At 33.5% G+C, this 141527-nt stretch overlaps 15 protein-coding genes, 2 long non-coding RNA genes, 3 other non-coding genes and 1 pseudogene across 30 annotated transcripts; 12 read left to right on the forward strand and 9 right to left on the reverse strand.

Annotated features, from left to right (window-relative positions):
- The first annotated feature begins 6279 nt into the window (after positions 1-6279).
- On the forward strand, positions 6280-7351 carry LOC146942372 (protein ENHANCED DISEASE RESISTANCE 2-like pseudogene; annotated as a pseudogene). The gene has a single exon (XR_015032666.1). The product of XR_015032666.1 is annotated as a protein ENHANCED DISEASE RESISTANCE 2-like pseudogene (transcript).
- Positions 7352-12145: 4794 nt separating this feature from the next.
- LOC146942373 (peroxidase 18-like) lies at positions 12146-16968 on the reverse strand. 3 transcript variants are annotated; one of them, XM_085756337.1, is made up of 5 exons: positions 16816-16968; positions 14921-15021; positions 13589-13768; positions 13331-13496; positions 12146-12740 (listed from the first exon to the last, which is right to left on the reverse strand). In XM_085756337.1, the coding sequence occupies exons 2-5, from the start codon at positions 14945-14947 to the stop codon at positions 12325-12327; spliced, it is 789 nt and encodes a 262-aa protein (XP_085612463.1). In that variant the 5' UTR covers positions 14948-15021; positions 16816-16968; the 3' UTR covers positions 12146-12324. The 3 variants fall into 3 exon arrangements, with proteins under 3 accessions (XP_085612463.1, XP_085612465.1, XP_085612462.1); XM_085756339.1 differs by having other exon boundaries at positions 14921-15018; positions 16816-16953; XM_085756336.1 differs by lacking the exon at positions 16816-16968 and having other exon boundaries at positions 14921-16282.
- A 139-nt stretch (positions 16969-17107) lies between these two features.
- On the reverse strand, positions 17108-20700 carry DBR1 (debranching enzyme 1). 2 transcript variants are annotated; one of them, XM_085756335.1, is made up of 8 exons: positions 20408-20700; positions 20039-20160; positions 19714-19907; positions 19373-19555; positions 19164-19282; positions 18893-19032; positions 17969-18085; positions 17108-17516 (listed from the first exon to the last, which is right to left on the reverse strand). In XM_085756335.1, exons 1-8 carry the CDS (start codon positions 20686-20688, stop codon positions 17434-17436), a joined length of 1239 nt encoding a protein of 412 aa, XP_085612461.1. In that variant the 5' UTR covers positions 20689-20700; the 3' UTR covers positions 17108-17433. The 2 variants fall into 2 exon arrangements, with proteins under 2 accessions (XP_085612461.1, XP_085612460.1); XM_085756334.1 differs by having other exon boundaries at positions 18893-19053.
- A 2945-nt stretch (positions 20701-23645) lies between these two features.
- TIC55-II (translocon at the inner envelope membrane of chloroplasts 55-II) lies at positions 23646-26360 on the forward strand. Its single transcript, XM_085756340.1, has 3 exons — positions 23646-24155; positions 24907-25009; positions 25111-26360. The coding sequence occupies exons 1-3, from the start codon at positions 23719-23721 to the stop codon at positions 26227-26229; spliced, it is 1659 nt and encodes a 552-aa protein (XP_085612466.1). The 5' UTR covers positions 23646-23718; the 3' UTR covers positions 26230-26360.
- A 309-nt stretch (positions 26361-26669) lies between these two features.
- On the reverse strand, positions 26670-28667 carry LOC146942376 (DnaJ/Hsp40 cysteine-rich domain superfamily protein). The gene is made up of 3 exons (XM_085756341.1): positions 28369-28667; positions 27144-27293; positions 26670-27019 (listed from the first exon to the last, which is right to left on the reverse strand). The coding sequence occupies exons 1-3, from the start codon at positions 28576-28578 to the stop codon at positions 26945-26947; spliced, it is 435 nt and encodes a 144-aa protein (XP_085612467.1). The 5' UTR covers positions 28579-28667; the 3' UTR covers positions 26670-26944.
- A 6432-nt stretch (positions 28668-35099) lies between these two features.
- Positions 35100-39423, forward strand: LOC146942377 (uncharacterized). 3 transcript variants are annotated; one of them, XR_015032667.1, is made up of 5 exons: positions 35100-35480; positions 37539-37600; positions 38705-38761; positions 38852-38915; positions 39079-39423. XR_015032667.1 is itself a non-coding variant. In XM_085756342.1 (4 exons), the coding sequence occupies exons 1-4, from the start codon at positions 35371-35373 to the stop codon at positions 39220-39222; spliced, it is 375 nt and encodes a 124-aa protein (XP_085612468.1). In that variant the 5' UTR covers positions 35100-35370; the 3' UTR covers positions 39223-39423. The 3 variants fall into 3 exon arrangements, 1 of the variants encoding a protein (XP_085612468.1); XR_015032668.1 differs by having other exon boundaries at positions 35100-37600; positions 37975-38761; XM_085756342.1 differs by lacking the exon at positions 37539-37600.
- Positions 39424-50146: 10723 nt separating this feature from the next.
- On the forward strand, positions 50147-50722 carry MAPR2 (membrane-associated progesterone binding protein 2). The gene has a single exon (XM_085756345.1). The coding sequence runs from the start codon at positions 50203-50205 to the stop codon at positions 50503-50505; it is 303 nt and encodes a 100-aa protein (XP_085612471.1). The 5' UTR covers positions 50147-50202; the 3' UTR covers positions 50506-50722.
- A 4741-nt stretch (positions 50723-55463) lies between these two features.
- On the forward strand, positions 55464-60286 carry LOC146942379 (Protein phosphatase 2C family protein). Of its 2 annotated transcripts, none has more exons than XM_085756343.1 (11): positions 55464-55660; positions 55878-56003; positions 56517-56580; positions 56944-57052; positions 57511-57664; positions 57868-57993; positions 58251-58374; positions 58751-58827; positions 59000-59052; positions 59477-59531; positions 59902-60286. In XM_085756343.1, exons 2-11 carry the CDS (start codon positions 55887-55889, stop codon positions 60109-60111), a joined length of 1089 nt encoding a protein of 362 aa, XP_085612469.1. In that variant the 5' UTR covers positions 55464-55660; positions 55878-55886; the 3' UTR covers positions 60112-60286. The 2 variants fall into 2 exon arrangements, with proteins under 2 accessions (XP_085612469.1, XP_085612470.1); XM_085756344.1 differs by having other exon boundaries at positions 55881-56003.
- A 6057-nt stretch (positions 60287-66343) lies between these two features.
- Positions 66344-67661, forward strand: LOC146942380 (uncharacterized). The gene is made up of 2 exons (XR_015032657.1): positions 66344-66969; positions 67356-67661. It is a non-coding gene; the product is annotated as an uncharacterized LOC146942380 (long non-coding RNA).
- Positions 66716-66821, forward strand: LOC146942381 (U6 spliceosomal RNA). The gene has a single exon (XR_015033838.1). It is a non-coding gene; the product is annotated as a U6 spliceosomal RNA (small nuclear RNA).
- Positions 67662-70162: 2501 nt separating the features above from the next.
- On the forward strand, positions 70163-70265 carry LOC146942382 (U6 spliceosomal RNA). The gene has a single exon (XR_015033795.1). It is a non-coding gene; the product is annotated as a U6 spliceosomal RNA (small nuclear RNA).
- Positions 70266-73214: 2949 nt separating this feature from the next.
- On the forward strand, positions 73215-77032 carry LOC146942383 (uncharacterized). 2 transcript variants are annotated; one of them, XR_015032670.1, is made up of 3 exons: positions 73304-73550; positions 73635-73792; positions 73888-77032. It is a non-coding gene; the product is annotated as an uncharacterized LOC146942383 (long non-coding RNA). The 2 variants fall into 2 exon arrangements; XR_015032669.1 differs by having other exon boundaries at positions 73215-73792.
- On the forward strand, positions 73656-73758 carry LOC146942384 (U6 spliceosomal RNA). Its single transcript, XR_015033808.1, has one exon. It is a non-coding gene; the product is annotated as a U6 spliceosomal RNA (small nuclear RNA).
- Positions 77033-78057: 1025 nt separating the features above from the next.
- PGR3 (proton gradient regulation 3) lies at positions 78058-82327 on the reverse strand. The gene has a single exon (XM_085756347.1). It carries the CDS (start codon positions 82145-82147, stop codon positions 78671-78673), a length of 3477 nt encoding a protein of 1158 aa, XP_085612473.1. The 5' UTR covers positions 82148-82327; the 3' UTR covers positions 78058-78670.
- A 1502-nt stretch (positions 82328-83829) lies between these two features.
- Positions 83830-90292, forward strand: LOC146942386 (Sas10/Utp3/C1D family). 2 transcript variants are annotated; one of them, XM_085756349.1, is made up of 6 exons: positions 83830-84091; positions 84195-84250; positions 84334-84388; positions 84717-84797; positions 84905-85199; positions 89968-90292. In XM_085756349.1, exons 1-5 carry the CDS (start codon positions 83878-83880, stop codon positions 85183-85185), a joined length of 687 nt encoding a protein of 228 aa, XP_085612475.1. In that variant the 5' UTR covers positions 83830-83877; the 3' UTR covers positions 85186-85199; positions 89968-90292. The 2 variants fall into 2 exon arrangements, with proteins under 2 accessions (XP_085612475.1, XP_085612476.1); XM_085756350.1 differs by lacking the exon at positions 89968-90292 and adding an exon at positions 87146-87463.
- Positions 90293-90548: 256 nt separating this feature from the next.
- Positions 90549-91499, reverse strand: LOC146942387 (early nodulin-like protein 14). Its single transcript, XM_085756351.1, has 2 exons — positions 91116-91499; positions 90549-91020 (listed from the first exon to the last, which is right to left on the reverse strand). The coding sequence occupies exons 1-2, from the start codon at positions 91297-91299 to the stop codon at positions 90662-90664; spliced, it is 543 nt and encodes a 180-aa protein (XP_085612477.1). The 5' UTR covers positions 91300-91499; the 3' UTR covers positions 90549-90661.
- A 1672-nt stretch (positions 91500-93171) lies between these two features.
- On the reverse strand, positions 93172-96989 carry LOC146942388 (transmembrane 9 superfamily member 9-like). Its single transcript, XM_085756348.1, has 7 exons — positions 96701-96989; positions 95878-96042; positions 95517-95626; positions 95325-95430; positions 95126-95238; positions 94860-95013; positions 93172-94539 (listed from the first exon to the last, which is right to left on the reverse strand). Exons 1-7 carry the CDS (start codon positions 96803-96805, stop codon positions 93382-93384), a joined length of 1911 nt encoding a protein of 636 aa, XP_085612474.1. The 5' UTR covers positions 96806-96989; the 3' UTR covers positions 93172-93381.
- A 14922-nt stretch (positions 96990-111911) lies between these two features.
- On the forward strand, positions 111912-115790 carry LOC146942389 (uncharacterized). The gene is made up of 7 exons (XM_085756352.1): positions 111912-112074; positions 112159-112363; positions 112618-112819; positions 113286-113479; positions 114030-114183; positions 114730-114894; positions 115230-115790. Exons 1-7 carry the CDS (start codon positions 111927-111929, stop codon positions 115689-115691), a joined length of 1530 nt encoding a protein of 509 aa, XP_085612478.1. The 5' UTR covers positions 111912-111926; the 3' UTR covers positions 115692-115790.
- A 1146-nt stretch (positions 115791-116936) lies between these two features.
- LOC146942390 (DNA-directed RNA polymerases IV and V subunit 2-like) lies at positions 116937-124093 on the reverse strand. Its single transcript, XM_085756353.1, has 7 exons — positions 123414-124093; positions 122933-123145; positions 121484-122364; positions 120537-120828; positions 118781-119725; positions 118253-118524; positions 116937-117690 (listed from the first exon to the last, which is right to left on the reverse strand). Exons 1-7 carry the CDS (start codon positions 123873-123875, stop codon positions 117189-117191), a joined length of 3567 nt encoding a protein of 1188 aa, XP_085612479.1. The 5' UTR covers positions 123876-124093; the 3' UTR covers positions 116937-117188.
- Positions 124094-126221: 2128 nt separating this feature from the next.
- LOC146942391 (chorismate mutase 2-like) lies at positions 126222-131195 on the reverse strand. Of its 2 annotated transcripts, XM_085756354.1 has the most exons (5): positions 130805-131195; positions 128049-128132; positions 127160-127303; positions 126840-126932; positions 126222-126671 (listed from the first exon to the last, which is right to left on the reverse strand). In XM_085756354.1, the coding sequence occupies exons 1-5, from the start codon at positions 131081-131083 to the stop codon at positions 126444-126446; spliced, it is 828 nt and encodes a 275-aa protein (XP_085612480.1). In that variant the 5' UTR covers positions 131084-131195; the 3' UTR covers positions 126222-126443. The 2 variants fall into 2 exon arrangements, with proteins under 2 accessions (XP_085612480.1, XP_085612481.1); XM_085756355.1 differs by lacking the exon at positions 128049-128132.
- A 3867-nt stretch (positions 131196-135062) lies between these two features.
- On the reverse strand, positions 135063-138032 carry LOC146942392 (WRKY family transcription factor). Its single transcript, XM_085756357.1, has 3 exons — positions 137450-138032; positions 136382-136842; positions 135063-135829 (listed from the first exon to the last, which is right to left on the reverse strand). The coding sequence occupies exons 1-3, from the start codon at positions 137814-137816 to the stop codon at positions 135491-135493; spliced, it is 1167 nt and encodes a 388-aa protein (XP_085612483.1). The 5' UTR covers positions 137817-138032; the 3' UTR covers positions 135063-135490.
- Positions 138033-141527: the final 3495 nt, after the last annotated feature.

The raw sequence follows: 141527 nt of genomic DNA on the forward strand, positions 1-141527 counted from the left end.
TCCATTATCATACACTATAGGAAAGAGACAACGTTATTTTAGTGCTAACAGAACTAACAAGTAACTTGTTTTTACCCATTGAACCTTCTTCATGGGATCTCCAATCACAAAGGTTGGGTTCCCATTACTTGTCGTATTCGAGTGGCAAAGTCTCATTTCCCTAAATTTCTTCCCAAGGGGTTTTATATACAGATCCGCTAAATTCACAAATATTGACTAAGACGTCTCTAAGTCAATTAACCTCATATTTCATCAAGTTTATAAAAATAAACTTGGATTACATAATAAATTAATATAAGTTGTTCTCTATTAAACGACAACATGTTCATCAATAAGATAAATCTACTTATAAATTTATTCTCATTGGATTCATATCTATTTGACATCTTTGTATTATTTTAATACAAAGGTTTATCCATTATGTAAACAATATCTCATATATTATCAAACTAATTTCCATAATATATTTCATCAGGTCTACTTAGATAAATACTAAGCGACAACATCTTCACAAAAGGGAAAATTAAATTCACGGGTGAATTTATCAAACAGGTCTACTTGAACAATTTTCAAGTGACAAACACCCCCACATTGAGAAAAATAAGTGGATTTCTATTCAGGTCTACTTGAATGATTTTCAAGTGACAATGGTTCCACAATGAAAAATAAATCTCATAAATATATATTTTTCTCATAACAAAAATTTCATTAAACATCATTGTACTATTTTAATACAATGGATAACCCATGATATATCACTTGAATAACAACAATATATATAAGCAATGCATAATATGAATCAAATAAGTTGTTAACCACCGAATTCAGGCCAAAGTTTAAATAAAAAAAAAATTCAAATAATAATCTAACGGTGGCCATTTCCCTGTAAATCATGTTCATCAAACTTCTAATATCACTCACAAAATTTTCAGTTTTAACTAATGATCCAAATGACCGCGACATATCACACTACCAATTATTTCTCATTCAAGAGTATATGCAGTTCCAAAAGAGTATTAGTAGCAAAAGACTTGACCATATAATTTGGTCTAAAGCAAATCTAAAAAACTATCCACAGAATACATTTCATAGAGTTCTCAATCATATATATATCATATATATCATATATGGATCTTCATGCTTCAATATCAACTAGTTTAGTGCATCACTTAAGTAACAATTATAAAATGAAGAAATACCACATTCGGAATTCAACTAATCACCATCAAAAAGAAAACCTTTCATGTTTTTGTGCAATGAAGAAGTTAGATTAAAATATTCATGTTATAATCAATTCACTTATAATGTCAAACACACATTGATCTGTATATAATCAGAACTACAATTATGTACGCTATTTAGTAACATATTCAGAGCATGAAATTACTTCACAATCATAGGTTTACAATTGGCTAATACATTAAGCCTACCAATTTTGTATTCTCCAAGCATACTTATGTCAACAACAACTTATCATCAAACTAGTTAGACATAAGAATGATAATAACAAACAATCCTTATTTCTCTAGCTAGCATCAACATTTGACACGCAAATAAGACTTATGCTAAAGGTACCACAAATTGTAATTTATTTTAATTAACGAGTCCTTGTCTTCAATTCTATACTCAGCAACTCAATTAAGCATATTGATCAATAAAAGAAGAGGAACGAAGCAAATTAGCATAACACCCGTTACACATAGAACTCCACAATTTTATACTACAAATTTTCAAATAAAATTCATCAATTAACAAGTTCAAAGTTACTGGTGATCACTTTCAAACAAACAAGTGCTTAATAATTTGCAACAGATTTTTGAAATGTCTCTTTAATCAAAATATTTCAAATCATGCAAACTCAAACACAATTAAGCAGAAACATGCACCCATACACATGGTTGTAATCAACACAAGTAATTTTAATTTAACGACAGGTAAAAATGGAGTAGAGAGGACCTGGTTGCGGTTAAATCTACAAGCTTCTCTTTGACATGCTTAATTTCTGCTGATTTATTATACGTTTCTCCATTCACAGTTTTTGCATAGCAGCTTCACTGCAAACCCTAACATTGGCAATCATTAAACAATTTGAAAAATCCTTAAGATTGTTGTAAAAATTAGGAATAAATTATTTCTACAAATAATAATCTATCATATAAATAAGAACATCTAAATATTAAAGAGAATAAACAAGAGGGATAACAATTAAACTTATCTTTCTTGAAATTGCGGTGATTTGACGTCGGCGAAATCGAAGTAAGCAAACACGAAACAATGAAAAGAGATAACCTGCCAAACAGTAATCCACTATATAACATGAGGCGTGACAAAGTCACTGTCCTTAAGGATTTTATCCGCCTCATAAGCGCATATCCTCCCAGGATACAACATGTTCTTCCCTGATATGAATCATATCAGAGGCAACAGAACAGCTTGAATTTGATAAACACAGGAAATGTAACCCAGAAACTCAATGGTATTAGACTCATAGAAAAGAGGATTTTGTAAGTTGTGCATGAGTTTTCATATATAAGAAAATTGGTGTTATTGGTATTGAAAGTAAAAAGAACGTGACCTCAGTATAGGAAAATTGGCAGTTAGAGATAGTCAATTAAAGTAGAGATCAAAGCAACTAAATATATATTCTCTCTACTTCACACAGATGCCCACCCACGTATATATTATGTCTAAACATGTGAAAAACTAGTTCCTATGAAGGTGGTCACTAGTAACCGAAAAAAATGAAAGTAATAGAGAGTAAAAGCTATTTAGTAAGCATGGAACGGATAGAACCATTAAAATAGGAATGAAAAACGTCTATGACTTATTCAAAAGAATAATTAATATATATATAGTAAAAATAATAATTAACTTTAAAATAAATTAATTAAACAAAATTCCAACAACTTCTACAGAGGTTAGTTTCCATCTTGCTGTTAAGTTGGGGAACCAAACTATGTAGACCTTGTCTACGTTTGAGTCGGCCCTATCTATAGACGTGTTAGTAGTTGCAAACAAAAAAAATTCAGCTTTATAATTTTTCTGTTGTTGCCCTGGAGCAGCATATTGGCGTGGTATGTGTATAGTGAAAGTACAATCCAAGGTCATCCACACAGATTCAAAATCTCAAAGCACATACACTTGCAACTAAGACTAATCATTTGTCAGTGGTGTTCAGGTGCGCGTGATCCTCATTATTGAGGTAGTGCAGAACACACATATAGAAGTTTTATGATATGAAATCTCAGTTTTTCAGGACGAAGAATGAGTTTAAAACATTAATATGAAAAAAATACAGAGCCTGAAATTGTACTACTCCATTTTTCTTTTCTTCTTATATTCCAAATGGTTAAGGGAGTGACAAACCTTTAGGATTAAGACAATAAAATGCATTTATTAATCTATATGTATCTTTAAAAGTTACTAACACAATAAAATAAAATGATATGATTTGAATATTTGATAAAATGCATATATAAAAGGGTTAATTATGTTTTTGGTCCCTACAAAACGGCGACCTTATAAGTTTAGTCCTTACTTAATTTTAATAGCATTTTTAATCCCTACAAAAAATTTCTGCACTCAATATTAGTCCTTACTCAATCCAAATTTGTTTAATTTATGCTTAAACTCTTAAGTTTTTCAACAATTTTTTACAGGCGTGTTAAGAACGTTATTAAAAGGTCCTCCGAAAAAAATATCGCAAAAATTTGATTTCTACGTCCATATTTTTGTTACTTATATCTTAAACTTTTGTCGTTTTAAAAAATTCATATTTAATTTATTTCATGTTAAAAAATTATAGATTTTAGTAAATGAACCTTTCATAGTGTTCTAAACTTGTATAAAAAAAATCGTTAAAAAATTTAAGAGTTTAAGGATAATTAAACAAAATTTATTTTAGCAGGGACTAAAATTATAAGTAAATTTTTTTGGGTTAATTATGTTTTTGGTCCCTACAAAATTGCGACCTTGTAAGTTTAGTCCTTACTTAATTTTAATAGCATTTTTAGTCCCTATAAAAAAAAATTTACTTATAATTTTAGTCCCTGCTAAAACAAAGTTTGATTAATTATCCTTAAACTCTTAAATTTTTGAACGATTTTTTTGAGACAAGATTAAAACACTATGAAAGGTTCGTTTACTAAAATTTAGAATTTTCTGACATGAAATGAATTAAATATGAATTTTTTAAAACAACAAAAGTTAAAGATAAAAAGTAATGAAATCTGGATGTAGAAACCAAATTTTACGATAATTTTTTGCGGAGGAACTTTTAGTAATGTTCTAAACATGTCTGCAAAAAATTGTTCAAAAATTTAAGAGTTTAAACATAAATTAAACAAATTTGAATTGAGTAGGGACTAATACTCAATGCAAAAAAACAAAATTAGGGACTAAAAGAGTTATTAAAATTAAGTAAGGACTAAACTTAAAAGGTCCCTATTTTATAGGGACTAGAAACATAATTAACCCAATTTTTTTTTGTAGTGATTAAAAAAGCTATTAAAATTAAGTAAGGACTAAACTTAGAAGGTCGTCATTTTATAGGGACCAAAAACATATTTAACCCTATATAAAATAATTATACATTTGACCTTTCAACAAAAAATAAAATTTGATAAAACTTTATTTACCTATAAGTCGAATTGCATATTACTACTGTCTTTTCTCTTAAAAATTAAAGGATTAAGACAAAAAAATAATAAATTAGTTTTTTAAAAATATTATTTTATTTGGTCAAGATTTTAAAGCTGAGCGATTAAAATGGTTTAAATCATTTTATTTGGTCAAACAAAGCTGTACTGCGTTAAAGATTTTCAATATATGTCCAAATTTACGAAAGAAAAGTACAGTGATTTATTGTGACTTTGAAAAATAAAAATTCAGAATCTCAATATAGGTAAATTAGCTTTATTGCGGCAATTTTAAAGAATATTTTATTAATTTGACCAATATTTTATATTCTTTTTTGACAAATTTGGTCAATATTTGATATTCTTAAAAGTTACTATAAAAAGTTGATTGATATTTTTTTCATAAATAAAAAAATCGATTAATAATAAGAACTTTTTTTTTACTCAATTTTTTTGGGTACAATTCATTATATATATTTGTATTTGTCTATCCGCTCTTCTTATTGTGATAATATGTATAAATTATGAACAATAACTTTTATAAAATTTGATTAAAATCTATATTTATTATATATATAAAAAATGGTTAATTAAGTAAATGGTCCCTATAAATATTCAGAATTTTGTTTTTAGTCCCTACAAAATAAAATCACACTTTTTATCCCTATAAAATTTTTCATCAACATTTTTAGTCCCCATAAAGTTTTCCCTATAAAACTTTTCAGAATTTTTCCTTTATCATCTAAAAAGTGTAACAAACTATAAAAATATATTTTCCTTAAAATAAAATAAAAAACTAGAAGAATATATTTATATACTTACTTTTTCTTTATCCCAATTATACCCTTAAACAACTTTTTTTATAATAAAGATCATTGTTGGTGTCATTAAAAAAAAGAATTTATATTTTTTTTTGTTATATCATTGGTGTCATTGAGATAAATAATCATGATTATTTTGGTTTGTTATAACTCGAAAACAACAAACATTTATATTTTTAGTTTAATCCAAATCAAAATTTCATAAAAAAACACTGTTAATAATTTTCAAACGTAGCACAATAAAAAAAAAAGCAAAAAGATAAGCACTCACGTGTCCGTCTTTTCGCTAGCAGATAAAAACTTTTACTCAATATTTTGTATTTTAATATTATAATAATTTTTTATTTTTTTTATAATACTAACAATATAACAAATATAATTTATTTTTTTCTGTTTTTGAAAGACAAAAAAAGTTATATATTATCTTTTGAGTATAAATTAAATTATTAAATTATACTCCCTCCGGTCACATTTACAAGCAAAAAACAACTTTTTAGGTACATCTAATAATTAATGTATCTAACTCATAAATATGATCAGATACATTAATCATTCAATGTGCCTAAAATATTATTTTTTGCTTATAAATGTGATCGGATGAAGTATTTGTTAGAGGAGGAACAATTCATTATACTCAAATATTTCTTTCTTAAATTGAATTGTGCTAGATAATACCCGATAGTGGCATTTCCGTAGTTTCAAGAAAACTCAAGACTCTTTCCTTTTATCTCCTTTCTTCTTTCTTTCCTTATTCGTTATTCCACTGTACAACACATGTAGCTCGATAATAATAAAGCTAAAGAAGTGATACGATATTAGTTGTATTTGTTCTATGCAAAAAAAAAAACAACACAATAATTATGAGATGAATTTTTTTATAGTTTAAAACCCCAAACCATCAACATCAATTCTCACACACACCAACTCATGTGCACCACCGGCAACAATTCCCGGAGCTCTGGCTCCGATTCCGGATCCACCGCCGATTGGACCACCGAAGCAATCAACGGTGGATCTCTACGCCACGTCGATCTCAACACCGGAACCAATGGCTGGGCTTCACCACCAGGCGATGTTTTCAGCCTCCGCTCTCAAAACTACTTCACCAAAAAGCAAAAATCTCCAGCCGGAGATTATCTCCTCACTCCAATCGGCATGGACTGGCTTAAATCCTCAACGAAACTCGACAACGTGCTTAACCGCTCCGATAATCGCGTCGCAAACGCGCTTAAAAAAGCTCAATCGAACGGTAAGTCGTTGAAGAGTTTCATCTTCGCCGTGAATCTTCAGATTCCAGGTAAAGAACACCACAGCGCAGTTTTTTACTTCGCAACAGAAGATCCCGTTCAATCCGGTTCGTTACTAGGCCGGTTCATTGACGGAGACGATGCGTTTCGAAACCAACGGTTCAAGCTAGTGAACCGGATCGTGAAAGGACCATGGATAGTGAAAAAAGCGGTGGGGAATTACAGCGCGTGTTTGTTAGGTAAAGCGCTGACGTGTCATTATCATAGAGGAGCTAATTACTTTGAGGCCGACGTTGATATTGGAAGTAGTGCAATTGCGAATGCTATCTTGCGCCTTGCATTGGGATATGTGACGAGTGTTACGATAGATATGGGGTTTGTTGTGGAAGCGCAGACGGAGGAGGAGTTGCCGGAGAAGTTGATTGGTGCAATTAGGGTTTGTCAGATGGAAATGGGTTCTGCTTGTACTATTGTTGATGCTCCAAGGATAGGGATTGCTCAGGTCAATCACCTTGGTGCTGATGCAACTGAAATTCAAAATCAAATTAATTAACTATCATTATTTTAGAGTTATTTTATTTTATTTTTGTCTTCTTCATAGGGAGTATTAATTAATAAATAAATAAATATTTGAGTTTCGTTCGAATTATTATTTAATTGTGATTTTCTTCTTCTAATTTGACAATTTGATTGATGCATGTGGAATTCTATAGTATTATTTTTTTGGGGTCTATTATTGTTGCGCATTGTCTGTGTGTGCATCTTGGTTCGCTTTACAGCGTATTATGTGTGGACATTTTGGTTAGTGGGTGGACGGTGAATCGTTTGGCTGGAATTGTAGAAAAGTAGCAATAAAAAGAGAGTAATGATATTTTGACATCCATTTGATGACAACCTTGTTTTTCTCACTTCTTATTGGTCAAAAACAATGGAGAGAGAAAAAGGAAGAGAGAGAATAACAACATCATGTGAGTATGAGAGAGAAAGTTGTCAAAAAGTGGTTGTCAAAATATCATTTCTCATAAAAAGAGGAGCACCCTTTGTATCAAGACTTGAAAATGAAGGTCGGACGCAGGCCATGTTGGACATTTGACCTGAGCTGCCATTCCTCATGGACTCCTTTCAGTAGGTAATAGTAGCAATCATTTTATAGAATACTTCAACTATGATACCTAAGTAGTTTCGGCGAGCTTAACTCGGTTTGGTTTGGTTTTGCTTAGAGAGGAGTATAACTAAGATATTAAAATAGGTAAAGATTGGAGTACGAATCCAAAAAATTATAGGATGTGTCCGACTTGTTGAAGAGTGAGAGTGAAAGGAAAGAAAGAGAAAAGAAAGATTGAATGAGGAAAGAATGAGAGTGGAAAGTGAGGGGATTGTTTTGGGTGTTTGGTTTAAGAGAAAGTGGATTAGAAAGTTGGAGGAAAGAATGATCTATTTTTAGTACTTGACATAAATACCCTTATATATATATATATATATATATATATATATATATATATATATATATATATATATATACCCCTTTAGAAAAATATACATATATAATTACGTGCTACAATTTTGTGGAAAAAGGTGTGACTAGGATAGAAAAAAATGAAACGGCAAACTGCAAAAATAAGGAACAGTAACATTTCTTAAAAAAATAAATAACATAGGAATAGTAACATAAATATAAAAAAACAATAAAGGTAGGGGGTGTTTTGGACTTTTCAAATAAAATGTTGTTGCTTCTCACCCTTTCTCTCCATATTGGTGCGGAAAGGTTTTTAGTGTGGGGGATTAGATTCTTTCTTTCCTTTGCCATTTTAGATAGTTTCAAACAATAGAAAATAATTCTTTCCCTCAACTTTCTTTCCTCTCCACCATCTTTCCTTAGAAACAAACACATAGTAAATATCAACTTATCTATGGTATTCAAATCCTAGCTGTTATGTTGTGGAAGTCTTGGCCTAAATTCGACCTCATTTGGTGTAATAATTTTCTTTTTAAGTTATTTTGCATCACAATTAAAGAGAAAATAAATAAATTGGGTTTCTAATGTAATCAATAGTTTCATTTCAATATACAAAGTACAAATGCATCGCAGTGTCCAAGTTTAGTTTCGATTTGTTCTTCTATGAAACATTTGCAGGGGACACGCTTGTTTGCATTCGCGGAGGATTTCCCTTTCGAAGATAAAATTGAAAGGTGTTGGGACTAGGGACAACGTTTGGTCTTATTTTAATTCATTACGGTATTAAGTCGTAGCAGCATACTGAAACAAGTTTTCTTTTAATTTTTTTTTTAAATATAGTCAGCGAATTCCAAGTTTGAACTCGGATGAAAGATATAACTTGAGAAAATTTATATTTTTTTGAAAATTTTCTTGTATTAAGGAGGAGTAGTATAATAATGCGAGTCCAAGTATATAGGCTATAGCTTTATCTAAGGGTCCAATGATAGAGCAAGTAGCTCGGGGTCGGCGAAGACAGCTAGGCGAATCTGATTTCATTTTTCAACCCTTTCTTTTTTTCTCATTTTTGTCAATTTATTATTTATTTACAACTACTCGTATTATGCTAGTCGCTAGATCCCTCAAAAAAAAAAAAAAAAAAAGACTGGTAATAGGACAACAAAACCATTAAATAAAAGAAATTACAATCGCCCTTCATTAGGGAAAAAAATTTAGTGCCGCTATATATTTTCTAAAGACATCTTTTCAACAATATAAAAAGAAACAATCATAAATTAAATAAAAGTGACATCAGAAAGTCTTTTAATATGGAGGTTAGTCTGAGGTCCAATCCAATCCAGATGTTTGAAAGGGTAACTCATTCCCTTCAGAGTTGGGGGAATTTAGAGGTAGTGAAAATGGCTTATTACACAGATGACTGCCATGTGGGAAAAATAAATCTAAGGGTTGTAATTAAAAGAATTAATATAGTATTCTTTGATACACAACTACACTTCCATCTTCTCTCCTCATCTCATCTCCTTCACTGCGTTCTCTTCCTCCTCTGCCGCCTCTACCTCTTTCTCCTCACTCCTTCCAAGATAACTATGCAGGAATCGTCCAATAACACATAATCAAAAGAGGAAGAAAAAAAATTGAACAACAACATGTTTAGAAGCAACTAAGATTGAATATAACCCCCCAAATCAATGAAATTAAGCAATATTTACATAAAACACCACCAACAAATCTATAACTTTAGATAAAGTTTCCCTCAATTAAACCTATTCATAGACATAGATTCTTCTGCTTTTATGTTTGATTCAAATTCCAAACACAAAAACATTCTCAATTCATAGAACCTGTCGTTATTGTTGTTGTTGAAGATGGAACGACGGAGTAGATTGGTTTTTGTATCAGATTTTGTTCTATCTTTCATGTGGGTATGGTCTGGTGTTCTCGTTCGATTATTCGTCTTCAAAATTCTTGAATTTTCTCATACCCACCATATCGGCGAGATTGTAAAGATTTTGTTGTCGGCGGCGGAGGAGACGAGAGGAAGGACGGCGGCGACAGTGAAGGAGATGAGATGAGATGAGATGAGAAGAGAAAATGGAAGTGTAGTGGTGTATCAAAGAATACTATATTAATTCTTTTAAGGGTCTTGTTAACGAGTGCCCCCGGGGCACTCATTCCTAATAAGGAAATTATTCTTTAAAAAAGTAAAGATTTCGATTTTCAAAACAATAAATGCACAAACTTTAATAAAATCCTACTACTTTAGGTGTTTAAAGAGTGCCCCGGGGGCACTCGTTAACATTTCCCTTCTTTTAATTACAACCCTTGGATTTATTTTTTCCACATGGCAGTCATTTGTGTATTAAAAAGGAGTAAATGGAGTTAAACAAAATGGAGCAAAGATGGACTTCTACAGGGTGGGGTTTACCTCATTCCATTTTATTCAAACTCAAAATTGGTCTTGCATGTATTATGACCAACAATCCTCTGTTTCTTTCAAGTCACGCAAGCTCAGTTTTGGAACTTATTCACATCAGTCAATTCATGTTTTGTTTACTTCTTCACTTCACTAATGTTCTCTTCCTTTCCCTCATTCTTTAACAAACCAAGCAAGGGAATTTAATTTATCCACTCTTCTCCCTTACTCTTGTACACCTTTGAACAAGTAAGTCTTTGAGTAAATATTCTTAATCTAGAATTTTAAAAAATATGCAATTGTTGCATATTTTGATAAGTTACGGTCACAGCCTAATCAAGCCATATCTAGGGGTGTAAGCGGTTCGGACTAAACCAACGAAACCGAAAGTCCAAACCGAACCAAACCGAAAAAATATCCGACCATGTTTGGTTCGGTTTGAAACCGATCCGAACCAATCAAAACCGATCTAGTTTGGTTTGGTTCATGGTTTTTCATTTCGAGATCCGTGAAACCGACGAACCAATCCGATGATAACCCTACTCCTTATTTTACTAATATTATCCTACCTCACACAAACTTATGGTTAATCCCAAAATTAAAGTCCAACATAAAATACTTTTTATCATCATTATCTTCATCTCATCTCATCAGTCAGACTATTTCTTTTCTACTAAAAAATAAACCCTAGTCATCAACCACACCAAACCAATTGTTCATCACCACCGGCAACCGCTGCGATCGTTTATCTCTTGGTTAGTTTTATCATGTTTATGCCATTGATTTGTTGTTTTGACTATGTTTTAATTTTAGGATGTGCTTTTTGGAATTTTTGTGTTTGTTGATGAATGATGCATGTATCATGGATGATTGAAATATTTAAGTTTGATGAAGTTGTTTTTGAAGAATGGTGGATGAATGAATTTTGGATCATATGTATGAAATATTGAGTAAGGTTAGTTATGAAAAGTTGTTTGAAAAATAGAGAACATGAAAAAACAAAATATGAAATACAATTATACAAAGTTCTATGAAATATTTTTGTGAGAATATGATTTTTTTTTAATTGTATTATTAAACAAACCGATCAACCGAACCAATCCAAACCGAACCAAACCGATTAGTTTGGTTCGGTTTCTTTTTTGAAAAATAGTGAAAACCGAACCAATCCGAACCGATGAAGATTTCATCGGTTCGGACATTTTTTTGACTGAAAACCAATCCAAACCGAACCGTTACACCCCTAGCCATATCTATTTAACATATTTTTATCCATTTCCATCACAATTTAAACAGGACATTAAATTGTATTTATTATTTACTCCAATTTATAAGTATAAATTGCAGGGAAATGTTAACCAGTGTCCCGGGGCACTGGTTAAGGAAGCAAATATAGTAATATTTGCATTGAAAGCTGTGTAATCAATGCATTAAAAATTTAAAAAGTGACTTTTTTTAACTTACAATCTCTTCTTTTGGCTTCCTTAACCAGTGCCCCCGGGGTACTGGTTAACATGACCCTAAATTGTATGGTAATTTTTGAATTCTAAAAGAAAATAAATGCACATTACTTTGTAATAAAAAATAGCATGACTCATTATCAGGTTGCAAGATTTTATATTGGTCAAACTCGGCCACTAAGAATAGACAAGCAAGATAACATCAAAGAATTGACAAGGTAACAAGACAAACAAAATCATGTACAAAGGATATTTTTCATAACCTTTGATGCTACACCATTTTTATTCTTTTATACAATATTAGTTGCAGCACAAGAACGTCGAATTTCACCCTCCTCAGTCTTTACCCCGATACTGGTTAGCTTTACGAATGACACACCCCAATTGTCAAAGAAAAGTTCTTGATCATTTGCAAAATCCTCCACTAGCTTCCTCGTGCTATCATCGTTCATCAAAACTGAATCAGACTGGAACAGAACTTTGCGATCAAGAAGATTTCTGTAGTATTGGTTGTCAAATAGCATAGACGTTTCAGGATCGATGTTCACTGCCACGGATGGTTGTGCATTTATTGGACACTGTTTTATTAGCTGATCAGCATAATTAGTATCAATGGTTTGGTCAATGAGCTTAAGACTTCCATTTCTGTCTTGTTGGAAACGACCCCTGAATGTGTTGCAATGAGCTGTTCCTATTGTATGAGCCCCTGCAAAGCTTAACTATTAGTACTGAATATGTAACACTAGTTAGATATTAAAGTAAATATAGTGAGAAGAAGCTGACAATCAAATCAAGTATGAGATATTTTTGTCTAATACACTTGGTTTGAATATCCAAAATTTAGAAAGAGAAATAGGCCAACTAATGTTTTAAAAATTGGACCGGACTCAAAATATTCAGAAAACCGACTTGAAGGACTCCCAACACATTCCTCAAGCCAGAGACTAGACATCTGGAGTGTATAAACTACTAGATATATGTGGATGGCGCAATAGGCTATACATTGTTTACCATATCAGATATATGTGGACTGAGGGTTGCCTTCAACTATAATCATCGTTCAGATCATATTACTATCCAACGTAGTACTCTCAACATGTCAAGATGGTAATTATAACAAATTTGATTAGATGAATATCATCTACAAAGCATCTATAGTTTAATTATTTCTACCGACCAAAATGTGTTACTTTATGGGATTTTACTTGAAATAAAAAATACTAGTGCTATGTTCAAGTCTTGGTAAATTATAAAATGTAAATAATATCGATATAGATTTGAGTTTATATTATGAACCTGAAAGAACCACAAGATCAAGTAAGGACAATCCTTTACTGGAAAAGAGCTTAAGCATCTCATCCATAGTAAAACTAGTGTCCACAATGTTGGGTCTAACATTTGAAGCAATTGAAACCATTCCATCTCTCCTACCTGTAGGAATCTGAACCCTTGGTCCACCAGCCTGTTTCACAAAGCGTCTTTCAACAACAGTACCAAAAAGACATGTTTATGTCTGATTGAAGGATAATATAAGAAGTGCAATGGAGAACTTACAATTTCAACTGCATCTCTAGCTGCTAGAGCAATTATGTCTGCACAAGAAACAGTTCCTGGGCAGAACACCTCAAGAACTCTTTTAGCTGTTTCTATAACAGAAAATCCCCCAACAGATCTATTTCCTGGATCACTTTGTTCTGTATTATTCCCTTGTAGCATCAAAGATGCATCACATCCCTGCATTTCAAATAATAATCTTATTGCATCAAAAGGAGAACATCATAATTCATAAACCAGTGTAAAAAAAAGTGCAGTGTCCGATTATGATACCTCACTATCTATGAAGCACTAACATAAATGCAACAAACATGACACTGAAGTTGACATTGGTGATAATTTGAGAAAATTGAAGTGATTGAGTGTATCCACATGCATGTCGTGTCAGTGTCAAAGACCGACAAGTATTGGACACTCAACACCAGGGACGGATGCATGCTATAGAGTTTGTGGACTTGTGCCCACACAGAGTTTTTAGAAACAATTTTTTTAGCAGTATAATGTATAAATAGTTGACATTTTGGTCACATTGACTACACTTATCACAAATTATTTCTCTCTTGGCCCACACTTATCGTCATATATCTCAAACTATTATTAAGAATTAGATGTGAAATCAAATCGGGGATGACTGGTTAAATGATTGTTTAGTTTATTTATAGAGAGTATTATTTTTTATTGATATTGAAAACGAGAAAATCATTCAAAATTTCCGTAATATGAATAATTTTAGAGGACAATTATTAATGCTACAAATTTTTATATAAAGTGCCCCCACTATTCAAAAATCCTGGATCCGTCACTGCTCAACACATCGTATTGGTGGTACATAGCTCACTATTGCATGCAACCTCTAAGGTCATCAAAACTTCAAATCTTAGAATTCTGACATTGAGTCTGACTAAATCCTACAAAATGACTTGCAAGATCCGGACTGCTCAAACCTTACAAGCACTATCTAAGACATATCTCTAGTCAATATGAAACTCTCAAAAGTCAAAACAACCCCACACTTAGAACCAAAACATATGATGCATGGACTAACTCGGAGGAAATAACAAAGATCTATCAAGATAAAACCAATTTGAATTTCACATCAAGTAGTCTTGTTTGGATAAACAATTTAATTAAGCGCTTATATCACAAACACTTATCATATAAGTGCATTTGTATAAGCTATCTTTATAACAAAAGATAAATAAAGTCAAACCGTTTTCATAAGAGAGCTTATGGAAATAAGCTAAAAATAGCTTATGCACATGGCATAACTTGTTTCTATAAACTCCCACAGAATGTCATTTGCTTGGTGAAGAGCAACATTTGAAGACTAACCTCTACAAAGCAATCATGGAAAACCATGCGAAGGAGCTTTCCAGGAATGGAAGGATCGTTTGAAGAGGATGTACTAACTGCATTTCTTATGATTAACTCTGCTGTTGGACATGAAGCAGCATAGAAGTCGAAAGCAAGATTAGAAGTTACAGAGGAAACAGAAAAGATAGAAACTGCTATGAAAAGAAACATTGATTTTGTTGTCTCCATGGGAACCAAGCGTTTAGTTCTTTTTTTGGGGATTCAGAAATAGTGCCTGGAGTGTGCAGGGTGTTTTTTGTACTACTCTTGTCTAGATAGTGAAACATATAATAATAATAATAATAAGGGAAATGCTAACGAGTGCCCTTGGGGCATTTGTTAAGAAACTAAAAGTAGAAACTTTATCTTGAAAATTGTGCATTTAACTTATTGAAATACCAAAAATAACTTTTGCTACATAAAATTTAGCAATTGTTTCCTTTTTTGAATCTTTAACTAGTGCCCTAAGGGCAGTTGTTAGCATAACCTTAGTAATAATAGAGATATAGCAATTTAAAACTGCATTTATGTAGTTTGGTGGTGAAGTCAGTAAGTAGATGAGGGTTTGATCATGCATTTTCCTATATGAGCCCCCATTAGGCCATTATTACTATTTATGCTGACTTCTCTCTTCAAGCATTTAAAGATGCTTTTCTGGCAACTCTTAATAAGGACTTCAGCCACACGTTTTTGAGAAATGCTGGAGAAGTGGCCACAGCATGTACCTTCATTATACACAGTCAATGATAAAGGACACTTGGGAGTAATATTTTTATTACAAAACACCGACTGAAAACTATGAAGATAGGGTTGAATCATGCTGAACAATAATGCTCATCATGATAGGCCAATGAACTGCGTGGATATTAAGTACGGGGTATTGCAACATACTGTAAGTCTGTAACTTCACATGACACACTGGTGAAGGAATCAAAATTTAATTAAAATCTGGTTCATGTGACAAGGCATTAAATGCATTCCAACAAACACTTGTGTCAAGTTTGGACCAAGACGTTACCTTGGATCACCGTGGACGGAGGTGGTTGAAATCTATGAAAAATGTGATTTCTAATGCAATGGAATAATTTTGATGGTAGTATTGTAAGGACTCCAATGCTAAAATCAATATATAATTGAGATTGAGATGAAGTTTGCTATGAGAATAAAATAGAGTGTAATTGAAGAATTATTGTTCCTGCGTACTTATATTTTATAAAGAGAATTAGTCGAAAAATCTATCTGTACGATAGTAACTTGGCCTTAATACGGCGTGGGAATGGATAGAGTCATAAAATGTGACATGTCATTATAACTATTGTATGGGGATTGCTCTTTAGACGCCTAGCAATTGCTCATAGACATCTAAAAAAACACCTCGAACGGAATGGTAGTTAACCACCGGTGGATGTATTTTCACTAGTTTGAGGCACATGCGAACAATTGCTATGTGTATAAAGAGCAATCCCTCTCAAGCACCCCTTAGACATCTTAGACATGGTTGGGCAACTTCACATTTTACTTGAACGAAACTTTCTTCACCTCGTAAATATACTCAATAAAAAAAGTCAATTTTTATGTCGTTGAGACGAATTATGCCATCCAAGAGTATCTTCGAAATCATGTATAAATTTTTTTAAAAATTTACAGGCCAATAAAGTTGCTCCCTTTTTTCTCACGCTTAGACTTTGAAGTCCATTCAATTTGGACTTGCACTTCTAAACCCAGACATCCACAGAAATTTGGTGTTTCGTTATATTTCAAGCAAGCAAATTAACTCTTATACTGAAACCGCTAAAGACCTATGTGGAATCCATGCCAATACGTTTAAACAGAATGATTTTTTTAAAACAAGGCACATAATCAATCAATATTACCTCTTATTATTGATGTTCATTTGCCAACTGACTATTGGTATTTGGTAGTAAGGAACGGCGTGACCGCCACTTTTCTCGTCTCTCCAATTCTCTATTTTTTTTCCTTCTAATTTTATTTCTCTGAAAAGAACCCATCATTTCCTTTACTGATAGGGAACTTCAACTTCAACCCTTCCAACGCATATATTTCAATGTATTCATCAACGGCATTTTTTCAGTCCTTTGTATGTATTTCCACGGCACGTTGGACCGGTATCTGATCTTTTGGGTAAGGAAGTCGACAACGCAGAACTAATCAAGAAATTGCAGCAAATCCCTTATACATGGAATAAATTCGCTGGACCCTTGAGCTTGATGAGAACAATGGCAGTTGTGAACAATTATAGATCCAGCTCAGCTGAGCAGTAACAATGCGACTAATTGACTATTGGAAAGGTCCAAGAGTATCTTTTTTTTCCTATTCAAATGGCTGGTTAATAACTTAATATACATGCAACTGAACTGCATATTGGAGTGGAAAATCTATAATCCAGCATATACATATATCCTAAGTAGCAGTTATAATCAAATGTTACTTGAAGATCAATAGCAATTCAGCATGTTAATTGCAATCAAAATTCAAGTCTCAGTTGGGAGCCCCTCATCATCGTCATCATCCACATCATCAATGGGAATGTCCTCGCTATTATTATCAGCAGGGCCTAGAAATGTACACAGAAATATTTAATTAACAAAAAAGGAGAAAGATGCAAACAATATACTTGCATACATGCTACTAACATAACTTGTGCAATTACAACTGCCCACAAACTAAACCAAGTAAACCCCGCTTGATCTTTTTTACATCAAATTTAAATCTAGTTGTGTAAAGTTGAATTATTCACAGCACAGTTAGATATCTGGTTTGTTCTCAATGTTTTGCTACAGCCCTCTCCATTAGCATGATGTCCTAATTTTAGAAAAACCCGTGGCATCCAGAAAGATAGGTAAAATTAATTGAGCAAAAGCCAACTAAGAGAGAGACAGAGAGAATTGAAAAGAAACCAGATATGCTCCCTATGTATTATTATCCAACCTTCTCATCTATCTCTTACATTTTATGCAAAAATGAATTGGCATCCTGCGTATGTCCAATACAAAGGGTAAGGTTTACCTCTTGGAATTAAAGAAGGATAAGATGACACATCCTTTCCTTCAGAATTTCTATCAAGAAGATATGGAAGTTCCAGAAGTCGCAAAAGATATTCTGTCTGGGGATTCCGAGGATTCACTGCAAAAGATAAAACAACTTATATAACTGCAACTTCAAACTAGCATTTTAAGCAATATAATAATTGCAACTTCAAACTAGCATTTTAAGCAATATAAGACATGGCAGTATGGCATAATGACAATGTGGAAAATATCATTATAAGATAACTCGGTCTTCTTTTCTTTTTACATTCTAAAACTACACAATAAAGAAAAGTTTGAAAAATTAAGTTTGAAAAAAGTATGAATGGGAAAGACACAATAGTATTTACTGCATACAAACTATAAACATCTTACATTTTCAGGGGCCGTTTGTTACAGCTTGTTTTTAAAAAAAAAAAAAATATTATGACTTTTCATCCGTTTGTTATAAGTCTGGAAAGAAAATCTAAAAAATGCTTCAAATAAGCTGTTTTGAATAGCTTCTCTTGAAAATCATTTTCTATACATGGTTTTTTATAAATAATTTTCATCATTGTAAAGAAACCTAAAATAGTTTGTTTTTCTTAAAAATCTCTAAAAAAAATCGGTAAATTATTGATTACTAAAATCATTTTTTTTTTATAATCTGTAACAAACGAGCCCTCAATCAAACATATATCCAAGATAAGCTATGAAAAGACACAATAGTCAACACTACCTAATCATAGTCATCTACGACATATATGCATGGAAGCAACACATTAGATAAGTAAGGGTATGATTAGTCAGCTAGAGCATGAAATTAGCCCAAACACTTCACGAGCATCCATAACCAGAGAGCAAGCTAAACAAATCTTAATTAGTGGTTTACAATGTAAACATTGTAATAGGAACAAAGACATACCAGAAGAATCCCCGTTAACATCGGCTTGAGAAGGATCATAACATGGAACCGTTCTAACAAATTCAGGAGGTTTACAACCCTTCTCTTGTAGCTTGCTTTTAACCCATTTGCGACAATCTTCCATCTCAAAGTTTACACCTCTGTCAGAAAATGCATACAGCCTTGTTTTTTTAATCATTTTTTCTTGGTGGAGGAAAGAAGAAAAAACAAGACAACAGAAGATAATTATGTTTGAGGGCACAAGTCTTAAATGATATTTAATCTTACACACCGAAAATCTGCAGCTTTGGGCGTCAAAGGGAATACATAGTTGAGATTCCGTGTTATTGCTAACCATTCTTCATCATACTGAATCTCATAAGGTCCTGGCTCTGATTCAATTTCAACAACCTAAAGGCACAGATAATGCCATGATTATAGTTACTGACACAAACAATTACCGCAGAATATTACCTTTGCACAATAGTTGTACACCTATACCTGTAAGAAATCGCGCCCAGGAAGACATTTATCAAGTGCTAGGAATTTTGTCACGGGACCTCCATCCCCATGTTGAACAAGAGCAGCAAATTTGCAGTGTAAGTGGGCCGAAAACCAGTAATGCGGTTTCAGTTTTTCTAGAAGTTGAGCAGCAGCTTTACTTCCAAGTCTTTTTTCCTCTATCTGTAAAAATCATCATCAAGATAAATGAGAAATTTGTTGTTGTAGAAAGACAGTGTGCTATATGTTGTCTTGTATACATAAATAATCTAACATTGCTAAAAGCTAAAAATTTCATTTTAAAATAATCAACATTCAAAAAAATCTGTTGTAAAGCATACCTCTTGCTGGAAGTGAGGCTTCTGGCGCACAAGCTGCTCCCAATCCCCATGATCAGTGATTCTCACCGGCCAATCATGTGAGAGAAAAATATCAATGGGTTCCTTAACTTGATTGAGTTTGCAAACATCATATTCACGAACATGATACACAGACTTGATGGTATTACGATCATATGGAGGCCTCTCAAAGTGTCCTGCTCAATTAAACAGCAAACATCATATTCTTATTTCTATTCAAATCAACACACTCTTTTCACTTACAATTGCTAGGTACCACGTGAACCAATGATTATAATTCTTACTCAAACAAAATTAATAAACTAACCTGATTTATAATCATGATGCTTATAAATTCCAGATAGTCCGCCAATTCGTATATTTCCAAACCTGACCACACCAGCAGCTCCCAAAAAGTATATATTAGGTGCAGCCCATCCTCCATAGTACCTAAAATAGAACAAACACATAAATTCATAACTTAGGCCCTGTTTGGATAAACAAATTAAACACATATCATATAAGTGTTTGTCCTTGTTTGGATAAACATTATATTTAAATGCTTAAAGTATAAGTGCTTATGTGTAAACAACTTATAGACATGTCATAAGCCGTTTTGACCAAACAGGTCTTTAATCACATAGTAACATTTACAAAATGTGAAATAGAGAAAAGAGAGCAAATTAAACTCACTCACAGTTCCCAAAGATAATTAGAAGCTTCGTGATTGCCACCGATGAAGATAGTAGGATAAGGAGCAACCTCCAAACCAGAATAGTATTTCCAGAAGGTTTTCATGGAGAGGAATTTGTCTGGAACGGCGAGGCTTTTCAAATCATTCTTGTTCCTCACGGCCTGAAAATCGCCGCAACAGAGAAGGAGATCAATTTTTGTGTTCTGAGCTTTCTCGAGGTGTTGGAGGGTTTTGTAGACATCGTCTAGATCGCCATGCATGCATCCTTCTATTGCTATCTTCATCTTTTCTCAGTTCGATCGAAAAGCCTCACGCTAGGGTTTTATCGGAGCAATAGTCTCGACTCTCCACGATTCCTTCCGAAAGGTGAATTGTCGTTTTAGTCCTCTGCTAGAATAAAATTTGTTTGTCATTTAAATCTAATTATGAATTTGCAAACAGGTTTAGAACAATATAAAAATCTTGCTTATTTAAATTTTAATTTTTTTTAAATATGATGTTCTAAACATGTTTATAAAAAATTGTTCAAAAAATTTAGAGTTTAAGGTTTGTTAAACAAATTTTGTTTTATTAGGTACTAATCCGATGTGCAAAAGTTTTAATAAGACTAAAAAAGCTATTAAAATTAGAAAAATATTAGAGTTTGTGAGTTCTTTAACCAATGTCTTGTACGTCGATTGATGGGACCCATAAAATTAAGTAAAGATTCAACTTAAAAAATTCTCATTTTATAAGGATCAAACACATATTTAACTTTAAATTTAGTGCGGATGGATCTCATAATAAGAGGAATGACAATTTGACGTGTGGTGGATTGATTAGTTTTAGAGATTCCCGTCGTGGTTTGGTTAAAGGTTTTGTTGCAAGCTTCGACATAACAATTCTCATAGTGTTGAGATGTTGGGTTTAATTCATGGTATGTGCATAGCTCGCAATCTCCATCTTGCATATGTTATTTTTGAAATGGATTCTACATTTGTTGCGACCATGGTTATTAATTGAACCACTTTTATTACCTACACTTGTTACGATTGTGGTTCTCAAATTGGTTTGCTTCTATAATTAGTGCATAGAACACTTGTTAGCAATACCTTAAAAATAAAGAAAGTAATGCAAATTACTTTTTCTTTGATTTATAGGTTTACTCCATAAAAAAATTAGAGCTTAACGGAGCTGCACTTAGTGTAAAATAGTTTACTGTTGTCTAAAGTTGGTCCAATATATTTAGAGACTTTTTTTTTTTTTTAGGATAGAGACTTAAAATAAATTTTATAGCAAAACTTTAAAAAAAAATTAAAATACACACATGCTAATATGGAGGAATACATAAAAGAAAATTATTATGAATAACAACAAAATAGACATAATGTCAAAACACAATATAGTAAACATCATAAGTAGATTGTTTGTCAGAGTGCTATTGAGTCGTTTCCTCCTAATTTATAACAAAACCATTTTAATGCAAAATGTATGATGCTAGAGTTTTTAGTAGATAGGTCATATATGAAAAAACATAAATGGCGTTTTCAATGAGGATTCTCTAACATTAAAGTGAGAACGGTATTTGGTTTTTTTTTGGTCCCTTTCTCTCTTATCTCCATCACTCATTCGACTTTTTTGTGTTGGATGGATAGTTTGACTAACACATCCATCAATTTAAGGGTCGATTAAGAGAGTGAGGAGGCTCATGATTTGATCCAAGAGGCGACGTTGCTTAGGGGTTAAGTATACACCGACCCCAAACCAACCTTGAGGAACAAGTAGCCACTCAAAATATTAGGGCCAAGTTGATGAGATAATGGGGGAGAAACCCTTATCCCCCCCTATATATAGTAGCCTCACACCAAACCCTGACTCACTCACTATTTACCCATGAAATACAAAACATTGGTGTTCTAGTACCTGACACTTTCCTACTAGGTCTGACCTAAAGTTCACTAACAAGAACTTTTAAAAGAAAAATCTCCTATTATTTTTTTATAAATGAGGTATTTTTTGTGCCAGCACGAATTAATTTAAATACAATCATAAAAAAAAAAATCTAAATACATTACAGTCATTCAATATTTTTTTAGCTAACTCACAATTTCTTTCTTACTAGAGATGACTATGTTTTTTTTTTGTTACAGAGATGACTATGTTTAAGCCGTCGTTAGATATTAAATAATATAAATGTTTGTTTATTCTAATGAATATTTCAATTACAATTAAAGTTTGAATTGTGATTCCCGTATTGTGAATATACCTATGTAATGTTGACAAGATATTTTTGTGTGTTAATCCCTCAGTTGATAAAAAAAGAGTTTATAGTAATTTAGAGATCAGTCAAAAGGTAAGTATCATCTGACTAAAAAAAATTCGCTCAAAATCATATTTAGATTCTTTCGAAAAATTGACAAGGTACTTAACACACCATATTGTAGATAACACCAAAAATCATATGACAATATGTGCACTCTTGTTGTGGAATCAATTAAGAGTCACATGACGTGAAGGAACATACTACATCCTTTATTTTGTATGAAAAACAATTATTAAGTAGGAGTTTAGTCACAGTGTAGGACAAATTTCTTTTGAAGATCCTAACCACACATCACAGGCTACTTCCACTACTAGAATGCAACTATCTAGCCACGTTTGAAAATGAGCATAAATTTTTTACCGGGAGAGTTCAATTTGCTTCCTACATTTTACATTTTACATTGAGAGTAGCGTTGTGAACACTCTTTTTAAAATCCACTCTCTTATTTAAAACTCATACGAATTCCACACTTTTTAAATCTATTCTTCCTAGCATTTCAATTCTTTACGTTAAACCTTTTATTAGTAACAGTGGACCACGTTAGTGTTTTTTTTTTTTTTTTGACAAAAGTGGACCACGTTGGTTTTGTTATGGCTGTGTTTAGTCTTAGGAGAAACACTTGTGTGGACCAAGACCAAGAATTTTGGTTTGGTCACACACACAAGTTTTTTCCTTCTCTCTCTTCTCTTCTCTCTTCTCCATTTTCTCTCTCTTCTCTCTCCTCTCTCTTCTCTTTTTTTTCTTTGTGTGACCAAAGACCACTTGTGTGGACCAGGACCACACAAGATTTTCTCCCCATATAGACACTATGAAACGACAGTAATTAATGAGAATTCATCCATGTTGCGTGTAATGGAATATGTGTCCAAATTTTCATTTTAAGGTAAAAGAATCAGCAATATTTTGTGGTTATGAATGTCACACAAGTCTTGCAACCACACACACGCTCCTAAAAGTATCTCTTCTTTCTTTTCCTCGATCAGTTTCTAGTACTACCTCTTGATTTCACTCCATGGCGTTGGTAAATCCATTTCTTCTCCCCACCAAAACTCATTTTGCTTTGCATGTTTCACCTCCACCATCCAAACAAATACTCCTTTGGACTAACCCATCTTCCAGTTTCAGTTTCAATCTCAACAAAGGCTTGTCATCAAGCAGAAGAAAGCATGCAGGGTATGTCACCGCCACGGCAGATGTCAAAGCTGCATCAACTGTACTTGATGGGGAAGAAGATCAGAAAGTTCTAGTGGGACCTTCCAGTGAGCAAGAACGCAGGGGTGAGAGAGAACTTGCAGCCTATGATTGGAAAGAGGAATGGTACCCTTTGTACCTCACTAAGAATGTACCACACGATGCACCACTTGGTCTCACAGTGTTTGACAAGAACCTTGTTTTGTTTAAAGATGGCAATGATCAGATTCAATGCTATGAAGATCGGTGTCCTCACAGGTTAGTTTTAATTTATCTCACCTCTAATTATTCTTATGATTGAATTTGCTTTCAACTGCTTTATGTGATCACATCCCATAAGTAAGAGTTCATAATTGATTTAACCAAAGTTGCATGCTATGTGATTAAATGAAAATAACATGATTATTGACGCAGATACAGCTCTTCTCAGTTAATACAGATTTTGTAGCTGTATACTGTGTATATACTTAGTGCTCCTAATGTTCGGGTTTATTTTTTTCTACCATGATGTGAAATCAAACTCAAGGATCAGAAACTAATCCAATGTGTTTGTCTGATAATGAGATCTATATTGCTCTATTTAGGAATAAGATATTGGTATTAATAAAGTTAGTGGATTGTTATGTTAGTTACTATCTTTCTGTAATACCTTATTTACAATACTGCTACTGCTGACAGGAGGCTAGGGTATATTTAAACATTTGAGTATCACTGAAATTTATCAATACAAATTTGATTCATTTAATATTTGTATCTTTCCTAGGACAGTCACTAAGTTCACCTAATGAATAATGATAGTATGTCCCAATTTCAATTACTTACAAATTTCCCCTGTGCTAGTAGTTTTCATGGGTGATAGTGAATATTGATAAATATTCTCACGTTAACTGGCTAATTTTTGCAAATTTAAATCAAACCATCTAAATTGATTGGCAAGTAAGTGTAAGAAATTATGATTTTTTATTCCTTTCACAATGCTGGACTGGACCTTATATTTTACATGATTCAGGTTAGCAAAACTATCTGAAGGCCAGTTGATTGATGGAAGGCTTGAATGCCTGTATCATGGATGGCAATTCGAAGGCGAAGGGAAATGTGTGAAGATACCTCAGGTAGGCTACTGACTTTAGAGTTCTACTCACCTATATCATGAATGTCCTTATATGGTTTGATGCTAACAAGTAATAATAATTGTTTTCTCTGTTTTCAACAGCTTCCAGCTGATGCAAAAATTCCCAGGTCAGCCCGTGTTAAAACATATGAAGTGAGGGATTCTCAAGGTGTTATTTGGGTATGGATGTCACAGAAGATACCTCCAAATGTCAGTAAAATACCTTGGTTTGAGAACTTTGCAAGGCCAGGGTTTCAAGATGTTTCAACAACTCATGAACTCCCATATGATCATTCTATTCTACTGGAAAACTTGATGGATCCTGCTCATATTCCAATCTCGCATGATAGAACAGATTGGACTGCAAAGAGAGAAGATGCACAACCGCTACTTTTTGAGGTGACAGAACGAACTGATAGAGGGTTTGCAGGTTGGTGGGGACGAGAGAAAGACGGTACTAAGCCTAACTTCTTACGGTTTGAGGCTCCTTGTGTTCTACAAAATAACAGGGAAATTGTAGATAAAAATGGTGAAATAAACTACTTCAGTGGTCTGTTCCTTTGTAGGCCAACTGGACAAGGGAAATCCATGCTGATAGTGAGGTTTGGAGGAACAAAAAGATCTCCAATAGTGAAACTGTTTCCTGAATGGTACTTCCATCAGAATGCAAGCAAGGTTTTTGAACAAGACATGGGATTCTTATCATCCCAAAATGAAATTCTTTTGAAAGAGAAGGTTCCGACAAAGGAACTATACCTGAATTTAAGATCATCAGACACATGGGTTGCTGAATACAGGAAGTGGATGGACAAAGTGGGACACGGGATGCCATATCATTTTGGTCACAGCACTATTTCCTTGCCTAAAGAGCCTGCTGTAGTTGAACATGCACCTGCTGGACTTGTTGCAGGACTATCAGCTTCCTCACCTGCAAAGGGGGGCATTGGGACAATGCATGCTCCAAATTTAGCAAATAGATATTTCAGGCATGTAATACATTGCAATACATGTAGAACCGCCATCAAAGCTTTTCAAACTTGGAAAAATGCCCTTTCGGCTGTGGCTGTTGCGTTAGCTGCATTGGCAATTCTTGTATCTGGGAGACAATGGAAAGTCCTCCTGTTGGCATCTGCATCCCTATGCTCTGTTGGAGCGTATGCTTGTTCAACAGCCATTGCATTGAATACAACAAACTTTATTAGGACACATAGGAGATTGTGAGCAATAAGTTGTAAAAAATATCCTTTTCAATCGAACACTTACAGTTTGTATTATAGTTTTGGATGACATCTGGTGTTGTCTCCATTTATGTTATTTAAGCCAAACAATGAATAGAAGAAAAAGTTTCTAAACAATGTCTTCCGATGAAAAGGTCATGGTCTGCCAGAAAAGCCTACGGTCTATTGTTCTCTTTCATTTTGATACAAGAAAAAAAAATTGAGTAGTTTACTGTACTTTGGCCGCAAAGAGTTCAAGAAGAAACTATATAATGATGATGTTAGAAAGAACATAATCAGTGCACATAATTACATTATATGTAAAATCAGTATATTTATTAAAAAAATATAACTAAACCTAAACTGAACACTCCCTTTAAAAATCAAATATGTAAAATCAGTATATTTATTAAAAAATTAACTAAACCTAAACTGAACACTCCCTTTAAAAATCAAACAATGTACATATATTGAAGCTTGGCATTACATGTTTGAAACTGAAACCTACATCAGTGGTTTCAAGAATATTGTTTCATTTGGTAAAAACAATTACACTTATACATATTATACAAAGAGAAAAATACAACAAATTATCGGTGTCTGCTGAAAAAACAAAAGTGACTAATGAATCTGTCTGACAAATGCAGCAAGAGGTATGTATAATACAACTTCAATCCTCCCAACTTAAAATGTCCACTATTTCAGTAGTCTTTTTTCAACTAGGATGTAGGAGGTTCTTCCAACCACTTTGCACGAAATCCTGTTCCTTGACAATTAGAGCAGCACGTTGATCCCTGAAGAGTGAATAACAACATAATTAACGACAGAATAAGTCTATGTAAATTGCTCTGCTGAGAATACATTGAAGAACAATGTTAGGTGAACTGAATTCAGATCAATCATTCCTCATAAATGTACCCGTCCACTGCAAATAATACAACTAGTGTTTCTGGATGGAACTTCACAAAGCATGTTGTCGCCAAGAACAAAAAAACCAGTACCCCCACACCATTTGCATTCAATATGCCCTTTTGAGCTGCAAGATGAACACACAACTGGCCTTGGTTGCTGCAAGCATCATAAAGGTAGGATAAATCAGGGACCAGCAGATAAATATCAAAATGTATCAAATTTTAAAGCTAAACTACTCTGTTAAGCTGCCCTCAACTATAGAACATGAATAATTAAGAGATAAATTTTAAATTTTGATATTTAGCTTCATTCATTCGTCCACAACATCAGTTAATACTTTGCCAGTTACAAGGATAGAGAAATTGTTTGGATAGACTTATTTTAACATATCTATTTGCATAACAACTTGTGGGACTATTTGAAAGAGCTTAAGGAAACAACTTGTGACATGTCCATAAGCTCTCTATAATAGTTTATGAAAACAGCTTATAGCTTATATGAAAATAGTTTAACTATTTTAATTTTTGTTATAGGAATAGGTTACACATAAGCACATACTGTTGGTACATCAAGTGTGAGTAAGAGTCTCCCGATGGATGGAAAAATGGATGTTGAACGCTTTTTAAATGAGAAACAAGAAGAACCATAAACCTAATGCAATAATATTTAAGTTTATGTGTTAAGATATGGCGTTCAACTCACTTATGTGATTCCTCAGAACCCAATGTGATGATCTCTGGATCCCTCATGACCCAACCCAACACTTAATATGAAAAACTTGAAATATAAGTCATGTTTTCATATCTAATTAATTTTTGAGTGCATCAAGGATGCAAAGGTATCGTTTTAAAAAAAAAAAAATGATCAATACTTTCAAGGACTTAATGATATTGATCACAAATGATATAAAATAGAACTTGAAATTGTTTCTAGATTGAATTCAACACTTAAACTGCAGTAAAAGGCTTGTTTAGGCTCAACCATAACACAACAAACCATGGACAAATGAAAACCTTAAAAAAGGAAAGGAACCTTCAAATGGATAATTGATCAGCATAACGGTACCAAGCTCAATGAAATCAGCATAACGGAAACAGAAACAGAACACTTGAAATAAATTGAAGAACACAATCAAAGGAACATAAATAGTACATAATTACAGTTTTCTGATTATGAAAAACCTAAAAGTTGATATTAACATAAAATTGGAGTTGAAGATTGGATTTGGAACCTGAGAGATTAACCAGGCTTGTTCCATGCGCTTAGTAAAATCGGAAGGTGAAGAAGAGGAATCAACCATGGAAACCCTAACGCATAAGCGAGAAATTCGATTATTTACGAAACTTCTATTACCGCCAAAGACGACTGCAATTGGAGGCGTTGATTTAGGAATGAGCGCAGAGGCACAACAAGAAGAAGCACACGAAGAGCCAGCCATCATGAAGATGTGGTGAACGATGATGGTTCTTCACGTCAAAGGGAAACGCTTTCGCCGCAGAAGAGGAAGATATTGACAACAACACACAGTTTCCGCTTTTTCCCCGCTGTTTCTATTTCTGTGTCTGTAAAAGTGTCGTTGGTGTGAATTTTTGCTGACGGAATCCAAAACCAATTTTGCTAAGGGAGTGAATACCCAATTTGCCCCCAAAAATTGTACGTACTTATAAGACGGTGTTGAATTTGTCTTCACGAATATTTTTAAAATATTAAATTTTCATAATTTTTTTAATAGGGAATTGAAGATATTAAAGATAAAAAATATGCATTGATATATATGACATAGTCAATTGTATCACTTAATATATGACGGAGGAGAAAGCATGATGAATATATATGACATTAACTCAAAGGTAATTTCTTAGTATTTAAGTGTGTTTGGTCTAACTTTTTCGACACATAGAAACTATTGCAGGGGAGTGGTGATGTGCTCTCCTAGACTACTTCACATCCTCCTCATCAAATAGCAAGCACCAAAAAGATCTATTGTTGATATGACATACAACCGTTTGGAAGATTTGGGAAGCAAGGGAAGGAAATATTTTTTTTTTAAGAAATGGGTTAAATTATAGAAGACTTAGTAAATAAATGATAGTATTAAAGTCACCTCTAGAGCTGAATTTTATTTAGAAAAAATTGGAGCACCTTGTATGTATTATGAATGGTTTTTGTGTTTTGCTGGAACGAGTATCTATTGTACTTCTCCTCGTTTGAGGGTCAAATACTATTTATATGTTTCTCATTCTATCTATAAATTCATGTTAGAGTTAAAAAAAAAAAATCATGCACATAATTTATTATATAGCACAAATAAGAAGTGGTACATTTATTATTATTTAAGTTGTAACATTCAAATATTTCATGAAATGAGGTTCAGTGTAGTTGGCGTCATAGGCAGCAGCAGGAGGTGTGTTCCCCGGACATCCACGAACTTGACAAGGAGCACCGTTCACCATTTCACAAACACATGTTTCGTATAACATTGAACTAGCAGCATGACGACAATAGTAGTTGACTTGACCTATGCCAATATAACATGGACGACAAGTTTGCATGCATTTTACTTTATCAGGGCACCCACCTCCAATCCTGCTTAGCTCGCATGATTTCCCCTCCGACATTACTGTAAAATTAGTCACAATTTGTAAAATATTCTTTGGGCAAGATTATAAAGGGTACAAGGGACGGACGGAGGAGAAAAAGGTTGACAAGTCCAAACAAACGTTTAGTCATAAAGGATAAGAGAAGAAGGAGGAGAAAAAGGTTGAAGAATTCTAAATAATTTTAATGAGTTTTTTTTATTTTAACAAATTAAAGATGATTTAAGAAAAGAACAAAGTTGTGCCTAAAATACCAACGTGGAACAAAACTAGAGGGTTACATGTTACAATAAAATTTGCTGCCAAAAATTATTTTAAAGAACCATACGACATTTTTTTTTTTGAGGGAAAAAGAACCGTACGACATATTATACCTTAAGTAGATACTGGTATTTATTATGCCTAAGTGCATAATTTTATGCATAGAAACATAAATACCGTAGGGGATATAAGAGAAACACAATTTATCTTATGGAGTTTGGTAGTCAATGATTTTGGTTAAAGGATTAAAAGTGTTGGAGACTTAAATATGATGATTTTTGGTCTCTAAACTGCCGGTTTTTGGTCTCAAAAGTGAGTTTTCTATGCACAATCAAAATATTTGGGCAATAAATTACCACTTTTGGATCAAAATGATCACTATATTTTGAGGGGAAAATGCGAGTTTGAACCAAAATTATAATAAATATGATATTTGAGACTAAAAAAATTGATTCATAATATTTATTTTCTCCATTTATAAAATTCACATTCAATATATTTCTTAGAGGAAACTAGGTAAGAACAAAAGATAGTGACAGAAAAAAAAATACCTGAAGAGAATATAAGAAGGCCGATGACTGTAGCTGGTAGTGATTGACCCATTTGTTCTTCTAAAAATGTGATTTGTGTAGATTGACCTGTACTTGGCTCTGGCTTTTTATATTCAATGAAAATTACAATGTGTAGTTAATTATTAAAATATGTAAATATCTTTTATTTTAGTATGTATTCTTTTGTATTTATTTAGCAATTAATCTTATTGATTGAGACATTATTGTGTTATGATTTGTTCAAGTCTTCTTAGTCAATATACTAACAATTTCTTTCGGTCTTAATTATATGTAACATTTCATTTTTAGTTTTATTGAACAACTTATTTATTTAATTTCTAGTATAGATCAAATACATTAGTTATTTAAAGAATCTTTTGTTTATAATTGACAATGAAGGGATATATTTCTATATCTATATTACTATACAAATGTGAATGGTTTCATCATTTTTTCCTTTCAAATTTTTCTCTCATTTATTTATGATATATAGGATTAATTAATAATACATGAATAGAAGACATGACAAATAGACAACAAGCTGTGTTCATAAACCTTTTTGGATTGCAAAACAAAATTTTGATAAACACAACATTTATAGACCTATAAGACATGACATAATTATGAATTACTCCCGCTTGTCACATTTATAAGCAATTTTCGTTTTTTCAGATTTATTAAATAAATGATGTATCTGAAACATAATATAGTCTAGATACGTCACTTATTTAATGAATCAAAAACAAAAGTTGCTTATAAATGTGACCGGAGGGGGTACCTTTTAATTTAGGGAAATGTTATCTTGTGCCCTCAAGGCACAAGTTAAGAAGTTAAAGATAGAAATATTTTGTTGGAAATTGTGCATTCAATATTCTAGAAATTTAAAATCTTATCTTTTCAAGACAAAATTTATTATTTAATTCCATTTTTAGAATCTTAATATGTGCCTTGAGGGCACAAGTTAACACTACCCTTTAATTTAACCTATGTAGGAGATAATAACTTCTGATACTAGGAAGTCAAAAGGTGTAAACGCAAAAATACTACTATTAGACAATAATTGTGATTATCAAACCTGCTATAAAGGTATAATATTAAATGTGCCTTAACGTTATGCATTAAAGGAACTGATTCTAAAATTCATAAATTTTTAAATAATACATTAATAAAACAAAATGATTTTTTTTAGGAGTTGATCGCAAAGTAAAACAGAATGATGATTTCCTGCTAAATAAATCAGTAGCTCAGTTAGTAGGGATATTGCATATTATACGTAGAGATCGAGTTTTGAACTCAGACATGAGACATCCCCTTATTCACATTTGAAATGTATGAGTTCTAACCAGGGACGAAGCTAGTAAATTTTTTACGAGGGGGCCAATAAAAAGAAGAAATAAAAAATATTTTACAAACTTATATATTTGACACTAAACTACTTAGATTATCAATTTTTGTTAATATAATATCTCTTTAAACCAACAAAATTGTTTGGAGTAGCCAAATAATATATTCATGGGGTAGTTATATATTGAACTTATGTTAGTTATTCAAGATTTTTTTTCTCTTAGGGTAGCCAACGCTACCCCATCCCTTTGAAGTCCTTCACCCCTGGTTTCTAACCATTAAACTACTTGACAAAAAAAATCGGTACCATGTTATATATTACCAAAAAAAATAAAACCTTTACGTGTATCTTGACATGACAAAATAATTCGGTTACATTATACATCACACGATTTTCTGCTATTGTTAAATAAAAGGTCTTACGAGGCTACGATACATTTTTTAAGTGAAATGTTTTGGCATAGAGTAGTGATATTTGAACATCCACCTGAGACAACTCTTGTGACAACTTTTTTTCTCTCTCTTTTCATTGGTCAAAAACAATGGAGAGAGAAAAAGAAAGAGAGAGAATAAGAGTATAATGTGAGTATGAGAGAGAAAGTTATCAAAAAGTTGTCATAAAATGGTTGTACAAATATAATTTCTCTTTGGCATATTTGCTCTTTAAACTAATAAATCAAAGATCGTTTTGTGAATTTAAGATTTTTTATCGACTTTTATATTTTATAAAAAAGTAAATTTTCAGTTTTGTACCTTAGCTCAATTGGTAAGAAAATTGTATAAATACATAGAGAATGAGATTTGAACTTCAACATCTCATTTCTTCACACTTGTCAAAAAAAAAATCTCATTTCTTCACATTTAAAATGTGTTCTTCACATTTAAAATGTGTGAACTACAACTACTAAACTACTTAACAGAAAAAACAAATTTCCAACAACTGAACTACTGTAAAAAGTTTTTGACTCATTAAAAGAATTAACATTTCTCGACAAAAAAAAAAGAATTAACATTTTTTTACTCGTTAAAAAATTACTACAGATGCCAATGAAAAGACATAGTATCGTCCAATGTGTGTTATGAACCTATTAGTAGATGCTAACAAATGCCTATGAAATGCATTTAAATGATTGGTTTTAAGGAGGGTGTATTGAATTATAATTTTTCAAAAGACATTTCGTTGATAAAAAAATTCCTGAGGTATTCAATCATGACTTTTAATAAATATAAATAAGTTTTGTGGTATTCAATTAGGATTATGAATAATTTTTTAAGGACAACAAAATATGTTGATATTTGCTTTCTGTTCTTGATGAAGCAAATGCTCAAAAGCTCATTTACTTAGGTTCAATACAAACTAACTCAAATCAGCATTTGGGTAAGTTACTCGCAACACACCTCCTCCTCGCGAGGGGGGGTGCTCGGAGCAACAGAGACTCGTTCAAACTGAATTAACATCTCTCTTCATGGCTCCCGCGAAACTCGCTTGGCGGTTACGATTTCCTTGAATCTATAACCGTCGAGTCTTACGTATGTCAGACAACGGCGTTGCAATCTCCACACTCTATATAAAGGGGACTTTTAGTAGTAAAATCAATCTTGTTTATTTTTGTCGTTGTTGTTTTGTTTTGGTTTATGTAAAATTTAGCCATTTTTAAGTGACATAAATGAGTGTGTTAGGTTCAACTTAAACTAATTAAATTGGCACACAAGCAAAAATAAAAAACAAAAGTGAAAGAAAAAAAACTAAGTTCATAACACTACTAGAAAATTCAGTTTTAGCGACGGAAATTTGCGAGGGTTAAAATGCCGTCGCAAATTGTGACGGATTTTGTGAGGGTTACTGTTAAGATGTCATTAGCGACGGATTTTGCGAGGGTATCTATCGTCGCTACGTATCCGTCATAAATTCCATCGGAAATGTGAGATTTTGAAGTTTTGTGAGGGATTTATCGACGGTTTTGTTCCGTCTATAGCAGTTCCGTCACATATTCCATCGCAGATTCCCCTATTGCCTTGCGACGTCCATGGATGCCGTCACAAAGTGATTTTTGCTTTTTAAAGATAAAAAAGTAATAAATTAAATAAATAGCAGTTCCGTCACATATTCCATCGCAGATTCCCCTATTGCCTAGCGACGTCCATGGATGCCGTCACAAAATGATTTTTGCTTTTTAAAGATAAAAAAGTAATAAATTAAATAAAATTTGTGGGTTAGCTAAGACTTGAACCCACGCCCAAGATAAAAAAGTAATAAATTAAATAAAATTTGTGGGTTAGCTAAGACTTGAACCCACGCCCTTTTGATAGCAATCAAGGCTATTTACCACCACGCCAACGAGGCTCCTTAGTTATTTTATTAATTGGTTTTTATTAATATTAAGTTATAACAGTTTTATTTTATTTTTGACAAAACAGTTTTTTTTTTTTGGAAAACCTTTCCTTTTCTTTCACTAACAAACGAATGACCCCACTAATTTGTATTGTTTTGGTTTTTTATTTTCTTCATTTTCACTTATTTTTTATTCAAATTTTAATTTTAATTCAATTGTTATTGTTTTTATTAACATGTCAAAAAAATCACTTATTTTTTTATTCAAATTGAATTTTAATTCAATTGTTTTTATTAATATATCAAAAAAACCCTTAAAATAAAATTGAGTAAACCATTAAATTGGTCCTTATCTTTATACTAAAATCTCAATTTGGTCCTCAACTCTATTAATAACTCAAAATCGTCTTTGTCTTTGTCAAATGTTTCTCAAATTGGTCTCTAACTCTATTAATTGTTTTGTATTTTAAATGTTGATGGCTCTTTTGGATATTATTTAGTGGCTAATGACATAATGTCTTTTGGATTTTATTTGGTACATTAGTAGTTTAAAATATAAAACAACTAATAGAGTTAGGGACCAATCTGAGAAACATTTGACAAAGACAAAACCCTTTTTAGTTATTAATAAAGTCATAGACCGATTTGAAAAATTGGTATTTAGACAGGGATCAATTTGATGGTTTATTCAAATAAAATTATAATCGTTACACCACTATTATAAAAAAAATTAAAAAAAATTGGAATAGTTGGACAATTTGAATTGTTTTTATTAATATTTGTTGTTATTGTTGTTTTATTATTATTATTATTATTATTATTAGGTAGAAACAAAAAACCCCCTTTATTTTTCCTCTCTCCCTTTCTGAAACAACACAACAACAGAAGCGCGTCTTCTTCTCTTCCCAACCACCACCCAAAACTTTCGGCCACCACTAATCCACCATCCGTCCTCCAATGACCAAACCACCGCTACCATTGAAACTCACTCATCTTCCTCTTCCAAAACCACTCTTTTATTTTTAGATCGGTGATATTTCAAAAACCCCAACCACCACCTTCTCTCCTACTTTTCGGCCACCGTGAACCACCGTTTGAAAAACTAAACGCATCATCTTCTTCCTTGTGATGTCCGCAACAAAACCCCTATGTTTGTTTCGCAATCGGAGCAACTTTGTCGGCAACCACCACACCTGAGTTCACCTCCGCCGCGCCGGAAAAGTGGTCACGGCCATATACTCCATTTTTCTTCTTCTTGGTGAGTTTCTCCCTTTTACTACCTAGTTTCCAGATTTGCTTATGTTTTATCTTAAGTTTTTCTCTTAATATTTTGTTTCCTTTTCTCTGTTGACCATTTTAATTGTAACCTTCAACTGTTGTTAGAATGTTAGTGTTGTTTCTTCATGATGGTGATGATTTTTTTGAGAAAGAGATTAAGTAAATTAAAGAACAGTAGGATTAATCTGTATTTTTAAGTTGCAGCTCTACTATTTTTATTAACAATTTTGCTCAGTTAGGATTGTTAGTTAGATTTGGGGATAGTAGTAGCAAAATCATTTGTTCCGATAGTCCCATGTGGTAGGTTCGTTTTTTGGAAGTAAAAGCTTTGATACTTGTTGAAATTCAGTTAAATTGAGGGCTGTCCTACTATGTTTTTGTAATGTTTATGGCTGCAAAGTTAGGTCTTTGTTCTTGGCTTAGCACATCTTGTTGCTAATTTAATTCCTATTAGTAAATTTTTGCTCTTCAAAAACAACTAAAATAAAACAAAATAGAGGGACTTGTGTAAATGAATTTTTTTTAGTTATGAGATGAACTGAGAGTTTCACAAAATGGTTGATTTACTTTCTAATTTAAATGATTTTGTTTTTATAATTTTATATCGACAAAATTGATATTTTAAATTATCTAAACTTCACCTTCTTGATACTTATGAGAACTTTCTTATTCAAGTTGTATTTAAATGTATTATTACTCTTGTTCAAGTTGTATTTGCATATACTTATGAGAACTTTCTTATTCATTTGGATTTAGAAACTGTGATGTACTATTGTGTAATGCCTCCATTTTATTTTCTGCAAGTTTTAAAGGACACTATAAATGAAATTGATGTACTTGATCAATTTGAACTCTTGAAAGTACAAATGTTTTACTCTATATCTTCTGAAAGTTTTTATAACACCAGTGAGAAGTTATTCAGCTTTTGTTTTATCAAATATATATAAAAATTGTTATCAGGTAGAATATATTCGACATATAAATAATGAATTTTCAAAAGATACTATGTCGAATTTTTTTTCTTTCTATTACTTCATTTTTATTTATTTAATTTAATAATTAAAAGGAGGCGTTACATTAGTGGTATCAGAGCAGGTCTTTCCAATAGGATATGAGAGTATGTTCCCACTTTGTTTTTTTTGGTTGTGTGATCTCTGTGAATTGTGTGCTATTTGTTTTGTTTGACTTGTGTTCTGTTGATCCTTTTGTTTCGAAAATGGTTTAGCAAGACTAAAATATTTCTAAGTTGTGTTTTACTTGATTGGATAAGTAGTTAAGAATAATAAAAGTAGTACGTATAATAACGCATAAATTGTATAATGGTAGTGTAAGTTTGGAGGCCACTCTTTGTTGATTAATAGCTTGTCGAGAATTAGTAATTTGAAATGTTTAAATTTTGTGGTGGATTTTGTTGCGAAAATGACATTTTTAATTAAGATTGAATGGTGGATTTGATGTGTGTCGTTTTACCAAAGAAAAATTACTTGTTGGATTTGAATATGATAGGTTAAGAATTGAAGAGATTTTATGTTTGACGAGTTTGTTCGTTACTCTTTTAAGAATTAGAAACTTTTAAAGGAATTAACTACTTGATATTTTGATGGAATTTTTTTTTTTTTGGTGATAATAGTCTAGTTTTAAGATATTTTTGTTTTGTTGAAATTATATTGATGGATTTATTATATTGTCATCCTTTGCAATGATACCTTTGAGATCCTTTGTAATGAATTGTGTGCTATTTTTGTTCTTGACTTGTATGATTTGATTTAGAGTATTTCCAACTTCTGTGAATCTTAGTTTGGTTATGATAATCTAGATTAAGATTGAATATTTATAATTGATACGATGATTTAGATTTATTAGTGTCCTTTCTTGCAATAGTATACTTAAAGATTCAAGTGAAAATTTGAAGGATGATTGTTGAAGTTCTAATTTATTGGAGGATCATAATTAGTGTCAAGGTGAGTTGATATTAAGCTATAAATCTTGATGTTGGATTGAAAGTTGAATTGAAATTTGGTCTTATGGCAATTTTTAGGATGTTTGATTTGTGAGTGGACGATGGACGAGATGGTAGCAACTAGCATGAAATAGAACAAGGTAGAATGAGAATTATGATATTGAATAATTTGATAGATTAGAGTATGTGAAAGTGTCGAGTCATTAAAAACTTTGCTATGAAATTAACAATAGTGATATTTGGGATGCGTTTAGGTAATGAGTTTATTAGTTTTATAACTGTGCTTGGATTTTATTGCAATTATAGGTGTGGATTTTGTTGAAAACTTTTTTGAGTGTGTTAGGGTGGAAAATAATGGTTTAGAATATTCTAGTATTAGAATTGTGTTTGATATTGATTATGATTTCTTTTATAATAGTATTTTTTTTTCTTTCATCGTGTGTTCAGATGTTTTGTTGAATTATTAAGGACGTGATAGAAACTAATTTTTTTTTTGTTTTTTTTTTTGTTGAAGTTTCAAATGGAAGGTTCATTGGAATCTGAGTTAGTAAGATACATTGTCTAAAATCTTGTCGTATCCTTTTTAAACTCCTTAACTCGTCCCACTAGTTGTTTTTTTTTTTTGTTTTTTTAGCCTTCTGATTCGTTCCTTGTAGTTGAGAATCTACTTCTTATTCTTTTTTTTTTTTTTTTTTGTAGTGGTCGGGGTTTGAACCTCGGTGCTCAAGTTGCATTAGGCAAATCCAATTTACGGTCAATTTGTTGTAAGCCCAATGAGAAGTTGTATTTAGTCTTGATTTTATCAAATATATAAAAACGGTTATCAGGTACAACTTTGGCTTCATACAAAGGTTAAATGTTTAAAATAGGTCATGTCGAAATTTTTACAAGAATTCATAAAAAGAAAAAAAATGATTTTTATTTAATTAATTTAAGTTAATTAGGTTTGGACTTGTAACTAGACTTGATGGAAAATGTATTCTTTGGTTTTCACTTTAATAACATAAGATCATATGACCTGGGAGGGAGTCTAAATATTGTAATGTAACCTTACCAATGCTCCATGAAATTGAGGCAGACTTGTATTACTGGTTTTGTCTCAGAGTGATATGAATTCCTATTTTTACAGATTCCTATTTATACCAATGCTCCATGAAATTGAGGCAGACTTGTATTACTGGCATGTGTGAATGGAGTTAATAATCATTGTTTGATTTATGTGCTTGTTCATCTTAAATCTGCAGGATCATTGTAGCTTTTTTCACAGTACTAGAAAAGTTTTCTGATGTAGTTATTGGGTGGTGAGTCCTTGAGTTTTAAGTCATTTGTATATTGTTCACTTTTGATCAATAAGATTTGTACAAAAAATTAACGCGCGAAAATTTATGAAGGTTGCCCATGTATGGAGAATTGAAGCTTGCCCTATTCATATTCATGTGGTATCCCAAAATTAAGGTAAGAACATAACATGTTTGAGGGAATGTCTATTTGGACACTTCGTTTCACTCTGTCATATTAATGATAATGGCTCACCCTGTCATGTATGATCGCGTAATTTGTTTTTGCCATTGTTTTGCGTTGTATGAGGTTTAGTTTTAAATTGATTCGTGCATCACAGGAGGAGTCACGTTTAGCTCGAGAGCAGTCACAACAGTCACAGGAGAATTCGCGATTGCTCCGAAAGCAGTTTCAGAAATTCATGGAGTCTTCTACACAAGGCCATTCACATCTACCTCCTTATCGATCTAATCGTTCGAGTTAGGATTAACATCTGTGTCCACCTACTTGATTATTTATCATATTATTTTGAAAATTTGATTATAACTTTTAGTTTAAAGTAAATGTTCTAATATTTAGTAATTATTTCAATATATTTTGATGGAAAAGATAAGTAGTGTGATTCTTTTGAACGCAACCAAAAAGGTTTTTCATCAAATATTAACGTGATTTTTATCCTATTTTATCATATTAATGTATTTTATATTGTGATTTTTCATCACCTTGTATTTTAAGGCCAAAAAAAAAAAACCTCTTTGCGACGGAAAATCAGTAAGTCACTAAAGTTTTATCTTTCAATATAGTGTCGGCAGTAACTGCGACGCTACTCAAATTCCCAGATGTTTTGCGACGGGATTATTCCCTCTGTAATTTGCAACGGTTTTTCCCTCAGTAATTTGTGACGGATATTTATTACGTATTTATTACGTCAGTATTTTGTCACGGAAATCTGGGTTTGGAATATCCATAATATGACAGGCTTAGCGACCGATTATTCGATGTGCGACCCAATGTCAGCCGCCGCAATCAGTGACGGAATTGATAATTCGTCGCTAAATTTTTCCGACCCCCATTATTACGACGGATTTCTGTAGAGTCGCAAAATCCGTCAGAAAGACGTTTGCTACGGAGTTTTGACTATTTTGCGACGGAAATTGGCCGTCGCTAAATCCGAGTTTTCTAGTAGTGTAAACATAAATTATTTTGAGAGGATCATAAACATAATTTATTGTAAAGCATAAATAAGCAATACATCCATTCTTTAAGCTGTAACATTCAAACATTTCATGAAGTGAGTTTCATCGTAGTTGGCAGCAGCAGGAGGTGTATTCCCTGGGCACCCAGGCACATTACAGGGAGCACCATCCTCCATTACACAAACACATGTTGCGTATAATGTTCCAGCACCACCTTGATGACAATAGTATTTGACATGACCTACACCAGTATAACATGCTTGACAAGTTACTTTGCATTTATTTATATCAGGACAACCACCTCCAATCCTCGTTAGCGTGCATGATTTCACCTCGAACATTACTGTAAAATTAATAACAATTTTTAATATATTCTTGGGTTAATTATGTTTTTGGTCCCTACAAAATTGTGACCTTGTAAGTTTAGTTCTTACTTAATTTTAATAGCATTTTTAATCTCTACAAAAAATTTCTGCACTCAATATTAGTCCTTACTCAATCCAAATTTGTTTAATTTATGCTTAAACTCTTAAGTTTTTCAACAATTTTTTACAGGCGTGTTAAGAACGTTATTAAAAGGTCCTCCGAAAAAAATATCGCAAAAATTTGATTTCTACATCCATATTTTAGTTACTTATATCTTAAACTTTTGTCGTTTTAAAAAATTCATATTTAAATTATTTCATGTTAAAAAATTATAGATTTTAGGAAATGAACCTTTCATAGTGTTCTAAACTTGTATAAAAAGAATCGTTAAAAAATTTAAGAGTTTAAGGATAATTAAACAAAATTTATTTTAGCAGGGACTAAAATTATAAGTAAATTTTTTTTGTAGGGATTAAAAATGCTATTAAAATTAAGTAAGGACTAAACTTACAAGGTCGCAATTTTGTAGGGACCAAAAACATAATTAACCCTATATTCTTTGAGCAAAATATGCAAAGTACAACATAAAACATGACATGCACCCTTTTCTTGAGATTTTATTTAACTCTACTAAAATTCTATGTGGTTTTCAACGTCTTCATTTATAAAAATCAAATTTAATGGATTTCTTAGGGGAAACTGTGTAAGAATAAAATGTAGGTCATTTCTCTTTCAAAAAAAAACGTACGTCGTTTAATATGCACAAGTAAAATAGTATTGGAATTACGACAGAAAAAGTACCTGAAGTGAATATAAGAAAGCCAAGGATTAGAGTAGCTGATAGTGATTGGGCCATTTGTATGGACTGAAACTGAAATAGGTCATGGCTTTTATATTCAACAAAAGTTATAATCTGCCAAGTCTAAATAGTTAATTCTTTTAAAAAAAAGTCTAAATAGTCAATGTTAAACAGTGTTTTCTTATAGAACATTGACTAAAGTCCCTAAAAAAAAAGAACATTGACTAATTAAGGTGTGAAATCAATATCATAATTCAAATATTGACATATATTTATAATAGATTGCTCAAAAAAAAAATTATAATAGACAAATGATAAAACAATAATTGAAGTCAAAAAGAAAAATATGAAATGCTTTTCATTATGACAGTATATATGCACGTTGATGATTTTTTTTTTTTGTCTTTTATCCATTAAGAATTAATATTACCTTTTGTAAATGGATTGAAAAAAAATATAGTACCATTTTCGACTATTTCTTTGTTTAGATCGGTTTAAGGTAAAATGTCATCCGATCCAAAATAAAAATTACATGCGGTTCGGTTCGGTTTGGATAATTATTCTAAAAAAATCTGAACTGATCCGATCCAAATATATGCAGTTTAATTTGGATCGGTTTTTTAATATCCAAAATATAAAATATTTTTTTAATTACTTTTTTCAAGAATATATATATTTTTATTAATATTAATATTACTCAAACATAGTAAACTAATAGATTTGATGCAAAATATATTAAAAAATTAAAATTACAGTGTGAAAATTATCAATATTTTAAAAACATGTGAAATAGTAATTAATAATATAGATTAAATTAGTCCAATATATAAGATTAAAAACCAACAAGCAACATAGCAATGCAGTAAATAAATATAATAAAAGAATAAATAGTGTTAATATTTACTTTTGCGGTTCGGTTCGGTTTTGAAAAAGTGATCTGAAATTCGATCGTAGTGATTTTTACAAAACAACATCCAAGCATATAAAAAACTATTCGATTTTTTGCGGGTTTTTCAGTTTTTTGGAACAGTTTGTGGTTTTATTTTTGATCGGTTTGGATTTGATCGGGCGATAATAGTACTAGAATGGGTGACCTCCTCGAAAGTCCTTGTGTTACACCTCTTAAAAAAGGTAAACAAAAAAAAATTATTTTCTTTTGTTTTCAATTTTTTTGTTTATTTTGATTTTTTTTCCTTTAAGGAGGTAGATGCTTTCATATCATTTATTTATTGACCAAATTTTGTATGGTCTAAAATATTTTAACTTCTGCTTAAATATTTATTTACCATATGATTTCTTTTTCTTTTCTCTCCTTCTCTCTGTTTTCTCCTTATCAAACTCTTGTTGTCGGTACTTTTATTCTTCTCGATCTACTAAAGTAGGGTGATTTAGATTCAATTTTAATCCACAATCATCCCTCTATTTTTTTCTTCTTTTAGTTAAATGAGTGATTTTCACATATTTTTTTTATCTTCTTTCATTTGTTGTTGTAATTTTGTCAACTTAGCACGTTGTTGTTTGTTTTGATTTCCCGTTTATATACAATGTGTTTTTATTTTTCGTCTTATAGTGCAGTGTTTATTTGATTCAAGTTGATAGATTAACTTTGATTAAATGCAGAACCAATCAATGATTTTGATGTCATCAACGTTGCAGATCTGAAGACATGGGTATTCGGGAAAATTGAATATAATTCTATTATTAGGCATATGCACTTTGCCATTTTATGCTATTAACGCAGATATTGTGAATTTGTTCGCATATTCATCCATTTTGTTTTTATCAACTTTAAACTTGTATTGTATCTTTTTTTTAGGCAAAAGGAAAATAATATTAATTAAAAAGAAAGAGATACAAGGACTAGTGGCATTAGACCTGAACCATGTATAACCCAAGCTAAATACATCGATATAACAGATCAAGTGGACCAACCCTAATCTATCATCACGGACGCAACCGAACGAACCTGCGTACGAGTGTGAAACCAAATTAAAAAAAGGAACCAAAATACCATTACCAACTACTAAAACTGTGAATATTTTTTGAGACATTATCAAAATCAATGTTACGACAAGTCACTTTTACATTATTAAATCCACAACCTATCTAAACATCAACTAGTCTAAGGCATAACATGAGACAATGGACAATGGTCTCAGACTTATCAATGACACATCGAAAAAAGTGTTGCTTGCACTTTTTAAATCAAATAATCATTTTCGAATTGCACGTCGGAGAAAGCATTAATTATAGAATTAAACCAAAGCTTATATTGAATAATAGATTGTATACAACTAGTCATATAATTGATAATATATCGAAATCCTATATACCTACACCTAATCCTAAACACCAAGAGAGATTGGTTACCCATGAGTGAGGTAACAAGTATAGAGAAAGAAGAATGACGAAGGAGGAACATAAAAAAGCTTGAATCCAAGCTCTAATAAACTTCAATAGTGATACATAACTTCTCACACTCCCTTCCTCCCTATCTCTCTAAAATGAGACTTAGGTATCAAAAGTATATCTAAAATTCTAATTACAATCTTATCTGTACAAGTACAAAAAGTGCAGATTCCCTCTCGAGGTTTTTCCAAGTGGGGGGAAAGCATAGCTGATCTTTAAAAGTCATTAAACCGCCTTACTTCGCGGGACAAAGTGTTGCTTGCTCAACGAGTATGCTCTAGCCTTTCTCCATAGAACTCTTTGGAATTGCTATCCTAGAAAAGGTCCTCGCCCATAAATCCATAAAACTCTCTGTTTTATCTTGGTTTTCGGGTGTCAAACATTGATTACGTTTGAACCTTTTAAACCGGTGATATCTCATTTTTTCTTGGGAAGGGAAAAAATAAGCAAAACCCTTGAGAATCGAGGTCCGGGAGTTGTTTTCGCCACGGGAAGGTGTTAGGCACCCATAACGACTATAGTATCCTATAGGAACCGTCTTTACTTTCTACGCGCGTGCTTTATTTTTAAATGCTATTTTGAAAGGTGATATTTACACCTAAGAGTTTACTAAGTGAAGAATTGGAGGGAGGAGATGTTTGAATTTTTATTTTATTTGAATTGAAGGAATTTTGATTCCTTGCCTACGTACCCGTTTAAGGGATCAAATCCACCGTAGTTCTCTTCCAAAAAAAAAATGTTTTTGTTTTTGTTGGTTGATTTTAAGTTTGAAAATTGGAATTTGAAGAATGAGAGAGAGGCCTCAAGGGCATAAGATTGTAAAATTGTGAGGTTGCATTAGTTATTTTGCAAAAAAGTCTAAGTATGATTAAGAGTTTGTTAAGATTTTTGCTTAAGAAAAGAAAAGGGAAAATCAATGGGAATTTGGATCCCAAAGTTTATTAGGAAAAAGATTTGAGTGATGTTGTTCATGTTTATTTGGGAAAATGATTTTTCTTAAGTGTAAATCCTAGGCATTCATCTAAACATTCAATCCTAAACATACATCTAAACATGCATATCCTAGTCATACATCTAAGAAATATCTATGTGATGTGTGTGCATGTGTCGGTGCTTGTGTCGGTGTACATCATTAGAGTCCATTGTCCTTATTACATCATTGGCCTAGATACATTCTATGGTCTTGCAAGAAATTAAAATCATTAGGAAAATTACAAGATATCTAATTTTTACACACTAAGTGTTGCTTGGATTTAAATGGCAAGAGGTGAGATGGAGATGGGATGCTTATGTATGAAACCAATAGATGAAATGGTTAGTAATATAAGGCATAAAAGAATAGAGATGTAGGCAAGTCAAGCTATCATAACAAAAAGGGAAAAAATGGATATAAAATAAGCAAAAGTAATGTATAATAGACCTAAAATTCTTCACCAAGGCAAGGCTTAACTATGACTTATAACTCTCATGGTTCAACATATTTTCAAGACATGAAATCCAGGGTTTAAAATGAGAATCTAAGAGTTATAGTAAACCTTACATTTTAATGTGAATTTAAACCTATTTACACTATTTGTTCACCACCATTACTTGCAAAGCAAGCAAGTAAACAACACATGCACATTTTTAACACAAACACAACATTCAAACAGTAACAAAATTCCACAAGATCATATACCCTGAATTACAAACATCCATCAAGAAAAGGAATCAAATCATGCAATTTTCAAAGACTTTTTAATATGAAATTCAAGTAATAATGCATGAAATTATCACAATATTTTTCATCAAGTTTTTTAGTAAACAAGTAACACAAAAAAATCACAAAATTATCAAGAAAATATATGTATATTTCATGGAATTTTCTAAAACAAATTAGTCATGACAGGGGTGCAATTATCAAAGAAATAATGTGGAAATAGCAAAAAACTAGAGAAAAAACGAAAATCTGCAAAGGGACAGGTCCAGGCCCAAAGGAAAGTGGATCCTGGATCATCCAAACGTATCAGGGACGTTGGATTGATCCAGGATCCTAAACCCTAGATCAAACGACATACACATATGGTCCAGGAGTGAACCAGACTGGTTCAAGTGAACCGGTCTGGTTCACATCCCTTTAAAAACACAAGGGACCGGTCCAAGGCCGTTTCCCACTTCTCCTTCTCTCTCTTCTCTCAAACCTAGTGAGAGAAGCTCTCGCTTCTCTCTAAGATTCCGTCGTCTTCTCCGACGAACACTACGGCGGAGGTGCGGTGGCTTGCCGGTGGCGCCGCCGCAATATCTTTCTGCCAATTTTTGACACCGTCGTGTTCGTCTGAGACTCCTCTCTATGATTCTGGCACTAATTTCTTGAAACAAAGCCTAGATATGGACAGATCTACACTTGATTCATACGGCTTCTAGGTTTTCAAACATTTTCGAAATCTTTTGAAACGAAACCCTAATCTGAACTATTTCCTTCACTGATTATGGATTTGAACCTAGATTTACAAAATAAACGGTGAATCTTGGACGATTTACATTTTTAGGGTTTCGTTCGAACTTTTTCGAATCTTTTCAAAATTCTTCTTCGATTCACCGTTTATTTGTGATTGTGAACCTTCGTTGAGCTTTTGCGATGAAAAACGAAGAAGTTTTGACGATTACCTGAGTTTGATTTGGAGATTCGAACAAAAAAGATCCACGCAAGCTTCTGGTGAGTTCTTGAACTGAAAATAAATCAGTTATTCTTCTCTCTTTCTTCTTCACTAGTTCAGAACTTGCTTCGATTCTCTCTTCTTCTCACTTCTCCGAACTGTGATCGCACAATTTCTTCGGATTTGTGCTTGAATTGCAGTTCCTTCAATTCGATGATGAAGATTCGAACTCGAATCTCTGAGAATTGCAACGAATTCGTTGAAATTGTGTTGAATTTGTGGTTCTGGAGTTCTAGGGTTTGAGATTGGGGATGAACTTTCTGGAGAATCGTTGTGTTTTGATCGTAACTGCCAAGAGAGAGAAAATGTGACTCTGTTTCTGTGATTTTTGATGAGTTGGCGTTGAATGATTGATCCTCCTTTGTGTAATTGGTGATGTGGCCTTTATATAGGTGACATGTGGACTTGAGACCCAATGGATTGTTGACACCTGTATTTGGACTTGTTTGGCTCGGCCTTGGACTAATTCTGGACTTTGGGGCTTTTTGCAATTTTGAGAAATTAAGGGACCACTCTGCAATTTTAAGAAGACTGGAAAACAAAACTTTAAAATAATAAGGGACTGGACTGCAATTGACCTAAAAAGGACTAAAACAAAAATTTGACCTAAAATTCAAAAAAAAACCTAAAATAAAATGACTCAAAGGGGCTAAAATGCAATTTTAGAATTTTTTAGGACTAAAATGAAATTAAAATAAAATTGAATTAAAATTGGTAAAATGGAAAATAACGTAAAGTGAAACGATTAAAAATGACAAAACGGACTAAAATGAACCAATTACTTAAATGAGGTACTTCAAAGTAACCTCTCTCTGTCGAAATTTCGTGTGAAATGACCAAAATGCCCTTGGGGACTAAAACGACTAAAAATGACTCAGATGCAATTTTTAAAATGATTTTTAACAGAGAATTAAAGCAAGAATTTATACAAGCAAATTAAAAGACTCAGAGACAATTTTAAGAGATTAAACAGGGCTTTAACACATTAAAAGACTAAAATGCCCCTAGGGGCTTAAACTGACTCAAAATGACTTCAAATGCAATTTGTGAAATGGATTTTGACATAGAATTGAAATAAGGACTTATTCAAACCATTTGAAAAGACTCAAACAACTTTTTAAGGACTAAAATGAGTTTGGATACAAGAAATGACTGAAATACCCTTTTTCATGAATTTTTCCAAATAACATCGAAATAAAATGCAGAGAAAGATGCAATTGATCAGAGACAGGTTCAAATGACTTAAAATGCAAGAAAGATGTTTTTGGATGACTTGAAATGCAAGAAAACATGGACAAACACACAGTTGAAAAGATATGTAAAACTAAATTGAGAGATAAAGCAGAGTGAAATGTTAGTGTAAACAATAGCAGATTGACAAATGTCCAAGGATAATAGACATATATCAAAGATGAAAGAAAGTTTTGAACAAGTATTTTTAGGTCCAAAATTAGGGTATAACACTCTCTAACTTGACTCGTCTTCATCTCACATGAGCCCGCCTAGCAAAATTACTTGTGTCCATATTATTTGTTTTATTGTAACCATGTCTCGAACCTACAAAACTAATTGAAAATTATTGGGGGGGGGGGGGGGGGTGTTATATAGCTTACTTGTTAAACAAGTCAACAAGTGCTAATGAAAATAACATGATTTTGACACTTGTCAATGGTGAGTGTTTGTCAATATCTTTCTTATTTGATGCAGAAGATGCAACAAGATTGATAGAATGTGTAGCCATTTTGTGAAAATACTCAAGTCAAACTTTATTTTTTAAACGGTAATCTTTATTTTTTTTTAAACGGTAATCTTGATTAAAATCTTGATTTTTTATTTTTAAACAGTAATCCTTTATCCTATGTAAAATTACCAACTACTAAAACTGTGAATATTTTTTGAGACATTATCAAAATCAATGTTACGACAAGTCACTTTTACATTATTAAATCCACAACCTATCTAAACATCAACTAGTCTAAGGCATAATAACATGAGACAATGGACAATGGTCTCAGACTTATCAATGACACATCGGAAAAAGGCGTTGCTTGCACTTTTTAAATCAAATAATCATTTTCGAATTGCACGTCGGAGAAAGCATTAATTATAGAATTAAACCAAAGCTTATATTGAATAATAGATTGTATACAACTAGTCATATAATTGATAATATATCGAAATCCTATATACCTACACCTAATCCTAAACACCAAGAGAGATTGGTTACCCATGAGTGAGGTAACAAGTACAGAGAAAGAAGAATGACGAAGGAGGAACATAAAAAAGCTTGAATCCAAGCTCTAATAAACTCCAATAGTGTTACACAACTTCTCACACTCCCTTCCTCCCTATCTCTCTAAAATGAGACTTAGGTATCAAAAGTATATCTAAAATTCTAATTACAATCTTATCTGTACAAGTACAAAAAGTGCAGGTTCCCTCTCGAGGTTTTTCCAAGTGGGGGGAAAGCATATCTGATCTTCAAAAGTCATTAAACCGCCTTACTTCGCGGGACGAAGTGTTGCTTGCTCAACGAGTGTGCTCTAGCCTTTCTCCATAGAACTCTTTGGAATTGCTCTCCTAGAAAAGGTCCTCGCCCATAAATCCTTAAAACTCTCTAACTTGACTCGTCTTCATCTCACATGAGCCCGCCTAGCAAAATTACTTGTGTCCATATTATTTGTTTTATTGTAACCATGTCTCGAACCTACAAAACTAATTGAAAATTATTGGGGGAGGGGGGGGGGGGGGGGGGGTGTTATATAGCTTACTTGTTAAACAAGTCAACAAGTGCTAATGAAAATAACATGATTTTGACACTTGTCAATGGTGAGTGTTTGTCAATATCTTTCTTATTTGATGCAGAAGATGCAACAAGATTGATAGAATGTGTAGCCATTTTGTGAAAATACTCAAGTCAAACTTTATGGCATAATAATAGAAGAGTCCTGACTTCTTCAATGTTGACAAGTCCAAATTTTGAACTTATTAACGAGATCATATTCATATTATTGAGGTAATCCCTCAAAAACAACATAAGTACTCTTGAAAGATGAGACAATTCACCAATTATTGAATTGAGTCAACTGTAGTATGAATTTTGAGAAGAAACTCTAAAATAATGCAATTTTCGAGCTTTTGTTGCAGAGTTGAGATCGAAGTTAACACAACTTTGCATTGACATGAGTTTGAAAGTGAGCATGGATCTTATCCCAAAATTTTCTCGTGTTCCCTCTCTAATTTTTCTTAGGTGTGTTTGGATGAGGTAATTGGAAAATTTTAAACAATTTAGAATTATCGACAATTTAAATGGTTCAATAAAATTACTTTCATTTCTCAATACTTTTGTTTGGATGGAGTAATAAAAAAAATTGTTGTCATCATTTTTGGGCAACTTTTATAAATTTTAATTTTTTGGGCCAAATTTGAAAATTGAAATTATGGGTCAATTTGTAATTTTAAATTTGAGGGGTCAAATCATAATCTTTGAAAAATTTGAGGGGTCAAATTACAATTTTTTTAAAATTTTGAGGTCCAAAATGCAAAATTTAAAATTCTTAACTTTTACGTGTCATTTGAAATTATCTAAATTTAAATTGAACAAAATACTTCATAAATTTTTATATTTTAAAAATTCTTCAAATTATTTATTTATGTATAAATTATTTTTGTATGACACACAAAAAGAGAACCTTCACCCACAACTGGTTATAATTTTTTCACTTTTTTTTAACTTTTACCATATGAAATTTAAAATTGATGCAAATGATAATTTGTGATTGATTTAATTTTTTGACAAGAATTTGTGATTGATTTATGAAAAGTTTTGTAAAGTGGATCAAAATTTTGGAAATAATAAAAAAAGAATAAAGAAAGTTAGGTGGTGTGAAAGTAAAAGAAGAAAAGCAGATAAAAGGATAAGCAGCGGTTGAAACGCGAAGTAGTGAAGCTTTTGTGTGGCGTGAGATTCATTCATTCAATTTCATTCAGAAGAAGAGATGGAGATGACAGCACAACAACTGAGCGAATACAACGGTACAGACCCATCGAAGCCCATCTACGTGGCGGTGAAGGGTCGCGTTTTCGACGTCACCACCGGTAAATCGTTCTACGGTCCAGGTGGAGCCTACGCCATGTTCGCCGGCAAAGACGCTAGCAGAGCACTTGCAAAGATGAGCAAGAACGAAGAAGATATCACCTCGTCGCTCGATGGACTCACCGAGAAAGAGATCGGAGTTCTCAATGATTGGGAAACCAAGTTCGTAGCTAAGTACCCTGTTGTTGCCACCATCGTTAGCTAATTAATTCAACTCTCTTTATCTATCATCATATTCTGAAGAAGTATGTGTGTTTATGAATTCAGTCCTATCCCCCTTTGTCCCAATAATAAATTGAACTTTTAATTTCTAGAACTAGAAAGGGGGGTTTAGTGTTAATTTAATGCATCTGGTTAATGTAAAATGATACTATTTTACCTGTCTTTTAAATCGATCAATAAATTAATTAACATTTGTGTGATTGATTACGGTTTAATTCGTCTATATTTGGTGAGTAAAGTGGGGTCAATGATTGACTATTGAATAGGATGAGCGAAACCACTTGGTATAACCCAGGGCATTATGTCTTTGTTGTAGGTTATTGAATAGTGCACGGATATGATGAAATTGATGAAAGCTCCAAAAGGATTTGATATACAATACAAGTCAGTTTTTTGCAGTATAGAGAGAGTGACAGTTAAGTGATAGAAATTGTGACGCCATCAAACTTTACTGTGTATGAGGAATCTGTGTTCACAAATGACAAATCTGTGTTCTATACTTCTATAGTTTTGTTATAGTATTTTCCTTTGAACAAAATATTTTCCAAATACAAGTAAAATGTAGGATTAGATTACATCAATACATAAATTAACAGATATCCCAATCATTCATCATAACATGGAGTTCTCAGTGATTGTTAATTCTTATGTGACATGACATGCCAGGACCAAGAGTATCTAATCATTCATCATAAGAATTAACAGATACTCCAGTAAAAAACAATTTTTTTGGTACATTTCAACTAACTTGACCTAGAATTGGATGAACTGGATTAATTTGCCACTAAGTTGCAAGGCTTAATTAGCATTGAACATGATGGCTCAACTTATTGCTTAAAGAGTGAACTTCTTCAAAACCCCTTATTTAGATCCGGGCCATGTTTTGCCAATTAGCACGCTGACATGACTTTAAGGCTATGTTTGGATTGGTGGTGAGTGGTGGAATGGAATGGAATGGGATGGAATGGAGCCACATTCCATTGTTTGGTTTTGCAAAAAAGGGATGGAATGGAATGGAGTGTGATGGAACCCGTTCCATCCAATACCACTCATTCCTTCAATTTTCCATTCCACCCAATTTGGGGTGTATCCAATGGAATGGAACCACATTAATGATATAATTACCATTTTGTCCTCACTTTTCATTCCCCAAAATTTCAAGGCGCGCATCTTTCCCTCATTTTTTCACATCAGCCTTTTTATTCCATCTTCTCATCTTCTCCAACTCTCACTGTGTCCACTGCCTCTGCTTCTATTGATTGCAACTTTTCACTCCAACAAGGTAGCCCAAATTTCTTCTTCTTTTTCTTGTAATTCTTCATCTCTGTTATCATCTATTGTTATTTCTCTACCCATTTCTTATTTTATTTTTCCCAAATTAGTAGTTATGCTCTTTTTCTTCCCCAAATCAATAGTGATGGTTCTTTTCATTTTTATTCTTCTTCTGAATTGTATTAGATCTATTGTTATTTGTGAATCCCTATTTCTAAATCTGTATATTTATTTATGTGCCCTAGAAAATGAAAAACCTGTTGATTTTTGTGAACTCAGTTTAACTCAATTTAGATGTTGAATATTGATGAGAAAATCTATTATTTATGTGCCCTACAACTGGAGTTTATAACTATTGGATAATATTACCTTTGACTAGCCTCACGTGAATCAAGCTGTTTCTATTCCCTTCTCATAGTTGACTATAATCATTTAGTCATGTGTGTTAATGCTTTTGAATCTCATTCATTCTGTACAGCAAATACATATCTTTCCTATTAATGTGATTTCAATTCATAATGCATATGGTTTTATGATTAAATTTGATTTCATATGTTCTAATTGATGACAAAAAGTTTATTTCACATGTGCACACAGTATATGTTTAAATTCCCATGATTTTATTCGAGTTTATGCTAAAAGTTGATTTTATTCTTGAATTTTTATAGATGACCAACGAAGACATAAGAGCCAAATATGCGAAATTGTGTCAAATGATGATTGTTCAATTATCTATCATTATTGTTCTAATATGTTCACTAAAAAACAAGTCTAGAAGAGCCCAAATACATTCTAGAATCACAGAGCATAGGGAGAGAGTTAGAAATGAGCTAATGAAACATATTATAGGAAGTGATCGATCTTATGATATAATTCGTATGAGTCCCGAAGCTTTGTCCCAATTTTGTACTTCTTGCCCTTTACTTAATTATATGCAGCACAACACATTATGAGTTTCTTTGGCTTATTAAAAGAAATTGTTTATTTGATGCTAAGTCAAAATATTTCTGACTCACTTGTAAATACTTTAAATGAAAATAGTGTTTTATTACTCAGTCTTGTAGATACTTTTTTCTGTATGCATGCATATTTTAAAGATATCTCTCTACACTTATTTGAATAGGAGCATCTGATTTAAATCTAACTAACCATGTCTAATTTAATTGATTAAAGGCTTTTACATATCAGCATCTAGACTTATGAACTTATTAGTGTGAGCGCCGAAAATTGTGGGTGAGTACCATTCAGGACGGCTAAGCAATGAGCAGAAATGTGAGAATACCTTCATGCTTTTGTTAAAACACCTGAAAGGTTGTCTATTAACAATCATTGAGAGTTGATAATTTCTGTCCAAAGAGTTGAAAGTTAAACTCTACCCTTATGCTTAATATGTGACAGGACATTATGATTATGTTTGGTTCAATGTAACTAACTATTAACAAAAGCCTTTTCATTTTATAGTGAAGTTTTCTAAGCAAAGGGTAAAAATGGAATAAAAAGTTATAACTAATTCCATTCCGTCCACTTTCCAAACAATGGAGTGGGAAATTAGCTCCATTCCGTCATATAATATCCAAAAAATGGAATGGAATCTTTGTTCCACTCCGTTCCATTCCATTCCGCTCCATTCCGTTCCGCTCCTTTAGTTTTAGGTTATCCAAACAGAGCCTAAGAGTATCTTCAATGCTAACTAACAAAAACAGTGATGGTGATATTACATGTTAAGTGTCGGAGTAGCATCCATGCACACATCAATGTTGTCTTCACGTCACATGATGCAGTTTTGAAGACCAAATAACCTCTCTTTTCTCTCACCACCTCCTCTCTAAATATTGATATTTGACAAAATGGAAAAATATTAAGTTGATAACCAAATATGTGTTTGGCAACTTTAAAAATCACGGTGAGTTTTCACGGCAGCATAGAAGCAACAAATAGGAGCTTCATAGAATCACGTCAAAATTTGCATTGGAATGCGAGATTGAAGATTTAAAAGCTGATCCAAACATGCTAATAATATCTGTTTCTTGGACACTTATTAAGTGGGAAATTCATAATCACTACCAATTCAAATTGATAAGATTTCAGTTCCTTTCACAACAGATTGTGATTATATATCCCCTCATCATTTACCAATGGCACAATTTCAACATATACGAGGATAATCAAAAAAGTAAAAACCAATTCACATCACAAAAATTTAAGGGTGAAAACAACATAATGACACAGATCCAAAATAAAGAATCCATACAATTGTATGTTTGACTTCCTTGAAAGCTTTGCTCTAACAAATTCATTTGATGTCAGTATTTTCATTCATGTTCAACAGCACATATATGACTTTTATGTTTAATATTCAGAGTATCTCATTTGCCAGGTTGTTTGATTAAGTGTTAGATCCATTTTGAGATAATAAGCATGTGGATTAGCGTTCATGTATGGGGAGAGGAGAAGAATGTGCGTTGTTGAGGAATCCAACCATAATATTCATTGAGCCTACAATATAGTGCATGAATGATCCAAGTTGTGCCATGGAATTCCAGATTATGAGGCAACATAGTACTTAACAATGATCAAAGTTGTGTTCGTTGGTCCAAACCTATAATTATTTATTTTATTTTTTTCAAACCTTTACCGGACTTTCAAATTTTACACTGTTCCATCATTTTTTTTTTGAGGGGCTGATGCATCATTTTTAAAGAGCTGGAGAGAATGTGGCTGGAATTGGAATGTGTATCTGCAATGATCATGAATATTTTGTTGAGCGAAAACTCTTGAACATGTTCTTTGTTAACGGTTTGTGGAATGGAGGCTTAGAGTTTAAAATACTCGTACAATTTTAATCAAGTTTAGAATAATGCTTCTGAATTTGGATCCTTAATAGAGGACTGTTAAAAATGTAATCTAAGTCTCTTCTGTTCTAACTCCGTGGATAAATTTGTTAGAAGGCAAATGAATCTAGTTGCTCACTATGACTTATTGTCAAATTTATGAAAAATGTTTCAGTTTGTATTTCTCACTATAAATGAGAATTAAAAAGAATAGAGTTACCCATAAACTATAAATGTATACCAACCAATGTTAATAAAGAGTTGACTCAATTGATAAAGATTTACCCATAAACTGTAAAAACGTAGATTCAACTCGTACAAAAACCTTAAAGACATTGAGAATGAGAAGCCTTGGGAGTCTGGTGTGAAGTGTCTCCCAAATATTTAATTGAGTTTTACAGATTTGGTCATTGTTGTAGCTTATGTCAACTTACCAGCGGTTCTCGCCCAGTCTTTATCTGTCAATTGTCAACGTAAAGCTTTATTTATTTACAACTGGCAACAATATATTTCCAGATAAAAAGAAACAAAACAAAACAAGTATGGCTTTATCGGTATATTTTTCCTTTCAGAGTAAATTAGTTAAACAGTTATATTTCCATTTAGAGTAAAATAGTTAAACAGTTATTCTTTATTCTTTCTTGCACAGGGAAACATGAAATAAAATATAAAAGGAGAAAAAATCAGATCGTATCAAATCTAATCTACTAGTGCTGCACGCACGATACACTTTGGGGATTTACAATAAGCAAAAGATATCAAATAATCTAAATAATAATTATTTATTTTATAACAACCGAATGAGAATCAATAAAACGAATAAATAAATAAAGAAGATAAGAACAAAATCGAAGAGAGAGAAAATGACAATGTTGTTGTGTTTTCAGTCTCTCAACAGTCATCATCATCCTTCTTCTTCTTCTTCTGCCTGAGTTACTTCATTCAATTTCATTCCTTATCAATCTTCTTCTTCTGATCGTATCAATTGCTCTTTTTTCTTCTACATTTTATATCAATTGCTCTTCCTCTGCTCAGGTACGCATGCTTATTTATTTTACTTCTGCTCCTGTTAATTTAACTTTATTGCTATCTTTATCATTCTAATCCTTCTTGATTCCTTAACAACTCCTCGATTTGTTCATAGTATAAATCTTGATTTTCATGCATACACTTTTGATATTTCATCTGATTGTGAAAACAATTAGTTTCTTCATATAATAATAATGCTTTACCCTGTTTTGTTTTAATACAGAAGATAGCAATGGGAATATATCTCAGCACTCCCAAAACCGAAAAGTTTTCTGATGACGGCGAAAATGACCGTCTTAGATATGGTTTATCATCAATGCAAGGCTGGCGTGCATCAATGGAAGATGCTGTGAGTAACTCTATTCAAACAATTTTTTATAAATTGATTAAGGTTTCTTGATTTGAGCCTCATTCAACATTTCTACGGGTATTGTTTTAGTATGTGAGGATTGTGGTATATTTGTTGATTTTGGGCACTGCGTAATGGGCCTAACTTATCACCCTGGTTGAGAGATATTGATGTTATCAGGGTAACGGGAAAATATGATTTTATCTTTTGTTTCATTGTTTGAAAAGATTCAAAGGTTGATCCAGTCAATTGCAATTTCAGGAATATATGTGGATGCCATCAATTACGCTTTTAAGTTTGTATTCATGTTTCGATTCATTCAATTGATTTTGCTCGACTGAGATTCATCTTGTCTAGTCCATTGTTGTGCTGATGATGATTTTACTTTCCTTTCGTTTGTTAGTATGCTGCATATACTAATCTGGATGGCTCTACTTCGTGTTTTGGTGTTTATGATGGTCATTCCACTTCATTAGTATGCTGATGATTTTTCACTTTCTTTTCTGTTGTTAGCATGCTGCATATACTGATCTGGATAAGTCTACTTCATTTTTTGGCGTTTATGATGGTCATGGAGGTAAGATTTGAAAATGTTTGGCTACTTGAATTGATGGAAGAATGTCACTTTCATTACTTTGTTTCAAATTCCAAATGTCTACTTTCCATTGTGAAAAGTGCATAAGCTTAAGGGTGTGTTTGGATTGATGGTGTAAAATGGAATGGAATAGGCTAGTTAGTTTTTAAAAACACATGTTAATATCATTCCATACCATTCCATCCTATACCACCAATCCAAACATACCCCACACTTGCAACTTTTGCAAATAGGCATCTTTAACTTTAATTTCATTCCAATTTACAGATCTCAATAATCATCTCAAAATGTCTACTTTGTAATCAAAGCTGTATTATGAATGCTTACCGAATCCAAAATTTTCAGGTAAGGTGGTTGCAAAGTTTTGTGCTAAGTTTCTTCACCAACAGATGCTAAAAAATGAAGCATACTTAGCTGGAGATATAGGAACCTCTCTTCAACAAGCTTTTTTAAGGTTAGATGCTTAATAGCAGTTCCTCTGCCTGTATTGTGTAAATAAGTGACAATTGGTTTCATGTTTGGCAGAAGTTGAGTTTTTGTGCTGTTCAAAACCTTCCATTTGGATTATCAGTAAAAACCTTTGTTTTGTATATCTTATTCTACATCCTTTTCTCTTTAATATATAAAGAAACATAGTTGATAAGTCTCACCGAAATTTACTTAAGTATGTTTCATGCTGGACTAATTTGGGAGTATGGAGAAATTATATGCATCTTTTTTCTAATGACAAGTTGTAGCCTATTTGTTAGTTATGATCATGGCATTGCATATTCTTCAATTTATTTTGTTCCAGAACCAACATTACCGAGTAGACATGAAGTGTGACATTAGTGCGTAATGCTCTGTCTCCCCCTCTAAACTAAAATCTGAAATGGAACTTAGTTATGAACTGGTATTTTCAATACTATGCAGAATGGATGAGATGATGCGTGGTCAAAGAGGATGGAGGGAGCTATCAATCTTGGGAGATAAGATAAACAAGTTCAGTGGGATGATAGAAGGGTTGATTTGGTCTCCACGAAGCAGCAATGGTATTAACCGAGTTGATGATTGGGCCTTTGAGGAGGTAGGTCTGACATTTGAAGGATAGTTTAATACTCAACAGTATCACAACTTAGTTGGATATACTTGGTAATTAGGTGCCTGGCAATGAAATATCATGCTCTTGGATAATAGTGTCATGTTTCTCCCGACATGCTTGTTTATGTGAGTCTATTATGTTATACATTCTCTGCATCTCTGTAATTTGAATTTATTTTTTGGAATCAGGGACCTCATTCTGATTTTGCTGGACCAACTTCAGGAAGCACAGCCTGTGTTGCAGTTATTAGAAACAACCAAGTTGTTGTTGCAAATGCTGGTGATTCGCGTTGTGTAATATCTCGGAAGGGCCAGGTAACTCTAGAATGGAAATTCTTTAATGTTTATTATGTTGAATGCTTGCATAGATGTAGACAGACAAATACAGATAAATATAAAATGCTGTTTTCATATGCTTGAGTTACTTGACTACTGCACATTGGTAAAAAATATGTGCCTCTTTTTGAAAATGATTTGTCTCTCTCTGGCAGATTACATATTCTCAGTTATTTCTAAGTTACAAATCTTGCGGATGATTGCACACAATGTTTAACTACAGCTCTTTTCTGTAGGCATACAATTTGTCTAGAGACCACAAACCTGATCTTGAGATTGAGAAGGAAAGAATCTTAAAAGCTGGTGGTTTTATTCATGCAGGACGAGTGAACGGCAGTTTAAACCTTGCAAGAGCTATTGGTAACTTCCTCTGGGATTGTGAACTTTTTTAAAGATTAATTTAAACTACCATTTTTGTTGCCCCTCTTTTTCCAATTATAATCCGCCCCCGGGTGAGCAACCTGGGCAAGGGCCTTTGTATCTTTAGCTCAGGATAATTCATAAATTCGACGAATAAACTGAACAAATTTCAACTTTTTTTTTCCTTGTATGCTGTATTTTGGTTCTTCACAAGGCATTAGGAGTTTGGTTTCAAAACAAATTCAAAGATTTCAAATTTGTATAGCTGTCTGTTCCTAACACTGATTTCTTCAGAGAGATTTTTTATAGGATTTGAGGGGTGAAATTGGGTATAATATAAATTTTCCTATCTTTGATATATCTCAATTCATTGTAGGTGACATGGAATTTAAACAGAATAAATTTCTTCCTGCTGAAAAGCAAGTTGTAACTGCCAATCCAGATATAAACACTGTAAGTTTGTCACTGTGATGCAAATCCACTAAGTGATACACATAAACTACACAGATATGTCACATTTTCCATTTTCTTTATGGTAGATCCCATAAATAGTATAATGCATGGTGTTATGAAGTATTCATCTGTTATGACTGATATATTGTTTTTGTTTTGACACTTGTTATAGGTTGAGCTTTGTGATGAAGATGAGTTTATGGTGCTAGCTTGTGATGGCATATGGTACTTATGTTATACTTTTATATCTCCATATGATTCTGAATGTTGTGATGTATTTGAGAGATATCAATAGTTTACACAATTAAAATGTAATAATTAATAGGATTTCCATTCTAGGCACACATATAGGCAGACAATATTATGTCTTTATTCTTTGGCGTGGGAAAAGTGCATTGTTTCATGCCTCTATATGAGTAAATTACACTAATCTCCTCATGTATAGACACTGATGGAAACACTAGTTTCATAATTCACACAGAATTTTTTATTGAATAAATGCCTTCTGCTTAATTATTTTTCTAGACACATGTGAGTTGAGGTCTTACTATTGTTGACACTTGGTTTGATTCTGGAATTAGTTTCGGTTGCACATGCCTCTCGTACTGCCTTTCTTAAAATAATAATTGATTTCCTTGGGTTATTTCAGGGACTGCTTGTCAAGTCAACAATTGGTAGATTTAGTTCATGAACTACTGTGTTTGGTGAGATCTAAGTTTTTAATTTCTTTCCTAATAAGAAGATGAAGTATTAAATTTATGATAGCTGTCATAGTTATTCAGAGATTGGTTATGCTTATCAATGATATTGAATGCAGTACTTGGTACTTCCACCGATAAGCATTCTGCTATTTTTGCTTGCAATTAGTGTGAGAGGATTAATAAAGCATTCTGCTAGTGCTCAGTAACACATCACATTTCTTTACCATGGACAGGATCCATGATGTTCTACATCCGTTGATGCACTAGGCTTTAATAACCATTGTCTTTTATAACGTCTAGCATTTCACGTAATGCACTAGAAGGTCTGGAATAATGCATCCTATTAATCAGCTGATCTGTAATTATGCTGCAGGAAACGAGACTTTCTACAGTGTGTGAAAGAGTACTTGACCGGTGTTTGGCACCATCAACTGCTGGTGGCGAAGGATGTGATAACATGACCATGATCTTGGTGCAGTTCAAAAAACCTGCTCAGTCCAGTGCACCTGCAGAAGAGCAATCATCATCAAACGAACCAGCTGAATCACATGTTGAACCGAAAGTGGAAAGAAGCGAAGTTTAGTACTGTATTCTGTAGTAAAAGTTCAAATATGTGCATTCTATGTATAAAAGACACAAAGTTCAAATACCCCTTTCTATATATATAATGTATAATAGACACACAGACAAGCGTATGTATAGTGTTAGTGTACACCTGTGATATATTGCATCTGAATACCCATTCTCCTTTCATTTAACACTATGAAGTGCCCAGTACTTGGTTCTCATGTCTATTTTTCACTCCTAAAGTTTGTTCTGCATGATTTACACGCGGCTTCAAATCAAAAGCATACCTGAGGCCTAGAGGGTAGAGTAAGAGAAAAAAAAAAGTATCTGTAAGGCAAATACTATTTGAAGTTGTTTTTTCAATTTATAATCCACCTTCGTTTACAATTACCAGTAGCCATCAGAAAAGAAAAAAACAGTTGCAACATAGTGTTGTTTCTCTCAACAACAAAAAAAGTGATAATAAAGTGATGTTCTCGTGTATATTAATATTGTCATCAGGCATGCTTATGTGTTATACACTTCATCGTTAGGGCGCGAGATGGCGCATGGCGGCAGAGGGGGCGAGGCGGAGGTGCTAGGTGTAGAGCATGAAAGATCAAAGCTTGTTCATCGTTTACAAAATGAAGTGAATTAACATTATATTTGAAAGTCAGCAATTAACCATATACTTTTTAGCGAGTTGTGAAAAAAAAAATGAATTGCATAAAAAATATTAAGAATTTTTTGTATAAAGCAATATAGTGCAGAAGAATCAAGTGAAAATTAAGTTATGACGTCCCAACTAGGTTGACAACATATAACTAACTATCTCCCTTGCCCAGATTCTAAAAATTATATAAAGAAAATAAGTAGGTACAAGCTTGGGGGAGTAGATTAAAACCTAGGCAACACAAAATGGTAAAAATACTTTGCCTCATTAGAAATTTTAGCAAGATACCATAAACGTCACCATGGAGTAAAGAAAATTGCTGTTGACACATTCCATATGGTTGGGACACACATGTAAAATACATTTTTGCCCCCTCGGCAGTTAACTGCCGAGGAATTCAAAATCCGGCTGCAGTTAACTGCCGAGGAATTCCTCGGTAGTTAACTGCCGAGTATTATGTTTCGTCAGATGAAACAGGAAACCTGCTCCCCTACACACTATTTTCATCAACTTCCATATCATTTCATCCATTCCCCCCCAAATCCAATAATTTTTTTCTATCAAATCTTCCCCCAAATGATTCAAGCATCAAGCCTAGGAGCTATCAACACACTCTAGACGTAAAAAAACAGGTATTGAGCATTTTAATCGATTTATTTTTTGGTTATTGTATGGGTATCTACGTCAGTTACGTAGAACTCTGGCATGGGGAATCTCGGTAGTATACTGCCGAGGAAAACCTCGGTACCTTACTGCCGAGGGAAACCTCGGTAGTTAACTACCGAGGAACACTTGGGAAAAATTTTAAGAACGAAAAAAATGGCAGCTACTCCCATTTTTTCCAAACTTTTTTTTCTTTGTTTTTTTTTTGTTTTTTTTGTTTTAGTTCATTATGGCATTGATGTTTATGCATTAGTAAGTTGTTAATTTATATTTTTGTGTTGTTTAATTATAGTAATGACCGAGAACGCGGAAGATGTTTCGGGAGAGACAAAACGTAATTTTGTCCAAATTTCCGGAGATGTCAAACCGCCTAAGGTTGAAGTCAAACCAAACATTGATGGAGCTTCCGTCCATGTTGAAGCTTCTAAATATGTTAGCCCCGGTGTCGTCCCACTTCAAGCCCACGAAGTTGACACGACTAGGTTTTTTTCTGACGACATTAAGTTTCAAGATAGAAGAATTGCTTGGGTGGGTACGTTGTCAAGCAAATAAGGCGGGATTTACAATTGTTACACAAAGATCAAGCTTGATCCATCCAATATTGCGTCTAGTGTGTGAAAGGAGTGGAGCTCACAAAGTGCCTAAAAAAAACAGAAGCATGCGACAACGGGCTCAAGAAAATGCGGGTGCTTGTTCATGATTAGTGGATATCAAAGTACGCAAACAAAGGAATGGGGATTGAACATTCTTAATGGAGTTCACAACCATGCGATGGAGCCGGCTTTAGAAGGACACATTCTTGCCGGTAGATTAAAGGAGGATGACAAGAAGATTGTACATGACTTGACCAAGAGCAAGATGCTTCCAAGAAATATTTTGATACACTTGAAGAACAAAAGACCACATTGCATGACAAATGTGAAGCAAGTGTACAATGAACGTCAAAAAATATGGAAGGCAAATAAAGGTGACAAGAAGCCGTTGCAATATCTATTCTCGAAGTTGGAGGAGCACAACTATACTTATTACTCAAGAACACATGGTGAAAGTAATACAATCGAAGATATCTTTTGGGCTCATCCAACATCCGTTAAGTTGTTTAACAATTTTCCAAAGGTTTTGGTTATGGACTCCACCTACAAAACCAACTTGTATAAGATGCCAATGTTTGAGGTAGTTGGGGTAACTTCGACCGATTTGACATATTCGGTTGGGTTTGGATTCTTGATGCATGAGAAAGAGGAAAACTTTGTTTGGGTTTTAAAAATGTTGCGTAAACTTCTTACTTCAAAGATGAATATGCCTAAGGTGATTGTTACCGACAGGGATGGGTCTTTGATGAAAGCGGTTGGAATTGTTTTCCCAGAAAGTGATGATATGAATTGTTACTTTCATGTGCAAGCAAATGTTAAACAAATGTGCGTCTTAGATTGTAAATATCCTTTGGGAAAAAAGGATGGGAAAGAGGTGAGTAATCGCGATGTTGTCAAGAAGATCATGAGGGCATGGAAAGATATGGTTGAGTCGTCCACTCAAGAGTTATATGCAAATGCATTAGTGGAGTTCCAAGATGCTTGTAGTGATTTCCCACTTTTCCTAAATTATGCCATGACCACCTTGAATGAAGTGAAGGAGAAAATAGTTAGGGTATGGACAGACCGTGTGTTGCATCTTGGTTGTAGATCCACCAATAGGGTAGAATCGGCTCATGCTTTGGTGAAGAAATATTTGGACAATAGTGTGGGTGATTTGGGTACTTGTTGGGAGAAAATACATAACATGTTGTTGCTTCAACACATTGCGATACAAACAGCCTTTGGTCAGAGCGTTACCGTGTTGGAACATAGATTCAAAGATGTCACTTTGTACTCCGGCTTAGGTGGTCATGTGTCTAGATATGCTTTGGACAACATTGCTATGGAAGAGTCACGTTGTAGGGAAACGTTGTGCATGAACAAGGAAATTTGTGGTTGTGTTCAAAGGACATCTTACGGCCTACCATGTGCATGCGAAATTGCAACTAAACTCCTTGAAGAAAAGTCAATTTTATTGGATGAGATACACCACCATTGGCAAAGGTTACGCATGGGAGAAGAAAGTAATGAACTTGATTTTTCGATGGATGATGAGTTGAAGGGTATTGTAGAACGTCTCAAGAAACTCCCTTTCCAAATGAAGCTTGAAGTCAAAGAGGCTTTGGGCAATTGGCATTTCCTGAAACCACCATGATGTCTCCACCATCACAAAAAGCAACAACCAAGGGAGCCAAGAAAAAAGTGGACATTGCGAGGTCTAAAGGAAGAATTACATCCACTAGTCGGATCCCTTCTTCTTGGGAGGTTGTTGATTCCCAAAATCCGGATAGTCAACCGTCACCATCACCAACAACATCATCATATAAAAGGAAAAAAGGTGCTCGTCTTGGTAAAGCGCCAATTTCCCCACTTCCACCACCTTCTCGATATCCAAAGCCTAAGGCTATCCCGGTTATGAGGCCTATTGATTATATGCCACGCTTCATGCTTCCATTTATTGAAAAAGTGGTGGATGTTATTGGCGATGGACATTGTGGATTCCGGGCTATAGCCGAGTTCATGGGCTTAACCGAACAAAATCATCTCATGATTCGTACACATCTTATTCAAGAATTGAAAGATCATAGAGATGATTATGTTGAAGTATTTGCGGGTGAGGACCGTTATAACTACATTTTAAATGGCTTACATCCTCCCGCAAATACAAAAAGTTGTGCACATCTTGTTGATAGTGGTTGACTTTTCCGGACATGGGGCACATTGTTGCTAATTATTACAAAAGGTGTGTGGTTGTGGTTACAAATCTTGAAGTTGGTAACTCGGAATCTTTTTTTCCACTAAGAGGGCCACCACCGCCGGGTAAGCAAAAAACTCCCATCATGTGCCTTGGGGTAATTCCTAATCACTTTGTGCTTATTTAATTGAGGAATGGTTGTCCACTACCTCCATCATCTACGGAGTGGCACGATCACAAGAAACAAGATGCGGTGACTTGGGAAGATGAGTATTTGGATCAACATGAGTTGTTCCGAAAGCTCATGGCTACTGAAAGTGGAAACAAACCGCCAAAACCACAAAAAGAATCAAACAACGCGGCGCCTATTTTGTTGGACACTCCCGAAAAACCAAAGAAACAATTTGAAGTTATTGCGGAAGATGAGGAAGATTTTATGTCACTTGATCTTCTCCAATCACTTGGCCTTTAACGAGTGATTTTTTTGTCGGTGTTAGTCCTTTTTTTTGGTAGAAATTACACCGACGTATATTTTGGGGTCAAAATTGTAATGCCAATTTTTTGTGGCCAATATATAAGTAACATTATGTAATTGATATTGATATATATGATAATATGACTTTTATTGACTTGAAACTAGTGCAATACTTATTTATAGCTTATTAATGTTTACGCATTTGATTTATTCGTTATTACATTCCATTTAATTTTGTTCTAATCTATGATTATTTTGTTAAAGCTTTTGTCAAGTGAAACATGTCAGAGGTTGCAAGAATTGAAGGTCGTGTTAGGTATTGCGCGTTTAAAAAGACGGTTAAGGTTATGATAACACCGACAGACTCTATTGATGATTTGAAGACACAACTTAACACTTATTTTGAGCATCTTGGTGAAAATCAATATACATGTCACTTGTCTGCTCTAATGCCAATGATAGACCTAGGAGAAGATAGAGATGAATTCGCATGGAAAACGACAAGTTATATGCCTTGGATTATTAAAGACGATAGCGACGTCGGATTTATGTTTAGGAATATGGTGGAAAATAATGTATTATATATATATGTTCGTTCCATATGCAATTGTAATGAATGTAAGTAGGGATTTAATTTAATGATGTGTAATGAGTTGTAATGTGTTGTAATGTGTTGTTTGATTATGGACACTATGTTCCGTTTTGATGAATTTCAAACTTTTGTGTGGTTTGAACCAAATGTCGGTTTGATTTAATTATGGACAAATGTAAAAGATATTGTATTTTTCTTGTTTATGACCGAGTTTCATTGTTGTATAATTTGAATTGCCTATGGAAATGCTCTGGTGAAATTACATGTCAAAACTGGCCTAAAAACGGCTTGGTAAGGGTTAGCATTAATGCAGGACCTGCTGTCTGCATAAATGCTTTCCTCGGCAGTTAACTGCAGCCGGATTTCAAATTCCTCGGTAGTTAACTGCCGAGGGGGCAAAAACGTATTTTACCTGTGTGTCCCAACCTTCTCTAATGTGTGAACAACAATTTTCTGGAGTAAAACCTTGATGAAAGGAAAAAAGTGCTGAGTTTACAGTAACTAAAATCATGGTCAACAAAGGGTTCGTTTGTTACGGATTAAAATAAAAGTGATTTTCACATAAAATAATTTAGAGATTATATTTTAGAGATTTTGTGAAAAATCAGAATCTATTTTACGTTTGTTTACCGTAACAAAAATCACTTTTTTTAAATAAATAATCTAGTTTGTTTGGATACAACTATATAAAAGGGATTTTTTGTTACAAAATTAGTTCAATCTTTTAAATCGTATTTTCTCTCTCCTCTAAAAAAAATCTATTTTTTAAAAAGCTGCTCTTAACAGCTTCTCATTTGAAGCTGTTTTTAGATTTTTTTTAGATTCTGATTTTTTTAAAAATCTGTAACAAACGGATCCAAAACTCTTAAAAGTGATTATTTGTTTAAAAAAAGTGATTTTTTTCTTAAAAAAGCTATAACAAACGGGCTCAAAATCTATATAAAGGTAAACATAACATATTACGATGAAAATCATCTTTAGAATCGGATATACTATCCCACTAAATGAGACTAGAGACCAATATTCATAATAGGATCAACGTCAATAATCTTAGATTGAGTAAAAGTCAAGCCAACAAGTTGGGGATTGGAATAAAGCCAAAGAAGTGCCCAACATTTCATTCACTTAAGCTAACTCAATAGCAAGAATAATTTCAGCATTGAAGCAAAACAGCAAAAATCAGGTTGGACTACCATAAGCAGCACCGCATATTACACTTAATGGGGTAAACTAGAACGAGCCACATCACCTCATTGGTTTGAGTACTGTGAGGGAGAGGGAGGAACTTCTTCACTACTCAACTCAACTCACTGAGAGTGAGAGTAAGATGCATGCACCTACCTCGGTTGCTTTCAATGATTCCGGTGAATGTTGAGAAATAAATGTTATGTTTGCTTGCTATTAGTCCCACATCGCTTACATATTCTTAAGTTCTCATGTTTATATAGTCTAGACGAACAACAGGGCTTGTCCCTTCGGGGGCATCCGATAAAATTGGAACGATACAGAGAAGATTAGCATGGCCCCTGCGCGCGCAAGGATGACGGATGACACATACAATTACAATTCAGGTTTGTTCTTCTTCCTTTCTTTTTTCTGCAAATTAATTTCGTTTTCCACTCGGTGGTTCCTTATCTCGCTCTTTGATTTTTGCGTTTAGGGTTTGTTTTTGTTTTGCTGGAATCGATTTTGAAATTAAGGGTGTTTCCTCCTACTGCAACATGTATGTATACTCCTATTCCCATCGAAGTATTGTAATTCTTGTTCTGATTTGTTTGTTTGTTTGTTACAGATAGAGAATTTTATTATTTTCTGTCAGTATTATTGTCCAAGGTGAAATGCTTCACTCACCATACAACATAGCTTTTACCATAGCTCAATAGACATATGGCATATTGCTTCTTAATTAGTTTATCGCCAGTATAGTAACTCATGAATGTATGAACAAACAACCACTCAGTGAAGTTGTCGAAATAGTGTTAGTGAGTACTATGTATGTCATTCATATATAGACAATTTTTGCCCATTTTTCCAATAAAGGGAAAAGGAAAAATATTTACATGTGCAAAATGGCCTATTGTTCAAAATCTCACTACTAATCTATGTCAGTCTCACTACTGAGTGGATGATATGCAAAAACCACCATTTTATGTGCAAGGAATTGTGAGGCCACCCATTGGATGATCATATCCGAATTCTTTCTCTGCTTAACTCAGCAAGTCTTGAAATGAAGTTTGGTTCAAGTAGGACACGGGGATCACAAACCACTTCATTTCCTCTCTGATGTACACCGCAAGATAGCCCTTTGGCACATTCATGACTTTCAATGATGTTTGGCTACTGCTAAATGGTGCCCTTCTTAAAGTTGCAGGTAAACGGAAGCCCTTGCTAAATGTTTCAAAGAGCAAGCTAAAACTCTCAAATTTAAGAAAAAAGTATTTATCTTTTGATGCTTGAGTATGTGAATGACTTATGATTTCTGTGAGGGAAAGTTGTGCATTTATAGTCTTCAAGAGTTTCTTCAAATCAATTTCTTTAAGAAATTATTGTTAATGGATGAACTCCATGAGATGAGGGATCACATGGTTTTGTCTTGGATTAAATGGTTTGTCACAGGTTATAACTTGCCCAACCTTCTGCATGAAATGCCTGTTGATAACCCACTTGGAAGTCAAATGAGATGGCTAGGTTTAACTTAATGCTTAATTTATGGATACTCATATTTTTTGTAGACATGTCACATGTTCTCTTCATATTGATAACTCGGTTCAATGCCGATGTATAGCTAGCTAGCTACCAAAGATTATCTTTTTAGTGTGGACTCTAAGGTAGATAATGGTTAGTTGGCTACAAATTATAAATGTTAGGAGGCAAAAGGGAGCCTATACTGAGGGTTTGGTCAGTTGTCAGAAGATAATAGTACATGTTTGAAACCACTAAGAGGGCCACCACCGCCGGGTAAGCAAAAAACTCCCATCATGTGCCTTGGGGTAATTCCTAATCACTTTGTGCTTATTTAATTGAGGAATGGTTGTCCACTACCTCCATCATCTACGGAGTGGCACAATCACAAGAAACAAGATGCGGTGACTTGGGAAGATGAGTATTTGGATCAACATGAGTTGTTCCGAAAGCTCATGGCTATTGAAAGTGGAAACAAACCGCCAAAACCACAAAAAGAATCAAACAACGCGGCGCCTATTTTGTTGGACACTCCCGAAAAACCAAAGAAACAATTTGAAGTTATTGCGGAAGATGAGGAAGATTTTATGTCACTTGATCTTCTCCAATCACTTGGCCTTTAACGAGTGATTTTTTTGTCGGTGTTAGTCCTTTTTTTTGGTAGAAATTACACCGACGTATATTTTGGGGTCAAAATTGTAATGCCAATTTTTTGTGGCCAATATATAAGTAACATTATGTAATTGATATTGATATATATGATAATATGACTTTTATTGACTTGAAACTAGTGCAATACTTATTTATAGCTTATTAATGTTTACGCATTTGATTTATTCGTTATTACATTCCATTTAATTTTGTTCTAATCTATGATTATTTTGTTAAAGCTTTTGTCAAGTGAAACATGTCAGAGGTTGCAAGAATTGAAGGTCGTGTTAGGTATTGCGCGTTTAAAAAGACGGTTAAGGTTATGATAACACCGACAGACTCTATTGATGATTTGAAGACACAACTTAACACTTATTTTGAGCATCTTGGTGAAAATCAATATACACGTCACTTGTCTGCTCTAATGCCAATGATAGACCTAGGAGAAGATAGAGATGAATTCGCATGGAAAACGACAAGTTATATGCCTTGGATTATTAAAGACGATAGCGACGTCGGATTTATGTTTAGGAATATGGTGGAAAATAATGTATTATATATATATGTTCGTTCCATATGCAATTGTAATGAATGTAAGTAGGGATTTAATTTAATGATGTGTAATGAGTTGTAATGTGTTGTAATGTGTTGTTTGATTATGGACACTATGTTCCGTTTTGATGAATTTCAAACTTTTGTGTGGTTTGAACCAAATGTCGGTTTGATTTAATTATGGACAAATGTAAAAGATATTGTATTTTTCTTGTTTATGACCGAGTTTCATTGTTGTATAATTTGAATTGCCTATGGAAATGCTCTGGTGAAATTACATGTCAAAACTGGCCTAAAAACGGCTTGGTAAGGGTTAGCATTAATGCAGGACCTGCTGTCTGCATAAATGCTTTCCTCGGCAGTTAACTACCGAGGAATTCCTCGGCAGTTAACTGCAGCCGGATTTCAAATTCCTCGGTAGCTAACTGCCGAGGGGGCAAAAACGTATTTTACATGTGTGTCCAGCCTTCTCTAATGTGTGAACAACAATTTTCTGGAGTAAAACCTTGATGAAAGGAAAAAAGTGCAGAGTTTACGATGAAAATCATCTTTAGAATCGGATATACTATCCCACTAAATGAGACTAGAGACCAATATTCATAATAGGATCAACGTCAATAATCTTAGATTGAGTAAAAGTCAAGCCAACAAGTTGGGGATTGGAATAAAGCCAAAGATGTGCCCAACATTTCATTCACTTAAGCTAACTCAATAGCAAGAATAATTTCAGCATTGAAGCAAAACAGCAAAAATCAGGTTGGACTACCATAAGCAGCACCGCATATTACACTTAATGGGGTAAACTAGAACGAGCCACATCACCTCATTGGTTTGAGTACTGTGAGGGAGAGGGAGGAACTTCTTCACTACTCAACTCAACTCACTGAGATGCATGCACCAACCTTGGTCGCTTTCGCTTGCTTTCGGTGAATGTTGAGAAATAAGTATTATGTTTGCTTGCTATTAGTCCCACATCGCTTACATGTTATTAAGTTCTACTGTTTATATAGTCCAGGCGAACAACAGGGCTTGTCCCTTCGGGGACATCCGATAAAATTGGAACGATACAGAGAAGATTAGCATGGCCCCTGCGCAAGGATGACACGCACAAATCGAGAAATGGTCCAAATTTTTTTGCTTTTTTTTTTCCATACTACTCAATCGTTCAGGTTTGTTCTTCTTCCTTTTTTTTTTCTTTTTCTGCAAATTAATTTCGTTTTCCACTCGGTGGTTCCTTATCTCGCTCTTTGATTTTTGCGTTTAGGGTTTGTTTTTGTTTTGCTGGAATCGATTTTGAAATTAAGGGTGTTTCCTCCTACTGCAACATGTATGTATACTCCTATTCCCATCGAAGTATTGTAATTCTTGTTCTGATTTGTTTGTTTGTTTGTTACAGATAGAGAATTTTATTATTTTCTGTCAATATTATTGTCCAAGGTGAAATGCTTCACTCACCATACAACATAGCTTTTACCATAGCTCAATAGACATATGGCATATTGCTTCTTAATTAGTTTATCGCCAGTATAGTAACTCATGAATGTATGAACAAACAACCACTCAGTGAAGTTGTCGAAATAGTGTTAGTGAGTACTATGTATGTCATTCATATATAGACAATTTTTGCCCATTTTTCCAATAAAGGGAAAAGGAAAAATATTTACATGTGCAAAATGGCCTATTGTTCAAAATCTCACTACTAATCTATGTCAGTCTCACTACTGAGTGGATGATATGCAAAAACCACCATTTTATGTGCAAGGAATTGTGAGGCCACCCATTGGATGATCATATCCGAATTCTTTCTCTGCTTAACTCAGCAAGTCTTGAAATGAAGTTTGGTTCAAGTAGGACACGGGGATCACAAACCACTTCATTTCCTCTCTGATGTACACCGCAAGATAGCCCTTTGGCACATTCATGACTTTCAATGATGTTTGGCTACTGCTAAATGGTGCCCTTCTTAAAGCTGCAGGTAAACGGAAGCCCTTGCTAAATGTTTCAAAGAGCAAGCTAAAACTCTCAAATTTAAGAAAAAAGTATTTATCTTTTGATGCTTGAGTATGTGAATGACTTATGATTTCTGTGAGGGAAAGTTGTGCATTTATAGTCTTCAAGAGTTTCTTCAAATCAATTTCTTTAAGAAATTATTGTTAATGGATGAACTCCATGAGATGAGGGATCACATGGTTTTGTCTTGGATTAAATGGTTTGTCACAGGTTATAACTTGCCCAACCTTCTGCATGAAATGCCTGTTGATAACCCACTTGGAAGTCAAATGAGATGGCTAGGTTTAACTTAATGCTTAATTTATGGATACTCATATTTTTTGTAGACATGTCACATGTTCTCTTCATATTGATAACTCGGTTCAATGCCGATGTATAGCTAGCTAGCTACCAAAGATTATCTTTTTAGTGTGGACTCTAAGGTAGATAATGGTTAGTTGGCTACAAATTATAAATGTTAGGAGGCAAAAGGGAGCCTATACTGAGGGTTTGGTCAGTTGTCAGAAGATAATAGTACATGTTTGAAACCACTAAGAGGGCCACCACCGCCGGGTAAGCAAAAAACTCCCATCATGTGCCTTGGGGTAATTCCTAATCACTTTGTGCTTATTTAATTGAGGAATGGTTGTCCACTACCTCCATCATCTACGGAGTGGCACAATTAATCACAAGAAACAAGATGCGGTGACTTGGGAAGATGAGTATTTGGATCAACATGAGTTGTTCCGAAAGCTCATGGCTATTGAAAGTGGAAACAAACCGCCAAAACCACAAAAAGAATCAAACAACGCGGCGCCTATTTTGTTGGACACTCCCGAAAAACCAAAGAAACAATTTGAAGTTATTGCGGAAGATGAGGAAGATTTTATGTCACTTGATCTTCTCCAATCACTTGGCCTTTAACGAGTGATTTTTTTGTCGGTGTTAGTCCTTTTTTTTGGTAGAAATTACACCGACGTATATTTTGGGGTCAAAATTGTAATGCCAATTTTTTGTGGCCAATATATAAGTAACATTATGTAATTGATATTGATATATATGATAATATGACTTTTATTGACTTGAAACTAGTGCAATACTTATTTATAGCTTATTAATGTTTACGCATTTGATTTATTCGTTATTACATTCCATTTAATTTTGTTCTAATCTATGATTATTTTGTTAAAGCTTTTGTCAAGTGAAACATGTCAGAGGTTGCAAGAATTGAAGGTCGTGTTAGGTATTGCGCGTTTAAAAAGACGGTTAAGGTTATGATAACACCGACAGACTCTATTGATGATTTGAAGACACAACTTAACACTTATTTTGAGCATCTTGGTGAAAATCAATATACACGTCACTTGTCTGCTCTAATGCCAATGATAGACCTAGGAGAAGATAGAGATGAATTCGCATGGAAAACGACAAGTTATATGCCTTGGATTATTAAAGACGATAGCGACGTCGGATTTATGTTTAGGAATATGGTGGAAAATAATGTATTATATATATATGTTCGTTCCATATGCAATTGTAATGAATGTAAGTAGGGATTTAATTTAATGATGTGTAATGAGTTGTAATGTGTTGTAATGTGTTGTTTGATTATGGACACTATGTTCCGTTTTGATGAATTTCAAACTTTTGTGTGGTTTGAACCAAATGTCGGTTTGATTTAATTATGGACAAATGTAAAAGATATTGTATTTTTCTTGTTTATGACCGAGTTTCATTGTTGTATAATTTGAATTGCCTATGGAAATGCTCTGGTGAAATTACATGTCAAAACTGGCCTAAAAACGGCTTGGTAAGGGTTAGCATTAATGCAGGACCTGCTGTCTGCATAAATGCTTTCCTCGGCAGTTAACTACCGAGGAATTCCTCGGCAGTTAACTGCAGCCGGATTTCAAATTCCTCGGTAGTTAACTGCCGAGGGGGCAAAAACGTATTTTACATGTGTGTCCAGCCTTCTCTAATGTGTGAACAACAATTTTCTGGAGTAAAACCTTGATGAAAGGAAAAAAGTGCAGAGTTTACGATGAAAATCATCTTTAGAATCGGATATACTATCCCACTAAATGAGACTAGAGACCAATATTCATAATAGGATCAACGTCAATAATCTTAGATTGAGTAAAAGTCAAGCCAACAAGTTGGGGATTGGAATAAAGCCAAAGATGTGCCCAACATTTCATTCACTTAAGCTAACTCAATAGCAAGAATAATTTCAGCATTGAAGCAAAACAGCAAAAATCAGGTTGGACTACCATAAGCAGCACCGCATATTACACTTAATGGGGTAAACTAGAACGAGCCACATCACCTCATTGGTTTGAGTACTGTGAGGGAGAGGGAGGAACTTCTTCACTACTCAACTCAACTCACTGAGATGCATGCACCAACCTTGGTCGCTTTCGCTTGCTTCCGGTGAATGTTGAGAAATAAGTATTATGTTTGCTTGCTATTAGTCCCACATCGCTTACATGTTATTAAGTTCTACTGTTTATATAGTCCAGGCGAACAACAGGGCTTGTCCCTTCGGGGACATCCGATAAAATTGGAACGATACAGAGAAGATTAGCATGGCCCCTGCGCAAGGATGACACGCACAAATCGAGAAATGGTCCAAATTTTTTTGCTTTTTTTTTCCATACTACTCAATCGTTCAGGTTTGTTCTTCTTCCTTTTTTTTTTCTTTTTCTGCAAATTAATTTCGTTTTCCACTCGGTGGTTCCTTATCTCGCTCTTTGATTTTTGCGTTTAGGGTTTGTTTTTGTTTTGCTGGAATCGATTTTGAAATTAAGGGTGTTTCCTCCTACTGCAACATGTATGTATACTCCTATTCCCATCGAAGTATTGTAATTCTTGTTCTGATTTGTTTGTTTGTTTGTTACAGATAGAGAATTTTATTATTTTCTGTCAGTATTATTGTCCAAGGTGAAATGCTTCACTCACCATACAACATAGCTTTTACCATAGCTCAATAGACATATGGCATATTGCTTCTTAATTAGTTTATCGCCAGTATAGTAACTCATAAATGTATGAACAAACAACCACTCAGTGAAGTTGTCGAAATAGTGTTAGTGAGTACTATGTATGTCATTCATATATAGACAATTTTTGCCCATTTTTCCAATAAAGGGAAAAGGAAAAATATTTACATGTGCAAAATGGCCTATTGTTCAAAATCTCACTACTAATCTATGTCAGTCTCACTACTGAGTGGATGATATGCAAAAACCACCATTTTATGTGCAAGGAATTGTGAGGCCACCCATTGGATGATCATATCCGAATTATATTTGTATTGTTATTAGTTAATCATTATATTCTTAATTTCAACAGTCCTGTATATTTTGTTTGAAATAATTGCAGTCTTTCGAAGAAAGTCTAGCAACAGCTGCTTTGGCACGATTATGAGGTGGACTATAGCCCAAAATTTTAACTTGTGCTAATAAAGGTTGTTCAGTGATTTGTTTTCTGCATATAAGAACAATTAGCTAATAGAACCTCTACTCATGAAACTCTGTTGACAATCGAGGGGAAGGAGTTGTATTTTAACGTTTCATATTTGTTTTTTGGTTTCCTCTAGTTTGAGAACTTATCGCTGCTTTTAAGTATCAGACTATTTCAAGTTCTCGATTTAAAAGCGATAAGATAAACAGTCATGAATAAAAGGCCAAGAGGAAACATCAGGCTAAGCAAGAGATTATGGCCTAGTTTGGATGAGTTTCTAGCTTTTGGGAGCTTTCCAGTTTCCAATTGAGACGACTACTTGATTCTTAGCTAACAAAAGTACCTTTAAATGATATTAAATTGAATGCCTTTTAAATTCATTAAATGTTAAATATTTTTTGTTTAGTATTTTTCTACTTTCTGTGTCCAATTATGAAAGACTTTTCATAATTGGGTCAATAAGTGGTAAACCTGAAATATATTATTTGATGGGTTTAGCTTCTGTTTAAGGCTCTTATTAGTTGTGTCTATAATATTAATTACTATATGATCTGTTTAGACTCTGTTTAGTCATGGAATTCATCCCCTGAAATAGGCATGGCAACAAAACCCAGACCCGTGGTTACCCACCCGAACCAAACCCAATTTGACGGGTTTTCCCCGTTTTGACTGGGTTTGGGTATGGGTATGGGTTTTCCCCGATTTCAAAACACGGGTATGGGACGGGTAACGGGTATATAGGTACCCACCCCGAACCCATACCCAAACCCGTCCCAAATGTAAAAAATTACTTTATGTTGATATATCATGTTATTTTGTTTGATAATTGTGATGTTATTAAAAACTAGCATTGATATTTAAAGGATCAACTAAATCATTCCATCTAACAATGTTAAAGTGAGTGTATTGTTGGATAATATATTACAACGTTGCTCTTGGGGATGCACAAAAAACTTCTATTTTTTATTAAAATAAATTATTCAATGCGGGGACGGGGATGGGGCGGGGATACCCGAACCCGTCGGGGACGGGTATGGGATTCAATTTCTCGTCCCCGTTGGGTATGGGTAGGGTAACGGGTAAGTATTTGAGAATCGGGTATGGGGACGGGGAAGGTAAAACCCGTCCCCACCCCGCCCCATTGCCATGCCTACCCTGAAACATATGAGATGAAAGTATATTTTTAATTTAAGAGAGGATAACGGAGGCAGGGAGCTTATGACAATCTTTTGAATAAGAAAATACATTAGATACACTTTTATGAATAGTGGAGGCTTCTAGGAACTTAGAGTAAAGGGTTGCCAGCTTGCCGCTAATTTTGTGCTTTCTTACAGAGAGGGATTAAGTTAAGTCATTGCAATGACATGGTTCTTAGCTTATGTGCTCGGCCTAGATGAAGATAGATGAAGTTCGAGAAAGTTTATCGACCTTAGAGAGACTGCTTCTTAGTTTCTCTTTTCCAAGGATTCACTTGTTTAGTAATTCATCAATAGAAACACAGAGGAGCCAGTTGAGTTGTTGAAACATTTTGTCGTTATTATGATTAGACAAAAATTATGGAGAGGGAATTAATTTGTTACATAGCATGTCATTCAGATGGACACGTGTCACCCATTCCCAATAAAGGGAAAAGGAAAAAAATATTTACAAGTGTAGAGTAATAAAATACGCTTATATTGTACAAAATATCACTACTAATCTATGTCAGTCTCTTGCAGTTTTAGATTTATAGCCCATTGAAGCTAACAGTAATGTGCAAGAAAACATCTTCTGTTCTGTGCAAGGAATTGTGAGGCCACCCGTTGGATGATCGTATCCAAATTCTTCCTCCACTTGACTCAACAAGTCTTGAAATGAGGCTTTGTTCAAGTATGGCATGGGGATTACAAACCGCTTCATCTCCTCTCCGACGTACAATGCAAGATATCCCTTTGGCACATCTGCTACTTTTGATGATGTTTGGCTAACGCTAAAGGAAGCCCGCCTAATGGACAGGTAAACAGAAGCCCATTTCAAATGTTTCAAAGAACAAGATAAAGCTCTCAAATGTGTCTCAGTTTTGATGCTTGAGTTGAGTAAGCGGATGACTTTTGATGGTTGTGAAGGAAGATACTGTATTTGTAGACTTAATGAGCTTCTTGAAATCTATTTTGTTGAGAAATGGTTGTTAAATGATGGGGGTCCTTGAGTTGAGATGAGAGATCACGTGGTATTGTCGTTGGATATCTCTCTTTCATAGATCAGTAAGCACCTTCTGAACGAAAGTCCGGTAGATTACTCACTTGGAAGTCAAATAAGGTGGAAAGGTTAAAATTAATATTTGGTGGTGTAGTGGTAAAAATTGACTTTGATAAAAATAGATAGATTGAATGTAAAATCATTTCTATTTAGATACATTCTCGTAAAATTGATTTTTATGAATTAATATATATGGATATTTTAGATATTAATTGTTTTTCGTTAAAAAAAATTTTGTTTTTAGACGAATCGGCAAACATCATCCGAAACTCATACACAATTGTGAGGTCCTGAGTTCGAATTGGGCGAATGAGTCCAATCTAGTATTATTGATATTGTCAATTGAGTACGAACATGTATATAAAATGAATTTTTAGTATGTAATTTACCAAAATGAGTTTTAACATTTAAAAAATTACAAAAGAATTGAATCAATTGATGCAACATCAACGTTAAGTTACAAATAATTGCTTCAACTTAGAATTGATTCTGAAATTAAAATTGTTTCTCATTATAGAAACCAAACATCATGAAAATCATGTCAAAACATGTTTGCCTATTGTAAACTCAAGTTGTAGAGTTTGATAGCTGAACCAAGTCTTTATAAAATAAAATAAAAATGGAGGAAACCTATTTATTTTGAGACGCATGTTAAACAAGTTATTGATGTATAGTCTGGTGAGGCACATCTATCAAGAGGATCCACTGTAGAACTCGCCTTTATCATACATATATCTCCCTTCATATACATTAAACTTGATTAACCTGTAGTGCCTAGCAAATAGACAAATAATTTATAATTATGAAGAACTGAGTTTTGTTTTTGTTGAATTACAGTGAGTAAAGTTATTATCAAGGACAGAGATTAACAACAATCTGACCTTTTTTTAAGGGAACGAAACCAATATGTCAAGAAACATACGAACAACAATACAAATATAATGATTAACTAATAACAAAGATACTCTACCTAAATTATGAACAACTGTATCTTTTTGCAAATGAATAAAAATACCATACAGCCAACATTTTAGATAAAAAGTACCGACACTGCCAATATGCTACCATTTTAGATCATCACAGTGAGCAAAACAGCTATACTAACCACCCTCATTCAGTTAGATTCCAATTATTCCAGGCATTCAAGCTCAAATTGATGACATTTCATTTATACCAAGACATAAAACAGCTATTCAGACAAGACAAACCACCCTCAAATAAATCTCTATTTAAACGATGTCATCATAATTCAAAATTGTATAGAATAGGTTACACGTGAACATGACACAACAGTATCGAAATTTCAAAATCCTTACACAAACTTCCTTCATCCTCTAATAACTATAGTAGATTAACCCAAACTGTTGCTTGCTATAACTAATCAATTTAGTCTGAGGAGTATACGAGACTTGTGAACCAAAAGCATGCATAGAATCCAATAGTACCGGTTACCGCAAAAAATGCATAAGAAGCTATAAGCATGTATCCAAAGTAAAATATAACTGACACCAACTGTGTGATTTCAAGCTTGGTAAAGAAGTAGAATGTTGCATAAAGAAAGGGGTACCACAAGTAATCCTCACTGCACAACTGGAAGTAGCAGAGCACAATGGTTATTTCAGCACAAGTGACAACAAGGATGATGAACACCAAAAAAAGGAATCTAAAGATGTAGTAAAACAGATTGAGGCAGGGATAAAGAAAAGCTCAATGAAAACGGCTCCAAATGGATTATGTACCAGGCCTGCTCAGGGATCTGCCTTTACAATTTACTTTCATGCCACCCTTTGAGACCAGAAACTTACACAGCAAATGCTTACATATACACTGACATGCGATAATAGTAAATATCAACATTTATTAGGCAGTTGTGCAAATGTTTCCGTGTTGGGGCTACAACCGACAACCATCATCTTTTTGAAGACAGAGAAGGCTTGATCTTTATTGCCTGACAAACTATGACCGCGAATGAGAGCATTATAAGTGAAAACACTCGGTTCAAGACCCGCAAGTTGTAGTTCCTCATACATCTTTACAGCGAGGTCTACCTTTCCAGCAATTCCAAGATGTAAAATCAATGCATTGTAAGTATAAAGATCAGGAGAAATTCCTCTATTCTTCATTTCACTAAAGAGAGAAAGAGCTTCGTCCAATCTACGTGATTTTCCAAGCCCATTGATAATAAAATTGTACGAAACCGTATCAGGATCAAGCCCAGTCAACTTTAGTTCCTCAAAATACTGAACAGCTTCATCAATTCTACCAGTTATGCACAGACATTCTACAAGAATGGTGTAAGACTTCAAATCTGGCCTGATTCCTTCTTTAACCATCTTTTTGAACAACTCACAAGCAAAATCAATTTCACCTGATTTCCCGAATCCGTTGATAAGAATATTGTAAATAACACTGTTGGGCTGGCATCCATAATCTAACATCTCCTCGAAAATTTTCATTGCTTGCTCGGATCTTCCAGCTTTTAAAAGACCATCTATAAGAGGACCATATGTACAAGGAGTGGGAGAGAAATCACCACTCATGAGTTCATAATATAAATCCAAAGCTTTATTCAAATTATTAGATTTCACAAGCGCGGAGATGATAATGTTATGGCTTATAGCATTTGGCTCGCATCCTCTAGAACGCATCTCACTGTACAGATCATAAAGTTCATTGATCCTCTTGGATTTACCGTGAGCATCAAGCAACAAATTGTAAGTAAAATTGTTAGGATGAGTACCTGCACTCTTCATATCCTCAAAAAGTTCTAGAGCCTTCTCAGTGAAATTAGATCCAAGAAGTCCATCCATCAGGCAATTGTATGATTCTAGGGTTGGGTGAATTCCCAAGTTTTTGGTGAATTTGTCAAATACATTTTGAGCATCGAGGGCCTTTTTCCGCTTGCACAGGACTTTAATTAGAGGTAACATTACATGATCATCTTGGCAAACAGAATTGCATACCAATATTTCAGCAAATGAAATGGCTTCTTCAATTTCTGCTTCGGTTAAAATACATTCTATTAGTTCACCCCAGAATTGTGAATTTGTCTGTAAACCTGCCTGGTGTACAAATTCCATTACAACCTTGATTGCATCCTCAACCCTTCCATGCCTTACAACACCGGGAATGAGTGTGCACAAAGTTACATAATCAGGCGAAAGAAATTTCTTCATCTGATGGAAAAACCAGAACGCGTAATCAATTCTTCCTTCTCTTATTAAACCATAGATGATAGTGTTGTATGTCAGAACATCAGGATTACAGTTCATCATTGTCATTCTACAAAACATCTTCAAAGCCAAATCAACTGCATCATTCTTGGAAAGACAATCGAGGAGCGAGTTAAAAGTTATTGTATTTGGAGGGCATCCAGACTCTGTCATACTCCCAAATAATTCAAGGGCCTTCAGGATTTTTCCCTCTTTCCCGAGACCAGTAAGTAAAATGTTGTATGTCACAACCGTAGGAGCTAGCTTCAAATTCTTCAGTCTCCCAAACATCTTCCACGCCGCATCAACTCGGCCAGCTTTGTAAAGTGTGTCGATTAAAGAATTGATTATCATTACATCTGGTTCACACCCCTTGCTTATCATCTCAGACAAAAGTTGTGTGGCTTTGTCTATTTGCCCCGCTTTGCTATAGCACTTCATCAACATGTTATAGGTTACTGAATCCGGCGAAAGGCCACACTTGTGAAGATCATTGAATATATCTTCAGCTTCACTGATCCTACCCGTCTCTGCAAGAGTATATAAAGACGCATTACACGCTGCTATGCTAGGCATAATTCCTCTCTTTTTCATTGTTTCAAAGGTGTCAATAGCTTTTGCAGGATCACCAGATTTTCCATAATAATCAATGAAAAGAACATAAGAAAAAGCGGTTGGTTTAACGCCCGAAGATTCCATATTTTCAAGAAGTTCTAATGCCTCATCCAATCTTCTTGCCTTCAAAAGTCCACAGATCAATGTGTTATAAGTATGAAGATTTGGAAAAATGCCTTTCGTTGTCATCACGTTTAACATATCAAACGCCCGATCAACATCCCCGGATTTGCATAAAGCCTCAATAAGTATAGTGTAGGTAACAACATCGGGAGCATAACCATCTACCTCCATCTCATTCCAGAATCTTTTCACTGTTTCCAAGTCCCCAACTTTACCAAACTTGTCCATCAATGTAATGTATGTTACACGATCCGGACTGTGACTACTAGCTCTCATCTTTACATATAATTCCTCAGCCTTGTCAAGTTTTCCTGCAGCACAAAGAGCATCGATCAGAACCGTATAAGTGATAACATCAGGCCCACATCCTTCATCGTCCATTTCCTTGAAAATCCCCCACGCATTGTCAATTCTCCCCGCCCTCCCAAGCGCTCTAATACATATTGTATACGTGTAAATATTCGGCCTCAAACCAATACTCTTCATTTCTTCCAACAAATTCATAATGTTCCCGGTGTCCCTTCTCCTTCCAAATGCAACCATTAACGCCGAGTATGTCTTCATGCTAGGCTTCAACCCTTCTGAGATCATTCTTTTGTAAACCTTCAAAGCCTCGTTACAAAAACCAGGTAACAGTAAATGAATCAACCCATTATATGAATATGCATTCAAAATAAACCCAACTTCCCTCATCTTTCTAAGCGCAAAAGGCGCTCTTCCAATCCCGCCTTTAATCGAAAGAGCCTTGAAAATAGTCATGTATGTAGTCAAATTCCTGTAAATAACTTTCTTTTGCATCAAATCAAACACAAAAACCATATCCTCAATTCTCCTTTGTTCTCTCAAAATATCTAGCATGTAATTGCATGCATCAGTGGTATGCACAAAATTAGTCAACTGAGAAACTATCTTAAAGTATGAAAAAGCAGAATTTGGATCTGAAATAGACTTCAAAATGGTCATAACTTCTTCTTCAGACACGCTAGTTTTGTTCTTCTTCTTCTTGCCATTATTTGCAACAACCAAATCATTGTCATGGTTACATCTAGTCATAGACCTAAATGCACGATGACCCACATGTGTTGTTCCATGTTTCTTCAAATTTAAGAATGACCCATTTGATAAAGTTTTGATTTTGACAAAATTGGTTGGTCCTCCATGATTGGTGAGAACATAGAAATGAGTATCAGTCAAAGTATAGCAGAATGACATACCGTTGTTACAACATGTGGTTGTTGAGGAGCAGAGAAGCAAGACTGTCATAGAAGAGCAAAAATTATGAGAGTGTTTGTGGATTAACCTGTCTCCCACAAATTTTGAAGTTTTCAGTTTTGGATTTTGTTTGATACCCGCTCTGAGTGCTTGAGGTGCCACCATCACGTTATCGCTAACTATTTTTTATTTTTATTTTACTCTATTTTGGTCAAATCTTTTAAAATTAGGAATTACTATCAAACAAAAATTACGTCTGTTATCGTGAGCTTAACTCAGTTGGTATAAACAATGCATAAAATATGTAAGAGTCGGGGTTCGAACCTCGACCACTACAAAAAAAAAAAAAAATTACGTCTCACCACCACCAAAAAATAAAAAATTAGGTCTTCTTAAATTAAAAAGAGTTAAGTTTTTCTTTAATGCCATTTTTTTTTGTGTTCACCCATCCCACCGGTTTGTAGATAAAACGTCATGTAATCCGTCAGAGTTCGCTGTGAGGTAAATATTAACATGACAACAATTGTTCGACCTATCAATCGAACTCGGGTTCTTCTGAACAATGTTAGAATTTATCATAGAGGATAAAAACTCAATGCTCTGGCAATAGTTTTTCATTGTCTTATTTGTTTGAACTAAAAATACAAAAAGAAAGAAGAACAAAACAAATGCATCATGTTTACATTACTTAACCAGGTAACTTACCGCATGAACTACACACAAATTACTTAGGTCTTGACAAGTTCAACTAGTGATACTCAATGCTTTTGGCATGCATGAGAACCAGGGCCTACTAATAAAAAATAACAAAGACATTGTCATGACTGGAAACGTAGGAGCTAACATCTTCTATGATGTGGAAGTAGTAGGTTGAGTAGGATCATGAGTTGTAGGTGAAGTGTAGGTAGTTATGATGGGAGTTAGTTGGGCTGACATGTTGTCGCATCCATTAATTGTTAACAATTAAATAGTGAACGACAATTAACTGTCATCGAGGATGTTGAAGATCATTTTTAGGTGTAGGAGCAATTTTTTAAGTCTAAAGCTACAGGGGCGTGCATTTTTGGTCCAAGCAATTATATTAGCTTTTTTATAATGATTACGGGGAACACTAATGTTGAGATGGTCACATTATGATGGTATGCTTGTAAAAATAAGTTGGATATGGTTTTGAATGTCGATTAACATGGCTATTGAATGTTGTGCGATCGTTTTGGAAGGTAAATGTTAAACATTAATTGATATTCTTTCACAATTGTTAATTGCCATGTCAATTACACTAGCAATAATTTTCCGTGTCTATTGACTTTCGTCCCAAAACCATTGTGAGACGTCATTGCTGCATACATGCTCATTGTCCCATACTCGAACACCATTATCAAAAGTTCATGATCCTCCGCATTCTTATACCTCAAACAATGTTCTATTAAATTCAACAAAAACAAGAGAGAATAAGTTGATAATCAAGACTTTAATATTCATTTCTCTTATTCTTTATGAAACCAACATTCTTTAAGTCATCGTTTCAAATGTTAGAACGAAAAATAATACTTAAAACGAAAAATAATACGAATTATTATTTGAGTTTCGAACAATTTTCCAACATTGATGCTCCATAATAATACTCCTTTTAAAAACCATCACTATGTTGATATTGCTTCAAGATCTATATAATCCCATTCCACAAAAAGGTCAACATTTTAGTTTAGGTTTAAAATACTAAAAATAGTTATATAAAAAAAATAAAAAAAAAGATAAAAAAAAAAAAGGGGGAATAAGAAAAATTACGGCATCTGAATTGATTAGAGTGAGAGTGTATTTAAAAGCCCTAGATTTTAGGTTTTTCTGCCTCCACCGCAGTAACAGTGTTGAAGTTCGAGACATTCAACACAAAAATGGTGAAAGGAAGTGAAAGTGAAAGCTGTGGAGGAGTACCCGAAGCGGTGATGGATTCAGTCAACACCACTCTCTCCAATCTTCGTGAATTCCGTTCACATTTTCAACAGTTTTTACCTCTTATGAACCCTCAAACTCTCTCCCAACTTCCACCTCTTGAACGTGCCCACTCTCTCTTTCTCCTCTCCAAAATCACTTCTACCCTCCTCACACGTAATCATCATCTTCATCTAATTTAATTGTAATTACAATTTTAAGTTTTGTTAATTCCAACTTAATTTTCTTGTTCTATTGTGTTTTTTTTATTTTTTTGCAGTGAAATTGAGGTGCAGTGGAGTTCAACCAGATGATAACCCTGTCAAATCAGAGCTTGTGAGTTATTTTACTCTGCTAATTATGTTTTTGTACCTAACCCTTGTTGCTTACTCTGTTTGATTTTTGTTGTGTATTTTCAGGATAGAGTAGAGTTATATCAAGACAAACTTGAACGCCTTCTAGATTTGAATAAGGGTATTTTTTTTTTTTTCTTTCTCTAATTTTTTTATGATTTTATTTTCTCAATGCGCTTTTGTTGAATGTTGAAGTTCAAAATATAAGATGATGGATATTTGAATTGGAAACACATCTTCTTCAAGCTATGAAACATATAAGTCAGATATGATCCTGACACATAGACACTGATGATAATTTAAGAAGGTGTTGGGCACTGAGCACTGACACATGTTAACCTTCAATATGAGGTGTTGGTGCTACTTAGTCTTCCCCTTTTTTATTAGCTTAGACTTGTAGTATTGGTTAAATTGATTGTGTTTTCGTGATTTTGGTTTTGTTTGTGAAGCTCCATTGCGACCTTCTACTATGTTGAATTCTCAAGCAGCTACTCGCTTCATCGAACACTCTTTGCCTGACCTCACTCCAGGTGGGTTGTTAACTTGGTTTATTGCTTCTAGGGGTGGTAAAAAATCTATATGTCTTCCATTTTGATCACATTGCATGTATGTAAAGAAGTGGTTATTTCATATGCAGAACAACGGCAGAGAATGAGGAACTTAAGTAGCGGCGAGGGAAAGAAGAGGAAACATCAGGAGCAGGCTGGTCAAAAGAGGAAGTATCAATCTTCTGAAAAGCCATCTATTTCTGTTCAAGCTGCTGCTCAGGAGTTTCTGGAGAAAGCACAGAGGGAACTTTTTGGTGGTAATAATGGCGGTATTAAGGGGCCACTTCAAATTGACAACATGTCAGAAAGCGACGACGATCAAATTGACAATCTTTCAGAAGATGACGGCGATAAACTACCCATGACCTGAATTTCTGAACTATGGTAGAGTTTCTTATAACGACCTTATTTACTTTACGAGTGTAATGTTCTTTCGTTATACTAGCTGCAGTGCGGATTTACAAATTAGGGTGCTAAGAAATTTTGCCCCATCTGAATTATAATTTTATTACGATTTGATAATGCATTTTAGGGGACAAACTTTTCTTGATTAAACACACGCAGACCCAATGTTTTCAAACTTGGGATCCTGCCTAGGACCGGAAGGGTGTGACAAAGGATCATAGCACGGATCGTAAGATAGTCTCAACATTAAACTAAACTTAAATTGGAAAAGATAATTAAAAGAGTTAATGAATACAATTTATTTTGAGTAAACCATCAAATTAGTCCTTGAATTTTCACGCGTCGGCCAACTTAGTCCCTCAATTATACGAAATTTCTAATTAGTCCCTGAATTTGTCAAACGTCGATCAAAAAGGTCCCTCCGTCAAAGTGCTCTGTTAGCCATGCTGACATGTCGCCCTGCATGCTGTGTTGTCTTGTACGCGTGGCAAGAAGGAAGCCACGTGTTCTGGGACTAATTTGATTGATTTGGAAAAAGTTCATTTTTCACTTTTCAGTTTATTTTTTTCCTGCTTTTCCCATTTTGCCCCTGCATTACATATTCCTCCTCCTTCACATTTCAGTCAGAACCATCAAACACATCCTTGAACCTTCTCCTTCCCGCTAAAAATTTCTCCATTCTCACCCCTCCAAAATCATCATCATCTCCGGCGATTCTGACGTTGGTAATGAAGAGGAAAATGTTGGTGCTTCTGATGAAGATTTACGGTGGCTGGCTTTGTGACCACCAAGTGCTTGATAAGATGGAAAAGCTTTGTCGCAAACACTGCACTTGTGGTTCAACTTCACTGGTGATGGCGGCGACTGCAACGGTTGTTGTTGCTGTGAAGATGATGATTCGATTTGGTGATGAGATTCAGAGATGTTGATTTTTTCATTGGTGTTGCTTTGTGAGAGCATGATTTTTTCGTTAGTAGCTCCTGTTGGAGAAGAATTCAAAGCTTGCAACTCTAAAGCCATTAAGCAATAATCAAACGATTAATTGAGGTTAAGTATGTTTGGTTGAGGATAGAAAATGAGTTGTGTTGGTTGGGTAGTGTTGTTGTGTTGTGTGTTGAGTGATGAATGAATATGAATGAGTTGGATGAATGACTTTTTCAAAGTCAAATCAAAACTAGTTATGTTAATGCATATGCTTTGCTTTACTTGCTACTACGTGATACGTCTGCGCTACCTTTCCTTTTTCTATCTCTTTCTAGGTGTATCATGTCATGAGTGATGTATGTGTGAACTACTACTAGCAGTAAATTTGTGTGTTATGTAATTTCAAGGATCTATTTGATATATGATTAAAAAATTCAGGGACTTATTTGATGGTTTTTAATATTAAGTAGGGATGTATTTGAAGGTTACATTTCTGAATCATCTTCAACCTCTTTTCATCACCATTAAACTTGGACATAGCTTGAGGAGTTTCATTGGCAGCAGGATTAGGCACTGTCTTGGCCTTTTTTACCTGTGTTATGCCTTTAGAATTGATATTTTTTAATCCTTTAGGTCTCCCCTGAAATAATATGAACACAATAATGCATAAGAAAATATTTTACATGAGCCATATCAGATAATGTAACACAATTTTGCACAGTTTTGCACATAGTTCTGCATAGTTTTACACACAAATTCTGCGCAGTTTTACACACGAATTTTGCACCATTTACATACAAATTCTGCACGTAGATAATCATCAAAATCTGCACATTTTTACGCATAATTCTGCGCAGTTTTGCATATAATTTCTGCACATTTTTATGCATAATTCTGCGCAGTTTTGCACAATTTTACATTTATTTTGCCCATTGATAGGTGTGATTCCTTCTTCATATCATTTCTTATAAGTATCTTTATGGTAATACCTTTGCACATAGTTGACAGGGTCGTCAACCTTTTTATGAATTGCCTAGACTGCATGCCGGCATGGTATTCCAACTAATTCCCAGAAATTGCATGAGCATGAATGTTTTTCCAGATCAACAGTGAAGCTATCAGTCATATTAACATGAGTCACTTGAAAGGATAATCTACTAGCATAATGCCTCAAAATTGGGTTGCTTTTGCCTATGTAATTTCTCAGACTTATGACTTATGACCTATGCCTTTTGCCTATATAATATTTCAGTTTCAATTTGTGTGTTATGTAATTTCAAGGATCTGTTTGATATATGATTAAAAAATTCAGGGACTTATTTGATGGTTTTTAATATTACTTAGGGATGTATTTGAAGGTTACATTTCTGAATCATCTTCAACCTCTTTTCATCACCATTAAAGTTGGAGCTTGAAGATGAAGTTCGACTTTAATAACAGTTTTTTCCCATATTCCCATTTAATTAGAATGTAGATTGCATATTGTTTAATTAGGGTTCCAATTTTATACAATTGGGGAAGACAGATACGTTGGGGAAGAAAAGAGCTGTTTGGGAAGAAGCCAAAAAAATTTCTGCAAATCAATCAATTTAGTCCTTCAAAATGTTTGTTATTTTCGGCCAAATTAGTCCCTGCCTACGTGGCGTATGACATGTGAGAGGTTAACGGCCACGTCAGCCCGTTAACCCTCCGTTTGGACAGAAGGACGAAATTGATTGACAATTTACAAATTCAGGGACTAATTAGAAATTTCGTATAATTGAGGGACTAAGTTGGCCGACGCGTTAAAATTTAGGGACTAAGTTGAGTATTTACTCAATTTATTTTATATAAATGTACATAAATTAATTAACCAAGTCGGAAGTGAAAAAACTAAAATTAAAGTTGATTTTTTTCCACCTATGGTTAGGTCTTTCTAATTAATTAAGTTAGAAGTAAAAAAATAAAATGAAAGGTGATTTTTTCAGGGACTAATTAGAAATTTCGTATAATTGAGGGACTAAGTTGGCCGACGCGTTAAAATTTAGGGACTAAGTTGAGTATTTACTCAATTTATTTTATATAAATGTACATAAATTAATTAACCAAGTCGGAAGTGAAAAAACTAAAATTAAAGTTGATTTTTTTCCACCTATGGTTAGGTCTTTCTAATTAATTAAGTTAGAAGTAAAAAAATAAAATGAAAGGTGATTTTTTCTACCTGAGAAAAACTAACATAATATCAGATACACCAATGTCTCTACCAAATCTCCTCACATATTTTTTTTTCCAAACACATGCAACCCTGCCGCCTATTCCCCCATTCGTTCCCCCTCTTATAATATGCTGACGTGAGAGAGTAAGAAGGACATTGCAGAGGATGGAGGAACGGATCGATAAGGAGAGGTTACATAGAAGAAACAACAGGACTTAGTAAACTGGGCTGTGGAACCTGGCTGGAAACTGTCCTGTCAAGGTTTGTTGTGGACTACCAATCCTACATTTTTAAGATTTTGCCCGTAATCCAAATCTGATGCTTGCCCATAATCCCAACCTGATCCTAGAGCTCCGTGATCCCGCTCACGATTCAGCATGCTTGAGCCTTCAAAACTTGTAGGATTGTATCGTTCGATTGTACAAGGACACTCACGATATTGACAACATTGTGTGGACATTAGATAGGAATTTGTATTGCAATTGATGACCAAAGTAGATTCCGAAGTATTTTACTAATTCTACAATTTACTGTTATTTAACAGCTGGCAATTGAGCCACAAAGTTCAGAAACTCCAAAATTAAAGTATATTGTACTATAATATGATGCTGATATGCCCACGGTACTCCTAGATACATATCCAAAGATTATCCTCCAATTTTTAAAGCATTTTAAAAGAAAATATTGATTAATGTGTTTGGGATACTACTTCCATAATTTTAGATACAACTCCAAAAACTTGCCTTGAAGATCCTTGTACAGCTTTCTTCTTCATCATGTTATAATTATTAGGGGAGCACATACTTATCTGTTCATTCTTTGAGGATGTAAGGAATAAAAAACGTGGTTGTGTGACATTAGTGAAGCTGTACGCAATAAACTTGATGATGGACTTTTTAATGCAGAGTCGTTGCTTGGCGAAAGCTATGTTTTTTCAGATGATAAAAATGCGAGAGATGAGAATGATATAGTTAGTCTAAGATAGTTAATAGTAAACAATTGACTAGAATCAAGATTTCTTTTAAATAGACCTAATTTTTTGTGATACCGACACTGATAAGGGAAAAAATTATATTTGTGGCATGTTTATACTATTTTGAAATTTGATGTCAAATAGACAAAGATATTGATCACGATTTACAAAAAGTGTTTTTTTTTTTTGTAAATTGTGATCAACATCTATTGATATAGTTCTTGTCAAAAAATGTAAACTTTACAGATTTTACATTGAAGTTTGGAAAATGGTCTCTAAGATGAACATAATTGTATTCATTGAATATTTTGTAATTGATTTGTAATTTGAAAGCTCATTTCCTTGTGTGTCCTGAGAAGTTGCAGGAAGAGCAAAAACCATGCACTTGCTTATCGATTTTCTAATCCCGTGTTCAATTTATGATTTTATATACTCTATCTATTTCATTGTTTAAGTTTATAATCTAGGCTCAATTTGCAGAAAATGCTTGAAATTTGTTTCTGTTAGAATTTTATGGAGCAACTTACAGTCCCTGATATACATTTCTTAAAAATTTTGTGACAGAAAATCTCTTTCTTTCATGTTATGTGCATAAATTGATTAATCTGTTCATAAATATTCACAACTTATCTAAGTTTTTTTTCCCTTCTCCGCAGGTGTGTGTGGGAGAGGTCTGTAACTTTCCTTTGCCAATGGAGCTTGTGTTCGTCAGATGGCTGTAGTTTTGCGTGCTTGTTTTTCGCTAGTCTCTATTCAATCATGACACAACCTCTCTCAATTCACACACACATAACTGGACATATGGCATTTCATTAGTTAGATGTTTAGGCTTTGGATTTGGATGATGACATCAGTGCTTTATTTGTTTGCTTCAATTTGTGTTGTACTGGTTGGGAAGGAAAGAATCAATTTGAAACTTTCGCATGCCTCATCCACACTGTATGGAATTTCAGTTATAATATATTAAAGTTGGATTTTGGATGTTGGTGGTGCTTTGATTTTTTGCTTCAATTTGAGAAACTTTGGCATTTCTCATCCTCTATGGAATTCTAAAAAACGAATTTTGTCGCAGACACAGTTCACAAAGGTATTCAGGACAGAGCATAAGAATCCTATATCAAGTTATTTTTCATAAGCTTTGGAAAAAACAATGAAGGTATTCAAGATAAGAATCCTATATCAAGCAAGTTATTATTCATAAGCTTTGGAAAAAATAATGAAGGTATTCAGGACAGAGTATAAGAATCCTATATCAAGTTTTTATTCCTTTGGAAAAAAATAATGAATCGCTACAAAAGAAAAAAAGAATCACAATAATAACTTCACTATATCCTAATTAGGTGCGGTGATTCATATGAGAAAACCCACATAAATAGCCAACAGTCCCAGAACAGTCACAAGTCCAGTTCGCAACACCGGCGCACTGCTAGTTGGTGCAACAGCTGGACCTTCTTCCAACTCTGCTGGAGATGGTGCAGGTGAAACTCCAATGGATCTTTTCTTTGGAGACATAACCACCACAATCAGCTTTTGTCCTTGCTCACAGTGTCCCTTTGCTCCACTGATGAAGTAAAATGGTCCAGGTCTGTCTAGCTTTACCTTCGTGTTCCCATCATTGTAATGTTCAATGGGGTTTGAGCTGTTGCAATTAGCATAATCTTCTTTGTTTACTTGCAAAACTGAGTCTTTCCCACCATCATATTTCCAAACTGCAAAACAAAGGTAAAAGAAAAAGATGTGTCAGTGATGGAAATTATGATATTTAATCTTGTAATTGAATGAATATTTAGAATTTAGAAATTACCAAGATGATCGCCGACTTTGAAACGAGACTTTTCTGCCCATTGGTTGAGTGAGTCTGCTTCAGATGATGGAACCTTCCATGCATCTATCTTGCCTCCGACCAATAGTTCCTTAGCTGCAGAGAAACCAAAGAGAAGGAACAAGAACAATAGAGAAGCAGAAGCAGTTCTTGAGAACACAGCCATGGTGCTTTTTTCTTTCTGATAGCTGAATGTGGTGTGTGTAAAGATTTAGTTTTGTCACTTTGCAAGCACAAAGGGGTGGTTTGCATTGATCTGGTTCCTTGGATTATTGTATTATTATTTATAGATGGTGATGAAATGGGAAGAAACTAGCCGTTGAGACTTCGAAAACAGTACTGCACGTTTGCGGCAATTAGTTTCCTAGGTTGCGTGCTGCTTGTGACCATGTGCCATTATAACGTTACAAATAACGGTAGAAAACCTTGAAGGGGTGGTAAATGGTAATAATAATACACAGGTTAGTGGAATTGGGTTGTAAGTTGTACTAACTTGTACTCTATCGTGTCACTGTAAATGCAAATTGCAAACGGTAAAAACGCCAGCTGTCAAATCAACATCATTTTTCTTTTTTAAAGAAAATTAACATCATATATTTGTGAAGTGCAAACGCAAACTTTGTTCAAAAATAAGAAATGGTTCTTTTTAGACTCTTAATTCTGTGCCCAAACAAAAAAAAAACAGAGATTCTTAGTTTTTTTTTTTTGAAAGAAAAATATTAAAAATGGACTAGACACATATAAAATTGATTTTTACATGTTTCATTAATATATATATTGAAATTGATTCTATGTTGAAGCTAATTTTTTTATATTTTGACTTCAAACATGATTTTTACACTCAAATCCATTGATTAACTCAGTTTTACGTGAATTTATCCTAACATAAACCACTACATATTCAACTTATTTTTCACTAAATTAATTTTATAAAATTAAGTCATTTAAAATTAAATTTTGTCATTGCAAGTGTCTCTTATGTTTGATAGTATAGCGGTGATAGTTGATTTTGAAAAAATTGAATGTAAAATGGTTAGCATTTGTATGTGATTTTTTACGATTTCATGTTTAGATATTTGAGATCCAAATTTTTTGTATAATTACCAAAAAGAGTTCTAACATCTATATTAAAAAAAATTGCAAAATGTTAGAATTGCAACAATTGATTCAACCTCGGTGTAACAACTACAAATTGTTGCTTCAATTTGAAATTAATTTTGGAACCAAAATTGCTTCAAAAACATAAAAACTGGTCAAACATGTTTGACCATTGCAAACTGAAATTGGAGAGTTCCACAGTGGAACCAACAAGCACCTCTTTTACACCTCTTTGACTTAAGTTTAATCTCATGGCAATTGTGACAAGAATAACCTTGTTGATAAAAAAAAACCTTGTGTAAATATTAGATTGACTTTCTATCTCCATGTAAATTAGAGCAGTGTTTATTTAGCACAATTCATTTGCCTACGAAGTCAAACGACGCATAAAGGCAGTTAAGGAGGGAGTGACCATTGAAGAGGATGAAGAGAAAGAGAGATGATCTTATCTTATGTTAAAAATACGTGATGAGCCATCTATCAAGATACCCCGCTTAGAACTCGTATTTATTATAGCCCAAATCCTCTTTATAGACATTAAACTTGATCAAATTGACAATAATTTATAATTATGAACGATTGAATTTTCATTGAATTAGAGTGGAAAGTTATAGTCAAGGAGAGGTTCTAAAGTGTAACGACTAACCCAATTAATCGAGCTAAGGAGGTTAATATGCTTCAGTTAAGCACAAATCATTCATGAGAACTCAAGTTCAAATCATGACTAAAACAATTCGCCAGATTTTTATTTATGTTGGGCCAAACTTTGGAATACCATGATCCCTTTTCCTTAAAAACTCGAGGATTAAGACCAGAAAACACAAGTGTCGTAACTTGCTAGCTAAAACCCAGATATTCCAGGCATTCAAGCTCAAATTTGATGAAATTTCATTTCTACCGAAGACATACTGCAAATATATAAAATCGTATAAAACAACCCTTTTAGACAAACCATCAAAGCTGTATTTATACGAGTTAACGGCAATTAAAATGATACTGAAACAAAAGAATCACTGTCATCATAATTCAAAATTGTATAGAATAGGTTACACGTGCACATGGACAGTACTTGAATTTCAAGATCCTTACACAAACTTCCTTCACCATCTAATAACTATAGTAGATTAACCCAAACCATTACTTGCTATAACTAATCAATTTTGACTGAGGAGTAGATGAGCCTTGTGAACCAAAAGCATGCATAGAATCCAATAGTACCGGTAACCACAAAAAACGCATAAGAAGCTATAAGCATGTATCCAAAGTAAAATATGGCTGACACCAGCTTTGTGATTTCAAGCTTGGTAAAGAAGTAGAATGTTGCATAAAGAAAGAGGTATAGTGCGGAAGAACCAGAAGTAAGGTATGACCGCCACCACCACAAGTAATCCTCACTGCACAACTGGAAGTAGCAGAGCACAATGGTTATTTCAGCACAAGTGACAACAAGGATGATGAAGACCAAAAAGAGGAACCCAAAGATGTAGTAAAACTGATTCAACCAGATTGAGGTGAGGATAAAGAAAAGCTCAATGAAAACAGCTCCAAATGGAAGTATTCCCCCAATCAAAACAGAGAAGGCTGGGTTCATGTACCAGGCCTGCTCAGGGATCTGCCTTGGGATTTTGTTTGTTTTCACAGGATTCTCAATTGCAGGTTTTTTGAAACCAATATAGCTACCCACAAAAACAAGTGGAACTGAGATCCCAAACCATAAAAAGACCAGAGCAAACATTGTACCAAATGGCACAGCTCCAGATGATTTTTGGCCCCAAATGAGAGCATTTAATATAAAGAAAATGACAGAGACAATTGCAGGGAACAAGGTTGCAGTCCTGAGGGCAATTCTTTTCCACTCTGATCCTTTGAACATTTTGTACAAGCGAGTTGAAGAATAACCAGCAAATATTCCCATGAAAACCCAAACCAAGAGCATGGCTGTCATGAGCCCACCCCGGTTTGAAGGAGAGAGGAACCCAAGGATAGCAAATATCATGGTTACTAGTATCATCCCAAAAAATTGAACACCTGTTCCAACATAAACACACAGCAAATCTGAGTTGTTAGGGGGCCTAAATACATCCCCATGGACAAGCTTCCAACCAGTCTCTTCTTGGGCTTCTTCCTGGGTCTCAAGCTCGTTATACTTTGCAATGTCACGGTAGAGTGTTCTCAGCATTATCATTGCCACCATGCCCGAAAGGAAGAGAACAATCATTAATGAGTTTACAATAGAGAACCAGTGAATTTGGTCATCATTCATTAGCAAATAGGCATCCCATCTTGAAGCCCACTTCACATCACTCTCCTGCAGATAGCAGCCAAAGGCAAAAGCGGATAATAAGAAATAAAACTAATTATCACATTTCACCATAACAAAAAAAGAGAGGATGATGATAATGAAGAAGACAATCCAGTTGGATAGAAGAAAAAGAAAAGTTGGATATAAGAAAACGCCATTATAAAAATGTTCATCAATGCAAAAGAGGGTGTTGAATATTTTATCCGCCAAACGACAGACCAATTTCAACCCTCACACCAATTACCTCAGTGCCTAATTCATGTATGTTAATAACCATTCTAAAGCACAGGGTATAGTTGCACTACTATATCAGCTCATAAGCTCACCTGGAAATCAACATCATATGTGAAGATAATTTCCTTGCTCTCTTCAACTTCTTGAGGAGAGTTGTTGTTCACAACTGTGTGCTTAGCATGAGGGTCACATGTTGTCAAACGGGTCTTTTTGTCATCCCATTTACCATCATACTCGTGTTTAACACTGCACATAGATCATTTGAAAAATCACCACCAAATACTAAACAAAAAGATGAGTCAATTGTTGAAAATAAAATGGATTAAATTGATAAGAATTAGAGCACAAAAATAATGACCTGAATGGCTTAACCTCAAAGCCCACGATTCTAGCAGATTCAGTTTGCACATCTCTATGATACTTGACGGTAAATGCCAAATGATTGTGGATAAAATACTTTTCCTCCTTGCTCTGTACATTCGTTCAGATAAAGTAAGTAAGGAAACTTATTGGTATTGAATAACAATAGCCATGGTGCTACAAAACAATATGCATACCCCGGTATACTGCCCTTTGAGTCCAACATGGAAACCAAGCTGATAGACGGTAGAATCCTGATCATTCCGTTTTATGGGAACAACTAAAGGAAGGTTATCTAGAATCCTGCAAATGATAGGCAAAACCATTATGAGATATAACTTGAAACATATGATAGCAGAAAACTCGCAGAAAATAACGGTATAACATACATGTTCACCCGATACTCGTCATTGATCTTCTCTTTGAACTCCTTAGCATTTTTGGCATCAAGTTTAATTTTACCCACAACATTACACATTTGTGGCTCGCGCATTTTAAACTGAAAAATACCACCAAATCGGAATCAAATAATAACCATAGAAACTAAAAAATTTATAAATAAATGTTAAAAAATTGCTTGGAAGAAGAAAAAAAAGCTCATGTAGCTAACCAAGTTAATGAGCGATTACCCATCAACTCTGCAAATGTGGTTATCCAATTCAGAGGTTAACTGTTCCTAAACTATATATTTCATTAAGAATTCCTTTCTTAGAAACTGATAAAAACTGAGAATTAACATATAAAACTAACCACATATAGTGAATTTTCAATGCGGTCACCACGAAGAACTTCCCCAAGATTTTCTGCACTATCCTGTATCTTTTTGGGGGCAGGATAAGGAAGTGAATAAAATGAGTACGGAAGCTGGGTCTTCGTAGATGTTAATTTGTTTACTTTCACTTGCAATACATCTCCCTGCAACAAAGAAATATTTTAAGTTAGCAACTTACGTAGTAGATCTATAACAATTCATTTTGCCAGATCAAGTTTATGTCCACAAAAAAAAAAAACACATTTCATTACATATTTTTACAACAAAATATCCAGCAGATAGCTGCATTACATTTAAAGGAGCTGCATAGTTAGTAAACAAACTGATTTCGTCGTCATTCACAAGTGCGATTAAAATCATAATGCAAAGATTTCAACCATCGAAGATTATCTGATTCGTATTTAGAAATACACCAACATCTATTCCTAACTACACATGTGGAACTTAAACATTCTTCATTCAATTTATCGATGCAGCATACAAACCGTGCAATCAAAGTTGGCTAAATTAAGTAACTGATAAAAACATAAAATGAGTAATAGAAATCATAACATAAACCTCACAATCCTCCGTATATCAACGATTATTAGTAAACGTTGTTCTATGAAGCGATCCACTGAAATTAAGATTCAATCTATTTCATACACTTGCATGTCTTGTTTCAACAAATTAAAATAGAAAAATATAAAATCAATCAATCACATCACATCACATCGAATCAAATTGAATTGAATACAGCACAGATCTAATCTAACGTATAAGATTCAAATACAGATCGAGAAGAAATGGATGAGTTAGTACCTTAAAGAAATCTTGTGGAGCGACGCCGGGAAGGTAGAAGGAGAAAGCGGTGTGAAGGAGAGAGAGAAGAAGTGTAGAGAAAACGAGAGATCTCAAAAACGCCATGGCGTTCGAGATCGAGATCTACAAGCTTCTTTCGATACTTGTTTGTCGGTGATTGAGTTATGAAATGAAATAAGAATAATACAATATAAACAACGATTAGTTGAGGATAACGGAGGAGATAGTAGTGTCGTCGTTCGTCGTCGTCGTCGCCAACAGAAGGAGAGGACTAATTTTCTCCGGTTGCAAACTGATACAGTTACTAGATTCTACTTAAATATAAGTGCTTCTGTTTCTGCTTCATTTCTTCAAACGCGTTTTTCATTTTTACTTTTTTTTCTTTCACATAAGGATAAAATCGGAATTACAAATGCTTGGACCAAACTCTCTTACGTGCGAGAAGGGATAAGACAAGTTTTTTTTTTTTTTAATAAGCAAGACAAGGGAAATTATGTACTTCTTCCTATCACTTTTTTTATTTTTTAAAGGGTAAAATATGCATTTCATCCCTGTAATTATAGGCCGTTTGATTTTTCATCCCTGAGCTTACTAATCCTCTCATCTTGTCCCTGTAAAAATTAATCATTTAAAATTTCGTCCCTCACCCCATTTAATCACTGCCACGTCATCAAATTAGCAAAATGGCATGGGAATGGACAAAAATACCCTCATCTTCATCTTCTTCTCTCACCCGTATTCTTTCCTTTCTTTCTTTCATTCTTCTTCTTCTCCAGACACATAAATCACAACCCATTCTCTTCTTCTCTAAAATCTCTCCAACAACTTTTTCTCTCAAAAAATTCATCATCAAGAAAATGGAAGCTTCATCCATACAATTTCTAATGTTACAGACACATTCATTTGAAGGAGCAAGAACAAGCCAAAACCAAACCAAATCAAAAATCAAAACGGCTCTCTCCTCAGCCTCCGCTTCCACCGCCGTGGTCGTCGCTGCTTAACCGGTGCGGAAGTGTAGAAATCGTACCCTTGATTGTTGTTGTTTTGGTGTTCAAAGCTGCTCCTATTTCTATTTCCAGCTAAGATGGTATTTCCCTTTTACTATAGATATTTATTGAAGAGCAATTTTTTTGATTCATAATTGATGATTCATGGCAAAAAATAGAAACTGCAAAACGTTGGTTCCATGGTTAGGCGGGTCCATCCAATGGAATCTTGCAAGTGTTTCTTGCAACTTTGCAAGTAGCCTTCCAACTCGGCAGAGCAACTCCTAAGCATAGTGTTTTGTACTGGTTTGCAGCATCCTCTTCTGCAGTACCTGTATTGTACCTTTGGCTATTTGATTAAAGTTGGAACAGTACTCTATGTTCCAACAATATTTGACTTTGGCATTAGTTGTGTTGATTTTCAGAAGCGGTGGTGTTGTTGTAGCTGGGTTCATGATTGAGATTGATGGTGGTGGTGGTGGTGGTGATGGAATACATTCAGGAAATGGAAGAAGATGAAGCCAATATGATGAGGGTATTTTTGTCCATTCCCATGCCATTTTGCTAATTTGATGACGTGGCAGTGATTAAATGGGGTGAGGGACGAAATTTTAAATGATTAATTTTTACAGGGACAAAATGGGAGGATTAGTAAGCTCAGGGATGAAAAATCAAACGGCCTATAATTACAGGGATGAAATGCATATTTTACCCTTTTTTAAATAATTAATGTATTTAATCTTTATTATATATTAGATACTTTAACTATTCAATATATTTAGAAATTGAAGTTTTACTTATTTATGATAGTGATCGGAAGGAGTATTCATTTTTTAAAAATTATTTTTCTTATTTCTATAAAACAAAAATGGGTTAATAAACTTTGACCCCCTGCCATTGGGGATCTTTTGGTTTACCTCCTATGGAAAAAAAAACTTAGAGATTCCCCCGTGTAAAATAAAGATTCTTTGGTTTAAAAAAAATCTTTATTTTACAGGGGGAACCTCTAAGTTTTTTTTCATAGGGGGTATACCAAAAAACCCTCAAATGACATGGGGGTAAAAGCCTATAAACCCAAAAAAAATCAAATTTTAGTCTCTCTAAAAAATTTCATCAATTTTTTATTCTTAAAAACAATTTCATCGTAATTATCGTTTCAGTTTTTAAATCAAATTGTGTATATGTTTTATATTTTTTAATGAATTTGTATAGAGATGTTTTTTTTATAGGAGAATTTGTACAGAGATGTTGATAATATTTTTTTGGTGGGTGACTGTGGTTCGAACCTCAAACCTTATATATATTATGCATTGTCCATGCCAACTGATGATAGATGTTGATAATATAATATTATAAGGGTGATTGATTTCAACATGAGGAATGTGAGTAAAATAGAATTAACTATAAATTTGTTTTGAAATTTCTATGGTTAAGAGCTTTCGTTTTTTCACTAGGAGGATATACCCATGTTTGATGATGTTGACAATGCAATCATAGACCATGATGGGAGAGTTGTAACATAAATTGTTCAGGTTTCAAACATCATGTTTCATGCTCGAAACAAAGTAATGGTGGAAACATTGCTTTGGAACTGGAGAAGGCTGGCTTTAAGGTTAGTTTTTCAAGGCTATTATTATTCTTCACTATAAATCACTGCAAATGCGTGTTTGTGAATAAAAAAGAAAACATAAATTGCATTTCAAATCTGTCTAGTTATATATATATATATATATATATATATATATATATATATATATATATATATATATATATATGCCTATTGTAGTTGGGTCCGTAGCTCAGACACTTTCAATAGAAGTTGTGTGTTGTGTCTAACACACCATGTTTACGCCATTTTTTCAAGTTATAACCAGTGTCGTGTTTGTGCTTTATTAGATGGAAATTAAAAACTATTGTTTCTTCATCCGCCAAGTCAATATAGGCTAAAGTAGGACATTAGCTGGCGTTATAAGTTGGTTATTGAAAAAAATGTTGGTATATATAGTTTTAAGTTTTTATTTTTGGAAGAAATGTTCGATATAGTTTTGTTTAAAGTTGAATTTGTTGTCCAACTTGATATTTGACATATAAACATGCTACATAGATGAACAACAAAACAATATAATCAGCAAACAACATAAATAAACATGGGGGTAAAAGCCTATTAACCCAAAAAAAATCAAATTTTAGTCTCTCTAAAAAATTTCATCAATTTTTTATTCTTAAAAACAATTTCATCGTAATTATCGTTTCAGTTTTTAAATCAAATTGTGTATATTTTTTAATGAATTTGTATAGAGATGTTTTTTTTATAGGAGAATTTGTACAGAGATGTTGATAATATTTTTTTTGTGGGTGACTGTGGTTCGAACCTCAAACCTTACATATATTATGCATTGTCCATGCCAACTGATGATAGATGTTGATAATATAATATTATAAGGGTGATTGATTTCAACATGAGGAATGTGAGTAAAATAGAATTAACTATAAATTTGTTTTGAAATTTCTATGGTTAAGAGCTTTCGTTTTTTCACTAGGAGGATATACCCATGTTTGATGATGTTGACAATGCAATCATAGACCATGATGGGAGAGTTGTAACATAAATTGTTCAGGTTTCAAACATCATGTTTCATGCTGGAAACAAAGTAATGGTGGAAACATTGCTTTGGAACTGGAGAAGGCTGGTTTTAAGGTTAGTTTTTCAAGGCTATTATTATTCTTCACTATAAATCACTGTAAATGCGTGTTTGTGAATAAAAAAGAAAACATAAATTGCATTTCAAATCTGTCTAGTTATATATATATATATATATATATATATATATATATATATATATATATATATATATATATATATATATATATATGCATATTGTAGTTGGGTCTGTAGCTCACACACTTTCAATAGAAGTTGTGTGTTGTGTCTAACACACCATGTTTACGCCATTTTTTCAAATTATAACCAGTGTCGTGTTTGTGCTTTATTAGATGGAAATTAAAAACTATTGTTTCTTCATCCGCCAAGTCAATATAGGCTAAAGTAGGACATTAGCTGGCGTTATAAGTTGGTTATTGAAAAAAATGTTGGTATATATAGTTATAAGTTTTTATTTTTGGAAGAAATGTTCGATATAGTTTTGTTTAAAGTTGAATTTGTTGTCCAACTTGATATTTGACATATAAACATGCTACATAGATGAACAACAAAACAATATAATCAGCAAACAACATAAATAAACATGGGGGTAAAAGCCTATTAACCCAAAAAAAATCAAATTTTAGTCTCTCTAAAAAATTTCATCAATTTTTTATTCTTAAAAACAATTTCATCGTAATTATCGTTTCAGTTTTTAAATCAAATTGTGTATATTTTTTAATGAATTTGTATAGAGATGTTTTTTTTATAGGAGAATTTGTACAGAGATGTTGATAATATTTTTTTTGTGGGTGATTGTGGTTCGAACCTCAAACCTTACATATATTATGCATTGTCCATGCCAACTGATGATAGATGTTGATAATATAATATTATAAGGGTGATTGATTTCAACATGAGGAATGTGAGTAAAATAGAATTAACTATAAATTTGTTTTGAAATTTCTATGGTTAAGAGCTTTCGTTTTTTCACTAGGATTATATACCCATGTTTGATGATATTGACAATGCAATCATAGACCATGATGGGAGAGTTGTAACATAAATTGTTCAGGTTTCAAACATCATGTTTCATGCTGGAAACAAAGTAATGGTGGAAACATTGCTTTGGAACTGAAGAAGGCTGGTTTTAAGGTTTGTTTTTCAAGGCAATTATTATTCTTCACTATAAATCACTGTAAATGCGTGTTTGTGAATAAAAAAGAAAACATAAATTGCATTTCAAATCTGTCTAGTTATATATATATATATATATATATATATATATATATATATATATATATATATATATATATATATATATGCATATTGTAGTTGGGTCTGTAGCTCACACACTTTCAATAGAAGTTGTGTGTTGTGTCTAACACACCATGTTTACGCCATTTTTTCAAATTATAACCAGTGTCGTGTTTGTGCTTTATTAGATGGAAATTAAAAACTATTGTTTCTTCATCCGCCAAGTCAATATAGGCTAAAGTAGGACATTAGCTGGCGTTATAAGTTGGTTATTGAAAAAAATGTTGGTATATATAGTTATAAGTTTTTATTTTTGGAAGAAATGTTCGATATAGTTTTGTTTAAAGTTGAATTTGTTGTCCAACTTGATATTTGACATATAAACATGCTACATAGATGAACAACAAAACAATATAATCAGCGAACAACATAAATAAACATGGGGGTAAAAGCCTATTAACCCAAAAAAAATCAAATTTTAGTCTCTCTAAAAAATTTCATCAATTTTTTATTCTTAAAAACAATTTCATCGTAATTATCGTTTCAGTTTTTAAATCAAATTGTGTATATTTTTTAATGAATTTGTATAGAGATGTTTTTTTTATAGGAGAATTTATACAGAGATGTTGATAATATTTTTTTTGTGGGTGACTGTGGTTCGAACCTCAAACCTTACATATATTATGCATTGTCCATGCCAACTGATGATAGATGTTGATAATATAATATTATAAGGGTGATTGATTTCAACATGAGGAATGTGAGTAAAATAGAATTAACTATAAATTTGTTTTGAAATTTCTATGGTTAAAAGCTTTCGTTTTTTCACTAGGAGGATATACCCATGTTTGATGATGTTGACAATGCAATCATAGACCATGATGGGAGAGTTGTAACATAAATTGTTCAGGTTTCAAACATCATGTTTCATGTTGGAAACAAAGTAATGGTGGAAACATTGCTTTGGAACTGGAGAAGGCTGGTTTTAAGGTTAGTTTTTCAAGGCTATTATTATTCTTCACTATAAATCACTGTAAATGCGTGTTTGTGAATAAAAAAGAAAACATAAATTGCATTTCAAATTTGTCTAGTTATATATATATATATATATATATATATATATATATATATATATATATATATATATATATATATATATATTGTAGTTGGGTCTGTAGCTCACACACTTTCAATAGAAGTTGTGTGTTGTGTCTAACACACCATGTTTACGCCATTTTTTCAAATTATAACCAGTGTCGTGTTTGTGCTTTATTAGATGGAAATTAAAAACTATTGTTTCTTCATCCGCCAAGTCAATATAGGCTAAAGTAGGACATTAGCTGGCGTTATAAGTTGGTTATTGAAAAAAATGTTGGTATATATAGTTATAAGTTTTTATTTTTGGAAGAAATGTTCGATATAGTTTTGTTTAAAGTTGAATTTGTTGTCCAACTTGATATTTGACATATAAACATGCTACATAGATGAACAACAAAACAATATAATCAGCAAACAACATAAATAAACATGGGGGTAAAAGCCTATTAACCCAAAAAAAATCAAATTTTAGTCTCTCTAAAAAATTTCATCAATTTTTTATTCTTAAAAACAATTTCATCGTAATTATCGTTTCAGTTTTTAAATCAAATTGTGTATATTTTTTAATGAATTTGTATAGAGATGTTTTTTTTATAGGAGAATTTATACAGAGATGTTGATAATATTTTTTTTGTGGGTGACTGTGGTTCGAACCTCAAACCTTACATATATTATGCATTGTCCATGCCAACTGATGATAGATGTTGATAATATAATATTATAAGGGTGATTGATTTCAACATGAGGAATGTGAGTAAAATAGAATTAACTATAAATTTGTTTTGAAATTTCTATGGTTAAAAGCTTTCGTTTTTTCACTAGGAGGATATACCCATGTTTGATGATGTTGACAATGCAATCATAGACCATGATGGGAGAGTTGTAACATAAATTGTTCAGGTTTCAAACATCATGTTTCATGTTGGAAACAAAGTAATGGTGGAAACATTGCTTTGGAACTGGAGAAGGCTGGTTTTAAGGTTAGTTTTTCAAGGCTATTATTATTCTTCACTATAAATCACTGTAAATGCGTGTTTGTGAATAAAAAAGAAAACATAAATTGCATTTCAAATTTGTCTAGTTATATATATATATATATATATATATATATATATATATATATATATATATATATTGTAGTTGGGTCTGTAGCTCACACACTTTCAATAGAAGTTGTGTGTTGTGTCTAACACACCATGTTTACGCCATTTTTTCAAATTATAACCAGTGTCGTGTTTGTGCTTTATTAGATGGAAATTAAAAACTATTGTTTCTTCATCCGCCAAGTCAATATAGGCTAAAGTAGGACATTAGCTGGCGTTATAAGTTGGTTATTGAAAAAAATGTTGGTATATATAGTTATAAGTTTTTATTTTTGGAAGAAATGTTCGATATAGTTTTGTTTAAAGTTGAATTTGTTGTCCAACTTGATATTTGACATATAAACATGCTACATAGATGAACAACAAAACAATATAATCAGCAAACAACATAAATAAACATGGGGGTAAAAGCCTATTAACCCAAAAAAAATCAAATTTTAGTCTCTCTAAAAAATTTCATCAATTTTTTATTCTTAAAAACAATTTCATCGTAATTATCGTTTCAGTTTTTAAATCAAATTGTGTATATTTTTTAATGAATTTGTATAGAGATGTTTTTTTTATAGGAGAATTTGTACAGAGATGTTGATAATATTTTTTTTGTGGGTGACTGTGGTTCGAACCTCAAACCTTACATATATTATGCATTGTCCATGCCAACTGATGATAGATGTTGATAATATAATATTATAAGGGTGATTGATTTCAACATGAGGAATGTGAGTAAAATAGAATTAACTATAAATTTGTTTTGAAATTTCTATGGTTAAGAGCTTTCGTTTTTTCACTAGGAATATATACCCATGTTTGATGATATTGACAATGCAATCATAGACCATGATGGGAGAGTTGTAACATAAATTGTTCAGGTTTCAAACATCATGTTTCATGCTGGAAACAAAGTAATGGTGGAAACATTGCTTTGGAACTGAAGAAGGCTGGTTTTAAGGTTAGTTTTTCAAGGCAATTATTATTCTTCACTATAAATCACTGTAAATGCGTGTTTGTGATTAAAAAAGAAAACATAAATTGCATTTCAAATCTGTCTAGTTATATATATATATATATATATATATATATATATATATATGTGCATATTGTAGTTGGGTCTGTAGCTCACACACTTTCAATAGAAGTTGTGTGTTGTGTCTAACACACCATGTTTACGCCATTTTTTCAAATTATAACCAGTGTCGTGTTTGTGCTTTATTAGATGGAAATTAAAAACTATTGTTTCTTCATCCGCCAAGTCAATATAGGCTAAAGTAGGACATTAGCTGGCGTTATAAGTTGGTTATTGAAAAAAATGTTGGTATATATAGTTATAAGTTTTTATTTTTGGAAGAAATGTTCGATATAGTTTTGTTTAAAGTTGAATTTGTTGTCCAACTTGATATTTGACATATAAACATGCTACATAGATGAACAACAAAACAATATAATCAGCGAACAACATAAATAAACATGGGGGTAAAAGCCTATTAACCCAAAAAAAATCAAATTTTAGTCTCTCTAAAAAATTTCATCAATTTTTTATTCTTAAAAACAATTTCATCGTAATTATCGTTTCAGTTTTTAAATCAAATTGTGTATATGTTTTATATTTTTTAATGAATTTGTATAGATATGTTTTTTTTATAGGAGAATTTGTACAGAGATGTTGATAATATTTTTTTTGTGGGTGATTGTGGTTCGAACCTCAAACCTTACATATATTATGCATTGTCCATGCCAACTGATGATAGATGTTGATAATATAATATTATAAGGGTGATTGATTTCAACATGAGGAATGTGAGTAAAATAGAATTAACTATAAATTTGTTTTGAAATTTCTATGGTTAAGAGCTTTCGTTTTTTCACTAGGAGGATATACCCATGTTTGATGATGTTGACAATGCAATCATAGACCATGATGGGAGAGTTGTAACATAAATTGTTCAGGTTTCAAACATCATGTTTCATGCTGGAAACAAAGTAATGGTGGAAACATTGCTTTAGAACTGGAGAAGGCTGGTTTTAAGGTTAGTTTTTCAAGGCTATTATTATTCTTCACTATAAATCACTGTAAATGCGTGTTTGTGAATAAAAAAGAAAACATAAATTGCATTTCAAATCTGTCTAGTTATATATATATATATATATATATATATATATATATATATATGCATATTGTAGTTGGGTCTGTAGCTCAGACACTTTCAATAGAAGTTGTGTGTTGTGTCTAACACACCATGTTTACGCCATTTTTTCAAATTATAACCAGTGTCGTGTTTGTGCTTTATTAGATGGAAATTAAAAACTATTGTTTCTTCATCCGCCAAGTCAATATAGGCTAAAGTATGACATTAGCTGGCGTTATAAGTTGGTTATTGAAAAAAATGTTGGTATATATAGTTATAAGTTTTTATTTTTGGAAGAAATGTTCGATATAGTTTTGTTTAAAGTTGAATTTGTTGTCCAACTTGATATTTGACATATAAACATGCTACATAGATGAACAACAAAACAATATAATCAGCGAACAACATAAATAAACATGGTTTGAAAACGTTTTTTTTACCAATTATACATTATGTTCGAAACCTATTTTGTTCCTAATTTTATCAAGTATTGTTTTTTTACTATTTAATAGCAAGCAGAGGACATCAACACACATCAATATTCAAGTTAAAAATAGTCAAACACAAATATTTGAATATAAAAATCGAATACACATTTTGCATAAGTATATATTTCGGAGTTATGCTAACAAAGGTTAATATGTTATTCAATAGAAATAACATTAATACTTGATTTTGTTGTGTAAGTTTGTATTCACTTAGATATGTGTCAAGTGATTAAGTTTTATTCTAATGTGTTTTAACTAGTTTGGTCGCCCGTTAGGGCTATATTACTTTAGGGTAATGTTAACCAGTGCCCCCGGGGCACTGGTTAAGGAGTCAATACCAAATAGAGAAAACAATACCACAAATCTTTGGTTGGAAATTGTTTCTAAAAATAACATATAAATGACTTTGTTTTTAACTCTCATGAATTACTATGTTGTTCTAATTTAGAAAAATACTGATGAAATTTTTCGTGTTTGAAATACAATGTCTTTAAAATGCGATGCCTAATCAATTCATAACCACATTGATAACTCACTATTTCATTTAACCATAAACAACATACTTATTACAAAATTTGATTATTTCTCTTCCTCAACTCTTTTTATTCATCAACTTAATACTTCAATGATGTATTTTAATAAAATGTCTCTATCGTCTTCTCTAACGAAATTTGATAAAAATAAGAACTATGCTATGCTCTGCGTGGTGATTAATGTGTAAGGGGTGGTTTTGATATCCTAACCATTACGGAAAGGGTGTTAGGTGGTTTAAAAAAAATGTGTTAATCTATTTAGTGTTACATTTTTGTTTTTTGATGAAATATTAGATTTGACCTAACCTAAAATTGAACTTGTTGTTTCAAATTGACAATTGAAATAAAGACCTATTACTTTGATGAACAACGAAAGAATATAATCAATCGCAACCCAAAACAAAAAAGATTAGAAAAAGATTTTTTTTTCCAATTACACGTTGAGTTTAAAACTCAACATAATAGTCTCTTTATTAGTTTCTCCTAGATGTTTAACAGTCACGCAAACATTTTTTAACAAAGTTATATGAAGAAAAGGTGATAGACTGACAATGTTAGCATTTTATGACTTAAAATGACCAATTAATTATAGAGTTGATTAAGTGCTTGCGACAACTCTCCCTCTCTCTCTTTTTCCTTTCTCTTGTGAGCCGTCACAAAAACCCTAGTTTCTTCTCCTTCATCCACCAAAGACGGGTGATTTAGGGTCACCCAAAATCACCCCTCTAACTCGTTTTTCTATTTCCCTTTTATTGAAATAAGTGATTTTCACATCTATTTTGTTTTATTTTGTGATTTCGTCGTATTCGTGCGACGTTGGTTATTCGTCGTCTTTGTGCGACGTTGTTTGTTTTTCTTGTTTCTCTCAGGTATTTGACCGCTTCAGATTGTTAGATCAGCTTCGATCCAGTGCAGATCCAATTAATGACTTTGGCGTCATCCACGTTGCAGATCCGGAAACATGGTTATTCCGGATATTTAAATATAGTCATATGTGTAGACATTTGTACTTTGTCGTTTTATGCTATTAACATGGATGATGTGAGTATGTTCACAGATTCATCCTTTTTGTTTTTAGCGAATTTGCATAATATCGATGTACTCTTTCAATTTGAATGAATGAATATCTTTTATTTTGTCAAAAAAAAAGTTTTTGGTCCCCATGACTTTTAAGTTTTGACACGAGAGAAAAATAACACATTAATTTTTTTTTTAAAAGACAAAGTGTGTCAAAAAAATAGAAATTAATTAGTGGATGAAAATTAGGGTATAATAGAAAGAAAAATGTAAAAATACACTTGCTTAATTTTGTGTTACTATTCTAATACTACAGTTAAGAATGAACGGAAGGATTAGTAGATTGTAACAAAATCAATAAATTAGTTAATTAGGAAAGATATAATGGTTGAGATTTTTTTGTTCTAAAAGAATAATGGTAGAGATATAGTTTATAGGAGTATATTTTTTTTTTTGAAAGTAAGATATAGTTTATATGAAATGATTAATTCATTATTTTTATCCCACCAATTTTCATGAGAAGCCGGTAGGGATTGATACAATTTTAGGCTAATTATTATTATTATTATTATTATTTTATATGAAGCATTGGTAATTAATTGTTAGATTAATTTTTTTTATTTGTTCGAGTTTGAACCGAGGACCTCCAAGGCCTTCTCATTTAGCTCAAACAAGTTATGGTACACAATATTCCAGGATTAGTTGTTGTTTTAATTTATTATAAATAATTTTGTTATAAAATTCACAATGAAGTTCTCTCACTTAAGTTCTTAAATGAATTTCACATCTACACATCATTTATTTTATAATTTTATTGACTAATACCTCAAATTCGTCCTTGAATTTTAAAAAATCGGCCAAATTCGTCCCTGAATTTTGCAAAATATATATTTAGTCCTTGAATTTTACAGACGTCCATCAAAATGGTCCCTCCGTCCAAAAGCTCCGTTAGTGGTGATGACGTGTCCTCTTGCATGCTGTGTTGTCCTGTACACGTGTCAACAAGGTAGCCACGTGTACAAGGACTAAATTGATGGAAATGGTAAAAATTCGAGATTTAACTTTTCAGTGTCATTTTTCTGTGTTTCCAATTATATCCCTCTATGATAAGGATCGATTTGATACTTATTGTGATAATTTAAGGACTGATTTGATGGATAGTGTTATAATTTAAGGTCTGATTTGATTGATTTTATTTTAGGGAATGAGTACGAGGAAATATGGCATGAGATGACCAGTGATTTCAAATGACAGGCATATACAAACACCACCGAGGGGTCATGCTCCAAAAAATCCAACTGCTCCTGGAGTTATTAGAGTTCCAAATTCAAATTACGGGCCATCCGCTTCTACTCAACCCCAATACATGGAGTTTATCCCAACTCCAGGATTTCCAAAGCATCAATGCTTGTTTAAATTATGCTTTTGGACAAGTTTAATTATTGTTTTTTGGACTTGTTTAGTTTATGCTTTTTTGGATATGTAATCACTTAAGAACATCAAATGATTTGATGACTTGATGGCTATGTAATGTTATTTTTTTGGCTATGTAATGACTTATGAACATCAAATATATGACTTATGATGGTATGCAAATGTCTGTCTTTTTATAATCAAAGTGTTTGTCTATTACTTTTTACTTTGTTCAGCAAATGTATGCACCAAGGATCACAGTGATATCTGTTGTGAAAATTCAAGGACCTATTTGATGGTATTTTCACTAATTTGAGTATCGATATGATGGATATGCATATAATTCAAGGACCAATTTGATTGAAATTTTTTGACAGTAGGGTTTGATTCATCATTGTAGCCAACATTGAAGATGAACGCCTAGAAGAGGGCATACATAGAAAGGTCTTCCTGAGTTATTGACAGTGTTGGCTTTTCTTACAACACAAATTCTAGGACACCAACATTAAAGCTCTCTCACCTCGTCATTGTACATAGAGCTTGAAGATGAAGACCGACTGTTGTAATTGTTTTTGCCCATACGCCTACCACCCATCATTTCTGAAACACCGAATCTTCAACAATGACCACTAATTTTTGAATTTCGAATTGAATAAAAAAAATTAGGGTTTTAATTTTTGAATTGAGGAAGAACATTGACATCAATTCATGGAAGAATTTTGGGGGATTTTGAACTCTAGGTGTTCCAAATTTATATATTTGGGGAAGAAAGAGTCGTTAATGAGGAAGAGAAGAAAAAGCCGTTAATGAGAAAGAGCCGTTGGCAATTTTCTGAAAATCCATCAATTTGGTCCTTGGCAATTTTCTGTAAATCAATCGATTTGGTCCCTGCTTGTGTGGCATCTGACGTGGTAAGCCTTGTAAGAGGTTAACGTTACACGTCACCTCCGTTAACAGACCAACTTAACGGAGGGACTGATTTGATTGACATTTTGTAAATTCAGGTATTAGTCTAATTTTATTATTGTCAGTACTTTTTTTTTGAGAGCATTATTGTCGGTACTTAATACACAACCTCTTTACTCCTCAAATCCAACACCTTCAAAAAATCAACTACGTGAATCTCTTGCGAATAACTACATGACATTGCATTTCAACAACATTAAGCACACTCCCACTTATTCTCGAGTCAATAAACACATTCCACTTCTCTCTCCAATAGAGGTACATATGTAAGGTACATATGTATAGCCAAATGCTTATCGAGTTTTACACTTAGACTTCCCTGTTAATTAGAGAAGATCATGAGGCATCTCCAATGCTCACTTAAATCTTGCTCTTAAGTTGTTTGTATATGAAGCATATTATCTATAACCGTATTGGAGATGTCCTTGGTTCTCCTGCCTCACGCAGAAGTAAATATGAAGCATATTATCTATAACCGTATTCATTTAAAATTTTACTTTCATATTAAATGATTTGAATGTACTATTGTCATGTTCATGTAAATATTTATACGAACAACATTAAAGAGAATATAAATGAAGGATCTATTTGCATCAAAGTGCGTTTTTTTCTTTTACAATCAAAATGGCTTTTTTTTTAAGTTATTATGTACAATCAAAATGTCTTTTTTTAAGTTATTATGTATCGACATAAAGTTTCGACCACCATTTAAAAGTAGCTAATTTTGTAAAAAAAACAAAACAAACAAGCTAATTTTGTGTACAATATAAAGATTATTCAATACAATTGATATGTTAATTATTAATTGGAGATTTGTTGTGTTGTATGTTGAAATGCGTCCTTGTATGCTTCTAATGCCCAATTGCCCATGATATGCTCCTAATAGTTTGAGGTTAATTTCTACGGTGATGATTGTAACCAAATTGGTTGAAAGCAAAATTTTAAAGGCTAAAACTGGGTGTTAGTCAAACTCAATGTTAAATTTGATCAGATGTATGATGGTGCAGGTTTGACACTTCAGAGTGTGCGCCATGTTCCATTTTTTTACGTGACAATTTCGGTGGCCTATCATAAGTTTTAAGAGACATTGTGTAAAAAAAAAAATCATTTGTGATAGGTGTAGAACATATTTAAATTGCTCTTAACCTGAGTTTAGCTTACAACATTCCAATACAAACTATTACTCCCTCCGTTTTAAAATGAGTGTCGTTTTAGGTGTTTACACACATATTAAGAAATGCAATGATTAAGAGAAAGAGAATGGTTATTTTACCAAATTATCCTTATTAACTATTGGTTAGTTTTAAAAGTAATACTTTGGAAGTAGTGTGCATAGTATTAATTGGAGGGTACAAGTGAAAAGAAAAAGTTATTATTGCATTGGAAACTGAAAGCGACACTCATTTTGAAATAATTTTTTTTGGCTAAAGCGACACTCGTTTTGAAACGGATTGAGTACGTTATAAGCATTGCTTTGGAAATATCTTTCCAATTGTATATTCCAAGAAGATACTTGTTTTAGTAGATTCACTTCATGAAAGGATAGTCAACTACCTATATATAGTTACAAACAAAGTTTAGACAATATAGGGTAATCAATCATGAGATGCAGTGTCATAATTTGTCTATTGACGTTATTGAGTTTAAACAACCCTTGTGAGTCAACCTCATCTTGTAAAGCATGGCTAGTACAATCCATTCCCACCGATATGCCCCACCTCTCCCACGTTCCAGGAGTCCTCTCCACCGGTAAGTCTTTTTTAACGACAAATGTTAGTAATTAGTTGTCAGTAAGATAAACTCGTAATTGAGTTGGATTGGATTATATTATAGGGGATGTGCTCAGGTGGATGGCTGCAAACTCGACTCGTAGACTCGATGTGATTGCTCAGTATTGGCAATTGCTAGCTTCTCCCGATGATCCTCGCTCCGGGGATTATGGTTACACTCAAGATCAGATGCACAAATTTGGTGCTCATCAAGGTGCTGCAGTTTATCAAGCATTAGATGCTGCTGCAGACCGTAATGTTAATATTAGGTGCGTTTCAATTTGACTTAGTTTGTATATAAGTAAATAACTAAATATTCATGATATTGTTCCCTTAGTTTCAAATTCATCTATGATTTTATCAATTTAATCTCATTCTAGAAGTGGAAGTACAAATTTGATTAAAATCTCATTTTAAAATCATTTTATCAATTAAATCATTTTAAAATATTGAAATGGGTATATTGAAGATTGATGTAGGTGATCTTAATTTGTTGTTGTATGTTACATTGGAGTTGATGTAGGTTACTGTCTCACTCTGGGGTTTATCCAACATTTACCTTAGAACCATCCAAACTTGCTTCTGGAAGGTCAAATGTTAAGAATGTGACCTTGTTATTGAAGGATTGGTGGGGCTCTGGAATTGTCCATGCCAAAGTTTGGATATCTGATAATAGGGATGTGTATATTGGATCTGCAAACAATGACTGGAAATCTCTTACACAGGTTTTTAATTTGATGTTATAACATGTTTTATGTTTCATTTTTTTATGCTGGGTGTTACCTTTCACCGTGGACTATTTATCTAACTGATGTAAACATTGAACCTGTCTTCTGAAGGCAGTATTATCAGTTTTAGGATGTTTCATTCTATTTTAACAACTTAATTAAGCGTTTATAGCATAAACGCTTATTATGTAAGTGTTTATGTATAAATTATTTCTATAACAAAAGATAAAATAAAGTCAAACTGTTTCCATAAACTATCCTGAAGAGCGTAAGAAAAATAAGGAGAAAACAGCTTATTGACATGTAAGTTGTTTTCTATAAGCTCGCACAAACCGTCTCTTAAGTGTTAAACCCACTGGATAAGCTCAAACTATTCAAGTCAATTCAAACAGTTCCTAAATATAATCTACTGTCTATGCAACCAATGATGCTTGTTTCATTTCTTATTTCTTGCTTGCTTTAGGTCAAAGAAGTTGGAATTTATCTTTCTGGTTGTCCTGTAATAGCTAAAAAGGTTGAGGTCTACTTTAACAATTTATGGACACTAGCATGTCTCAATTCTTCAGCTTACACTAAAACAGTGATGGATCAACAGTGGCAAGTTGAAAGAAAGGTTCCTTGTTGGTCACATTTCATCAAACCTAAGGAGAGGTGTAAGTAAGTCTATGATCCAAGCCTTATGATATAATTAAGTTTACTTAGTTTCTCTTCAAGAAACTGCTACTTTATGTGATTTTATGCCTTCAGGCATCATTTCCTATTGTTTGTATATAAAATTTCCTCACTAAGTTCCTACATTATATGAAATTTCATTCACTTGAATTTTGAGTAGAAATTGAAATGCAGTCTTAAGTATGATGGTTAAAATATGAGAGATGGGATACAGTAGTGAATGGTATAGCATACTTCAAAGAGCAGGCACTTGAAACTTTTTATGCTTACACAAGCAACTAAGAATAGATGATTAGTAAAGCTATGAAGCATTAACACATACATGAACACTGGACACAACACTGACACGTCGGCACCGGTAATAATCTGAGAAAATGAAAGTAATTTAAACATAGACATGTGTGACGGTGTCAGCATGTGTTGGACATTGAACACATTTTCGATTTAAAGTGTCGGTACTACATAGCAGGAAAGTAAGCATGAGGGAGTAACATTCTTGAGTTTTTATTTATTACTATATTTAACTGCTTCACAGGTCACCTCTTCCTAAATATGTAGAGACTCCTCATGTTGATGGATATCCTATTCTTTCTGACCCTTATATGTCTGAAATTTCAATTCGAACGCCTGGGAGTAACTATTCCACAGAGCTTCCTCAAGTCAGCTATCTCTCCTTTGCTCCCCCAGAGGTAATGTTTATTTTTAACAATCTGTTCGGTAATATGTATCAATAAAACCAGGCATCAGAAATGAGTTGGATTACAGCTAAATAGAGGCACAGGCTTATAACCATTTAAATAACTTTGATACTGTGCTAGTACTACAATCAAAAGCTTGTTCATTTTGTTATCGTGTTTGTTTTCTAATGAAACTGGGGATTGGTTTAGCTAGGAAGGCCCAAATTTGCCTTCATATCATGAGATAATTGCTAAGTATCCTCGAAAATAAGTTAGTAGAGAAATCTTTAAGCCATTCTCTATGTTGAAAAGGCAAACCTATTTAGCATTCTTGTTTCGAAGTAATTATTAGTGATTATGCCCTTAAATTTGTGAATGGTTATATTGCTGGTTTGTCTGCAAATATGTGTGATACATTGTACCCTAGTTACTGAGATGTTGTTTCTTGGAAATTCTGAAATGCTCTTATTACATTAGCTGACAAATTTCGTTAATATTAATTGACATATTAAATTGCCAGTCTTCATTGGATCTTAGTATTATACTGGTGTTTTGCAGCTATCATTTGGCAGTTACCAGAGTGATGAGCAGGCATGGATTGATGCAATTAAATCTGTAGGAACAAAAGATACGGTTAGAATCAATACCATGGACTGGCTAGGTCAGTCACAATTTACAGACCAAACAATTTTCTGGTCATCTCTGTCTTCTGCAATATCAGAGGTAACTAAACTAACTTCAAGTGTTCTTTGCATATTCTTTGTTGTCTTTCATGGTTTTCTCTCTTGTTAGACAGATGTCTAAAATTTCATTCTTGTACAAAATTTAGTTTGATACATTGTCAATGTAAGTTTTGCACCGTCAATAAATCACGACAAACCATATACATGGCTTTAGAACTAGTTATGATTAAAATCAAATGTTTTTCATGATCCGAAAATTATGACTTATTAACTGTATAAAAGACCTTCACACTGACATTGTATATTATGAATAAAATAAAAAATTTATACTATCTAGGGTGATATTTTCTTACGATGTTTCAACGGAACAAACAGGTTGTGTTTTCCAAGCATGCAACAGTAAAGATATTGGTGGCATATTGGGCACACTTCATAAATAGCACTGATGAGTACCTGAAGTATCTCCTCTATACCAACAATCTCTGCTCTTCTTCCAAATACAACAAATGCTCTGGGAAAGTTGAGATCAAATATTATGTGGTACCAGGTTTCAACAATACAGGACCTGCCATTCATAATGGAAGTAGTACAGGAAATATATACCCTGATTTTACAAGAGTGAATCATGGAAAATATGCAGTTAGTAATGTAAGGGCACACATTGGGACAAGCAACCTTGTTTGGGACTATTTCTATGTTACAGCAGGTGTTAGCTTTGGGACATACAACACTGCCATTGTATCTCAACTTAAGGAAATTTTTGATGCTGACTGGAACTCGCCCTATGCTGTTCCTATTCAAGAGCTAGAGAGAGTCTATATATCTAGTTTCAAATAGTAGATGATATCTGAAAAATGAAAGAATAAACTGAATACACCAATGTAAGTTATGATAAAAAAAAAGGAGAAATTGTCTATTTTTTATTATTTTGCGAAAGTTCATTTTCTCCTTTAATATAGTAAAATCACAAGGCTAAAATTTATTTCTTTTTGAGATTTTTAATCTTCAATAAAATTTGATATTTTAATTTGAAAAGTTCCAGAAAAAGTTTTAGATTTGATTTAATCAGAATTGCTAGTTTAAAATAAATAGAAAATGATGAAAAAACTTGGGACTTGTTAATTCTAAAACAACAAGATCAATTGTAGATTGCATAGAATGCAGTTGTGTTCCCCTTACTGTAAATGTTATCATTGTGATAGGGAGACAATGCTTCGTGTTATGCATGATTGTCCATTAGCAATGGTGGTTGGGGTAAGCACAGTCAGAGCAAGGCATATGGAGACTTTCTTTAAATCGGATTTGCATCAGTGGATAGATCTTAACAAGTTACTCGTTGTGGTTTTCGAGGAATAAGCTTGCGCATGAAGTCATGATGATACTTTTGGTATGCCCATGAACTCGTGTACTGAGAATAAGAGGAGAGTTCATCATTATGCTGTTGTTTCTAACATGGCTATGGTTAAAACTAACTCCATGGCTATGGTTAATAATAACTCCATGACTGTGATTGAGGGAGATTTGGTGGCTGCCCCAAAACTTAAGTACGATTCATCTGAATACGGATGGTGCTTCAAAGCAAGGCATGATAGCGGGTTGTGGAGGAGTTTTTCTGAAAGGTTTGAGAGCTTGTCGTGCATTTGTCGCAGAGCTTTGGCGGGTGCTTGAAGGATTGAAGTTGGCTAGATTGCGTGGTTTTCTTAAAGTGGAGCTTCTCATTGATGCTTGGGCAGTAGCTTCTACTAGGAGAAACTCTGGATGGTTTGAGTTTATTGCAAAATATTAGGAAAATGGAGCGGTAGTGGAATGGTCCTGATGAAATTAATAATTATAATGATACAATATTTTCTATAACTATATCACTTGTCTAATTTTATATTTCTTAACCCATTTACCCATAACTATATATAAAAAAGTGTCTGCATGTTTAACGGTTGACAATTTCCAAGGATTTATTTTGGAGGGTAGAGTCATCGGCTCTATAAAACGAGTAAGCAAAACTCCTGCTTTTGTCGTCAAGTAACATTAATTTGCAAAAATATAATAAATAAACATCAATATTAAAAACAAGAAACATCACAATTCACAACTAACAGCAGCCCATCATTCGTTAGTTTTTTGGGAGAGGAGCTCCCGGATATGAGCATTCCACTTATAAGTTTAAACAATTCAAAAGAAAAGAAATGCAAGGGCATTCAGGCAAATCAGGATGCTTGTCATAAATTACTCCTAACTGGTATCAAGGAAACATCCAGGAACCAAACTGATATATACACCTAATTCAAAAGTCTAGTCTAGGGAAAGCATTTGAGTGATGACAAATAAAGTAGTTGTCTAGCAAAGCTCAGTTTCAAATTTGAGATTAATGCCCATGCTGAACAGCTCCTGAGACAATAACTTTGCTCCATATGGAACACTGGCCACCACAATGTCATCGGCTGATTCACAGAAACGGCAGTAGGGACCTCGAATCTTCCGGCCACCAGATACCGGTCGCAAGATCACATTTGCAACATTCTTGCATTTACTACAAATGTGTATCTGAGACGAATCACTCAGGGTGAAGAGGCGTTCATACAAATTTGCTGAAGCACCATGAGCTATCAGGCAATCACGCTCCATCTCACCAAACTTGATACCTCCAAATCGCTTCCTGTCAGCGACAGGCTGTCGGGTCAGCGGGTGAACTGGGCCGGTGTTCCTGAATTTGACTTTGTCTTCGGACATGTGGTGCAGTCTCTGGTAGAATGTTGGGCCCATAAATATCAGCGATCGGACCATCTCACCGGTCCTTCCGTTGTATACTCGTTCGTTCCCCCATCTTGAAAAGCCAGCTCTGTAATGTACAAAATAAATAGGGCTCAGTACAACAACAAAACATGACAACTTAAAATGAAACTTTGGGACAAAATTCCTATTTTTAAAGCGAGCCTGAAGCTAATGCAATCCACATATTGAGACATGTTATTGTTAGGAATATTATCCTAACATGCTCTTTCCAGTTCCGAAAGCCTGAAAGCGAGCCTGGATCTACAATAAAATATTCCTAACATGCTTTCAAGCTTTTGGCACCTAGCAATGAGACGCGATTGAGAAATACATAGCAGAATGAACAAACAAACGCTAGCACTATTAAGCATCGGTCACCGGTATTTCAAGCTCTTTCCCAAACTGGGTTTTAAAGTAAACTGAACTGAACTTTAAGTTGGCGGTTAGTGAACTTGTTCAACTAAACAGTACAACAAACTGAACTGTGTCAAAAGTTCGGCTCTTTTCCAGTTCGGATCAGTGCAGTGCATAGTTCGGTTCAGTTTTTTAATGAATCTTGAACAGGCCTACATAAAATACAAGTAACCAAAACTGCAATTAAAGTAAACTAAATCATGATGGAAGATTACCTATGAAGCTGGTCAGTAATGGCTTCAACAGAGGAAGTGGAGAAAGGAGTAGCATTCCTCAGTGAACCAACACAAGCGATGCCCTTTCCCAAAGCAGCCTCTAGTAGTTGTCCAGGAGTTTGTCGCGAAGGAAATGCATGTGGATTTATAACAATATCAGGAACAATGCCTTGTTTTGTGAAGGGGAAATTTTCCTGAGACTCCAGAAATCCCAAAACACCCTTCTGTCCATGCATACTGGAGAACTTATCTCCAAGAACTGGGCTCCTAACCTGCAAATTTTATCATACAACAGTTTTTCTTAGCGGTCAAATACAACTTAGAGGTAAAAAAAAAATTAGATTTCAGTTGTGGAACATAAAAAAATATCCATGTGCAGATTTACGAACAAACTTATATATTTGCATGTTCATCTCAACTTGCATCTAAGTATTCAGTATGTTTGTTGTTCAGTGCAGTAACCCAAATTTTTTTATCCATAAGACAAGATGCATCATAATTGAAGTAGTTCTTGGTTACAACAGTTACCTGTCTCAGCGAAACAACAGCAAAATTCTTCCCCTCATCATTCGAAGACAGCACAACCTTTTGAACATAACCCCTTTCGGTGTGCTTTAGCTTTATACTATGGTCCGTCCCGGAATCAGCACACCGCCCGATGATAATATCACCACTTTGCAAATTTGCTCCAACAAATGGAAAGCCATCATCATCAAGGCTATCAACTCGGCCAATTTTACTCTGTATCTTTCCAAAATTAACAATGTCTTCAGGTTTCTTTCTCTTTTCTGAAGATTCCTTATTCTCAATTTCAGCTTTGTAACTCCTTATATGCTCAGATCTGAACATACCGCGCTGCAACGAAGCACGGTTCATAACCAAGGAATCTTCTTGATTATATCCGAGATGCACATTGACAGCCACAATTGCATTCTGCCCATTATAGAATTCAGACTTTGGAACAACTTTACTCTGACCAAGATATCCAGGTTTTCCAAGACAATCAGATGTCATTGTCTGAAAGAGTGGTCTTTGTGGATAAAACAGTTGGTGAGACAAAGCATCGACTCTTATATTTGGGTTTGTCGTAGCAAAGCCAATAGCCTGAGAAGAATGCTTCTGGGATTGGTACAACACTCTCCTAGCATGGTCATGATTTGCAAATGGAACAAGTGAGCAGCTTAGACCTAATAAGAATGACATATCAAGTTCACAATGTGTGTACTTCACAGAAGATTTTCCCTCTTTGCCAAACAAATACTGAACACCCCAAGCAGTCTTGAAGTCCTCTTCTTCTTCAGGACCAATCAGCTCAATCACGCCATTATCCAATAGGGACTGGAAAGATTTATGCTCAGACTTAGATCCTTTAATCTTGAGCAGATTACTAACAACCAAGAGTGGACGGAGAATCCTTCCTGCATCAGATAATATGCGCACTTCTTGTTGACACTGATCTCTTTTGATTTCCACCTAAACAGAAATGGTTAACACAAGGCTCAAAGAATCAAAATCAACAAAATCACAAATTTATTGCAATTACTGTGGCATATTATTTTCAACAAGGGAAAAAAAATAGGGAAACAACAATACAATTGAAAGCTTACAAAGTCAACATAATTGGAAACATAACATAGGAGGAAGAAATGTGAAAAGAGCAGTATTGGAAGCTTCTAACAAAATCAACATGAGTCACTTCACTATTCTAGTGCAAGGTCACAACTCACAAGGGGAAAGTGGGAGATGTGCATGCTCAGTATTGAGATTCTTTAATTTAGTATTTCGAGCAATTGTTTCCCTTTCATTTGTTGTTCTCTATTTCTACAAAAAGGTGCTATCACGATCTTATCAAAACAATAAAGTTCCAAAACTGAATATATATATAAACCAATCTTTGACAGAGGAGAGGGACACATAAGTGACAGCGTTTTGCAGAGGTAGTGTACATAGAGACATGGTCTCGCTCACCCAGAAAGCAAATTTCAAACAAATAATATTATCATGCTAGCCATTTAATCATATGTTAGACATTCTGCAAAATTATTATATTCAATATAAGCCAAGTTTCCAGATACTTAAAACATAACTATGCAATTTGTTATTAATTAATGCATCATCAGCTCTGCACTATATAACTAAGCTATTAAATATCAAATTAACAGCATAAAACAACAACCTTCTTCCACTATATGGGTTCTCTCCATGACTCATGTAAAGTAAGTGCTTTAAAATATGACAAAGGTAGAATACACTGTCACATCAAAATGAGAGATTAAAAGTGAACCTGATGAGGCAACTCATTCCTCCGTCTTCTAGTTCGTAGCTCTGCCACAAATGATATGGAATCTGAACAAACTCCAACCCAGTCCCCATTTAGGAAAACTTTGTCTTTTTTCCCCAGAACAGTTGTAGTATCATCAACAAGTTCTTCCATCCCACAATCGAACAGCTGAGGAAGTATGGATTCAGTTACATCGGTACTTACTACTCCTGTGGCAGCCAAATTTTTTACAAGTCCACAATTTTCACCATCTGGGGTGGAAAGAAAACAAACCTTACCCCAGTGAGAAGGATGCCTGCAACCATAAGCTTCTATTAAAATAAATGAAAGCATCTAAACTTTTATAATAAAGCAATAGTTCAAATATACAAAACAGCAGCTATGAACTTTAAACTTAAGAGAAATCAAGTATTCATTGCACTACTACCATCTGAAGCTACTAAGACAATGCCAGAGACTAGATCAATCCCTGAAAAGGTTGGGACGTTGATACTTATAAAGTTATACTCATGCTAGTGATGACTAAATAAGAGATTAATTTACAGGTTTGAACATGAGTTATGACGACCATTTCATTTAGAACGTACTGATTTTTACATTTACATCCCCTCAATGAAGGCGCATTACAGAAGCTGATACTGAACATGAAATGGAAGAAACAGAGATGGCCACCATAAAAACTCGGCATCTAGTCTACACAGGCAGCACTATAAAGAATTGAATGTATGAACCGTGAGTTTTAATGACCAGGTAATTTTATTTAGTTTTAGTTTTCTTGTTGATTGATAGCAATATTATAAGGGGCCTTCACATGTATAAGTAGTTTAGGATTATTAGTGATAAGATTTTGTATGATGCGCATATTTAACCTTCATTCAGTCAGCTAGGATAAAATAATTCTATTGGCACAGACTACAGAAAGACTAAAATAGAAGTTAAAAGTAACTTACGGGTATCTAGCATCCCCGACCTTTCCTGTGTACTGAACTTGTTGCCTTGTTCTTCTTAATTCAGCCATGGTTTGTAATGGATTGGTTCGCCCAAGAGTTGCAACCACACCAGAAATCCTTTCCATCCTTTTGAAAGGATGTGTCCAAGCTCCAGTAGAAAACGCTCTTTGGAGACCATTTGTAATAATGGAAGCGTCAAGATAGTGCTCAATTTGACGAACTTCTCGTTCTCCATAAAGGTCTCTCTGCAGGGCCTTCCCCATTCGCTTCCTAGCATGTGCAAAGTGCACTTTAACCTCGCGCTCCAGCAGCTCACCAGCTAACTCAAGCCTCTTGTTTCGAAAATCGTCCCTGTTATCAGTTTTTCGACGGCCAGTATATGCTAGTAGAAGAACCTTCACCATGTAAGCTAGATACCTTGCCTTTCTTTTTAATCCTTTAATGTTCGGAAAAACATACATGTTAAAGCACTCGTCAATAGATTCTGCGGGTGGAAACTGTACGCCTTTTACACGTTCCTCTAAGAAAAGAAGAGCGTTCTTTCCCCTACGAAATGCTTCACATTTATCGTCTGCCTCACGGATGGATGCAAAGAGAATGTTTTCAATTCTTCCATCTGCCTCTCCATAATCGATGAGATCAACAATTTCTTTATCTGATGTGACACCAAGAGCAAAAAACAATATCCATACAGGTATCTCGACAGACAGAAAATACACTGTGAGCAGCTTCTCTCCGTGTGTAATTCCCTCCGTCGAACCTTCCACCAATTTAACAACCATCCTATTTCTCTTCATCTGTGACTTGAAAGCAACAGCCCAGTATGGAATATTTGAAACCCAGAGTCTCTTCAGAAATATTTGCTCTTGTGCGATAAAAATCTGCAACAAAAGCGGTTTACAATCAGCAGCAAAGAAATGATTGCGAAGATATAATATAGACATACAAAAATAAGACACAATAAATGCGCTGCGTTAAAATGTAGGCTAAATGTGTTCTTAATCCCAATCAAAATGCAATTTTTTTAGTTCTGTCTCTAGATAAATTTTAGTCCCTATTTTGAAAACATTTTACAAAAGCAGTATTGTCTATGGCATATTGTGGCCGAGACCCAAATTTCTGCAATTTTGACCACTTTGTGGTAAATTTATGGCAGAAAAACCTGCAATATTGACCACCATTTACCACATCGGCGTGGTCAAAATCTGCCACCAATAGGCGCCATAACTGCCATTGGATAACACTGAACAAAAAACAGGCGATTTTTGTCCCTAAAGCAAAAAAGGGACTAAAATTTACAAGTAACAAAACTCATGCAGGGACTAAACATAAACAATTGTGAATTTTACAGGGACAAAAATCACTAAAAACATATGTAACCCTAAAACGTACAAAATCGGTAACAAACAAGACAGAAACACGTGTAAATAAATCATAATTATAGCTAACCTTTTCAGCACCCTTAATCAGAAAGTAGCCTCCGTGGTCAAATTCACAATCACCTTTCTCAGTTTCACTCATCCAACACAGATCAGACTTGACCATAACAGGCAGTCTCCCAATAGTTATTTCCCTCGTATCCTCCCCTTTAATATCTTTATCAATGTATTCTTCTTTCCCAGTCTTAAACTTATCACTTCGAACCTTCTTCATAACATATACCTGAAATTAACACACACAGTCCTGTTATCTGAACATCAAAATACAAACACTCTACGTGTTTATCTCTATCTCTCATACTTTTTAATCTTCTACAACTTACCCACATTTCAAAAACACACACAAAAATCAAAGGACACTGTAACAATTTTGATGTCAAAAATCATTTCTTGTTAACACAAAACCATCAAATAGAAACTACAAATTTCAAATCATACTAACCAACATTTAAAAATGAAAACTTTGTAAAGGAGTAAAAAAAATCCCTAACCTGGATGTGAACATCAACTTTCATCTTAGAAGCATAAGTCATCCTCTGCAACCTGGCATGTCTGGGAAGCATCTTCAACTCTTGAGCATTCCCTTCACCACACCAAAACTTAGGTCGCTCAAGCGTAACCTTCCCAAACTTAACCGTAGCATAACGGTAATGTTCATCAGCACCTTTCTTAGAAGGATCAAAACCAGGCGTAACAGTGAGATCACCGAAGGAATCGAAAGCGGCTTGAAGACCAGAATTGATGAATTGATTGTACGAGTTGATTTGGTGACTGATTAAACCGTATTGGTCGAAGAACATGACGGAAGCTTTCTTGCAAAAGTATTTGACCATATCATCACCGAGTTCGTTGAGGATTTCGGCGTTGGATTGATCTTCATCGTCGTCGAGGTCAATGTCCATTTCTGTGTAGTTGGTGTTGTTAGCATCTTTGCTTGAACCTATGTGTTCCATTGTGGTTGAGAAATGAAAAATTAGGGTTTATGGAGAAAGGGTTTTGGTACAATCTGCCCCTTTAAGCTTAAGCTTCTTTTCACTGTGTAGTGAGTGAGAGTGAGAGTGAGTGGGAGTGAGACTGAGAGTGTGACTGTGTGTAATTGAAACGCCAAAACCTTGTGAGTTTTTGCGGAAATGTGTAGTGTAGTACAGTAGTACTACTCGTGTTGTTCAATAATCAGCATTTTTTTGGTAAAAGAAATACTTTATAGGGTATACATGGTAAAGCGTTACTCCTAATTACAGTCTCCCAAAGTTCTTCCCACTGCCGTTTATTGCTTCATTTACTCGATGTCTTACATGTGAGGAAAAATTAGAACGAAAAGACGCATGTACCCTTGGTTTGGGAAAATTGAATCAATAGTTTTTTTTTCCTTTTCTATTGAATTATTATATATTTTCTTAATTTATAAATTTAACTAAACCAAATGAAATTGGAATCGGCATTTTTCTGTAGTGTAGTATAGTTGGGTCACACTAAATAGACGTTAGAATTCTACAATTTACCCTGCATTTTTCGCTCGCACCCTACAACTATAACAAAAGTACCCCTGCGTTACTTAACTCACGCTGCGTGAGTTAAGTTACGCACCTTATATTTTTGTGTGACGCTGCTTTCTTCTTCTCCACCATTCTTCGTTCAGCAGAAGTTCAAGTTCCTTGGTGGCTTTGTTGATTTGAATGGATAACGATTTATTATGTTTAATCCCGTTTGGATACTCTCCTTACAATGAAGATGCTCCATCAAATCGATAATTGCTAAATGATTTTGATGAGTCGGTGGATAATTGCTAAGTGGTTTTGATGAGTCGGTGGACTTTGTCATTGATTTGTTTGAGATTGTTTTCAAACTGGTTGATGTTTCCAATAATGATCAAAGGGATAATTGTTATCTGATGTTATACCAACGATCTTTTTTATGCTTTATTGGGTTCCCCTCATGTTAATCACTTCCCTACGAGGCTTGTACCACTTTACCAAACATGATGCAAGCTCCTTCACAAAGCAAAGTATAACTACCAATAATGCAAGAAGCATTTTTTGTGTTTTGGAAAAAAGAAGAAACCAGCGTGACTTGTATACCTGTGTGAGTTAAGTCACGCAATATGCGTGAGTTAAGTCACGCAGTGTTCTTCACGTGTGTTACTTAAGTGACGCAGCGTTAGTTAACTAACACATAGTTTTACACTTGCGTTAGTTAACTAACGCAGGGGTATTTTGGGCAAGGTTGCAGGGCGCGAGTGTTTTGTGCTGGGTGAAGAGCAGAATTCTAGACATTAAGTGTAGAATTTCAACCCACCGGATTCTAAGGTCTACACTAGTTCATGACACACTAAAACTTTGTCATTGTCTATTAGGTTTACCACTTTTCTTTCTTTCTTATAGACATAATATTTCAGTCTAAATGTGTAGGTATATAGTTAAATAAATATAAATAGTAATAGTAATTTTTTTATTACTATTACTCCCTCCGGTCTCAAATATAAGAAAAGATTCCTTTTTTAGGTTCATTGAATAATTAATGTATTTGCTTTACAATGTAGACCAGATACATTAACTACTCAATGAACCTAAAAAAGGAATATTTTCTTATATTTGAGACCGGAGGGAGTACTATATAATAATATGTACTACTTTGTGTGAAATAACAAATTTTACAACTTTTTCAAAAATGAAGAAGTATAATTTTGCTTTGGCACGTATTTGTTCATAAATGGAGGAAGAAAATAAAGGATATAGTAGTGTTCTTCTTTGTTTTTTCAGAAAAGAAAAAAGAAAATGAAGAATTCATATAAAAGTCAACGTTTTAACAAAAAAAACTAACAAAAAGGATTAATATAACTAACAAAGTCCAATTAAGAAATCAAAACTGAACAAAAACTGGTTAGAGGATCAAAAAGAAACCAAAAAATAAGTTAAGAGATCAAAATAGTAAATTAAAAAGATGACACCAAAATCAGAGACATCCTCTTAAGAACCTTGATACTCACACGCCTAACCTTCATAACAAGCACAAATCGGTGAACACTCACCTCGCTCATGAATTATAATAAAAATTGGCAAAACATTTCTACAAGTAACATGATTATTACTTCTTTTTCTGAATAAATGATTATTACATCCTTGTATGTAGTTGATATGATATGATTAAACGTCCTTTTTAAATTAAAAGAGGTTCTTTAAAAATATAGGTTAAAAATAATCTTTTTTGTCAAGTCTTTAGACAGAATCGATGGAAAGAAACATATGGAACTAACTTTAAGTTCTACTAAAATAATTGCGTCGTTAAAGTAGAAAAACGTGTACCCTTAACAAGTAGAAACAATTTGAATTATTTAAAATCGTGTACAACTAAAGTCAGGACAACGTATTACACCGTATAGTTTTTCGTTCTTCAAATAATATACACGCAAGTATCTTGATTGTGCACTATTTGGAGATGCTTAAGAATTTGATCGATCATCTGAACAATGAATCATTATGTTATTCTTCAATTAATAGTTCTACTAATGGCACTGCATGAGTTCAATCGAGACGACGCAGTAAGTACTCAAGTTCAACATTTTTAGTCATGGGTATTATCCATTCCTTGTACAAGCGAGATACTATTGCTGGATCAACCTTGTAATGTCCCTTGACATCATGATCAAGGCTCACTTCTTGACCAAACACCATGGCCTTCTTTTCAACCCTCTTCACAACTATCTCTTCTACATTTTTCGATGTCAACAATTTCATCAGTGCTTTTCTGTCCTGCAAAAACAAACCATTTACCGTTTCAATTTTTACACCAAAACGTAGTAACAACATAAAAAACCAAGTTTTGCATTTAAAAAACGATAGTAGAACAATGTCTAGAAATATTGCAAAAATATTTCTATTAGTTTTTATTTTCTTCTTATGAACAAGATCACTGTATACCTTGGCACGAATTAAAGGCTCATAGTCACGAGGAGATTCTCTGAACTTCGCCTCAGCTACAAACTTTCCATAATGAATCCTTCTAGAGATGGCCTGCGAATATATTTTATAGAATAAGGATGCATTAGTCAAACCAAGGGCAAGAATCGTCTAAAGTGGGTAATTAAATGTAAAAATGAGAAAATCAAGGCTTATTATTATAACATATTCTTATAATTTGTTATGATGTACCTACGATATCCATCTTTATCTTGTTAATAAGAACCAAGGGATTATACAGTACTCCCAATTCCTAAAAGGACTAGGACCGAAAATTTTACCTGCAAAATTGAAAGATCACTAGCTGCAGTTTGTGCATAGTTGCCATCATCCCCGAAAGCAACAAAAAGCGGAAGCATCTCGTGGAAATACACTTTCCTTATGTTCTTGTTTATGTTAATCGAAGCGGCTGCAGCATGCAAAAACTAAAGACAAAGTTCAAAAGAGATCCTTATTTTCTTTTCATGGTTGAGAATTGAGATATTTATTTCCACGAACAAATTTTATGGAACATAACATTTGTAATTTTATTTATTAAAAAAAAAACATTTGTAATTTTATTCTTTTTTTTAATGGCTAAATTTATTCTCTTGAATTGATTAGAAAAGGGTTTGGCATACACTTGTGAAACTCCTTAGAATTATCTGTAATCGAGGCAATTGCATAATTTTATTTTCATCTTCATGAAGATCCCTTTTCTCCAATATCTTCCTTTGATATAAAAGCATTAGAAATGAAAATTATTTTATTCTCAAAAATATGTTTTACTGGGGACTAAATTTTCTATCTTTGTAATATGTATAGGAATTCAAATTTCTAATCTTCTTCATTTTCCTTTTCTTCTTCTTTTTGATTTTTTTTTTTACGGTTTACACACAACAAAAGAAAAAGAATTCAAATTTCTAATCTCCGCATTTCCAAAGATTATTTTTAGAAAAATAGAAGCATTAGAGCACTTGTTAAGAAACCAAATATAACAAAATTGTCTTAAAACTTATACATGTAGTCAATATCTTAAAAGTGAAAAAAAAAATCAATACAAAATGTATTTTTTTTTCTGTTTCATCAATGAATATTCAGAAGATACTAGTCAACATGACCATTATTTTTACTACCATCAAATAAAATAGCCCTAGAATATCAAATCACACGGGAGTTTTAGTGAATTACCTGTGAGAAGTTGTAATGTGGCACAATTGAGGGTGGTAAAATTCCTTTATAAGGATTTTCTTCAGGGTTGATGTATCTTCCTAACTAACGAATAATATTTCAAAGCAATCAACATAAATAACTCATTGACATAGATATAATAAAGTAAACCACCAATTTATTTAATACAGAAAATTTAGGTGTCACTAAAGTAAGTTGTTGTACGAAAAAATTAAGTTGTAATCATGTGACGGTTTTTAAAATCGAAAATATTTTCTAATAAATCTTTGCTCAATTTTGTTTTTCAAAATTGTATGAAAATCAAGGACATTTTAATTTTGAAATTTTGTTAATTTCATTAAATTTTCATTTCGTGGTCATGCTCACAAGTGTTTTAAACGTACTCTTTAAATAATCTTATTTAAAAAATTTATTGTCAAACATTTCAATTTTCACTGCATTGGACGCAAAGTTTAGTAATTCACACAAAAATTTCCTATTGTATTTAAGATTCTTAAAAAATGTCCTTAGACTTAGAGCACTGATCACCATTTCTCTTTCATTAATTCGATTGTAAGGACTAAATTGTTGGTTCAACTTATCTAATACTCCTCCTGTTTCAAAATGAGTGTCGTTTTAGGTGTTTACACACATATTAAGAAATGCAATGATTAAAAGAAAGAGAATAGTTATTTTACAAAATTATCCTTATTAACTATTGGTTAGTTTTAAAAGTAATAATTTGGAAGTAGTGTGTAGAGTATTAATTGGAGGGTATAATTGAAAAGAAAAAGTTATTATTGCATTGGAAACTGAAAGTGACATTCATTTTGAAACAAATTGTTTTGGTTAAAGCGACACTCATTTTGAAACGGAGAGAGTATAATAAGACACATTCTTTATTTTTTTTGATGGTCGGGGTTTGAACCCCAGACCTTGCATATTTTATGCACTGTCCATACATTCTTTATTGTTGCATATGTATTATGTAGAAAAAAAAATAAAGCCAAAAATAAATAGGTAACCTCTTACATGTGGAAGACAACACAATTTTTAAGGATCTAAACACGCATACACATTTTATTTGTCCCTTTTAAAATATCATTAGATCCTTTATTATTTTCCACTAGGGCTGGGCAAATACGGGTCAACCCGAATTTACCCGACGAACCCAACCCTAATTTACACATTCGGTTCGGGTTAAAACGGGTTACGGGTTCTACGGGTAAATTTTACGGGTTAATATGGGTATATTCGGTTCGGTTCGGTTTGATGTTTTAGGCCCGTCGGAACCCGAAGGAACCCGACCAAACCGAATTATTATTATTATTATTATTATTATTATTATCCATATTATTAGTTTTTTCTAGTTTTTTTTGACAGATTCTAGCATTTTTCCAACTTGTTTCTTATTAAGCCCAAAACAAAATAGGCTGTTTTTTTACCCGGCCCAAACCAATCTCTCACAGCCCAAAATACTACTTAATACTACTAACATCTCTCACATAATGTTGCTTACTTATCTAGATTGTGTATCAAATCAAAGCACATGATATATGTGATTATAATTCTCCAATGGTTAAATGCTATTCACGACATAGACATGATACTTTAGGCTTGAGGGACAAAAACAATTGATAATAACGGGAAGGTGGGTGAAGAAATACAAGAAAATTGAAGAAAACGAACTTTCTGCCATCCAAACCTGCTGCAATGGTAGGTCTGTTTCTTTCTATCTCTCTTTGTATTCCAGCTGTTCCTTCTTCTCCTTCTTCACCCAACCTAGCAAATCTTTATATCATCATTGTTCATCACTAAACAACCACACCAGCCTATATAATAGTACTGATTTTGCGTTTTGTACTTGTGAGTTGGCTAGATCCATGCTTTTTTTTTGTTGCTAATGCTAGATCCATGTCTTCTATTAACAGGCAGATCTGTTCACTTGACTCATGGATTTTTGTCTTCTTGATTCCATATCTTCCAATTCTTTGTCATTCTTAAAACTGAGTTTTTTCATTACTTTGTTGAACAATCATGTAACGATTTAGACAAAAAAAATGAGAAGAAAATAAAAAAATTGATCTGCACCAGATTAAAAAAAAAAAAAAAAAAAGTAATGCTTAACCCGTAAAACCGAACCGATTAACCCGGACCCGAATGAACCGAACCCGGGAAACCCGAATTAAAAAATACTCTCAATTAGGGTCTATACATATAACCCGTCGGTTTGGTCGGTTTGGGGGTTTGGACCCGAACCCGAACCGAACCGAACCGATGCCCAGCCCTATTTTCCACTAACATACTCTTACCTACCGTATTTTAATCATCTATAACTACTCAAATAACTATAATTAATAAAAGTGTTTTAACAAATAATACATATTTTACGATTAAAATCAATATTGTTTATTATTATTTTGTTAACCGTTTAAAACTTTTTTTTTTTTTTGGTACAAATAACCGTTTAAAACTTAAATGTGAGGGAGGAAGAAAACACATACACATAAATAAAACAAGATGCATAGGTAAAAAAAGAACGCAGATAATTGCTCTATATAAGTTCCTCATGTTGTTCAACCTTACAAAAAAAAAAAAAAACCAGAGGATAAGAAAAAAAGAGTAGGAAGATGCGGTCCGATAAATTGAAGAGTTTTGGATCAAAGGTCATTAGAACAATCACCAAAAACAAACAAGTGAAGCCCAATAAATTCTAATACAAAATCATTAACATAAAAGATTTCCAGTTTCAAATATGAGAGGAATTAAGCAACTACCTTGGCTTGAATGGCTTCAGTATAGTCAAGAACGACATCGAGCAACGAACCGGAAAAGTGAGGAATGGAAGCATAATGTTGATGGTAGGTGGGAGAATTAAGAGGGAATCTTGCTCTCTCAATCACACTAAATATGATTGTATCTTCTTGTCTAATTAAAGATGCCCTCACTGATTCTAGGGTGTATTCATTCTCTGAACCATTTGCAGTTGATCTGTGTCTCTCCGTACAACTTAACAGCATAACAACCACAGCCATAAATTGAAGCTGCTTCATCATGTTGTTACTGTTGTTGACCCAAATCTAACACAGCATGTATGATTACCATGTCTGCAAGCTGAAACAGAAATGGTTGAAAAGTAATGTCAATTAATGTCTGGCGTAACAAGGAAATAATTGATAGATTTATGTACTCTATCCGGTCATTATTATAAGCAAAATTTCACTTTTTAGATACATTGAATAATTAATGTATCTAGACTTTATTATAGACTAGATACATTAATTATTCAATGCATCAAAAAAATCAAATTTCACTTATAATAGTGACCGGATGTATCCATGCTTTTCTGTACGAAAAGTCAAAACGTAAATTCGTGGTCACGCAAACATCACTCCTTTTATTTTTTTTCCTTAGCTTATTTTTATTGTAAAATTGATTGATTCTATAAAGTTTGTAATTGTTGACTTATACAATTGATTTTAGCTTTTGATTGTTCAATATACTTTTAAGAAATGAGTGTCGTTTTAAGTGTTTACACACATATTAAGAAATGCAATGATTAAAAGAAAGAGAATGATTATTTTACCAAATTATCCTTATTAACTATTGGTTAGTTTTAAAAGTAATACTTTGGAAGTAGTGTGCAGAGTATTAATTGGAGGGTATAATTGAAAAGAAAAAGTTATTATTGCATTGGAAAGTGAAAGTGACATTTATTTTGAAACAATTTTTTTAGCTAAAACGACACTTATTTTGAAACGGAGGGAATAAATAGTAGTGCTTCAACTTTAAAATTGTTCAATATACTTTTATTAAATAGTATTGCTTCAACTTTAAAATGAGCTTGTTTAATGATGGGCCTGTTTGGTTTAGCTTTTCAAAAGCAATTCTAGCCAAAAAGCAATTATAAGCAGTTCTAGCCAAAAAACAACATGTTTGGTTTGGCTTTTCAGAGAAGCAATTCTAGCCAAAAAGCAATTATAAGCAATTTTCCATGAAGCTACAAATCCTAGCTTCTAGCTTTTCTAGAATCAATTATAAACAGTAAATTGTATATTTTATTATTACAACCTATTATTTTCCTTTATTGCCCTTTATCAATTCTCATTCTTTATCAATTCTCCTTTAGCTATGTCTATTTTAGTAATTATACATTCAAAAGCAATTTTGATCAAAATCATCCAAACAACATTCAGTTTGTTTAATCAATTCTACATAATTGTATCCAAACATAAATCAATTCTCTCATAATCAATTCTGTCAGAATCAATTCTATCAGAATCAATTCTCTCAGAATCAATTATATTCAAAGCTGAACCAAACACACACGATGTCAAACGACGCAGTAATTTTACTAAACTATCCTTTTTTTATTATTGATGTAATGTTTTGGAAGTGATGTACATTCAATTAATTAGAGGGTACGTTTGGAAGTAAAATAATATTATCTCCGTTTCAAAATGAGTGTCGTTTTAGCCAAAAAAAATTGTTTCAAAATGAATGTCACTTTCACTTTCCAATGCAATAATAACTTTTTCTTTTCAATTGTACCCTCCAATTAATACTCTGCACACTACTTCCAAAGTATTACTTTTAAAACTAACCAATAATTAATAAGGATAATTTGGTAAAATAACCATTCTCTTTCTTTTAATCATTGCATTTCTTAATATGTGTGTAAACACATAAAACGACACTCATTTGGAAACGGAGGGAGTAATTATACATTGAAAAATGTAAGTGACATTCATTTTAAAACAATTTTTTTTTATTAAAACTACATTCATTTTAAAATAGAGGGAGTATATTCAATCACAACCCATTTTATATTTAACTCGCATTTTATCATAATCAATTATACAAAATCAACTCATTCATAGTCAATTTTTTTCATCACGTGACCATACTTAATTGCAGTTGAGGAAATACATTGGGAATCGCAAAAAGTCAATGATATATCTCGTATGGGACAAGAGGGATATTTTTCAGCTATAAAAGAGAAATGATATTTGTACAACTATTTTTTGACAATTTTTTCTCTCATACTCACATTATATTTTTACTTTCTCTCTATTGTTTTGGTTTATGTATCAATACCTCTTTTCCTTTGTAAAATTATGGTTGTTCTAAAACTTGTTTATCAAATGGTTGTTCAAATAACACAACTCATAAAAAAAATACTAATAATATATACATCATCGAATCTCTATTATAATTATAAAAAAATTATTTTTTAGATTTATTGAATAACTGACGTATCTGATCTATAATATAGTTCAAATATGTCAAATATGAATTCACTTATAACAACGCATGATGTATTAGAGAAGTGTTATCAGGATTTTGTTGTCCAACAATGTATTCAAGATAGTTATGTTTTTTTTCATTCTTTTTTTTCTCTCCTCTAATCAAGTCAATAGTTATATGTGGATTATATTTGTAGAGTGCTAAATAAGTTGTCACACGTGTGTAACGAGAAGTTAACAAGTGTGCGGATGTTGTTGCCAACATGGATAGTGTAGGTGCCAAGAAAATTACTAATTTAAAAACCCTCCTTCAAAAGTGTCTTAGGTTTTATGTAAGAGAAATGATATTTTGACAACCACTTTTTGACAACTTTTGGACAACTTTCTCTCTCATACTCACATGATGTTGTTATCCTCTCTCTTCCTTTTTCTCTCTCCATTGTTTTTGACCAATAAGAAGTGAGAAAAACAAGGTTGTCAACAAAGTTGTCATCAAATGGATGTCAAAATATCATTACTCTTTATGTAATGATGCTGATGGTATGAGTGTGTGCCTCCACCGTTTAGTTTTGTTGTACTCCCTCCGGTCCTATTTATAAGAGGAAGTTGACTTTTTAGATACATTGAATAATGTATGTATCTAGTCAAGAAACTAAACCAAATATATAAATTATTTAATGTATTTAAAAAGTAAATTGTCTCTTATAAATAGGATCGGAGGGAGTACTTGTTTTTTCTTTTTGGGCTTATGTCTCGTCTTATACACAAAAATTTAAAAAATATGTTAGCAATTTATTGGTTAAGTACTGATTAGACTCACACATTGTAAGTACGGAGAAATGAGAAATTTGAGTTTCGAATTTCAACCCTTGCAAATCAATGTCCGTGGAACTATCGATTGAACTACACTTATATGACATAGGTCGGCAATTTTTAGTTATTGAAATAACATTCATCAAAGCATTAACCCATTTGGGTTGGTTTGATGGTGTTGACTTGAGATTTTTGAGTGCGCTTCTCTCAAGGTCTCAAGTTCGATTATCTCGTGCCAATTTTGATGAGTTAATTTGACTTCTTAAAAAAGATGAAGATACCTCAAAGTATTATTGGACACAAGGTGGTAAGAATTTATTGGTGGCCATTGGCATGGGGCTTAAGGCTAATGAGTCTCTGCAGGTTTTCAAAAGGCAAAAGAAGCATAGTGCCCATGCAGGAGATTTATTGTCGCAACCGTCGCATGCAGCGGCCAAGAGCAGTTGCTCTGCTTCATTGTGTGGGCCCCACACCATAATGAACGAACCATCTCGCAAGTAGCTTTTATTGTTATGCATTTTGTTGGTGAAGTTCACGTGAATCTGAAGTATTTTGTAATAACATGAATAAAATTTTGAAACGCACCGGTCACTGCGATACCCATATTTATTGTCATACCAAGATCATGTAGTAAATGGTTTTTTATTAGACGCACAATTTTTTATTTTGGTTGTGGAGTATGAACTAATGGATCTCAAATTGATGATCAAGAATAACTAATGTGAGTGATAGTGTGCAGACTAATATGTGTGTGACAGTGCATTTCGTGGACCCAAAACCATAAAAATCTACACATGATCCTATTTCTTCCAATTACACGCATAAACATTAGTATTGTTGTGGTGTATGCTCAGATTTTTGTATAACCCAAAAAAAAAAAAAAAAAACCTATCAAATTGAGCAACAATAACTCCACAACTCAACTCAATAACATTCATCATGGTGGAGAAAATAAAATGAAATTACGCTACAGTAGTGAAGAAATGTATACCACAGTGAATTTGTATAAAAAAGATAATAGATCCTTGAAGGTCAACTGAATGTATCTATAATTTTCTACAAATAACTGCAATGAATCAAAAGCTTGAGTTTGTGTTCAGTGCTAAATCTAAAGAAATTTCACAATGCAGCCTACTAGTAGCTTCCAGACATCTATATAACCTAATTGAGTACATACACAGGCCATTTGCCTCCCTTCAATTTCTTTTCTCTCATTGGTTATCACCAACAATGAACCAAATCTATTGAAAACCGTCCTCCAAACCAAAACATTTACTCCAGAAGACTAAACAAAAAATAAAAAAATTTGAATCTATATAATGAAGCACAGGTCACTAAACCACAAATACTGCACTGCCGGTAACAATATTTTGGTGCATTAATCAACTTCACACTTTCAATAAACTATCCTACAACTTGACTGAACTTTAAAGCAGCCTCAGGATCAAGTGGGAAAGTAAATCGAGATGTTTCTGGAACATGATACGGGATATGTATTGCAGAGTCTTCACACCAAGAACTCCTTGTCTCCTTCTCATTGAGCTTTTGCGTGGCATATTCTAAAGCAGACTCCAGCTCTGTTATCCGTTCTTGAAGTCTAGTTTCAAGTAGTTCATGTAACCTTCTCTCCAGTTCAACTGGAGGGACTCCAAATGACATATCATAACTTGCTTCTTGAGGCTCCATTATTATTTCGCCAAAACTTGAACTCTCACTTTTTGAACTGGAGTCGTTACCAGCAACCTGCCAATTCACATTTTCAGCAATTCTACAACTTAATAATAACCCAGAATAAAGTAAACACAAATATAAAATCAGGTAAGTTCCCAACAACTTACAAAGAGTCAAAGGATACGGAAAATCAGCATATAATCGCAAATTAATAATATAATTTTCATAACCTGTGTCGGTCAAAATTCAAGAGTGGCCACTTTTGTAGAAGTGCCCTCCTCTTGACACCGAAAGGGCATTACAGTGAAAACCCATTTAGATATTGTCTTTCAACTGATTGAAGAGACTATTTATGAATCAATAGTTGAAAGGTTTATGAAACTGGTGGTATTTGCAGAAAATTATTAAAAAGTAGCAAATCATAATAGCTCCCTGATTGTAATATTGCTTGTAAATACATATATCCATTAAAGACTCAACAAATATGAGAAAATATTAACTAAGGTATAACTGGTGCAAAATTATCACTTTCTTGGTTTACTCATCTAATTATAAAGTTGTTCATCCCCTATCAAACTCAGGAGATAAATATAATCATGAGAAATCAAACATGAAACTGTTTACCTCAACTCTTTCCTGTGGTGCGTCTTCAAATGCATCTTCTGCATCCAAATACAGCTGCAACCGTTGCAACTCATATTCAAATTCTGCCTGAAGCTCGTTAATTTCTTCGGCACATTCATCTTGTTCACTTATATCATACTCTAGAAAACGATCACAACCCGTGTTGCTTTTCAACTCTAACTGAACATACGGCTTTTGCGAATTAATTGAAGGGTGACTACTAGAGCATGAAACTTCTTGAATATCAGTGATGGAAAAGGCAAGAGCATCATCACATTGTTTCAACGACTTAACAAGAACATCTTTATTTTGAAGTTCGCCTTTCATGTTTTGAAGGATTACTTCCATTTCTTTCCGCAATTCAACCATTTTACTAAGCTCATTTTTAGTTGTTGCAATCACATATAGCAAACCACACCCAACTCCTAGCTTAAAAGACGTGTTGTTCCAATCTAACTGCCCTGTAGAACACCCGCACCATTATAAAGTTAACTACAAACACAAGGAAGAAAACAAACATAGATAGCACATTTTTTTAGAAAAAATCCAAAATAATTTCACTAGGAAAAAGCATTGAGAATCTCAATTTGAGATAAACACTCATCACCTTATACTCATTGAATATGATGATGACAGAATGAAAAATAAAATCATTTCAGTGATTCACTCTATGAAATGAAGAGTTCCACAAACTAACCTTAATAAACTACAAAATTAACTGTAACTAACAGAGGATAGCAAAACAAAAGAATCATGTGTGTGATAACAATTTCAAGAATTGGATTATTTTACACGAACTGTATTATTTGAGATAATTATATAGGCTTATATAGGCTTAGGTTTAGCTTACACAGTAATCAAGCATATGCAGTAGCAAACAATTAAGTATCATTTGAATTTAAGATTCTCAAATTAGTTGATCATCGTGAAAAAAAACTCGCAAAACTTGATCAGTAACACTAATTACAGAGCAATTAAGCAAAAACAGTAGCAATTAGGTATCAAATGAAGTTGAAATTCACAAATTAGTTAATCAAAATCAAATTACAAACAGATAGAGATTCTCACTCGATTCTTCTTCGTTATCTTTCAATTCATTCATTAATGGCGACGAGGGAATCTTCTCCCGGCGTTTGAGAATCCGCCGATTCTTATTCGGCCTCATAGCCGCCAGCAACCAAGCAACAAGCCGCCGAGGTGAATAGCATTTGGCAGAACGAGAAGAATGGTGTGGTGGTGTTTGATGAACGCCTTCCATTGAAGAGCCAACGGAGACGGCGGCGGCGGCGTCTTCGTCGGCGAGAAGAATATCGGCGACACGTAAACGACGGTTATGGGTGGAGTGGGAATCGGGGAAGGGAGAGAGAGTGATGGGATTTGGGGATTTAAAGAAGAGGCGCTTCATAGATCGTACGGATGGATTGAAGAAGGGCATTAAATTGGATGTGTGATGAATTGATGATAGTGATCGATTCAATTCAACTTCAAAAGGTGGCTTTGTGTAGGATAGGAGACATGGTTTTGGATTTTGGAGGGAACTTTTTGGTTCTTTCTTCCCTACCTAACAACTATGCCCTACCCTTATTGTCTCGTATGCAAAGTGTCTCTTGACAACAAATATCATCATTTTCATAAGAGAAATGATATTTGTACAACCATTTTTGTACAACTTTCTCTCTCATACTTACATTATCTTCTTATTCTCTCTCCATTGTTTTTGACCAATGAAAAGAGAGAACAACAAGGTTGTCACAAAAGTTGTATCAAAATGGTTGTTCAAATATCATTACTCTTTTCATAAAGAAACAATGAGATTTTTTTTTAAGAGTTATTGAGTATTGACATTGTAACTATGTTGACACCTTGATTTTTTTTTTTTTTAAGGAATGTTGACACCTTGATGAATGTCCGATAAAAAAAATTATTAATAAAGTGCATACAAAAGAGGGAAAATAAATAAAAGGAAATTGCTCTTTTTTATGAAGAATTCATCAATAAATACTATTAAAAACGGCTTATATTGCCTATTTCGTCATTTATTTCAATGGATTATCTCAAGTGAAATTCTCTTAATTTTCAAGCATTAATACCAAAATTTAAACAACAATATACTTTTAGAACCTAAGCAAGATGTCTTGTGAGTTTAGCTCAGTTGAGAGAAACATTACATATTACATAATACTAGTATAGTGACCCGTGCCAAGCACGGGAAATAAAAAACTTTTTTTGATCATATTTATAGATTTTATGTTATGTTATCTTAAAGATATAAATGTAGTTATAATTTAAATTTGACATGAAAAAATATCATCTTAATTTTGTATATATTTTGAAATATCTAAACATCGTAGATAACGATTAAAGTATTTGGATTTTTTTTTTTTGTAGTGAAAAGTATTTGGATTTACACTTATACTAATTATTTGTAGTATAAGATGTACTCAGTGTTAAACTTAGCATATATAATATTTTTGCAAAAATACGCCGACGTACTGTATATTATTATTTGTTGACATCATGTATTTTATTAATCATAAAATCTAAAAAATTTGTTTTTTTATATAATAGTCAGTGTCAGATGTATACATCTAGTCTGTGAATGCAAACGTTAAATTTTTTATAGGTGTGTATAAATATAGTTTGGGCTACAGAAACGACGATTGTTATTTGTTTTTATTTTTTATAAAACCAATTGTCTAATGTAAATATTGTATTTTAGTGTAACAATGATGTAAAAAAAAAAAAAAAATCTGCGTATTGTTATACCTGAAAAGTGCATCAATTAAAAGTCAATGGCAGGAGGATCTGCTTATATAGAAATTGCATGTCCCGTAATGACCAGTACGCCTTACAAAGAAATTAAAAAAAAACGACTTCCAAACAATACACAACTTTAGTTTTCTAAATTATAGCAACAACAATTCTAAAACATAACCAATGATCATATTTTTTGAAAAACTTCATGATACACAACATTTGTGGTCTCCTTGCAAACATTATTATCTTCATCCAAGATGAGCAGCTTCAACCCTTTTCAAGAAATAACTCGAGAGACAACGACATAGAGTTGTCCATGCGTGAACACGGGCTTAGGAAGATAAACTCCCACTCGAGATAAAGATTGACCCTGACTTTTATTTATTGTCATTGCAAAACAAAGCGTCAATGGAAATTTCCTGCGCCTAAATTTGAAGGGTAGTTCTGGATCACTCGGAATAAGATTCATCCTGGGAATGAATACCCTGGTACCTGCCCTTTTTCCTGTAATTATGGTAGCAACTATCGTGCTATTCCCTAGATGTGTAACTGTTAGCCTCGTACAATTACACAGTCCATTGGCCTGATCGATGTTTCTCATCAGCATAACTGGGCATCCGACCCTTAGTTTCAACCAGTGATTTGGAATTCCATAGCTCTTAATACCATTAAGAAATTCCGTTGTGAACCACTTGCTCTAGACATCAGAATTTTCGCCCGATCGACAAACAGAATCAAAGCTTAAATACTCTTTCTTTTCACCTTGAATCAGTGACATCATATATTCGTTAACATGCTCAACTGAATCAAGCGTTGGTGCGAGTATTCCCCTTTCTTGGAAAAATAGCGGATCACCGAGGTTATCATTCAAATCGGGATACACAAAGTCTATAAGTGACATCAACGGATTTGTTGTGTCTGATATGAGCAAATCTTCAGGAATTTCTACCTTCATTTCAGCATTCTCATATGAAGCGTCGTTTCCGTCTCCAATTGAGAGTATCCACTTGCTAAAATTAGCAATTTCTTCCTGCTCTGCATGTACCGAAGATTAGCCATGGCAATGGGGCGGGGTGGGGACGGGTTTTACCTTCCCCATCCCCATCCCCGATTCCTATATACTTACCCGTTACCCTGCCCATACCCAACGGGGATAAGAACTTGAATCCCATCTCTGTCCCGACGGGTTCGGGTATCCCATCCCCGTCCCGACGGGTTCGGGTATCCCATCCCCGTACCCGTAGTGAATCATTTTTTAATAAAAAAAGGTTCTTTTTTCCAACATCAATGGCAATAATGGACAACATTATGTTCCCTTTGTGAGCAACGTTGACTGATTGAGAGAGAACCCAGAAAAGTGCCGTCTGACAATGACATTTGTCATTTGGACTGGAGTGAAATGATCTAGAGTTGTGCTTGTATTTATGTAAAAAGGGTGTAAAAAAAAGTAATTTTTTATATTTGGGACGGGTATGGGTATGGGTTCGGGGTGGGTAAATATAACCCTGTTACCCGTCCCATACCCGTGTTTTGAAATCGGGGAAAACCCAAACCCATACCCAACCCCAGTCAAAGCGGAGAAAACCTGTCAAATCGGGGAGGGTATGGGCTGGTACCCACGGGTATGGGTATTGATGCCATGCCTACCGAAGATGCACCCAATCTCATATTAACAGTAAGCCTCAACACATTACAATAAGCCCATATCTTTGAACAAAATTTTAATAAGAATATTACTTTAAATTCAATTGAAAATTCACACAAAAAAATATATCACACAAAGTTAGTGAATATTTAAGTTATTTGACAAATAAATCAACATAAATTTAAAGTAAACTTAATATATATTATAAAGTTTTTTTTGATGAAAAGTAGTTTTGTTTCAGGGGATGGGGTTTGGGTAGCTTAGCTGGTTTGAGTTTAGGAATAAGGAGTTGAAAGGTCAGCGTTTTGAACTTTGATGAATGCGTAAATATTAATCTAACAACTAATTGCCAACATCCGTCATTAAAAAAGTATAAAGTATTTATAAATTTTTGTTTGGGGGAGTGGGGTGTTGAGGTTTTGGGTATCTCGGCTGGTTTTGGTTAAAGGATAAGGAGTTGAGTCATGTCGTGGGTTAAAACTTGGACGAAGGAGTAGATACCTCTAGCATAACTTATGTCCTTTTATGCTCTTTAGCTGGTTCCACTAATCTCTTTTTTGTCTAACCTCTCTCTTTATGTGTGTGTGTGTGTGTGTTCTACTACTAATATTTAGATGGGATTTCCATATAATTATGATGAAGTTAACACCAAATAAGCAAATTATATGTATTCATATAGCCGTGCTAAACTCGTGTAAGAAATTTGTATATTTTTCTCAATTCTCGAAATTTAGTATTTTTTTA

This window comes from Medicago sativa, chromosome 3 (assembly GCF_051527215.1).
Source record: "Medicago sativa cultivar Bolivia chromosome 3, Bolivia_mono, whole genome shotgun sequence".
Taxonomy (NCBI): domain Eukaryota; kingdom Viridiplantae; phylum Streptophyta; class Magnoliopsida; order Fabales; family Fabaceae; genus Medicago; species Medicago sativa.

Excerpts from the sequence above, each read along its gene's own strand:
- LOC146942377 (XM_085756342.1), top strand. The coding sequence starts at position 35,371 with ATGTTTGTTTCGCAATCGGAGCAACTTTGTCGGCAACCACCACACCTG. Across the intron at positions 35,481-38,704 it reads CTCCATTTTTCTTCTTCTTG|GATCATTGTAGCTTTTTTCA; the intron begins GTGAGTTTCTCC and ends TTAAATCTGCAG. Across the intron at positions 38,916-39,078 it reads TGTGGTATCCCAAAATTAAG|GAGGAGTCACGTTTAGCTCG; the intron begins GTAAGAACATAA and ends CGTGCATCACAG.
- LOC146942388 (XM_085756348.1), bottom strand. The coding sequence starts at position 96,805 with ATGGCGTTTTTGAGATCTCTCGTTTTCTCTACACTTCTTCTCTCTCTC. Across the intron at positions 96,043-96,700 it reads CTCCACAAGATTTCTTTAAG|GGAGATGTATTGCAAGTGAA; the intron begins GTACTAACTCAT and ends TCTTTGTTGCAG. Across the intron at positions 94,540-94,859 it reads CATATGATGTTGATTTCCAG|GAGAGTGATGTGAAGTGGGC; the intron begins GTGAGCTTATGA and ends TGCTATCTGCAG.
- PGR3 (XM_085756347.1), bottom strand. The coding sequence starts at position 82,147 with ATGGTGGCACCTCAAGCACTCAGAGCGGGTATCAAACAAAATCCAAAA.
- LOC146942379 (XM_085756343.1), top strand. The coding sequence starts at position 55,887 with ATGGGAATATATCTCAGCACTCCCAAAACCGAAAAGTTTTCTGATGAC. Across the intron at positions 56,004-56,516 it reads GTGCATCAATGGAAGATGCT|CATGCTGCATATACTGATCT; the intron begins GTGAGTAACTCT and ends TTCTGTTGTTAG. Across the intron at positions 59,532-59,901 it reads TTCATGAACTACTGTGTTTG|GAAACGAGACTTTCTACAGT; the intron begins GTGAGATCTAAG and ends ATTATGCTGCAG.
- LOC146942376 (XM_085756341.1), bottom strand. The coding sequence starts at position 28,578 with ATGATGGCTGGCTCTTCGTGTGCTTCTTCTTGTTGTGCCTCTGCGCTC. Across the intron at positions 27,294-28,368 it reads AAGCCTGGTTAATCTCTCAG|CAACCAAGGCCAGTTGTGTG; the intron begins GTTCCAAATCCA and ends TGATGCTTGCAG. Across the intron at positions 27,020-27,143 it reads GTATTATTTGCAGTGGACGG|GGATCAACGTGCTGCTCTAA; the intron begins GTACATTTATGA and ends TTCACTCTTCAG.
- LOC146942390 (XM_085756353.1), bottom strand. The coding sequence starts at position 123,875 with ATGGAACACATAGGTTCAAGCAAAGATGCTAACAACACCAACTACACA. Across the intron at positions 123,146-123,413 it reads AAGTTGATGTTCACATCCAG|GTATATGTTATGAAGAAGGT; the intron begins GTTAGGGATTTT and ends TGTTAATTTCAG. Across the intron at positions 120,829-121,483 it reads GTCGGGGATGCTAGATACCC|GCATCCTTCTCACTGGGGTA; the intron begins GTAAGTTACTTT and ends TTATGGTTGCAG.
- LOC146942392 (XM_085756357.1), bottom strand. The coding sequence starts at position 137,816 with ATGCCCTTCTTCAATCCATCCGTACGATCTATGAAGCGCCTCTTCTTT. Across the intron at positions 136,843-137,449 it reads AGATAACGAAGAAGAATCGA|GGCAGTTAGATTGGAACAAC; the intron begins GTGAGAATCTCT and ends GGTGTTCTACAG. Across the intron at positions 135,830-136,381 it reads CACCACAGGAAAGAGTTGAG|GTTGCTGGTAACGACTCCAG; the intron begins GTAAACAGTTTC and ends GTGAATTGGCAG.
- LOC146942391 (XM_085756354.1), bottom strand. The coding sequence starts at position 131,083 with ATGATGAAGCAGCTTCAATTTATGGCTGTGGTTGTTATGCTGTTAAGT. Across the intron at positions 128,133-130,804 it reads CTGAAGCCATTCAAGCCAAG|TTAGGAAGATACATCAACCC; the intron begins GTAGTTGCTTAA and ends ATTATTCGTTAG. Across the intron at positions 126,933-127,159 it reads GTGATCTTTCAATTTTGCAG|GCCATCTCTAGAAGGATTCA; the intron begins GTAAAATTTTCG and ends ATATATTCGCAG.
- MAPR2 (XM_085756345.1), top strand. The coding sequence starts at position 50,203 with ATGGAGATGACAGCACAACAACTGAGCGAATACAACGGTACAGACCCA.
- LOC146942387 (XM_085756351.1), bottom strand. The coding sequence starts at position 91,299 with ATGGCTGTGTTCTCAAGAACTGCTTCTGCTTCTCTATTGTTCTTGTTC. Across the intron at positions 91,021-91,115 it reads CAAAGTCGGCGATCATCTTG|TTTGGAAATATGATGGTGGG; the intron begins GTAATTTCTAAA and ends TTTGTTTTGCAG.
- DBR1 (XM_085756334.1), bottom strand. The coding sequence starts at position 20,688 with ATGAAGATAGCAATAGAAGGATGCATGCATGGCGATCTAGACGATGTC. Across the intron at positions 19,556-19,713 it reads AGCCTCACTTCCAGCAAGAG|ATAGAGGAAAAAAGACTTGG; the intron begins GTATGCTTTACA and ends TGATTTTTACAG. Across the intron at positions 19,054-19,163 it reads CCCAAAGCTGCAGATTTTCG|GCTGTATGCATTTTCTGACA; the intron begins GTGTGTAAGATT and ends TAAAAAAACAAG.
- LOC146942373 (XM_085756336.1), bottom strand. The coding sequence starts at position 15,130 with ATGGAGACAACAAAATCAATGTTTCTTTTCATAGCAGTTTCTATCTTT. Across the intron at positions 13,769-14,920 it reads TCCATGATTGCTTTGTAGAG|GGATGTGATGCATCTTTGAT; the intron begins GTTAGTCTTCAA and ends TTTGAAATGCAG. Across the intron at positions 13,497-13,588 it reads CTAGAGATGCAGTTGAAATT|GCTGGTGGACCAAGGGTTCA; the intron begins GTAAGTTCTCCA and ends TTTGTGAAACAG.
- LOC146942386 (XM_085756349.1), top strand. The coding sequence starts at position 83,878 with ATGGTGAAAGGAAGTGAAAGTGAAAGCTGTGGAGGAGTACCCGAAGCG. Across the intron at positions 84,251-84,333 it reads ACCCTGTCAAATCAGAGCTT|GATAGAGTAGAGTTATATCA; the intron begins GTGAGTTATTTT and ends GTGTATTTTCAG. Across the intron at positions 84,389-84,716 it reads CCTTCTAGATTTGAATAAGG|CTCCATTGCGACCTTCTACT; the intron begins GTATTTTTTTTT and ends TTGTTTGTGAAG.
- LOC146942389 (XM_085756352.1), top strand. The coding sequence starts at position 111,927 with ATGAGATGCAGTGTCATAATTTGTCTATTGACGTTATTGAGTTTAAAC. Across the intron at positions 112,364-112,617 it reads GACCGTAATGTTAATATTAG|GTTACTGTCTCACTCTGGGG; the intron begins GTGCGTTTCAAT and ends GAGTTGATGTAG. Across the intron at positions 114,895-115,229 it reads TGTCTTCTGCAATATCAGAG|GTTGTGTTTTCCAAGCATGC; the intron begins GTAACTAAACTA and ends CGGAACAAACAG.
- TIC55-II (XM_085756340.1), top strand. The coding sequence starts at position 23,719 with ATGGCGTTGGTAAATCCATTTCTTCTCCCCACCAAAACTCATTTTGCT. Across the intron at positions 24,156-24,906 it reads GAAGATCGGTGTCCTCACAG|GTTAGCAAAACTATCTGAAG; the intron begins GTTAGTTTTAAT and ends TACATGATTCAG. Across the intron at positions 25,010-25,110 it reads AATGTGTGAAGATACCTCAG|CTTCCAGCTGATGCAAAAAT; the intron begins GTAGGCTACTGA and ends TGTTTTCAACAG.